This window comes from Bombus flavifrons, chromosome 3, assembly GCF_040668555.2.
Source record: "Bombus flavifrons isolate JBK064 chromosome 3, iyBomFlav1_principal, whole genome shotgun sequence".
NCBI classification, from domain to species: domain Eukaryota; kingdom Metazoa; phylum Arthropoda; class Insecta; order Hymenoptera; family Apidae; genus Bombus; species Bombus flavifrons.
In genome coordinates, this window is record NC_138444.1 from 14,806,955 (window position 1) to 14,928,045 (window position 121,091).

Sequence of the window (121,091 nt, forward strand, 5' to 3'; positions counted from 1 at the left end):
CTTTGTGCAATTAACTTGTATTTAATGTACCTATGTTTTATATAACAAGAGGATAGCAGATAGTTAAAGCTAATGTGGATAGCGGATAATAGAATCTGCATTATAATAATGTTGTTATTTCTATACTCAGAGGTAAGATCAGAATAGTTGTTATTTTATCGAATAGATAAATCTATCACACCGTTCTGTGCCAAAAAACCTTTATTGCACGCTCTTACAAAAAACTAGGGATAAAAACAAAAAAGCATCTTAAGCCTATCGATTAAATCTATCGATTGCAACTAGGATCATCCTGCACGCATCTGCAGCATATGAATGGCAAGCACGAACTCACGTTGTCATTTTCAACAAATAAACAAAATCGTAAGTCAGTATCACGTATCTTTGCGCTATATAATCATAGTTTGGCGTGATTTATTATAGCTTCTAAATGAATTACTTAATTATCGAAGTTTCAAGTATTCAAATTTTCCAGTTATCCAATTTTTCGCTTTCGTATAAGAGCAGCATTCAAATTCGAACCGTCCTCGAAATTTCTACAATCTTGATTCGACTTGGAAGGATTTTCTAATAATCCTGATAATAATAACAAGTATCATCATTTTGCTTTCTATCTGGTCCATTTGAATTCTCTAAAGCAAAATTTAACAGTACATCTAAATTTAGAGCCAAGAAAGATCATAATTTGAGGTATGTATTTCAAACAGTGGATTCTTTAGAATTTATACGTTGTTAAGATACACAAGCCTCCACTTAGTTCATGCAAATCACAAAGAGTGTCTGTGCAGATATAAGAACGTCGTTCTAAAAGCATATCTTTTTCAAAATATAAGCATTCGATGATATTTGGTAAAAGAACAGAACGGAACAAGAGATTACGTAATCTCGAAAGATGTTAAGTCTACAGCCGATAGATTAAAGGCTATCGAGCCTCTCCAAGTTGGTCTACTAAACGTCCGTCTAGATTGACAAAACTGTGAAGAAATCGCCAGTCAGCAGGGTCACTTTTGAATATGAAATTTTCCATTGCTTATTTATAGCTATTTTTTGCATATCATAATAATTTTTTATGCATATTTATGAGAACACGTGTGCTAATGTTAACACATGAGTTTTGCGGATTACGACAACTTCCGTTCAATACTTTTATCGCATTAATTGATGGTATATTTTAATTGTAATTTGCTAAAGTTTTCCTTGAAACTGAAATAAGATTAGCATAACACGTAGTTAATGCTTCTATTTATATGAATTATTCTTTAACTATGATCACGTGGTAACAGCAATGAATGTTTCACTCTTTCGAAAGAAACGTATGGGAAAAATCAATTACAACGATCTCAGTTTCTTTCCTAAGTTAGAGAAAAGATATAAAACTAGATTAAATCCTAAAAAAAAAAGAAAAAGATTCCAGATGCGCGTAGCGGTATTAATTCTCTCAACACATATTCTGGAAGATAACATTTTGAACTTCTCTTCAAAATAATGTTCTACATTATCAACAAGGATGCAGGTATTGAAGAGACTACGATAATTAGTAGCAGAAGCAACGTTTAACCACGAAATAAGCGTATCTTGGTGGTATCAGTGGCTGGCCCCTTCCTATTATAGGATAAAATCCAACATATCTTAATGGCCGAATTATCTGAGTTCATGTAGATAGAAATTATCTGAAATCTCCCACGACCAGGTAAGGTTACTTTTTTTTACAATAACGTGTTATCTTATCAACGCTCTTGAAGGCAGAGCAAAATCAGAAACTACTTTTTCTTTTCTCGTAAATAAATGGCGACACGTAATTAACCGTACTACATAGACGGTAGGTTGGTAAATAGTGTCTATAAATGCTAATAGAGAATATTATGCAATAGAAATGTAACGAACGATGTAACCTACCAGATAATAATTTGTAAACAGTGTCTATTTCGAGCGAGTAGAAATTGACTTTAAATAAAAGGAGACAAATATTTAAATATTTTAGTGGACGATAACTAATTCAAATGGTCTGCAATTTAATTAAATAATTTTATTTTCTTCCATTTTTGCATGCACTTTATTAATATACACTTAAAATAATATGCACACATATATCCAGACGAATGTAGTTAGATAATACATTATTACACGTACAGTAAATTTTGGCAGTGATGCTTAATCGCTAAGTTTGTCTTTCACGTGATACAAAGTATGCACTGAACGAATATCATAGGCATAATTGCGATCTTTTTATATATTATCGTATCAATGGTAAATATTGATGTGATGTTTATGTGACGAATCTTTATTTCTTATCTATTCTCTAGAAACAGAAATAGTGAAGGATTCCGAACTATTGAATTTAGAAATCTTTGGGATATATATAAATATAATAACTTAATCAGCAGTTATCAATCGTCGATAGGTGGATCTAGCCAGCCGATGAGCCTTCCAGTCAGCTGTATAAACTATAATATGTACATCTTACACTCTTTATCTCGAAAGTATAACCTGTGATATAACAAGTGCCCAAACGCTATCTCTTGTGGATTGAAATAACGAATGATTTTTGAGATGTGTTTAATTGGATCGTTCGAAATATGGATTAGAATTAGCTATGATACATATGACGCCACATATGTAATACGTTGCTGGCGTCTGATCGACTTAATGATAACAGAATATCACTGGTAAGTATAGATTGCATGTAACACGTGTTTTTTCGACATTTTATCAGCGAATAAAATTATACGAAGTACGAGAGCGCGTGTTGGAGATTAAACTGCTAATGAAATCATTTACAATGTCGTTGAAGTTCAATTATTGCTACATAACGGTTAGTACATTATATAAGTTACTATACAGTATGGTAAATTTAAAATGTAAAGTGGCAAAGGATTCACTGAAAATTTTTGTTTATACAAAGACATGATTAATGATGCTTTACAATGTGGCGACAACGGACAGATCTATGCTTCGGTTCATCTATATCGTATGCGTAATCAGCTAAATATATATGAAAGAGCCGAGTGTGATTCTATATAGGGATAGTCGTCAATTGCGTATTTGATTGCGTCTAAAATTGTAAAAGTTATACTATTTCCATCGTAATATGCTTTGTAATATTATACAACAATTTACTATACATATGGAAATTGTCTTTTTTGAAGAGTAACATCATATCAGAAAATAATAACTCCAAAATACACGTACAATAATATAAGACAATTATATAATTAGTTGACTATTGTTGTATCAAATCATCTAAGGGACCAGAATAGTAGTATTAATATTATAACACAACTCTGAAAATAGTATTATAGATATAAATATAATATAAATACATTATTAATAAGTGTAATGGTTATAAGTAGAATAATATTAACCAAATATTGAAATGGTAGTACTATATTTAAAATATAAGATAACGCTCTGATATAACTTTTAATGAAAAATGAATGAGACCTTAATCGTAACGTAGTTTCCAAGGATACAATGATATTACGAAATATTTTCTTATTAATAACAACGAATTATATCTGTGCAGTAAATACAGTAATCATAACTGACACGAAATGAGTAAGAAAGCGTGACGTGTCGTAAGTGTCCGTTCAAAATCTACCGCCTTTGGCTTTCATGGCTGGGTGAGCGGAACAAGAAGCACACGCAGACCGTGGGTGCGCATGCGCAGTTTCAAGTAACTATAAGTGATCGTAGAGAGCTCGACATGTCGCGTGTGCCAGTTCTAACAATTTTGGGATCTACAGGATGCGGAAAATCACGTTTGGGTATCGAATTGGCTCGCAAATTTTCCGGAGAAATTATTTCGGCCGACAGCATGCAAGTAAGTGAGAAAATAATCGCTTATTACCTTGTTCTTTCCATCGTGGTCCTTGTAGGTTAGGTGCGTATTTAAAAGTTGTTTATTACCAGTAAACTTTCGAAATAGAATATTTTAATTTCAATTCGTACAAAAATCCTAAACATACTACTTTATTAGTTAATCGAGAGACGATATATTAATCGTGGGAAATAGTTTGTTTATTGAAGCGATCGAATAGGTTGAAACCTATAGTGTATATGCATCGTGCTATTTGACTTCCTCTTTCGCGTCCGAGTCTGTTTACGTTTTAATATGGAAACATAGAAACGGTTATTCTAATACGTCACATTTTATAAGGACAGAACATACTGAATGGTGTTTTGAAAAGCATTAATGTATAGGAATGTTGTTGTATACGTGTTATTACGCTCTCTTACAATTGCCTGCCAACTTTTAGCTCACTTGCATTTTATTTATATATTATGAACAGTAAATTTCTTTTTGTCTCATTTACGTGCTTGATATAGTACATGCTTTTTCCACAAGCGTATGTGCATACGAGTGTTACATCGTAGATCGTCATTAGTAATTAAATTATTATACCAATTTATTGTGTAGGAACAAGAGAAAATGATTAACGTATTGTTGACCCAGAACTTAAAATTAATTATTTATAGAAATTAAAATACGAATCTGTATTATTTAATTTTTATTATTGCTATCACTTTTGTTCAATATAAATATTATATTCAACGTAAATAACATATAATAACCAATTTTTAATGAAAAAAAATATTTTCAATTGACGTATCTATGATAATAAATACTGCATATGTTATAATGTAGTACAATATTCTACATAACAGTATTGCGTTATTCCGAAACACATTTGTATTCGAAGACTATCACTATAATCACGTTTCCAGCGTTGAATGAAAATTATCGAATCACATGAGAGAACAGATTATGTACAGCGTTAAATGAGAGCGTACTTGCGGAACTAATCCATCTTGCTCTTTCTCTGCGACCCGTTTCCTATTATCTTTCGCATAGTTTAGATTCAGCTGCGTTACAAGAGCTAGTTTTCTCGACAGCTGCGGTCATAGATTTCAGCTTGGTAACTTTCGGAGAGGGTCCGAAGTTAATCGTTCTAATTATCCTACTCTTTCACATATGTAAGGTAACCACGACGAGCGTTTAATTACACCCTCTGTGACATAGGGATGGCCCTTTCGTCGAAAATGTCGCGTTCGTAATTATCTTTTGGCCGTTTTGTCGTTGGTCTTCAGACACGACTTTTCGAATTTAATCCTGCTGTTCTCCTCGGGACAACTACTAAATAGCACAATGAGATAAATAGATATTACCATAGTATAGGTAGTGGTTAAATATTTGATTTTAGTATTTAATATATTTATATTTACATTTTTTATACTTTCTGCATATTTCACATTTCTTGTTAATAAAGTTTCGTAAATATGCAGAGAAGATATCTAAAGGGATATAGAAATGAAGAAAAAACGAGAAGAAAAACAGGGTTAATGTATTATTTTAATTAATTGTTTTATATTATTACAGTCAAGGTTTTCTTTTTGAGATAGTTGAATATGTATTATTGCAATTCAATGAATCATAGTTGTATGTCTTAATTGTTTCGTAAATTGTGTTTATGAAAAAAATATGAACTCTTTGGGTTGTTGATTATAAATGTTCAGTTTAATGTTTTGGAATATCAAATATTTTTTGTATGCCAAAAGATTCATGAATGACTGCTGTTCCTTAACCCTGAATACTAGATTACTGAATGAATCTATGCGTGATTTATCGGGTAGTAAAACTCTTATCAATTTCAAAGAAATCGAGAAAAAGAGTCCTCGTCTAAAGAGCATATCATTCGATACCGAAGATGTTTTTAAAAACACTACTTCCGCGTTAGTTTCGTCAGCATTCAGAAGTTTTGCGATTTGATTTTATTGCATTAAGAGTATTGCAACACCGGAAGTTTGAATATTTTAGTTCTCTATTTGCCATATCATGATTTCAAAAGTGTTACTGTATCATTTCTATTTTTACATAATTTTGGAGATATTTAATATTGCTAATACCATTACATTCGTTTTAATAAACAAGATCTACGAAACAATTGAAAATATGTCTATGATTCATAAAACTATTACAGTAATATAAACATTCAAATTGGATCTCAAATATCTATTTAACAATGATTGACCGTCCCTTAAAGAATATTAGAATAAAAGGAATTCGTTTGTTCGTCTCATCCTTCTTAAATCAGAGTATCGTTTTCAAAGAATTGCTTAAACGATTCTCAGAATCCCTTTGTACAAAGAACTTATCAAACAGATAAATGTAGTTACGTAAAGTGTTTCTCCAATTGACGCGTTATTTTTTCACTTTGCATATATGTATCTTCCGCATTAATGGACGGTCTTTATATCGCGCTTTATTAATATATCCGAGTGTGTTTTATTATCTCGTGGCCCGCAAAGCAAACTGTATAAATGCAAAGTAGTAAAGCTCGCATGATAGTCGTTATAAAGTAAGTGGATCGAATTAAACTTTGTCCTCTTGATGTGTGCATTACTCTGGAGGATCGTGGGACTTCCGTCCCTTTTTTGGCCGTTGAATTAGTATATCCACTGTTTCCTTCACCCCGCTATTCGAAGAAAGTGAAAACTACACGAACATCCTTCGTTAAAAAGTTTTCTGAGAATTCTTTTCCTCTCGGACCTTTTCTTCCTTGAATAACTGTTCTTTGACCAAACATATTATTATATTCATCCCGTGAATATATTCTTATTTCTTTCCTAACGTTTTCAGTTCACCTTCTTTTTTGTTTAGAAATTCAAATGTTATCTTCATATTTTCATGTTTGTTCTTTATTAGACTGTATAGAAAAAATGGATTACGAAGTTGCTGTTTTTGTGATAATTAGATCAGACATGTTATGTACATGTGAGAAAAAATCGGATTATTAGATTTTTTTGTAGAAAAAATAGGAAGTTGTTAAATTTTTTGTAGGAAGAAATAACAAGTTAGTAAATTAGATATCTATATAGAATTTTTGTTCAAGGTGATATTAAATATTGTGTGCGCTAGAGATTTAATACTAACTTCTTAATATTAAATATTTCATTCAAGAAGAACTCATTTGAATGAATTATTCTGTATTTATTTTAATTGTTGTATATCGAATTACGTTAATTAATGTTAATGAAATTGTTGTAAAATATATGTCCTTAAAATCATGTTTAGTTAAAGAAAGCAAATGTATATCAACGGAATAAATAAAAAGAAAGTAAGAAAAATAAAGGTAAAATCATCGAGTAGCGTAGCTTTTCCTTTCGTACAATTTTTCCATACGATATTTCCGAGGAACGTAAATTTTTCAGTGTACGAAGAATGTCGAACATAAATCACTACTTTACAACTTCACAGTTTTTCTATATCGTCGTCTACTTTCGCGTTGACTCGTTTTAACTCGTCACTCGTCAATTTCGTTTTTAAGCGGCCGCTTTCGCACGTGACAACTCTTCACTCACTTATAAATCACGTGTTCTTCGTCATTGAGATATTTTCGAATCTGTCCTCAGACGATTTCCATTACTCTCATTTGTTACGCGTAACCACGATTAATCACCTAGAGCACTGATCTCTTTTTCCTAGTCGCTGCCTACACGTTTTCAAAATCATGTTGTTCGTCTTTCCACACGGAGTTCCCTCGACATTTTATCTTCTCCCACGTTCCTTTGTCTCTGTATCATCGCCCGTAATTGACGGAGGATTTCCCTTCTAATTTGCGCAATCAGAATAAGCTTGAGATTCTGATCGTTAGAGCTGCATCATATTTCTTAATCGCCTCGCATGTTCGTTGCTAATGTCTGCGATTATTCAACGGAATTTTGTTCTATTACGTTTTTTGTTTAGTCAGAATCTGAATAATCGTTGAAATCTTTCGCGGATTTTTAATTTGATAACAATGTCGGTTATTAATTTAGATACATCATTATATATTATCCTTTATTGATTTATTGATCCACTGTGAAGAACATTTAAGGCTAAAAGTCATTATTTAAAACAATCGTAAAATATTAAATTTTTCTATGACTTTTGCTCTTTGCCAAAGCGATTACGTTATCTCTTTAAAAAAATAGTGTAGTTTCGAAGAAATTATCCTTAGTACTGGTATTTTCTCTCTCATCCTTTGATATGATGCAAAGAATAGGAAGATGCGTGTGAGAGTTATAAAGCTACATGTACGCATCAACACTCGAAAATTACATACGTTGCCTATCTCTATTACCACATGCTTACCGAGAAATCTACTTACATATATCTGTCGCTAGTTTCTATTTTTCCTCATGAGAATAAAAAACTAATCAATACTAATTTCCTTTCTCATTTCAAAGGTTAGTAATAGAACTATAACCTGCTAATGTGCAGCGAAGTATATTGTATGCACGTAGATGAATATATTTGAATGGTGTGATGTAGTGAATTAGCAATGAAGTACAAATTCGCAGTATAGAAATAAAAATGTCTGCTAACGTTTTCAAATTAACATATCTCCTAAGCTTTTTACACATAAGTAGGTTAATATTATTCTTATAAAAAATGATTCAATAGAAATAGATGTTCATACGGTCATGCTATTGAAAGGGGTTAAAAGATTAGCATATCATTGCATACAACGCCTTTAGGTTATATAGTTTACTATACAACAGCGACTTGAATTTCGAACGTGAACTATTTAATTAGGCGATTAAAGGTTCATTTAGAATTAGACAAATTTCCCATACGATTGAAAACACCAACCAGTTGGTAACTAAGCGATTGGAGGTTCAACTGTGGGATTCAAAAATCTGTCAAATAAGCGAAAGTAACACGTAGTCGATTGTTTAACCGATTAAATGTTCATTTTACAACTGTAAGAATATCGCAAACGATTGAGGATACCATCCAATCGACGATGAAATGGTTAAAGGTTCATTTATGGAATTCAGAAATTTCTCAAACAACTGAAATTACTATGTAGTTGATATCTAACTGATTAAAGGTTCATTTTAGAATTCAAAAATCTTCCAAACGATTGAAAGTATTATTTAGTCGAGTCACACACGTGTAACAATACGAATGGTCATAAAACGTGGTGACCGAAACGTCAAAACGACATTTGGTTGTGTGCATAAATTACGGTGGCTTGACCGTATGTGCCGGGGAAACCCGGACAGAGTCAGACACGTGTCTGCCCACACGCACGACGAAAAAAGATATCTGCAAATTTTGTGGCGACGGGAACCGCCTCTGAGATTCTTCCTACACTCTGCACGATCGAGGATCGAGGATCAAGTGGTGGTCCTCTCCGTGAAATTATAGATCGCGTTCGTCGAGGGAATTGTTTTTCCGCTGGTTTTGGTGACGAATACTCCAGGGATAGTGACACGACAGTCGTTCTTCGTCGATGCTCTAAAGCGGAGTAATTTTCGAGCTGCCGATGAACAGAGTAACCTTCTGGTTGGCTGGTTCTCAGGGACGAATCGATGGGACGTTACGCGATGCGGAGAAGTCGATGAACCGAGTGCTGTACGAGTTCTGCTCCAAAGTCCCACCGGCGTGTCTTTGGCCGAGCATTTGGCCCACTGAATCTTAATATCGCGTCGTGTCAGGTCACGTAGGAATTCGAATGAGCGCACGAGTTCTTTGAAATTATTCGTTTTAGGCGACACGATCGGATTATAGGTGTGGAATTTTGGAAAGTTTAGATTTACGTGGAAGTTTGCGAACTGTTTAGGAATTGCTAATATTTATTTAGACTTGCAGATTTTTATGCATTTTTTTAGAAATTTTATGCAGAAGTGCATAGAATGCACAGAGTGTTAAAAACGTGGCTGTAAGTGCATTATATGGCGATCGTTATAATGATTGAAATATACGAATGCACGAAGAGCAGTTGATTTTATTGTTTAAAGGATCAGCTGGTTAATTACGTCTCAGGAGCAAAATGTTAAAAGGAATGATAAATTAACATACGTATCTACACGTCGCGTTTGTCAGAGTAGTTATTGTTACACTGGAAACCTTGTATTCCATTTCCTACTGTGTCCGCCAGTGTATACTGCTTCTCACCGTGACTTCGTTAAAACTTTCACACGCGAGCTGCTTCATTGAGATTTTCTCGTTGATAGAGAGTCTGACGTTCCATTGATTTAAAGCGCTCATAGGAAGGAAATGAAGGAAATAATGGTGGCACAAAGTAGGACATTATTCGTACAATACTGTTCACGTAATATTCTAACGTCTATATGTAACATCGTTTCACTAATTTTTGATTACATGAATATTTTTATTCATTTTTCATTAACTCATATACGTTTTAATTATTTGTTGCTATGTATATCATTGTTATTAAATTAACATAGCTTCGTGAAAAAGTGTAAATTGGATTTTTATAGAAAAATCGTTTCGCATTTCTACAGTGCTACCCATCGTAACTAAGGAATGACGTAATGCAAGTGTAATGAAATACGCTTCTCTTACGAAATTCCGCGTAACGACTCCAACCTCACGGATTTAATACATTATTTTACATATTCTAGGGCAGGCGTACTTGAGCTAAATCTGTGATTCAAACTTTGCTTCCTACATTAACGCGAGTGCACATGTACCGAGCGAGCATTCAACTCTATCATTTTGGGAATAAAAGTTGCTTAAAGGAGCATGCTTTTACAAAAAAATTCATTTAACTAATTAGATCGATAGCTCAGTCTCCCTTATATCGATCGTTACTAAAAATCGGTGCCCTATTGGACCCATGGAAATAAGAGTGTTTCCATTCTTTCCTCAAGACTTCAGAACTTTAGTTCGTTATTCAACAAAGGCCACGATGTAATTTGCGATCTATTAGACTCGTGGGATAGATTAAGCCAGCGAATCATGAACAATGCGGGCTCGAATCACTCTGTTCGAAGTTCAATGGATTCATGTAAGATGTCGATGTGAAACAAACAATTTTTCTGTTTCTTGTATGTATGTACAAAAAGAGGAAAAAAGAAGGAATGGCAGAGGAAAAAGCGTTTTATCTTAACGAAATCGAAATGTTATTACGTATTAGCCATCGCCATTTTCCGTACATTCAAACTGTGTAAAGCTCTATATGTTGTTAACAACTTATTTTATATTTTTAGCAAACTTCAAAAATTCTGTCACGCTAAAAAGAAAATTAGATTTTACCTTTGATCATTCAGAAGATAGAAGATAGCAATAATAAAATTAATAGAAACGATACTCGAAAATATTCAACTCTCACATTTTCCATTGCAAATAATGAACTGCCATGAATGTCGAAATTAGTGACCTATCTTAACCTAGTCCCATTTAGGCCTTTTCACTGTGAAGAAAGTGAACGTTTCCACGGAACTCTCTTTTCTTACCGGCGCACGCTGCAACAATCTTTTTCGTTGTTCAAGCAAAGCGATATGCACGCAACGAGTGGTTTGCAATTTTTGTAATAGCGTAAATGTAATAGCGGTTATTTAATTGTCAACGGTTATAGCATTCGTTTAGGAATGTAATAGTACCTCAGTTACAAATTGCGAAACGTTGCATTGCCACGGTTTCCTTTTCTTTTCTTTTTTCTCTTACAAATCATGGGGACATTTAACGATTGCCGCGCGTTCGCCCGGATTTCTTGTCTCTCGGTTGAGAAATTGGTTTGTGCAATCTGTCGTCCGATCGATATCGATAGAGGTCGCGTCTGCGATTGCAGTTAGCGTTCAATGCTAACCACTTGCACTTTTAACATCTCTCGTATATTTTGCGTTTGTTTCATCATTTGGAAAAAAAGTATTTACTAATTATAATTTTCAGGTATTTACGCTCGTTGTACTTTGTGTTCTTTCTCTCGTCTTTGTGAGATGTGTTTATTAATGGACAAGGGGTCGCCGTTGATCGTTTTGAAGGGTTTAATTGGGATTAATGTGCATTTGGTTGTAATGGAGTGTTTCTGTTATTGTGCTAATGAAGTGTTTGACGACACGGTGGTAAATGAAGTCAATGGCTTGTTTGAATTGCGTGAGGTAGTCGTCTTAAATTATATTAAAACAGACAAATTTTCATAGTCAAATTTTATTATGATTTATACTAATGTATTAATACTATATCTCTATGTACATACGTAATATTATAAATTGTTTAACTATATCTACAGGTTTTTTTTACAAAATTACTGACGTAATTAACGTACAATCGCACTTCATTTGCCATTGCCTAATTAAAAATTCAAGATATCTGGCTTATCTGTGTGACAGTTTATCCGTTAAAAGAATTGCATAGTTTCAAATTTTCGTGGAATACGCGATCAAAAGAATCATTCTTAAGCATATGATCAAAAAATGATTCAAACAGCTGAGTCTGTATAATTATTTTCTTCTAAATAATAATTAACAATCACAGGCTGCCACTGTTGCGTCTCGTCCGGAGAAATTTCATTAATTAGAACCGGATAGAACCTCTACTCCAAAAAGATCGTGTCGATGGTCAAGGAATTTCAAACTGGTTCTCTGTTCTCTCTTTTCCTACTTCCTCTTTTTTTTTTAGACCACCGATGCTCTACGACGTTTGTTGATAGTTTATCACGACAGTGACCCGTGGAAGGCACCGGACCGCGGTCCTTGAATTCAAAATAGTTTTCGTCGTTTCGGCTGGAGAAACGGCTGCGTGCTGAGCATGAAAAACTTCCGTTCTTGTCCGTGAGAATGGCGCCTCAAATTACGGAAAGCAGAATTTGTCGAACATGAAAGCGTTAATCGAATTTTCTATCTTTAGTTCAAGGGCTCGGGAACTTTTCGTTACAATCGATTCTACATGCTTTTCAACTCGATTTTTGTTTCACTCGATATTCGTTGAATTTTCATGCACTGAAACGTGATGAAAAGTCGAAACATACCCACCAACGTCGTTGTATCAGATTATTTCAAGATTTCCTGGTGAAATTTTAGGAAAATTTATCCTTAGACGTATAACATCGTCATTAACTTGGCAATGGCAATACAGAAAAAATAGAATGGATTATTTGACTATCTTTTTGTAGTTTCGTGACACGTAAGTTAGTACCTAGGTCTTTATGACAATATTATTATAGATCTATGTTTGTTTGGCTACCAGACTTGTTACTGTAATACAATACAAATCAATTTCTTAAGACTGCTACATAATTGGTAATTTATGACTTGTAAAATTGCGTTAACAGCGTTAGTTTAATCGTGTATGAAGATCCTGAAGATATAATTATTTCGCTAGAATAGTAGTAACGATAAGTATAGATTCGAGGTGAACGATCGTTACGAGTCAGACTGTCGACTCTTTAGAAGAACAGAATGACGCATTTTCACTCGACCTTCTCTAAAATTATGAAAATGTTCCTAACTACTACTAACTCGTACTAATTCTTCCTATTTACATCGAAATCTCATTAATCGTACCATATTAGTGCTATGCAGCGTGCTACTTTTCCTACATAAAATATACGAAATCGATAAAAGTGATTTAGCACATAATGTTTCAATAGTAAGCGCGATAATAGATTCTCTAAGTTGAAACCGTACAAATACGATGATATTTGATGTCTTCTTTCATGTATAATGTTTTATATCGATGCTCGAGTTGCATTCGATACGGTATTTAATAAATAATTTACGCTTAAGGGGGGGATTCATCGTGTTCACGGCTTATAGCGATAATCGCGTCTGGTTTATTATGAACGATACGAAAATTGCGGTAAAAATCGTGAGTTACAGCTGGTCACGTACGTACAAGGCACTTGAACAACCGGTTTTAAATCCACGAGGTGATGACGCGAAATTTACGGGGCTCCTTTTGTCGACGTAGCCCTTGAGCAGGCTCACGACCGATGTTTCATTAGATTGCCGCGCTATATTTGCTGTTATCCTCGAGAAAATTATATTTTTTCGTTTCTGTATCTCTATCGTTATTGACAGAAATCGATTGGATATAAATTTTCCAATCGTTCTTTTATATTCAGGTCTTCTCGCAACCAGAATTACAATTTTACGACATAAAACGTTATTCTGTATTAAAATTGCGAAACGAGATCTTCTTTATATCAATTTATTTATTTCTGGAAGGATCTGATTTAATAAAGTAATAAAAAGTATATAAAATATATGAAATAAGATTTAGTTTCCACTATTTTATTGCGAATTAATATTATTGCGATGTATCGTCTTTATGAAACGAATCGAAATCGTCGAATAAATTTTTTGTTGATTCTGAGAAAGGAAACTTTGCGAACAATCAAATTTCTACCATATTTGCATATAATATATAGAAATTGTGATTTCTAATCACTATTTTTGTGGCGAAAATATCGATGTGTTTGAGTGTCTGAAAGGAAAAGCTACTACGATATGTAATTTTTTGATTAAAGTTGAATTAAGAGTTTCAAAGTTTTATTATCGAGGGGGACAGAGGCGAAGAATTACTAAATAAATTATTCATCTTGCTCTTTGAATATTAATTATATTACTTCTGCCTTGTGTTCAAATTTATCTCATAATTTACAAATAAACCAACAAATTCTGTTTCACTCTTCGACATATTTCTCGTCGAAAACAACGATTCTGCAGGGAACAATAGAAGGTGCATTTTGGGGCTTGTGTTAAATTTAATCCAAGAATAGTCTAGCCGATTCAAAATGACCCGCAGCTCGTCAATTGAAGGGCTGAGTCAGAAAAGGGGGCTTACAGACCGCATAACTTTGCGGCCCATGGCTCCCTTCTAATTTCCAACCCTGCAGTTTTCTTCTTGCTAGTGGTTAGTAATTTTCCTCCCCATTGCGATCCATTCTTTTTCATTTGCTATTTTTCTTTCGTCGTCGAACAATTTTTACTAGTCATTCTTCATCTCTGTTCAATTTAATGCGTTCTTGTAACGAATATTTTTATAAAATTAATAATTCGAAAATTAAAAGTTAACGTAGATTAAAATAACGCGGGTTGTAAATAAATCTTGTAAATTATTCAACAGTTCAATTAATACCAGTGCTTTGTTCTATATTTTTGAAGGACAAATTTTTTGACGAAATAATTCAGAAAATAATTATAATTTAATTTTCGAATTAATTTTTAAGGGGGAATGTAAATTGATTAGGAATATCCACGAAATAATTATAAAAGAATTATAGGATTATCAAGTGTTCGTAAGGCGAATGGAAATTTTGCGATCGTCCAAAAATATCGAGAGACACGGAACGGAATATTTAACTTAATTTTCTTTGGGTTTGTTGAATCAAGATATTGCGTAAGCTCGGTCTGACATTATTATTGCCTGTTTGCAGTATACGTTGATTTAACGAAGTATTGTTTATTCTTTGTTGTGTCTGCATGTCTTAATTTCAGCGTAAAAGCGTCGTACCGTTTGTACAGCTGATTCAATGAATTTTGTAATACTTTCTTTCGTACACGTTGACCTCGATATTTCGTTGATCTTTCTGGTTTCTGAGATACCAATAGATCATCGTCGTTCGCGTCTCTATGTAAAAAAGTTTATTTTTCTGGATCTTTAACCAGACAACTGGCCATTATACTGTACCGACGATAAACGTAAGTCGTTCTGTTTAAGTAATATCTCAGGAAACGTAGATTTACCGCTAGTTTCTGCGATTTATCATTTTTTCTGACGATATATAAAATTGCCCTCAGAAATCTAGTTAACAGTTTTCCATAGCCTCCTGTAATTAATTTAATACATCGAGTATAATTACATAGGCTAATTATCAATAACTTTGAAGAAAGGAGAATTCTTCAAATTTATTTGTATCAGTTACGATAGATAATATATGAAGCATGATTACCGTTGCTTTAATTATAGAAATTTATCCTGGAAGATGATTTTAGAATTTTCATAAAATTACTACCTTTTTTTTCCGCGAGGAGGGGAAAATAATCTGCCATAAAATAAACACACACACACACACGCATATATATATAATATATATAAATAAATTAAAAAGAGTAATTTAAAAAAAATAAGTAATAAATTATTACCAAATTATACATGCGGTTCTAGATAGAGGCATCAAATTACCATGTATTTCAAGCTTTTATAATCTAAATGAAAAGGTAGACGCAAAGGCATTCATTTAGGATTCGTCATGGAAATGGTAACAATGTCGTTAGAAATTAGTTGTTAGACAAAAGTTTTACTGACAAAAACGAATGACTTTCTCAGAAATTTTTTCTATCAATCGTTAATCAGATTCGCCGATAACACAGCCCATTCAATGACGGTTTAGATCAGAAGAAACGGATGTGTCATACATTTCTTGATTATGGTCCTCAGAACGAGTTTATTATATCCTTATGATTAATGCACTCGACTCTGTACTTATTACTAAGAATCGTATAAGTAGTACTTCATCGTGGTCGTGTGGTGCTGTTGTATAATCAGCGGCTGATTATGTCGTTACATAATGTTATAATTATTCATAAGCAATCAGAAAAACAATACTCTTTTATTCCATTCCATTCCCGTTAGAAAATAATAAAGCGATTTATGAACAGTTCGCCGCCATTCTTCGTCATTTTCTTCACGATTGCCGTGTCATCGTTAAATCGTGGTCATGGTCGTGAAATAACTAGCGAAGGTATCAATTCGTTATGGACTTTTCTAATTATTTGGATTGACAAATCGTAGGTAAAAGAGTATTTGAATCTTTTTGTTCCTTCCTTTTAAGTATTTGAATCTTTTTACGTTTAGTAATTATTTCTTGAAGCGATCGTTTTATTTGTACAATTGCTTTTTAAATGAAATTCGTATCGCGTAAGAAGAGGAACATGTATTTTAACGATATGAAATCTGATATTGTTACCAAAAAATTTACTACAGTTCGACTAATGTGTGGCTACAAATCAAACGATGTAAATGTCACGAAAGTCGATAAAACAAGCAGGAAAGAAAAAGAAATTAAGGGAGGATAGTTTGTAGAACGAGACGAGCGGTATTTAATGAAAGTTTTTCTGGTCCAACTACGTGGGCGAGCGTGGTTTGACAGAGTAATAACAGAAATACGCACCGGTTTCGCAGGTCGTCGACCTTAAAGCACCACAGGTTTTTCGCCTTAATATACTTAAATTCGTGACTAACGCATCTGGAGAGACACTCGATGGAATTTGCAATAATACCAGCGAATTAATGTACATTACTTTGACCTTTTACATTTTCTCGTCTTATTTTAGCGCGAAGGTATGCTTACAGGAAAATTGCAACATCTTTGATTCGATAATTGATATTTCAATGTCTTATTTCGCGATTAAAACGTGAGTTCAATTGTTGATACGCCTTCTCCTATTTAAAGTGCATTCTTTCGTATTATTTTTCCTCGTAACCTTTATGAACGTTAGAAAATGATCTAAGAAGAGTATTTTCATGATTTACGAATATATCGGTGAGAAACGTTATAAAATTTGGATATCGTAAGTGATAAAAAAATAATCTTGCGATCTTGTAGAAAAAATCCTCAATTCAGAGCCTCGGTTTCACAATGATTTAGACGTTTAAAGTTCGCTGATTTAAAGTTATCAAATCACTTGTTTTACTTTATCTACTAAGCGCCAAGTGTGAAAAAAATGCGTAAAAGGATGTGCTTGGAGATATTAGATAAAAAATGAAACTGAAACTGCAACGTTAATCTGAAATGCTAGACGTGACATTTAAACGAACAAAAAATAAGAAATAAGATTAAGATAATGTTCGATACAAATCATCATTAATCTATTTCATGCTCTTTCACAATAATGTATCGCTTATAAACATAATCCATCGACATCGTTCAACAATGTCTATCTTATCTGTAACAACCGCTGATATCATAATACCAGAACCGTGAGTTCCGTAACGAGATTAGAACGTTTAATTGAATCGACCATCGAGGATTCTTGAAACAATGTTCAAGTGTCTTCATTTCTACGAACTTTTTGCTTTTTACCTTGTAATAAATTTCAACAAATTCAGCGCTTGTAATATATCCATGATTTTATGATTTATTGATTTTTCATAAATATCGTTCTTCCACAGGAGAAATTTAAATACCAGAATATGCAATCAGAAAAGGAAAATCGTTGAAGTTTGTGTAAAACCAAATATTTGGATTTCTCTTAAGACTTCAGGCTAGAAATGGATTCATATGATTTTTAGAAAAATTGTATATACTCTTTATAGGAATTTCGATAGAAGCTAGACATAGTATTCAAATGTTATACAGTTGTCCATACAAATTTAATCATGCATACCTTTCGAAAGTTTTTGCAGTTTCATTCCTAGTAACCTATAAGGAACATTCTACATATTTTTCGCATAAATAATTTTATAAGGATGTGGAATAAGCAGTAAAATTTAAATCTATCTAATTATGTAGCTACGTGTGTTTTGAACGTGTAATTTGAAATGATTTACATAATTCTTGACTAATCAAAAACTTGTGAACTCTGTTCCCCCATTAACTGAAAACATCCGTACGAAGACACCATAACGTGATTAAAAGTGGACCTTGCGAACCACGAGATCCTAAAAAAATCACGTTATCGTTAATTAGAGCTTTCTCGATAGGACAAAAATAGCTGACCAAGATAAACAGAGTAACACGATGAACTCGCGTCGTACGATGCAATGGGATGTCGGTTTGCGCGCACGCCCGATAATGTCCAGGTTAATTAAATGCGGTAACCAGGTGCTAAACCAGAAACCAGATCTCACGGCGAGGTAGGCCAGGACGTCGCCTCGAGAATTCCACGATCACGAACGGCCGCGAAAGATCTAGCGACGCGACGGACTCTCGTCGATCGCACGTGAATGGGATTTAGAATGCCTCGTGATCGACGATCGTACGTAGCCGATGACCTCTTCGAGGAATGGTTGCGCAATTGCTACATCAAGGTCGTGCTTCCAGTTCTCCAAGGTTGGTACGGTGAACCATTCGAATCGTTTCTCCTCGATCTTTGCTATTCCTGTCTAAGCGTACGTACCTCTTCCATGACCGATCATCTTATTTCGATCTGTCGATGTGAATTATTTTTGTCACTTTGTTACTAGTTACTTGTAGCAATTTGCTGTGAAAAAGTTCGAATCTCATCGAATACGTAGAGTATCGGTCATTTTGTAAACTGCGGATGTTTATGCAAATTCATATTCTTATGAACACAAATAAGAAGATAGAACGTTAGTAGAAATTTGTTTCATCCGAATAAATTGTATAATGTGTACTATTACTTTGGTTACTTTATACATTTTTGCATATTCCAGTTCGAGCACGATCGGATACTAAAATCTTTTAAAAATCTCGATAAAACTTGAATCTCGAGTCTTGATAGGTCTTGGTCCTTAATGTTTTGATATGTCTTACGATAAGCTCTGAGAAATTCATTTTATACGATATATATATCGCTGTGCATCGTAATAACAAGCGGGTTTTCCGTTTCGTAAGTTGCTTAGCCGCTTGCTTTCATGTCAATTCTTATTCCGCGAAATATCGATGAATGTTAATTCGCTGACGACGATATGTAACGCGTCATTTTTCCTGCGCGATCCGCAAATATTACGGCATTCCCCGTTTTATCTCGCCCAGTGAGTCAATGAGTCAATTACCGTAAAACATTGAGATCCACAGAGGTGATATTACCCAGAGGTCATTAGCGTTCTGAATTCTTCCTCGTCTTCGCCATTCAACGACGTCCTACTTCGTTAATATGCGTTCTGCCGACTAAAATTTCAGGCGTGTTTCTTTAAATTGCATCTCGGTTTAATCACAGTATATAGAAATTCCTTCAGACTAAAATTTTTCGAACGCACAAGTTCATCTGCGAAGTTCATGAAAGTTTACGAAAGATTTCTGGATATAAGTATAATTATTCATAAAAATTGCAGAGAAAAATGTAACATTTGGAGGAAATTTTATAGATGTTAGAAGAGCTCGATTTTGTTTCGTCGAATTTATAAAATTTGTAGATTTGTATCAGAAAATAGATCAAGAATTATTAACGTTGTTTTAAAAGTTTAAAAATAAAAAAACAAAGGAAGCCAGTTCTTTAAAGTGTCAAGAAAATTATGATAGAAAGCAAGAAAAATTATTTGGATATATGAATTTTTCAAGAAATTACTCGTCAAGGTAAGAGATTATTCGAAAAGAAATGTAGCTGTTGAGTAATCAAAAGAGGGTCACCGAATGTTAATTATGTTAGGGTTCTAAACTAATTGGTAAGATATAACGGTAATGAGAATAATACAATGTATCCTAAGATTCATTCATAAGAACAAAACATTTCCGTTCGGTAGATCGTATAAGACCTTTTCACAGTATTGTGTTTCAAAAGATAATCTCCTATTTTCATGATTAGATCGCATTTAAGGTTTCTTAGCTGCGATGATACTTGGCATTTTTAAATTATGCGTGGTTTTTTAATAGGCCATAAGGCGGAAAATTGATTATATGCGTCATGTCGCATGGATATTAAAGTAAAAAAGTTGCTAATGATCGATCGTTTTCTCGGTGTTCCAATGTGATACGCAACGACTTGTTTAATTAAACGAGAAATTAATTACACTTAGTAGTTTCCGCTGTTATAGAAGCTGCAATTTCTTTCGCGATACATTACTTACGAATTTTAGTTATCTCAAATGTTTGTTACATATAACGCTAAAAATAATAAATCCATTCCTGTACAATTGAATTACCCTAATGTATTACAAAAGTCGAGCATAAAAGGTAAAATACAAATAAAACCATCGGGCAAGAACCCAACTCCAGTTGTGCAAAGGCAAAATCGTTGAACGTGTAATCTCGTTAGTATTGGAAGTAGCGATGGATTCAAGTATGTCGCAAGCGTATTGGCCAACTAGATACGAATCCTGTATAAATATTTCGAGAAAAAAAAGGAAGGTACTCTGGTACTCTTAAATATAATCAACCATTGGTCGAATAGATTGAAAACTTCACGAGCATCATCTCGACAGAAATTCTCTATTCCGCTATAGTAATTTCCTGTATAATCTAGTTATACTATACTTGGTTAATAATTGATCATATTCGCCTTGCAGAGGCATACGTAGGATATATAATACTTCTTTGACTCTCGTGATTCGACTAGGGCTTGTAAGAATATCGATTCATTCCAATATCGAAATAAATAAATAGACGTAGATAGATTTTCGAAACATTCAGGTACAACGAACGAACTATTATATGTTATGAGTAAGTATACAAACCCTATGAAGTGAACCTTGGGTGTCGGATTTGATTCGGATTTATCACACGTTGAATTTGATGCCATCGCTAGTTGGAAGGCGCGGAGATGCTAATAAGCGGCCGAGAAGAGCACGCGCTGGCTAGCGAACGCAAAATTTCGCGGGGATAGTGTTAATCGCAGACAGAGTTACGAGACGAGAGCGTTTCTCGTCGCGGGATAGACGTATCACGAAAGAAATCGTGAAACTGGTCCCATTAGAGTTCCAAATGTGTATCGTAGATTTCCACGCGGTCCGCATTCGGCCGTATCAAACGCCTAAGATCCACTTAACATTTACGATAATTAGTAGGATTCCACGATGCTAATGGCCGGTCGTTCTCGTAAGACGGTCGTCTACGTATGTGTATGCGTGTTGGTGGAACGGCTAACGTAAGGGGGAACTGGACAAGTTCACTTTGTATCTCTTTCGTTTTACGTTCCGTTCACACTGGCTGCCTGGAAACAACTTGGTGTTACTCGTCCAGCGTGCCATCGTTCGCCAGGAATTATCTTAATCTTCCGTGAGCTGGCGTGGTATGCAAGGGTTTCGTTTTTCGCCGGTCGCATCGGTTTGTCCCTCTTTCACCCTCGTGCTATTTTGCTTCATCTTCCTTCAGCTTCCTCCTCCGCGTTACCTCTGAATGAGATTATTAATTGACTTTCTTTCGGACACCCTGTTCGATGCTATCTCCGAAGGTTGTCGGATGTAGAGGAACGAGGGCTTCGAGGGATTGGCCTCGTTGATCGCCTGAATGAAAAGGAGAGCTACGATTCTGATTCCTACAGCTTTTTTGTTTGTGGCTGTCGTTGGATTTACCGTCACATATGGGAGAGTCTTTGTACGTCTATTTTAAGAATTATTTTTATTTAAGTAAATGATATATGAGACACCTGGAACCAAAGGGATGCTGTGACATTTTTCTGATATCGAGGAAATTGATCTTGAAATTCAGACGTTAAAACAATCCCAAAAGGTAGAGTCTGTGCGAAAATTAAGTTATATACTCGATGTTTGACTATAGCAAGGACTTGGCAGTCAATTTTTTTAGCCTTTAAACGGTACTTTTACGCAACGTTGGATTGCTTGAATTATTTACAACGTGACACTTAACGATTAAATTAACCATTTCTGTTGTTGATTCGAAAATTTCACAAATGCCACTTGCATTCCTTTGGTTCTATGTGCTTCGTGTAATATCGTGTAATAATATATTTGTTTATCAGTTTGTTTATATATTTGTTTATTATTCTATTTGTTTAATATAAAACTATCGTAAAAGAGCTTTTATCGTTAATGTTTTAAAATTTTCTAACATTTGATTTTCATGAAAATAACCTTTTTCTACAGAGTATCTGTATTTATTGCAATTACAAAGAATGTCAATAAAGTATTCTTATAAAAGATTTTTGACGAGGGATATAATGTAGTATAAAGAAAGAAAATCAAGTTCATTTATTAAGATAGACACACATTTTGATTGATAATACGATATCGTTTGTAACGAATTGAATGATGTGCTAACGAGCCATTTATCTTATTATTTCCGATTATTGTCGTTACATTACAATGTACAGTTCTTTTTCATACAAATTACCTACTATTCTAGCCGATAATTGCAAGATATAATCATTGAGCCTTTCAGTTAAAGCACTTTACAAGACATTGAATGGACCCGGTAATGTATATATGCATTTACCTTTCCAGGAATGCGAAGAAATATTCAAGAGTATTCAATAACACGGGATAGAGTTACCTCATTATGCAAATGCTTATGCGAACTGTTAAAAAATTCATTCCAATTTAATACAAATTGAAAGTAATCGCGTGTTTGGCACTTTTCAGTTATCAGGGAGATCTGTTTTAATAAACATTACGAAGTAAATATTCGTAATATTTGAATAAAAGACAGATCGAAGCGTTCAAGTGAAAGTTACAAATATAGAAATCTTACGTTCATTCGAAATCTATTTAATTCTATCAGACTCTTTCAATTTTAACTTTCTTTTTTGGCCTTTGAGAAAATTATTTTCTATTAATTGTTAAGAGTAAAGGGTTAATCTATAACAAACATATTCTGTTTTCGAAATAACTACGAGAAAATCCACTAACGATACGAACATAGTCATAAAAAATACCGAAAATTCGCAAGAATTAAAACTCCACTGAAAACCAAGTTCATTGAAAAATATCTCCTCTACGCGACGTCTGCGTACTTGTTCGTAGTAAGAGACAAAGCAACAAAGATTTGAAACGTCATCCTGTCGCGTAGTCGAACGTTACAGTTAGATAAATAACGTTTAGAAAAAGCAGAAACACCAACAGTACGTGGCTTTCGGCTTGTTGTTATCAGGATTTCATTGAAACGTCCCCTACCCCTGTGAATTCTTGCGCAGATACCTTTAACCTTTGCAAATTGGATGCTCTTTGGTTAGTCGGCTCTTGACAGCGAATCACTTAGTACCATTAATCGCGTTATTTTCTTCTTCTTTTTTTTCTCTTTTTTTTTTTGTTCACGTATGCACATGTATCGTGTGATCTTTCGACTTTCGTTGTGCCAGTGTCGTAATGTTTGCCCACATTGAGTAAAAGTAAATTTCAGTGTACGTGAGAATGGATTTCAAATTGCTTCGCGACGATCTCTCAAGGTAAATTTATTTATTACGTTGCTTTTATTATTATTCCTCAAACAAGAGGTAATACGTGTATTAAAATCTCAATTCAGCGTAGATTCGTTGCATAAACAATTAATTATTTATGACTTAGATGCCTTGCCAGATAAAAATTCTTCGATAGTTTCGCAATATTTGATTCTCATCTTCGCTATCATTTTCGTGGAACGAAATTCGTGTCGCGGCTTTCCTCTGTATTCGAATCTCTTATCTTTCGGAAAGTATGGGATTCCAGCAACGGGAGAAGTTGTTGGCTGGCTTCGTATAAAGGAGCATCGTAAGATACAAGGTTTAGGAGGCACGAAATTAGCAAGCCCCGAAGTTTTGACACTTCGAGGTTCCAATAATTTAAGGCCTTTAAACTTGGCTGTCTCAGGATCTCCGGCCTTTGACGCTTCGAAACTTCGAACCACTCACCAGCCTACCCTTCTTATTAACATTCTGCCAGCTTTACAGTTTATAAAACGTTCTCTTTTTTTTCCTTTAATGGACGCTTCCATTCTTTCGATATTACGCTGTATTTCAATTTTTTTTTTGCAGTAATTTACGTACAACTGCATTAATTACTACTCTTTATACTTGAATTGTTTCTATGCAAACTGAAATTTTGTTAAGAGGAGATTCTCGTGAGAGTTACGTTTTGCGTTAAAATGTATTAAATTCACGAAGATGTAAACGTAAATATATCGCTGATATTTAATTCTTTGTTCGTTTCGTGCAATTGAATAAATAAGTAATTGTAATTTAATGTACTTTTATAGTTGATACAGAGTACGAATGTGTCAACTTAGAAATTTAATCATACCATAATTATCGGTTACAAATTATCAGAAGTCTTCGCACAAATATACAATACGATCAATGAAGTAGGAGAAACAGAAATCTGTACTCTAATTTATTCATTTTACACCAAAATGTTAATTTATAATTTCTAGAACCATAAAAATTGTTTCGGTAAGAAAATCCTCCGAACTACAACACGCACCTTATAAATCCTCAAGTATTATCACTTTAGTAACCTATTATACGTATCGAAGAGTTGTGGTAACGAATTGTACATCAAAAAGGATGCTCATCCAGGAAAATACACGAACAACATTATCGCTTTGTGACAGTATCCATTTCTCTATTTAGATGCTTCCGTGTCACCGACATCAAAAACTATTAGCACCGACATGATGTTCCCAAATATTTACGACTTGGACTCGGCGATACCGAGTGAACATTCACCTTTACAACCATGACGTTCTATTATATCCAGAATTTAATCATCGAAACGAAGGAAAAACACGCGTTTTTCTATTGAAGCTCGGTCGTTAAGCTCGTGGAACGACATGACAGTTCGTCTAAGAATCACTGAACGTTCAACGATGATTAGTAGGAATCCGTGATGCCTAATGATCGGTCGGCGTGTACCTACTACTACATGACTCGTTGTACAGTGCACAAAATGAAGCATAGAAGCTGCCTGCTCTCCTGTTGCCCGATTATTAAGCGGATACTAACAGTGGGTGCGTGATCTTCCTTATCTTTGCGATCCGTTCCTAATCGAACTGCTTTTTTCAATTAAAATGTCCCATTTAACGCTGTTTTTAGTTTACAAGATATACCAAAATATTCGAAGTTTTCTACGTTTCTTATCGTTTAAGTAGAATTATGAAGCTGTACGCGCCTTTTAGATAAGTTTCGGATAAGTTCTTAGTCAACTTTAAATCGGTTTTAAAGGTGCAGATCGTTTCTGAAAATTTGAATTGGCGTCAGAGCCGACGCATCTGTTGCGTTAAGTCTTTCTTGCGCACTTGCAGGAAGTGATTAGTATTCGTTAACGTTCGTTGTTAGATACGCTTGCATCGGTCTAGACCGGTTTTGGCTATGATGGAAGAGGTTCTTACTTGGAATTGCTCTCGAATGGGTTTGAAGGCTGTTCAATTTTGTCTACAACCTGTGTTGCTGGTTACCCATCTGGTATCCAGCTGATTTAGGTATTTAGTACATTTTAAATGGAATTACATATTACCAGAGAGAAGAGAAAATGACCGGAAGTTTGTTTTTAAGAAATATTTACTTTGCACCTCGTTTTCCAGTGACAGTCTAATTTAGAAATGGTCGGATGTACAGTAAGGAATTGTATAATACGTTAATAGTTGAAAATTGGTAGGATTGTATGTTAATGAATTTGATGGACAAAACTTTCCTCCGATCGTATAATATTTTTCACAAAATTTGATTTACTGCCACTATAATCAGGAACAGGTTTCTTCGTTAGAATAAATTTCAAACGTCGAAAGAATTCTGTTTACTTCGGCCCTGTACTAAATGAGTATCGCTTAATTCCTCTTGTCATAAACGGAATTAGTGGAAATCAATACAAATATATCCTCTGGGAAGACTGACGTTACGGAATGTTAATGATTCCTTCGAGGATTAATTACGTATCTTCTGATATCATCCGCAAGTATCAAAGCCATAGAATCTTCAAAATATATTTGTTTGTCACTAACATATTTTATAAAGCAACACACGTTACGTACATATTTAAAAAGAATCTGAAGGATATACGATGAATTTTTCCAATAAATTGTCTTAGATGAGGTGTATATATTCGAAGAATTACTATTCGAAGAGATGATTCTTCTCCATTAGAGAACTTTCAAAGAAACGTTTCATAAATTACCATCCACCATCAAACAGCGTAAAACCACCTTGAACTCGCGGAGCAACTCGAGAAGCAAACCTCGGATCAGACCGCAGTTTCATGTCGCGTTACATGTTACAATCATTCGTTTCCTAGCCAGCTGCGTGAATATAATGGTTTTCACGTTATCCTCGAAATTCCGTTTATTCCGCCAAGATTTATCGTTACTTTCTCCAACTAATGACCTCTTTCTGTCTCGGATTAACATATTAGCGATCAACAAATTGGCGTTTGTCTATAAGATCGTCATTCTGCAGTTTTGGTAAATTATGTGTAATAGGTAATATAAAGTGTTATATGAAATTTATTTCATTGCCTTAGTGAAATTTCGCGATTTCTTTGACCCTGATGCGCATTTCTCTCCGCACGGGATATGTATTCACGGATGATCAGCGAGCTGTACATGGATTCAGGGAGGACCGGTTTTTTCAAACTTGATAAGAGGATGACGTGAGAAACTCTAATGCCCGATATGCGGCCGTACGATTTCGTTCGGGCCAGGCAAAGGAAGACAGGTGATTGGCGAAAGGAAGAGGTAGGATAATGGTCGGGGCCAGGATGGAACAAGAGAGAAGGCCAGCCGATTGTGCGGACCGCCTCGAGGATAGAGCGGAGACGAGATCGTTTGTATGCGCCATTCCTCTTCCCTGGACCAGTTTTCGTGCAGGTACCCTAAAGCTATACGACCCTGGCGGAATACTTCAAGGGTTTGGATCTGCTTCCTACAAGATCGGACTTGTTCTTCGTTGTCATACCGTAGCCGCAGATTAATCTGCCGCGTTCTTTCTCGCGAGATAGAGGTGCTTCGATGAATTTTTAGCTTCGTTAAAGTTTCGTTGCTTCGAATACTCTTTGTTTCAAAAACAAAATTCCTTATCCTGGTTAATTTGTAACATATGTAGGAACGATCGAAGGAAATATTGATTATAATATGTATTATCGATTATATAATTGGGGTTATAACTGACCATGATATAATATCAGGTCTATTCGAAAAATTCGTAGCGGAATTTAACTGGAGTTCAACTTTACGTAATCTACATCTTCACAAGTCTTTTCTTGAAAAATTGAAAGTCTTGCCTGTTACTTATCATACATCATACAGTGACTACAGAAATATTTATTTTTTAACAAAGCGCTATTTATCAGCTTCTATTTCGTTTACATAATACTTACCGAACTTTCTTCTAGTCACATGATCGCAGTACTAACTGATTCGAAGTTTAACATATTAGGTTGTCCGGAAAGTATCTTTCTTTCGTAAACGTGTGTTTTACAACGGTGCACCTTCGTACAAACGTGAAACCAAGTCTGTGAAACGTCGCGGTGTTTATCTCAACAGAACAAAATGGATCGTACGTAATTCGACAAAATAATATAAAACAAAAAATGTTGTGCGTCTATTATTTCTTCATAAAACGAAAGAAACTTTTCGGACAATCTAATACATACTTGGAGTCAATTAATTAGTATGTAGGTGCTATAATAAATACAATGGTGTACAAATACTTTTGCAACCATTATGCGTGTCTTATAATGTAAAACGCTAAATGAAGTAAAAGTTTTTAGAATTTTCCAATAAATATAACGAATAGGTGTCCTAATGCTTTGGCTGGTAGTATACGCGTACACATTGGGTGAAGTAACGAACATTGGCTCTATACTGGCGCGCCCTCGTAACAGATATTTCTTGAAATTTATTGTCAATTATTCCTCTGATACGTAGCCGTGTGTGTGGTAGCTTAACTCGCAAAGATAAACGTTGGTACATTCACTTTAGTGATTCAGTATTGTCGTTATTCGCCCCTTTCTAACAGGAGAATGACTCGTGGTCGAGATCAGTTCGTTGGCAGGTGAAACGTTTTAAATACAGAGAAAAAAATGTAAGCCGACAAAGAGACACCGCATCTTCGAAAGTTTTTACGGCATTTCGAAAGGACCTGGACGAATACTCGAGTGCACTCTGCTTGTTTGATCGCTATGAACGTCGCTTAAAAGTCTGTGTGTGCACGCGGGCAACATTTACCCTCGGTTTCATGCGAAATAAATGTTTCGTACCCTCGTTATATCGTGAGAGGTACGCGTGAAACATCTATTTATCTTGGTAAAATTATTACTCATATTCGTTCATGGAAATATTAATTTTTTGTAAACAAACATCCTTCACACAGGCAAACTACGTATCATTCACGTTCAAATCCAATTTGTTTACGGTTATAGGCCGTCGGAAAATCTAGAAAATATTTCGGACTATCTATTATCGCATTGATTACATCGTACGATCGTTCAAAATGTATTCTAGAGATTCAGTGAAATAGGAATCGATTACTGAACAAAGTAATAAATTGTAACGTACCAACGTATTTTTAACAATTGGGCTTCTGCAAATAACGTCTTGTTGAATCAAATTGCTGCAATAATGAGAAAAGAAGAAAAGAAAATGTATCTACGGTAAGAGACAAAATTGGGTAAGGCTTGACCGTTCGCTTCCGATAGAAACAGGATCGAGTTGCTAAATAAGGGAATCCGTTAGAGGCAAGAGACAAAGAGGGTCTCATAAAAGTTCCATCCAATTGGAAACGAACTTTCAGAATTCGTTGGTGCCTAGAAATAGTATCTAACCGATCGGTACGGCGTCTTTGAAGTCAGGCTAGTTGTGTTGGATGAATATTAAAATTTCCAAAGGGGTATATCTTAACGGTATGGCGTTTGACCTAGTCATTCTAGGAAGTTGCGAATTATATCGCAACATCCTTTTACTCTACGAGGCACATCCTTTCGGATGTCCTGAATATTTCGTGATCTACATGATGAAGCGTATTCCACCGACTCTCTGAGTACGCCTAAATAATTCTAACGTCGCCGCAATTGAAGTCAATCGACGTGCCGCTATGCGGCCTGCGTTTTCTACTGATTAAGTATTCCACGTGGACCCTTTCCTTTGCTGATTTATTGACCCTTCACGATCGAACTTTGGCAAGTGGCACGCCACCTTTATAAAGGATACCCCGCCTCTTTCACAACGATCCGCACCGGGAACTTGCTTTGTTTTATGCATATTTCGCCAATGATTATATACTCGAGCATCGAATACTCGGAAGGGTTTGAACAGGTCGCAAAAGACTCTAATTGGTCGTCAATTTCGATGTTAATGAAGGCATAAAAAATGTGAAGGTTTGAATTTGAAACTGAGAATCTGCGATTTCAAATTTAGAGTTTTTAATCTGAAATTGAAATTAAAAGATTCAAAGATTAAAAAATAAAAAAATTTGAAATCTGTGTATTTGGAAAGTTTGGAATTCAAAATTTGCAACTCGCGAAGTTTAATGTTGATAGAAGCCGGAGTATGCGCAAATTCCATTAAAATATTTCCAATGAAATGAAATTAAAATTATAGATCTACATTGGTACGTGGATATAATAATTCATTTTGCAATATCGCAGAATGTCCAAGATAGATTCAATGAACGTAAGAATTTTTGAAAAATATATTCGTTAATTTCTCGTAAATTCTCGTTTATTCGAGTATTATTAAAAACTCTTCTTTATTTAATTTCCATAAGGGACGAAACTTTTGAAAGGTTCTACTTGTAAGCTGAAAGTGCTATTAAAACGAGGTCGCTATTTATGTTGCGAGGTATTGAAATTTTAAGCAAACGAGTTTTTCCCTTCGAATCGACGATTTACATTAAGAGCTTCTATTGACACGAGTGTCTTCGAGAGATAATGCAAATTAGTGAATACAATGTGCACGATCCGGATGTAGTACTCATGAATAATAATCTACCCTGTATTACAAACTTCCAGAACCGTGTATTTCGATTCGTTTCATCAACGAAATGTAACACTTGCGTATATGATATTCTCGTCCATGGTTTCTAAATCTATCTTTCATTTGGTCATTAATTGGGCCAATTAAAATTAATTAAAGGCACGGTTAAATGATACTTAAGAGTCAGAGATTAGATCTATTTTATCGTTAACCTTCGTTTGATGTCGTGAAGGCTCGTGATTACTTTTAATCGCGAATAGAAAACTTCTATCGAATTTTAAATCACATCTTGTATTTTTAGCTTCGACGTATGGAAATTTTTTATCGCGAACTCGTCGAAATATTTCTTTGAATTCTTCGGTATTTTATTAAATACTTGTTTCTCTTTTTTCTACAAAAGATTTTTCTCATTTCTCTCAGTTTCATTTTTCTCCACTATAAATTTGGAGATATCGACACAAATTATTTTTATATACAGCGCGTTAACAAACTAAAAACTATATTTTAGAATCTTCGATAAGCGCAATAAAGCGAAAAATGAGAATGCAAATATTTAAAGTAAATAGTAATAAGAAACTTATGACATAAAAAAGGATAGTCGAAATCGAGTACAGAGTATAAGGAAAAGGTATCGAAGCCGTAGTTATTTTTACTATACACGAGATATTGATCCCTTTCTCCGAATATAACTTACCTTAAGAGGAGATAATATTTTTCTTACGAATCGGACCCAATAAAAATCAAAGTGTTCGCTGTCAGATACAATTCATTCCAAAGTGCTAAAGCAGAAAAGGGTGTAGCACCAGTGTGCGCTTATCTCGTTCGTGGTCCCATGAGTGAAAGCGAAATTTGCGTTCACCGAGCTTTCTTTCGTAATTTATTCGGCCCGTGACTGATCAAAATATTAACACCCGCTTACAGAAAGATACTTTCGAAACACTTTACGTGTCTTTGAAATATCGTAAAAGAATATATTCTGAACATTTTTCCTATAAATGTTCGATAAAAGAATTAAGCTAACTAGGCTGTATTTAAAACAAAGTTTCTCGTGTCCTATCGTTAATCGGCCAAGCTTCATCATCATACCGTTAGACAGACTCCAAAGCATTTCACCCTCGGATCCACTCGTAATTCATTCTAATTTCACTCAAAGAGTCGAGAGCCTAGCTGAATTACGATCACCATTACCAGACGGTACTTGAAGGCACCTCGATCTATTCGCACGCGCGCAATAGGATTCCGATCGATTACGCATCGGGTGTAATTGACCCGCGATTCGCTGGCTACTCGGATAATTGCGGCCTCGGTAACTCTCGGAGGTCTGCATAGCGATACCGGTAAATCACGCAACGCGCGAATTTCCTCCATCGAGCGCCGAGTTACATCGTCACGTTGGATTTCACTGCTTCGCTCCTAATTTGTCGATCGTTTCCTTCGCTCCTGCGTTCGTTTTCTTTCCTCCGTTTTTGCGTTTCTATAGTTCCTTTCCCCCGCTTCTGTATTCCTCCTGCTCCTTTCCTCCGCTTCTTTTCTCTCCTTCTGCATCTGTTCCACTTCTTTCCTCCACGTTCCTCTATGTTCGAAGCTGTCTCTTTCCGGCGTTAGACTCGCGACCTTGAGTCTGGGAAACAATCAAAGCGTTCCCGGCCAATGTCTATTTGCGGTGGCTCGAGTCGAGCTCGTCTGCAGCCGACCGTCTGGATGCGTCGTGAACTCTTCCCCAGAAGGGAATTTCCTCTTCACCTTCTAGGATTCCTCGGTGGGACCAATCGGGAATGATGAATGACCGAGAGCTGAATGACGTTTCGAGTCGAGACGGATTTCGACACTGGGCGTACGGTTAATTAATCATGCAGCTTCGATGGTTTTTCGCGTTATGTAACACGACCAGACCGGCAAGACACGCGAGTCTAGCAAATACGTACGCAGATCGGCTTGACTGGCTGGAATTAGGTTGCCGGTAACCTCTCCTCGTCGACGAAGACCAGTTAAGCAGCCGCTTGAAGTTTCTCATCTTTTGCATTGCTTATTTATTGGTCGGGAAAGTGTTTGATTTTATTAAATACGGTTAACATGGTTGGTAATTTAGTTAGGGGTAGGATGAATTGACGCGTATATGTAATATATATTAATATGTTATTACATTGTAGACAGATCGATTGTAATTCGCGTATTTACGTATATGTATATGTTGTTGTTAACTGTTAGTGATTGTTTCCTGATTGATTTCCCGTCGAAACTGAGGAGTGAATAATTTGGTTTTAAGGTAATGAGAATCAAACGAGGTGGTTATATATAGAAGATTATTAATTTAGTTTGTTCGAGAAGATAGGGATTACGTAAGAGGCCAATGTTCTTTCGTGTACGTTAAATATTTATATTTATTAATTTTGCAATGCAACTACTTTGCAGGGTTTTTATTCGTGTTTGCGTTTATATTAGTATACTGTGGATAATTTGTTTGAAGAAATATTCTTTCTCGTTAAGAAGTGAATTGCTAATTTAGAAATACTGTTACCGATGTTGCTGTTTGTCCAAATCTAGCATTATATATCGATGCTCTAAACGAAAAGGCAATAACGAGTTTATGGATTATTGAATGTTGTTGAGTAATTCGTGACATAAATTCGCTTATTACATTATTATATATTTCTATGTGCAAAAGAAATCTTTTATTTCATTATCAGTTTTTATAAAATTTCTGTAAATCTCGATACAAATATTTTATTTTATATTCCAAAGTTATCGATTATCTTTAATAATTTATTAAACGATAATGAGAATTATCGACGAGTACACCACATTACCATTACCAACGACATATATTTTGTTAAGTATAGCTGAGTAACCAATAAGATTCGAAGAAACAAAGAGTAAAGAATCATTTAAAACGTCGAGATACTACAATATTGATTAGTATGAAACAGATACTAATTCCGTTAATAAAAGGGAGCGGTCGTTGCTCGATTTCTCTCCTTGAACCGTGCCGGTATCTCGTCCACGTGTTACTCGGCATCCTCTACTTTCTTTTTCCGTTTGTTTTATCATTACGCCTTCCGACGAAGCAGCACATAAGTATAAACAAACTTCCGACAGGAACATTTGCTTGTCTACGCATCAATCGGTTCTTTTTTTGAATATCAAACCGTTCCTATTATCGCTAAGAATCTCGTTCCGTATGCTTCATTTTTCTTTGCCTTCGACAAAGCTTCTTTCGTCTTTCATAATATTTTCTAGTTTACCGCTCTAAAGAATTGTTTTTCTTTTATTCCCATCAGTATAGAAAAATTCAATGTAATATTTGGTGTAAAAATGCGTATTAAAAATTGTAGAATCAGAGAAATGTCGATCAATAAATGTACCTATCACGTTCGCTATAAAATTTCGAGAAACCGTGTAGAATTTTTACAGTAATATAACATTTCGTTTTCAGAAAGTAGCAGTTTCCTCGAACTTCATTTTTCATTCTTATCCTGTCCCTCGAAATATGTTTTTTCCTTCAATCACGAAGTTTTATTACTCGTAATGATCCACGCAACACGCTTATCTCGTGATCGCTGATCCTCGATGACGATGGAAAATAGCTCTCTCCAAGACATTTACATGTTGGATAAATATTTGAAATGATTACATGTCATCGTTACTTGCGTTTACGCCTGCAATAAATTTGATTTATGCGTGTAGTTGTCGTCGCATATAGTTACGGAAATTGTCGTTTTTCTTCTTGGCAACGCGGCGTGATCTTCAAATGGAACTTCCGTTTGCGTTACTTGCTTTGAAGAATTCTGCAGCAAGATTCGGTCCAATAAGACGTTGATGAAAAAGGTTAATGAAGGTTGAAGACATGGTTACTCAAGTTACCCAGGCACAAACCGTAACGTCGAAAACCTGTTTGTTCGGTCAGTGATAGCGTAACTTAACGGAACATCGTGGACATAAAGTATAAAATTTTTGCGTTGCAAAAATATTCAGACCGTCCAACAGTATCGAAGATGTCCTTTGTGAAATCGCGTAGAAAAATTTCTTGAAGTTTTTTTTACTATCAGGTTGTGGTGCATACGACATATTTTTTCCAAGAAAACTTTAGTCACACGTATGTTTTATCGAAACATAAATTCATATATGCGTTTTTATATATTTTCGTATATTTATTGAGACTTTTAAAAAGAAGCGCTTCCGGAATTCCAAAATACTTGGAATGAAGTTGTCGCAGTTTCGTCATCTCCACTTCTTTTTAAAATAGCTTGCCTTTTAACTTCTCTTTTGAAATATTATCTAGGTAGGATACAAGATGTCTTTCAAATTCTCTAAATGCTAAATTCATGTTTCCACCAACTTTCATGCAGCATTTTACAAAGTTATGTACCTTTATCGTAAATCTTCTTATCACTAAACACAATATAAATGATTTATAGCAAATTTCTTCATTCACGGTGGAATTCAAAGAATTTTTATTTGAATAGCAGACTGTTCTGCTGTGGTCGAGGAATGCAAGAAAATTTCGGAACCATTAAAGAAGAGGATAATCTCGCTATTATGCGCGTTTATTCTATCATGCTGTAATCATTGTAGCCTCAAGTCTCCGTGAACTTTGTACACGTTAGAGCTGGCTCTTAATAGTTAACTTTGAATGAAATAGAATTATCTACGTAGTAGTGCCAAGGCTACAAATACCGTTTGTGTGCTTCCTTCGAACGACGAACCTGCTTTTCATTCTCATTGCTTTCGCGTACTTCGTGGTGGGGAAAGGTAAAAAGGAAGGAACAGGGCGAATCGTTTCGTGTGCCGAATGAGTTGGTCAATCATCATCGAAACGCAACGAAAATGCTTCGAGTTCTCTCCAATTTCAGGTATGGCAGAGGTGTTTTTAGCGGCACGAAAGGTTGCGCGCTTTAATGGCGCGGATGGAATTTATTTCAACAGTTTCGTTAATTAACGAACGCGTCGAAACGAGCAGCGAACGCGAGTATTGTATCGTATTTTACACGGCCGTGATCGCGCGCAGAATTAAAATATCACAAACGTCCGGTATGATAAAAATCGATAATGAACCAGCACGATTGTTTCAGTACGAAAAAAAATCGCGATGGAGTACGATGAAAGCGGTGAGATTTTTTTTTGTGCGTTCACCGATGCAGGCTCGACGTAATTAACGAGGAAAAAGATTTCGCCGAAGCCTATGTTTTTAGTTGCTTTCCGTTTAATTGATACTTCATTGCTTTTTGGTTGGACAACGAGGCGAAACTCGCGTATAATCGGTCTTCCAGTTGACAAACGAATGCGATTGTAAAGGGTCGATTTCGCTTGCCGGCAATTTAAATAAATAAGAAAAACTATGAAAATGTTGGAATTTTAACCGATTAACCGGGTCATTCCTTAACCAGAATTTTTTATAATCATGAAATTGAAAGTTAATAAAGACAAATTAATCTTTTTTAAATCGGCAGTATCGGTTCTAAAGGATTTTATCGAAATCATAAATTTCTATCCTATCTATCAAAAGCCGAAAGCCTTGTATTTCAATCTTCTAATCGTACAAATGTAATTCTTTCCTTAATCTTTGTTTCTTCTAGCTTCCTTAATCTTTGTTTCGATTCAAGATAAATTACGTAAACATGCAGCCATCCAAAACGTGCAAATCCATGCAGCAGAAAATGTCACCGCCGTCATTATCTCATCCGAACGCTTAAAACGTTTAAACGAAAACAGATGTTGTTTTAATTGTTATAAATTCTGTGCTCATTTCGGCTTCGATTTTCTTTTTCTTACACGGTGACGACGAACCGTTTTCTTTTTTTTTTTTTTTTTTTTCGAAAACGTGAAGTCTGTAGTCGCTGAAAGATAAGAAATAATCCGCGTGTTGTCCGTTTCTCACAATTTCCTTTTTATTTTAACTTCCTTGTCCAACAGTGACACTTACGTATCGTAAGAAAGAACGAAATAACCTGACAGCAGCTGGGTTTGGTAACGTTGATAACTAGCATGACACGGGCTTTGACATTTCCTGATTCGGCTTTCTACATTTCACTTATCTTCAACTTCGTTCCACGGCTGATGAAACCGAGCGTCAAGATACGATCTCCACGATTTCGACGTTTCGATTCGCGTGACACGTTCAATACGATCGAACCACGAGTTCCAGGAATGTTAAGGATCTTTATTCAACATCGATGCGAACAATTTTGGGAGAATTTGATGAATAGATAGGTTCGATTCTGTACAGGAAATTTACTGTGGCATGTTCAAGTTAAATATTTCTAAAATTCTAAAATTAAATCCAACGAAGATAGTACTATGATGGGTTGTATTCTATCGTTTCGTTCTTTAGCTGTCGAAATTACGTATGCACGTTGCTTCCTTAACTGTCTACTATTTTAATCGGTATTTAATTTTTGATAGTATTTATTATTCGAGAGAATTTTTACTAAATTCGCTATTACTAAATATTCAAGAAAGATAATTTGTAAGTATAAATGAATTCTTTTAGAGAAATATCCAAAGTATAGGATCTCTATTATTTCCATGAAATTTCTACTGATACAAGGTCTCTGTATTAATTTACAGGTGTACAAAGGTCTCAACATTATCACCGCGAAAGTAACGGAAGAGGAAAAGCAAATGGTGCCGCATCACATGCTGGATATTCTTGATCCTCTGAAACATAACTACACGGTGGTACAATTCAGGGACATGGCTATACCCATTGTAATTTTTCCTTTTCTCCATCACGTTCGTTTTTTCTCTATCAATCGCGATACCTATTAAAAATTTCCCAAAACTACATGCAGTGTCAGTGATCCATATATCAAATAGCATATCCACGAAAACTCGTTGCACGGAAATTTAACGTTTCCAACATTCGCTAAAACACAAACGATTTGCCGAACTGCGACAGCTTAGCAACTTTCGAAATACCGCGTCGTTCCTCAAAAACCAGAAACTAAGAATAAAAAAAAAAAAAGCGAAAGGAGGAAAAAAACTGTCTGTGGAATGCAATATCGCTCGAATACCATCGTCGTCTGGCGATCGTGCGTAATAATTAATAAGCAGCGTGTAAAAATGTCGACGTCGCGTTACGAATCTCTCGAACTATGTTTCTGTATTTACATTTACATTTTCCGCGGGATTAATATTCGCGCCAGCATTTTCACACACCTCTTGGTTCGCGAAAGTCGCGGTAGTTTCGTGAAATCGGTTCGCTCCCCTTTTGTCTCCAACCCTCTTCAACGCCTAGTTCATCCAACGTGCATCACGTTTTTTTTTCAAAACGAGAACGCTTCGAAAAATGGAAATATTTGGACGAAGCCGAACGATATCACGAGGAGGGCCATGATATAGCTGTAATATGCCACGGTCCCTCTGGTACCGATATTCGATCCATGTTGCACACCAACTTTTAACCTTCTTCGAACGTTCCTCTTCTTCTTTGGCCGATCTAGATCAACGATCTGCACGCGAGAAAGAAGCTACCGATCATCGTCGGTGGGACCAACTATTACATAGAGTCTATACTTTGGGAAGTTCTAATAGATAAGATAGAGATCGAGAAAAATGATCAATTGGGCGAAGAGAATGTGTCATGTTCGAAAAAGAGGAAGATAGAATTAGATCGGTCGACCACGAAAAGTAACGAGGAACTCTACGAGGAGCTGGTCCAAGTTGATCCGGAAATGGCCAAGCGATTTCACTCGAACAATAGGAGAAAGATCATTCGGTGAGTAGTTTAATACATTTACTGCACTGTGTAAAATTATTAGATCTAGTTAATAGTAAAGTATTAATTTATTGTATCGATCAAATAGATAAAAGCGTAATGTAAGCTGTTCGGAAGCTACGTTGATCAATTTCATAAATTGAAAAGTAGGGGAAAGTGATGATGTTATAAAAACTGTTTTCTAAATGAACTGTTTGATCGTAAGAATCAACAGATTATCGTGTTAGGAATTTCAATTTTTCAGTATTTAACCACGTTTCATTCACTTTTATTTATGTAATTAACTTTTCGCCGTTATCATACATTTAAAAAACATTTCTGTCGAAAACTAGCGTCGTGTATTCGAATCGTCTTCATTGTCCCACTTTATGAACCTGTTAAAATTACACGTTTATCGAGTAATCGGCTAAACGTTTATCAAAATAATCTCCCTTTTCGATATCTGCTGGAGAAACTAATTCACAAAATTTGTTTCATCTTGCAAATATATTACGTTCGACCAAAACAGCTTACTTTTTGTTAACTATTTTACGTGTAATTTTGTGTCCGAATTTTGATCTAATGGAACAAATTTCAGTTCAGTGTAAATGTCTTTAAATTCTACTTCACACCTGAATTAACTTCAAATTTCAATCATCTTCGCTTCAGTACTCTTCACAGAATTATAAAGAACGAAAAAGAAAGAAGAAACACGTCGGTTCGGTTCTTTAGTACGTTACAGCCTTACGAAACGTGTCCTCGTCTGCATAATCTCTCGCTAAAGAGATATTCATTTTTTCTCGTGTTGAAATGGCCTTTGTCGGTCTTGATACATGTCACATTCCATATCTAATAGAGTACTTTAATTTCATCGATTGAATTCCTGGCTGATAATCATTCGAAATCCACAAGACTTTAAATATCTCGCAAATAGTTTAACCAAATATTTGGCCTATTGACATCAATTAGCTTATCGAATCATATTGATTTTCGTATAATTAATTAATCATCGTATTAAACTGTGTCAAGATTTTCATGAAATTAAAGGAAATTATTTTCATTTAAACAGTGTACAAATCGTTCAATGTGGAATGTAACCAACCTTGTTATTTTCCAAAAATTATATCTTTTTACCGATCTCCCACTCGTAATTTAACTTTTATTAAATGCTCGCGTTTTATCATACAGGAATCTTGATTGCAAACACGTTATCTAGCCAGATTAGAATTGAATTTTCTCTACAATGTTCTTTCGAAACACGGTCGATAGAATTCTCATTTATGTAGTCCCGATTTTTAACTCACTCGTCGATTGTACCAGAATGAACCGGTTGCGCTAGCCTTGATAAAGATAAGCAAGGTCCGTGAACGGATTAATTTCGAGCACTATTATCCCTCCAATTGAATAACCGATCGTTCTGACCATGTAACATTGTATGCTCTTAGTTAACCCTCATACTACGGAATCAATAGTTTATTAAATGTACTTTTCCATGTAATTCATAGAGTTGGCACTTTGATATATTTTTGTTGGCGATAAGTGGTATTTGTCATCGTTTAGATAACAGATGTTTAAGTAAAAAGGAATAGAGATCTCTATATAGAATTCGTTGATAGATAACCGTAATAGAAAAATATACCCACCGTATCAACTAATAAATAAACTACGGGTGTTTGTATATTTCCAGGAAATTTAAAAGTGCAGAAATGAAAATAAAATATCTGAAACGAAGTACTGATTATAATACTTTTATAATATTATCACGTGAACTTCTATTAATAACAGAAGAAATATACAATTAATTAATAATAACAGAAGAAAAGATAGACCAACAAGGTAACAAAGCAATCGACTTGTGTCACTGTTAGATAACCTAGTTGCACGATAAACGGTATCACGAAATCGTCTTACGGTGCTACGATTTCGATCGAACAGATTTTATACCTTATCGAGTCCACGTGTGGTATCCAAACGGTCGGTCGATAAATCGATGTCCCGCTAAATGTTGGAATCGTAAATAAAAGTCGCTACTTAACCAGGCCGAGAGAATCAGTGGGTAACGAGCGTGGATCTAAAGCTGCATCCTCACTGAAACAACAGCGGGAAACTTTCTATCGTTAGTTATCGCGATACAATATGCTCTGTACTATAATATACTATAACTCTGATTACGTCGCTTCGCTACGAACAAAATATTCATTTTAAAAATTGATATTTGTCGAGTACTGCTTAAAATATGCAGCATCGAACAAGAAGCATAAAGTTGCTGGCAGTTGTTTCAGTGAGAACGCAGCTTAAAGGCTTCACGCGATCGGATAACGATTCGTGACATCTGATAACGATCGCCGGCTACAAGGATGTTCGGTCGTATATAAATCGTGGCGGGGAATTTCGAGGGAAAAGACGGAATTTCAGGCCGGTTCGTTTGGCTGTTCCTCTCTCGCGGAACGATATCGTAATTCAGGCCACGACGCTCGTTCTGTTTATCACGCGACGAATCCCGTGATAAATTACGGTAATTATGTTTTCTTAGTCTCGGAGAGATGCAAATTACCTGTGCGCGACTGCCGGCCCGGCCGGGTAATTGCGTGAAACCTTTAGTCGCGAATTGCTTGCCAAGGTTGCGGCGTCTCTCGAACCGGCTCTATTGAAAACAACGCTTTCAGCGATTGATTTTCGATGCTTGTCTCGTTTGTACGTTCCGTCGCCGATAAATCCAGCGCGCATAACTCGCCAGAACGAACCGTTCAAAGCAATTCGATTTGCGAATTTCTGAATAGTCTGCTACTTGCGTTTAGTAGCTACGACCTACAGCATCTTCCATTGTGTTCGTTTTGTTTGATATATCACGTGTTGTGTGTAACTAATGTTAAGTTTTGCCATATAACAATTATTTTATTCTAACGCATTGTAATCCTCTGATTCTCGTAACTTAGGTTATATTATCGATGTAATTATGGGAAATTTTGTTCATTTCTGTGTGTCTATATCCTACGTAATAGATCCTAGCCTGTGTAGGTGTAAGACATTTCTCTTTCTTATTTTTAGAAATTGTTTTATATGTTGTTTTTTAAAGAACGATAAAATAGTTTTCACTCTATAGTAGTGTGTGTGTTTTTATTGCATTATAAGTAAAATTTGATTTCTAGATTATATCTGTTCGAGTAAGCAAGAAAGAAGCATATGTATTTCATATTCTGGCCTTTCGATCAGACGTTATATAATTTTCTGTCCTACTTTTCGTGTTACTTAATTCGATGTATTTGTACATTCGCCGGTACATCTTCCTTATCGAGAAATGCTTATCGTTGAATATTGGAGGAAATTTTCGATACATCGTGTAACTAATCAGACTGCGACGGTTTATGCAAATTTCTAATTTTATGAATACGAACTAAGAAGAAGAATCTTAACTGAAAGTTTGTTTCATTTATTAAATATTTCTTTACTGCTACTTTACTAAATATTACTGATAACTACTTTACTTTCGATATTTTATATATTTTCTATGCTTTCTGTAGATTTTTTTACCTTTAAATTTCCCCATAAATACACTGCAAACATTCAAAAGTAAATTTATACCTAAAGAAATATCCTACTCTTTTTTGAATGTAAAAAGGAGATTAAGGTGCAAATTCTTATCCTTATCGTTTAGTCTGAGATGTTTTCTGAGTCGTGCAGAATTAAAAGCGGTTCTTGTTGCTAATTTGTCATTCGACACACTAGTCACCCTTTCGCAAATTGCGTGGTTAATTATGGTAATTGCGTTTCCTTCGGTCGATGTCGATGGAAATTATTCTCGTGGTTGGACGGTTTCCTTGGCGATACGCGATACAGATGCTATCTTACAAACGAGCTGCGACCCGTTTAAAATTGTAATAATAACGATAATAATAATCTGTCTCTCCTCCATTATCTTTTGGTCAGACTATGTTTTAATTAAGCGTGCTCATAAGCGAACAGAATGAGCATCGGTTTCGCGGTCACAGGCGTAGCCGCAGACAGATCGTATGCACGCATTATGCAAAAAGGGCTCTGTCTCCCGTAAAATTGACTTTCGAATTCGTCCTGGCTCGAGAGTTGCGGTTTTTGATACCGTTCGCACGCGTTACACAATAATCGCGAATATCGGAAAGAAATGGACACAAATCGAGAAAACCGGACCAAGTATCAGGCGTATTATTTTTAGCGGGAAAGTTTTTTGAAAGTGGTTGATCTTGTTTTAAAACGGGATTTATATGGTCGTCGTATCTAAAAAGTAATTTAATCGGTCAAATTATTCGAAAAACATGTTATTTTCAAAGATTGATTTGGCAAACAATATACACAGACTCGCGCAAGTATACGAACATTTGTAAACACCTTTGATGAATATATTGCGTGTGTTATACGAAACTTCCACAAATTTTATTAGCATTGCTATGAGGCTCTACTAACATTATTATTAGTTATTGTTGAGTGTTTGTTAAATCAGGTTTATGCCATGACCAAGAACAGTCGCTACTTTTCAGGATTAGAATTTTAGCGCTACGATCGTTTGTCTGCTAGCGCTCAGATGGCATGTGAGCAATTTTACGGATTTGCAAAATCCATGTATTTTTAACTTTTTCGCGGCACTTTTCCATAGTAGCTCGATAGCCGAGACCTTGCCACAAACCATGGAGTTATCAAACGATCGTTCGACGACCGACTTAACGGTTCTCGCGACATAATTCGTAGCCTCTCGAAAATTCCACAGGGCTATGCACATTTCACCATCTCCACGCACACTCCCACATAGCACAGAGTCCAGGTACCGCTTTCAAAGACACAACGTGGAATGGAAGGGAGGATACGAATTATTAAAAATGTTTAAACAGCGTATTTGGAATAATTGCGATCATATTTCAAAAAAGTCAAGCTAAATCGCTATATCTTTGTACATCGCTTCGTGTAAGTATCGTGACGACAACGTCGTTATCTCTGCACACATTACATACACATACGTCCAACAGTTTTGTGCGTAAATACATTCAAAAATCACAATCAATCACCCGTAATCAATTTACCTTCTCCGCTCACACATCGCGAGAGCGAACACGATTGGTTACGCCCCTTGATCGAAATGAGGCCTTTCGCTTCATTTTACAGTTATATTGAAAAAGTGTGAAACAAAATATATATATAGAAAGAGAGAGAGAGAGAGGAATTACAAAAATATTGAAATTTTTAATTCATCGATATTTTCAAAATTCATCACTCGTAAGAAATTCAGAGTCGTGTAGACTTCGTAACAGTCGAGTAGAATATTAGACTACAAGTAAGTATCAATTTCAATTTTTACACACTTTTCTTCATTATTTTACTTCTGCACGATATAATTTCTCTGACGTCTTTTTGAATACCGATTGACATAAAATTCCTCTTCGATACGTGTGCACACGTAGCATCATTGGTCTCCAGGGTTTTAAATTTCGAAACTAACTTTCGTTCCATCGTCCTGGCATGTTGTGAAAAAAAGCTCTCCTACAGAAAGTTAAGGGCTCCCTTTATATCGAGTAACTACTAAAAAATTGCAAGGTTTTATTTCGCACAATTTCAGAGATACAAGTTTATAGAAACATGGCCGATACACCCTGAAAGTAAGAAGGAAAGGAAAGGAAAGTCGAGTTGATTCCACCTGCTCTTCTTTCCTCTGCTATCATCTGTGATATTAAGAGCGGTAGAAGCGTATTCGCGCGATGGCCAGCTGTCAGCCTGCGTAATAACTTTCCCAGGATATAAATTTGTAGGCTCAAAGAAGATCGCATCTTAACTGAAGATACCCTCGCGTATTTGCGTGAAACTCTTGCGGAAGAGGAAGAAGTCCCTTTGAATTGTTTAAACTGTTTAATTCGACACTGGCCAAGAATGACGCGAAATTGCTGGCGTTATTAGAGGTTGCCACGCGATGGTCTGTATAAGCAGATCTTGATTATTGTAATTAAATAACATTTAATTAATATCGTTAAATATCGAGCATTCATTTCGATTGCAAAATTCTAATTTAATTCGTAGATTGAAATCAATGGTCTTCCTTGGTTATTCTTATTTAGTTTCCAGTAATTTTGATTCAGATTATAAACATTATCCAAACATTATGGAACTCACTCGATGATTTCAACTGAGCTGCTAATAATTCATTAAAGTAGCTTATACGACTATAAGTTAATTAAAAAAATTCTTCGAAACGAATGTTTGCATCAAAATAAATCAAAACTCGGCAAATAGATGTAGATCAGATCTATTTCCCTCTAAAAGCAATAAGATTGAAATATGGTTGGTCCATTTACGAGTCTTATCTCGCGTGATAAATCATTCTCTTCAAATAACATGTCATTTGCAAAAATTGTTCTTCTGCATAGATAGCTCAGTCAGATTATTCAAATTGGAGAAAGGAAAATAAAAATCACGGCAACGTAGTGGCACGGCCGAGGCTATTCGATTTTTATCGCGACGCAAGAGAACCTCGACTGTACGAAATGATCGGCAATGGCCAGTTAGGGCAGGGCAAGTACATTTCTAGGCAACTGCTATACTTTCACAATATGGTCACTGGCAGCTGCCAGCTAAATCTTCTCTGCCGGAAGGTCCATGGAAATGTTTCGTTTTCCTTGGTGAAAAGATGTGACTCGTTTCATAGAACGCTTCGAGCTCAGGTCAGGCCAAGGACCAGGTGTCAAATTTTCCTTTGTACTCGGCTTCTGTTCGACGAAGAAATATATTATGCTGTCGTAGATTGTCCGCAGCTGCTCGGGATTGTTTCTTTAATCGTCGTTTTTGAAAAATTTTCGGTGAAGCATGGCCTATCTAACGAAAAAAGGCGGGACTTTTTGTTGAAACATGCAGAAGTCTTGTCCAAGAACTCTCTTTGAGGGAAAGTCACTCTTTATCTTCCTTTTGACGAACTTAACGTACCAAAATTTACTTCCTCTGCCTTTGTACATTTTTTGTTACATTATTGGTCTATTTCTGTACTTTTAATATTCACAATAGAAGATTCATATGAATAAAAGGACGATAATTCTATAAATTGTGATATCCAGTAAGATCTGAAAGGTCTTTCTGTTCGTTAAAATGCAAACAAGATGATTCTATCTACGTGAAAGACGCGCATTTTTCTAACGAGCTCAACGAAAGTTGAAACATAGTGTTGATGCTTCACGAAATTATTCTTTGTATCAAATTTTTCGAACGTAGCAGGACGTTATTTCAGAAGGTTAGCATTATTGTTCCACGAAACAACGTATCCTCGCCGATCTTTTTTCCATGTCCGATCATTATCATGCGGCGAGCGTTTGGGTAGCTTGCAAGACGATTTAAAGTCGTTAGCTTCTTGTTTAATCATACGGCATCTTTCGGCGCATTTTGTTTTATGAACTGAACGAAGGGAGCAAAAAACGAGGAAGGTAGACCGTTATGGAGCTATTTTTTCCACGGCGAAAGCTGATACATTTTTTAATCCGCCAGCCGACTCGGGTGGTTGCTTCTTAGCAAGTGGTAACATTAGCAATATTGTAGAATTCTTAAGAAGCGTGCTCAAGACCGAATCGCTAAAGTACAGAGAAAATGCATGAGCGTAAATTTTAATTTCTGCTCGATATATACATGTACATATTTGATTATGTTATGAATTCTGTATTTTGTTATTTTAATGTCTGGCGGCAAATATGATCTAGAAATGTGTCTATTTATAGTATTTGAATGGAGGTAATTAATTTTGAATGTTTGAACTTTATTATAGATTTCTTACTCTTGGTACAATAGAACTCTATTTATATAAACTTCATTAATTTATTACTGAATTCATTAATTTGAATCTCAGCTACAATATATACGAACGTAAAATAATAGATAGTAGGAATAATTGATAACCTTCTATTATATCAACTCCGATTCTGAATTGAATTTCAATTTTAATTTTGGAACTTGAATCTTTATTTTAGTTTTCAAACGAATCATTTTACCCACATATTCGCTGTCTGAATTACTTTATCATATACAGGGTGGTTGGTAACTGGTGGTACAAGCGGAAGGGGGGTGATTCTACGCGAAAAAAGAAGTCGAAAATATAGAATAAAATTTTTTTTTTAATTTTTTTTTAATTTTTTTAAAAATCTACAGTGAGATCCATTATAACGAGATGTGATAAAGTGCACGCGTACCGAGCGAAAATTCAAAGTCGATTTTCTCGAAAACAAAGCCTCAAACGAAAAATTTTTATTCTATATTTTCGACTTCTTTTTTCGCGTAGAATCACCCCTTTTCCGCTTGTACCACCAGTTACCAACCACCCTGTATATCAGTACTTGATGGTTATTTAAATCGGTATTGTTAAGAGACAACGTATCTTCTCCTCTGCACGATTATCAATTTACACGCATACTCGTGCTATCGATAAAAATATGTCATCGGGTGTTTCGACTTGCGTAGTTTGAGTCCTGACATCTGAGCATTGATCGAACAACGATGTACTTAATCGTGTCTTTCTCGTCGTACCAAACACATATTGTGTCCGGTCAGGGACGAACTGGGACTGAAATTTTTACCGAAAGATTATCGACATGACTGACCCTCCATTTTTAGTTCATTAATTAAATTCTACATCGAGCGATCCCAATATGAAATTGTCCGGCAAACATGTGTTCTCATTATTTTTGCGACAATTAGAAAGAATTTACAACTGTAATTTTATGCATATCGTTTTTCCTATAAAAATTAAATTCTACGCTCCCAAATCCCTTCCGACCTACCGGAAATTTTCTTAAAGTCACGATGGTCAGTTTCGTCCCTGTGTGGGGTACGCATCGGAAACAATGGGAAAAGGTACCTCCAGCTCTTCCTTTCCGGCCTTGGTTGGCAAAAGGGACACTTATTTCGAACGGAAACTTTCTACAACTTCGGTCAGTCTTTTTTGTCGTTAATTTTATTTACAAGTGTTCAAAATAATCGAAATCATATAGAAATTTACTCGGGCATACTAACGCAATACTTAACGATCTTCTAGACGGTTTTACTGCCGAAACAATAATTCTGGCGATTGTCTGAAAATGTATTTGGTCTCGTTGTATATTGTTCACGTACTTACACGTGTATGTATGATTGTACATAAGCCACGTGGAGCGATAGGGCCGTGTCACGACTTCCTGGCGCCCGATGGGTACTTTCTTCCGGAAACGACACGTTCGATTAATTTTATGTGAAACGCGGGCTCTGTTTTCGCGAGGCTAAAGCATACGGTGATTGTTCCTTCAAGGTTGTTTATTGTTTTTACCAATCGTATTTGTGCTCGAAATGCGTTACGCTTTTTTATGATTGCTCCAAGTTGATTACATGAAAGCAGCATGAAGTTTACGAGAAGCGTAAAGATTGTTGTAAGTGATAGAAACTTATTTCGTACACTTTTAATGGCAGAAAAGTGATATAGGGATACGGTAAAGAAGACGTTGGTCTTAAAAGTAGGAGTTACGATGTACTAAAAGAAACATTGAAGGCTCTTGGTATGTATAAAATTTATCAAAATGAGTGAAACGTTAAGAAAATATAGACGAAGAAATTAGCGTCGACACAGATATTAAACGACTCTTGGAAATTCCCGCTCATAGTCATAATATTAATAAATTAGGATTCACGATAATGTGAATTGACTGAAAAAAGAATTGCAATTGGAAATTCCAATTCCAGTTCCATTAACTATTTAAGAAACATAACATATATACACTTTGATTCTGTTTAATTTATCCAATTATCGTAGTCACGGATTTTTTACGATAATCTTATTGAGAAACAAAAGGACCACAATATTGTTACAATTCTCTTCCAGACCGAGGAAACCTTAAATCTCTGATTTATTGTATATCATAAAAGGTATGTTATACATCCATTTATAATCGTTAATTGTTTTTTATTATTTTATAAAAATATTAACGGTTATATATGTATAACATAAATATAACAAATGGGTTAATTCAAAGTTTTCCCAAATGACGCTGTGCCAGTTTCCGGCACAACATGGTAGAAGCGTTTCATTGTTTTCACCCTCTTCGCTTCCGAATCCTTGCGGTCGTTCGCGTTTTCTCCGTAGACTACGATGGCGTTTCACGACCGAGAAGTTGACAACCTTGAAACGATGGAAAGATCGGCCGAAAGGGAGCACGATGAATTTTCTTGAAACGGAGGCTATAAATCAGACTTTTGTTAGCAGGTGGTCCGTATGGTTTGTTCGTCCGTGATGCCATCCGAAACGACCTCCGGAGTTACGGAATTTCTGACACAATTCACGGTTTCGGCATTGCTAATTCGGCAGAGCTAATTGTTACTGTACCCCATTTAACTTTATTTGGAACACTTTAAGGACCAGCCACAGCCAGTTTCGCGTTAATATCGATTCGAAGAAGATCAAGTGACTTACTTACGCCATTACATAAAAGGGATATCACTTTTCCCCACATTTTCTTCTTTCCTCCTATATCGTTTTAATTTTGTCGGCGTTAATTATCGCACAAACGCCGGAATTTAGATACAACGGCGTTTATACGACGTGATGAATTCTAATTAACATAATAGGATTGGTCGAAGCACGAAAACCGGATATACATATTATCGGAATCTTTGATCTTTTACACCGATGCTTGTTTCGTGAAATGTCTCTTTAGCTACATGCTTCTGCATCTTTTAACCATTCCTGTTCTACGGAGAAATTATTCTCCATTCATATTTACATATATATGAATAATGTTTTATGTAAATCGTTTTAAATTTGAAATTTGTAAATTGAAATTGCTAAGTATTCTCATCATTTTGGTCGTATCGACACACAATATATTTTGACCTATATCAACAACGGGAGAATGAAAGATTCATAGTGGCTGGTTTTCTCGATGCTTTCTCCAACATCGATGATACCGTCGAAGATCGGTTGCGAACGGAAGTGACGCGAGTTTGAATCGAATTGTTACGAAACTCAAGGACTCGAGAATCTTTTTTAGGATCTCTCTTGTATCGTCGCAAGATCGCTGGGGCATCGACCTGATTCAGATACGAGAAGGAACGAGCAACCGAGGCCAAGCAATACTAATTTCACTGAATCAGCACTCGAGATAAGCTGCCAGCTGGTTCAATGATTTATAGCCACTCCTAAACAAATTATGTAGATCGCGGTATTTGATTAGCGCCAAGCAGATAGCACACAGAGGCCGCGAAACCTCGCAGTCAAACCAAATGTTAGTAGATAAAGTCTTTACCTCGCGACACTACCAAATCACTCGAGTCTTTATTCTCATCTCGTTTGACTTCGACTCGATCTTCACGATTTTCTACATACAGATAAGTTAAAAATATTTAGAGATAGATTTTAATCGAGTAAAATAGAATGGAATAATAATTATTTGCCCTGTTCCTTAAACAAACAGGAGAATAACATATATATATATATATATATATATATATATATATGTCTATGTATATATATATATATATATATATATATATATATATATATATGTCTATATATATATATATATATATATATATATATATATATAGGTGATATAGGTCAATATAGAAGGTAAAGAGCGAATTGTAATGGTGTGCATGAAAGAAACGTGTGACGGGTCGACGCGTGAAAGTTCCGCTCGCGTAATACGGGCTTAAGTTCGAGTAGTAAAGGGAATGCCCTGTCTTTATCGCAGCCGGTGTTTCAGCATTGACCCCGCTGCCTTAATAAAGCAGCGGGTTTTCGATTCGATCTGTCTGGACACGCCCAGTGATCCTTTCACGCTTCTTTCCCAACTTTGCTGATCGTTCTCTCTCTGTCCCTTTCTCTTTTTCTCCTCGTCTTTCGCGTTGTCGCTTAACCAGCATGTCTCTGTTTCGTGATTCTTAACCTCTTCTTATACGCGGCGAAGACGAATAAGTTTCGCGCACGTTTTCGTCGACGGCCAAAAAACAACCCAGTCTCTCTGTGTAACACTTCCTTTGTCATGACTTCTGACCGATTTATTCGCGACGTTTGTATTCGTTACGAGAATTATAACGTAGATGTTTCACTCTAACCCTTTTCTGTTTCCCTTTTTCCACGCGAGTTTCCTAATTATTAATGAGATTTACGATTAAAGGGGGAAAATAAAGGAGAATGTTGCGGGCTAACTTTATTACGAGTAGCAAGATCAATATTCGATACTTTAGTCTGCCAATAGAGCAACAAAATGTAGTTTAATTTCAGTTTATAATGTGTTTATTAATTATAGGTTGAAGTTTATCAATTTAATTTCGTTTATAATGAACGTGATACGTGAACGAAAAGATAATTTCTTTGTTGTTTTTTAAATCAAGATGCCGAAGCTACTAGGAATTAGATTAGTTTCTTAATGATGGTCTTATGAAACCGCTTATGATTTATTAAAAACTCACGGAGCGTATAAAAACTACTTGCTCGAAGCTTGTACGTTACAGTTAGAAGTCATTTTATATCCTGTTTAAAATAATAATGCGGTGCTGATTATCCTGACGCGGATTACGTGGACACCGATTATCCAGAGTGTCGATTACACGGAAATTGATTCCTTGATCCGCCGATTATCCGAACATGTAAATTGAGATCGTGCATATAAGTTAGCGATTAAATAAAAGAAAACAAAGTTATATTCATGAAGCTTTTCCTTGAAAACGAATCGTGTTATGTTTTACAAAAGAATCAGGTATTTATCGGAGATAATGTATTAATCAGCGTCGAGTAATGGTTAAACAAGATAATTGATATTTTAATACACAGACAATATTTCTACTTGTGATAGTTAATTGATATGCAACCCCAGGTACATCGCTCGTTGAGATTTCTCTCCTTTTCCTTATTGACAGTATTTCATTATGCTATTTTTGACACAGGGGAGAGGAAGAAAAAAAGGGGGGAAAAACATTGCATGTATTTTAGATCTCAAATATTTGAATTCCTCAAACGACGTTTACATTTACGCGATTAAACCTAGTTAACCGTTCAGGTTTCATTCTACATTTCGTATCTTAGCTCTTTAGCATTAAAATTTCATTTATTTACGGAAAGAAAATGTAATTCATTAAAAATCTGTCCTTTAATCTGAAATTTTACAATTACTAATTATATTTATGTAACAGATAAGCAATTGATATGTTAGATTAAAATACATTAATAAGATATCGTACAATAATACGGCGATAATCAAATAAAATGATGTTTATTCTTGTTTGCTTATCAAATAAGAATTCAATAAAGACAATCGATTAGAAAACAGAAGTTTGAATGAGCGCAATACAATAGTTCTTCACGATACTCAAGTATCCTTTATTCTTCTCAGTAATTACACTCGATGTACAAGTATCCGAGGAATTCTTTCATATTAATAAAAATTCCCTCGCTCGTCTCGGACAATTTCAATAAACGTTATTTCACATACCGCGCTTGCAACACAAGCGAAGCTCATTCATTATCCATTCATCCAAACATTTTTCTCGTTCGTTAAATACAGCCTCGCAAATTCATTAACGTGAAAGGAAACTTTATCTTCGCCATGTATTCCCTCTTCGTTTTCATCTTTTCGTTCAATTTGCTGTATGAATAGCAAAATTCATCAACGCTCGTACATAAAGTATCTTCCATCTGTAATTACGTAACGTGTTCATCGATAATACATGCGGACGAACGCTGATACGTCGATAAAAAATACCGAGTTTTTCCACGGTAATTTCCTGCAAAGGTGGAATAAGATTTTTCAATAAGACAGGATAAAACTTTAAGGGGATATTATATTGTGGCAGGCGCTCGCTTTCTTTTTCACATATTTTCGCAAGGAATTTGTACAAATTGTTTTATCATTGTTCAATATATAACAAATTTATATTTATCTACGTTGCGGTAATATTCACAAATTTTGTGAAAGAGAACCAACCAAAATTGGCGATGCTGTAAATATACAAACGCGCCTGTTCGCTCCTTTATCTGCTTCGACAAAATCAGTTATGTTTATGAATATTTACAAATGCTTCTTCCTTAATGAGATAATACATGTTAGAGGATTTGATAATCTCTTAAAATAATTTTTAAGTTTACATAAGTTTTCATATGTGTTCCAATATTTATGAACATGGGTCGTATCTCTGAGGCATTATCTTTTTCAAAAATCCAGAAGTAGGAAAAAGAAACTGACTTTCTAAGGGTCTAAAATAGAATACGCCCTTAAGCTGCGTTTCGACGTTTCGATGGGAATCGTTGGCGAGAATTTCCATGTGAAAAGATGGTAGTAGGTACCGAGTCGCACGCGCCGCGTTGTAAACCCTCTCGACACTCGGTGAGAAGGAAGAAAGCGCTAGAAGAAGCACGGAAAAATAGCGAGGAACGTCGGGTAGCATGAAAGTATTACTATACGAGGAGAATTTAGCAAGTCTCTCGGTTCGCTATCGTTGAACATTGTCGCGCGGTTGTATTTATTTCGAAGTTTCCCATCTGCCCGTAGCCAGAGCCTGACAAATGCAGATATCTTTACTGCGTATTATTTCGCACTCTACAGGACTGATAACAGTGACTTAGCGCTATAAATTCTATTCTTCTTGCAATTGCTGGCCATGCTCTGGCAAAGTGTTGGCGGAGGGGAACCAACCGCCATCGTTGGGATACACGTGCATCTGGCTGGGTGAATTTATCAGCCAGCTTTCTTATTCCACGCTGTTCACCCCTCTCGATACCAGTGCAATTTCACGGGAACAGTTTACGGGTGCGTTTCGCGAAATCATGCGGAGAACTAGTGATATATGTAGTTCCTGAGCAGGGTAAATCCTTTATTCTAAAGCGACTGAATTATGTCGGAGGGCCTCCTAACAGGAAAGCTTCTGTTCTATTCGGTTTTGTACGCGATATTTATGGGATTTCGTGACTGTTGGGAACTTCAAACGGTTTGTTGTGGGATCTCGTGTGGAAGCTTTGAGAATCTTATCCTTAAAACCTTTTGCATAATTAGAGTAATATTATTAACGAAATTTTAATATGTCACAAATATGTTACAAATGATCAATATTTAAAAATTTCATTAGCGTTATAGAAAGCCACGACTGTTATGATTATATTGGACAAGTGTGATACGAATGTGGAAATGTATATAGTAATTACAATATACTTATTGCAATATATATTTAATGAAAAATTAATATACCGCAGTACCGTGCAGTACCGATCGCTCTAAGTTCTTTTTGTTATATCTTGGTTTAGAGTTGGTAAAAATCAAAATTTTGTTTATTCAAATAAAAGTATTAATATCTAGCGAAAAAAGCCAGAATTAATTTTGGTCGGTACAGAACGATTTTCCTTTGATAGGCGTCCCACCGAATATCTTCAGATTTGTTTCAAACTTTACTGTATCGTTATGATCATGATAGTCGAGTACCACAATAATACCAGCGAAATTGCAAAATGTTGTATAGCACGTGTAACGTATTCATAAAAGGTTTTTACTTACAAGTATTCGAATAAGTACTTTCGCGAGTCTGTGCGATAACTTTAGATATCAAGATAGCGAATGCCACATTTTAAGGGTATTCGTAGAGAAAATATTTTAAAATAATTGTGCCTTCCATATGCATATCTCCAGTGACGAACGTAAGATAACCACACGATTAAGTTTTTGATTTCTGTGCATTGTGCAATCACACGCGCGTTGAAGTAACTGCCGTTACGACAAGTGTTGTAATGTTATGTAACGTAACAGTATAATAACGTATGCATAATGTATGCATAAGTAGCATAACGTATGCGGTGACGCTCGTAGACCTACGATAGAACTCAGACTTTTCATCATTTCTTTATTTTACTTTAAAAAGTTCCATAGAAATAAAGACAAACATTTCAACAATATTTTCACAAGTATAAAAATTCTCTCGTTTTTCTTCTATGTCCAATATGATTGTATAGAATTTTCCTTTGCATTACTCGACATCTTTGTAAGTGACACGAGGCTTCGTGGACAGAAACCAAAGTATATACGTACACATACGTATGTGCCCCCCATCCCTTTCCTACGCCTTGTCTGTGAGACAAGGCTCCGCTGGGGTCATTTGATGGAAAGATATTGTATAGAACCAAGTGAAACAAGAGGAAATATTCAACAGCAATGTATTTCAACAAAGCTATAAAAGTAAGCAGAAAAAGTTACAAAGGGAATAAAATACGTATTATTTTAACCCTAGGTTTATGGACATTTCGATTACGTCAAATTGACGCGTATCCGTAAACCTAGTGTTAATAAAATGCACGGCAATTATCTAGAAAGTCGGTACCATCTTGGATCTCGATAATTTCTTTAATATGTCGTAGAAATTAATATTTTGAACGACTATTTTCTTTGCATGTTACCGGATTCCTTTAGATTTGGAGATATTTCCAGGAAAACTGTCGGTACCATTGCAGTGAATTCTGCTTATATCGCGCGTCCGTGACAGCGTATACGTTAGTATTGGTTGTTCTACGGCGGCCGAATAAATGACACCTAACCCAAACCTATATAAACTATAAACAAAAGATAAGAATTAGGTTTGGGTTAGGCGTTATCTTATCCGGTCGCCGCCGTGAGGCGGCTGGCAACCAATACTAAGGCATACCTTGTCACGGAAACACATTTATAGGAAGAATTCAGTGTAGTGATACCGATAGTTTTTCGCACATACTTGGAAACTAAGGCCGAGTGGCGGTTACATGTATAGATAAAAGTTGTTCAGAATCATACTCCCGACAACATACTAAAAAATCATCGAAATCCAAAGTGACGGCAATTATTACAAATAATTGCACTCTTCGTTTATATATCAAACTGGTATCAAAAAATCAATTTTATTGAATTCATGTTCAAGTTAATGTTTGCAGAATGACGTCTTACTACTACTTACCGTATTTATCATTCAACAATATCGTCACACTTTTAAATGTGCTCACTCGCATTCGCAACAAGTACTGGAAACTCATCAATAACAAGGCTTTCCCTAATATCTTCCGAACACTACTAAAAGATTCGAACACTTCTTATATCGTCACATTTACCGTTTTCCCTTAACGAGGTCGAGGAAATATCATCAATTTGGAATCACCGTACATATTACTCCGGCTTCAAGAGGTTTATATCTCCCCCGAACATCATAGTTCCTCAACCACTAGCCACAGATTCGCTTAAAATCGTCCGGTGCTTTCTTCCTCTCTTATTACGAGGCTAAGATCCCAAAATCCTAATATACGAGGATATCGCCACGTTCGCGCTTTTTTCGCGATATAAGTCGTCACCGAATATTTCACCGCATTTCTGTCAATACGGTCGAGTCCTTCTCCACCTGAATCATGAAAAAGGAGCACGAACTGGACGTGGGCACGCGATGGGAAAAAAGGGCGCCTCCACGAGAAATAAGAAGGGGATAAATAAGATAGGGAAGAAGGGAGAAAGAGAGAAAGTTGGCGAGATGAACAAAGGTCCAGACACAGAGAAAAGGGGAAATATTCCGGACGCGCTTCGCTGAGACAGGCAGGCCCTTGCAATCACTGTTTGAATCTTTGCCAAGCTTTCTCCGAACCTTTCGTGTCTCCTCCTATTTATCTACTCCTGTTCCACTGTCTCTTTTTCTATTTCCTATCGGTTCTTCGCCTCTTCTTCTCGCGTTCGAGACGTTGTCCTGCAGCCAGTTTTCTCCTAAACGCATACCGATTTCGAGGGACGTAATAGGCGATTTCACTTGATGAATATACTCGCGACCCATCCGGTCTAGACGGCATTAAACCATCGCTGCGAAGTGGAAACGATCATAAGGCCGAAAATAGGGGTTACCGAGGCGGTAACTCTATCTTACGTTTCCCTTAAGATCGATAAGGGCGAGTCGAGTGTTCCTCGAAAACGTGTCGGTTGTTCGATGTCCGGTTGATTTGCCGGCGAAGTGCACAGAATAGATTTTGATAGTTTGGATTTTGAAACGAAACGAATTTTTTAAAAATAATTCCACGTGTTCTGTTAGTCTTTATTTTGATCTAACATAGCTTGATTATCTAGGTTATTGCGAGATAATGACCAAATATTTTAAATTGAATCAAGAAAAACAAAGGTGGCGCAATGAAGGCTTCGAAATGGTAGACAAGATATTTTAGCTAGAGAGGAAAAATTACTCTCAATAAATTCTATTATACCTTTATTCAAAGGTAAAATTATAATTAGAAGGTAAATTATACTTATACTTGAAGCAAGTACTTACTAATAGATGAAACTCGAAGAAATTTAAAGTCAGTCTTATAATTGTGCGACAAATTACTTACTGTGCCCCCAGAAGTTTTAATCGTCCGCGTAATGTTGATTTATATAACCCGGTTTATCTTTGATTTATCATTGTTTCCTTTATGTTTCTATTTGTTTTTTTCGCTTGCAGCATGTTATGCAAAAATGATTCAACTTGGCGATCGATTCATCTGGCTTCTCCTCGTCAACGTCGTAATAAGCTACATCGCGCAAATACTTTGAAATATTTTTAATTGGCGACGCGATAATGGTTGTGCAATTTTAACCACTTTGTAGTAACATCGCTACATCATCGTAGTACTTTGTTTGTGTTACTATATCATTATCAGATAATACGTGCCTAGGTCATCGGTCTTTTAAAATTCTTTATTTTTTATCATAGCTGGACATCTCGTCGCATTTAAATTGAAAAATAAATATATCGCCTGGTAAATTATCTATAATCGAATGAATTTCGTAGAAACGAATTACTTATGTTCACTTTCCCATATTAAATTATTATTGCATTATATAACTTGTTATACTTTACTTTTTTATGATTTTGTAAAGATAATATAATGTACTTATAGTGTACTTGTTTTGTAGACGTCTTAATTCTTTTTCACTGCTATACTAGACGATGACCAAACGTTAACGATAGTCGACGATGAATCATTCTTCTGCGCTTAATTTTGCAAGATAATGCAGTATAAATGAATAACATACTAACCCATATAAACGCATATATTAGAATAGAAACGTGTGCTAATATATTTCTGTAACTAGTAATTAATTCAAAGAATTCTTTTGGTTGTATCCAGGAAAATGTATATATATTTGCATACAAATCCGCAGTCTATTCATAACTTGTAACTCGTGTAATATGTAATTGATAATACTTTACGATTTGGTCGCTATTTTCGATTTAAAAAAGTACCTTTATTCTTACGTTGGAACTACATCTGAACCTAACCTAAAACTAACTATATAAACGCAAATTAAGTGACAGAAAGTAAACGTAAACGGTTGAAGAAGTTCGATCGAATAGAAGTTTATTAATAAAATTGTTAAATAACAAAAAAATTACGAAACATATAACAAGTAACATTAAAAAACTTTTACGTATGGCTTGAGTTAAGGTTAGATTTGACTCTAGTGGACGAATCGTGAAATAAAAGTGAGGAAATTTAATGCGGTTTATAGTAGATCGAGGTTTACGTAGTTTTAAATTGGATAAAAAGTATTTATATTTTTTAGCGCCATCTTTTTTGTTTTCTTAAAAAAAGAAGAGAGAAAAATACATAGTATATTCAATTGTCATAATATAATTCGTAGTAGGATTTTGTTGCAAACAGTCTCGTGTTAGATGATGTTTTGAGGCTTGGGCGGGATTCAAGGCGATTCTCGCGACGACATTGAAGCGTTCACACTGTTCACAGTCCATGGACGGGAGACGAGGCGTTACGACTGCAACTGCGTCTGTTCTGAGAGTCGATAGTCAGAAATAGCTGTATGTTTGTCGACAATAAACTGACAATTTGGTTGTTCATTTGGCATTCACGTGGAAAAACGTGTCGCTCGAACAATGCGTCGTTTGTTGCAAATTGGTTGTGCATCGTTATTTTTTATTTCTTCTGTTTCATTACAAAATGACTTATTCACTCGATTAATTAGAAGATTAGTTTCATGAATTGGCAAATAGAGCCTTCCAATGTTTTGTGCGATGCAGACGTGGATGGCACTCGAGTGTTTGCAGTTTGATAAATGACGTGTTTGTGCATGGATATGTCTGTATGAAAACATTTGACATAGTCCTTTGCAATGGAAATATTATACGAATTGAAGATGAAATTTTATTGGATATCCTTTATTTTGAGTTTTAGAAACATTGCCCGGAATAATGAAAGAATTAATTATTAGAAGAAATCGAAATAAATAAAACATAGAAAAGCGTAGTAAAAATTAAGATAAACTGCGTTAGCTCTGGAAGTTTGTCGAAATATTTTTCATCAGGGTAGACGCGATTCTTTCGATCACGAAATTGATACTTATGACTTACTTGGCGAGTAAATGCTGGTCCTCCTTCGTCGAGTCGAGTTGCATCTCTTCGGAGCCGGTTTTACAGTTAAGGTACCGGCCTTGACTCCACGAACATTCAGGAAAAGGAATGTTAACAAACGGTTTACAGCTTCTCTGGTTCGGTCTTAGCTGCGACTCGATGACCACCATTAACCGCGAACGTTTCAATTTCTTTCGTATTTCCTGTCGTCCAAGTGGAACAGGCTCGAATTTCCATTGGATCAATTTTATTGACTCGCGTATCGCACGGTTACAGTACAATGTCCCATAATTTCTTCCTATTTCATCTTTTAATACGGCTATTATTTGGATGTAGTTATATCAAGCATTATTTATTCTGTTATATTTATATTTCGTTATAATAGGTGTAAATTTCAAAAAAATTAACGAATCAGTAAAAGAACTGGAGATTTAATGGTAAAAAATCGCATATCACATATAAAAATCATAGCATCATCGGTATTGTCAATATTAGTAGAAAGTTAATAATCCAACATGTATCTCGGCATGAGACTTCAGAAGAAAAATTTTCATGCGAAAATTTTGTAAAGATAAATGATTGAAATTTATTTTCAAGACTCTGTTAAGCAAAAGAGAAATGACATGTCTACTTGTGAGTCCTTTTTTCTTTTATTAATTATTACATTGAAGAGGAAATGATTAATAAGGATTTAGTGCAGTCGGTTTAGGTTAAGTGACAGAGGGTCGTTGTACTCCGAGGAAATGTCAAACCGCTAAACTGTTCGAAAACGTTAGTCGAGTATTTTAGTCAACCACCAACGCGTGGGGCGTAGAGACACATGTTTCAATTTTTGTTCCATAGATTTAATATTACACTCGTTTAATTTTCAGCTTTTCGTGACAATTTACTCCTAACACAGATTCTTACATAACTGCTTCAAAAATTGATATCATTCTATAATCGATCATCGCTTATCACGGAATTTCATAGAAAAAATATCAGCACATTTGTACATCACAGTACATTTTGCTCTTGTTTAGAATCCAAGCAACAAAAGGTCTAAACCGACGAGGAACGAACAAACCGAAGCGAGCGATAAAAAAGCGATTAAAAAAAGCCTGACAGAAGAAGAATAAAAAAAGGGAGGAAAGGCCCCCCAGCATGGCTACTCTTTCTAATTTTGAATCCCCATTCGATCCAGACATCGGTCTTGATTCACGCCGGTCCCTCGAGATGCTACGTGTGTTTTTTTTCCTGTGACGAAACGCCGGGAAACATTCGCGCGCGACAAGACTGAAAGACAGCTAGGGAAAGAAAATGTTCGAGTGGGTGGCTCGATATAACACGTGCGTACGCGTGTGACGCGTGCTGCGTTCAAGTTCCGTACGTTTACGCTCGTGCGTGTTTCGAGCGAAACGTAGTCGAACCGACAGTTTCTCTGCCGTTTACGTAACTAGGCAGGGCGTGTTCCTCCTGATAAATTCCATAGCGATAGGAACGCGCCATAATTGTAGGTCGGAATCAAGAGATCGATCGAGTAATGGATCGAATAGAAGAACTATATGAAGATTTAAGGATCGATAGGGGTAAATAGAAATTACGTATACCCTCGAGTATTGGGGCTCCTGCTGGTTTTGTTAGAAATGTAATGTCGCAAAATTTTCTTTTCATGCAAAGTATGTAATAAAGTTGGCAGAAGTTGTTTGCAAGTGTCATAAAAAGATAATGAATTAACACATTGGTATGGAAATTTCTTCACATTAAATATTTCTGTGTGTATATATATATATACATGTATAGATAATAAGGCTTCACTGAAAGTTTAATTAAGTTACCTTAAATGGGAGCAATTTTTTGTATTTGTAATAGTCATTGAAAATTGTATTATTTGAAACGAGGTGGTAAAAATTGCTTAAAAACGATTTAGGTTATGATATATTCAGGTTTTATATGTATATATTTAAAAGTTTGCAAATACGAAGATGGAAGTAGATGCCGATGGCAAAATACGTTTTCCATCGGTATTGATAGCCCGTAAAAATGCTGTTCTCATGCTTCTTAACGTTATTTGACGTCTGGTAACTACGATCTGACAAATATCATGTTGCGGTTGCGGTTGAGTTTGCAGAATGAAGTATAATGTGATATTTTCCGTGGAATTTCTGTGTAAATCGTATTGTAAGTTATGAAAGTAATATTGAAATGGAATTTTCTGTGCGAATCCCGATACAATGCTGTATAATTGCTTACTATTTGTTAAATATAATACATATTTTATTTTATTGTTACAAATCATTTGAGATGGGGGAACATCTTTAAATTTATTTCTGATAAAAAAGAACGATGTGAAAACAAAGTGTATACATCGAGGGAAATTCAAGCTTCACATGCAGATACATTTTAGTTGATCCACAAGGAATCAGGTTTCTCAATTGAACGTGTCCTCCAATATAATTCCAGTTTCATCGACCATAAACCAGTTTTAAATCGAGTACGTGGGAGAGAACTTTTCGTGACGCGAAATGCTCGTTTCGCGCACCCAAATGTCCCTTGCTGAAAATACCATTGATTTTGAACGCCTTATGCAAATTCTTTTATTGCAATTAAACGATCTGTCGATACTACAAACATCGGTTTTGTGAAGTTTATTGTATCGCTCGAATTTTTTATCACACAAAATAATCGAAGTACATATTGTACGAATGAAATACGTTATTATGTTAAAAGTAATGAAATTCATGCTTAACTGGAGCTCATTGGAGTAAACATTCATTCATTTCGTTATAACAGATATGTATTCGAAGTTTATGATCAGTTAAAAAAGATTAACCTATAAATTTCATAAAATCATATTGAATATAGAATTCATGTATTATATATTTCCGCTGTAGTCAATGAACATTGATTCTTGATTTTTTTCGATGCAGTCGTAATAATTGAATCAATATAATATTCCATTCGATAATTGTATAATAACTTTTATATTTTATAAATAAGCGTAAGTGTTGCATTGGATTTGGTAGCGAAATATCGATTGGGTATAAATTAATGAAATAAGAGATCCATTACATTATAATTAGATTAAGTTACGATTTTATCTTTATCTATACGTTCAATTAACTGGAATTAACTCAGGAACATAAAATTGAATTTCGATCGAACTAAGCCCTAAATCCAATCAACGTGTCAAACGTTCATACAGATCCAGAATTTCTTAAATTGAAGAAATAGAGTCGTATAACATCTTTTTCTCCCTCTTATCGTTAGTATCGTTAGATTCTTAATTATCTTTCAATCAATAAACGCGACGTAACGCGCATAAAAACATAGAGTTTCAAACGAAGCAAAAAGTTATAAAAAGAAGAGAAAAAACAAAGAAGCGATTATAATTCCTTCATCACTTTCTGAATCATCGAAGCAGAAAATTTGTCCGCGTAGGTTATGAATAACTAATAATCCATCGTCGCACGCGAACGCTTCATGTAAATACCTGTGCACAATGTATGGTTCGATCAATTTTCTCGCAAGCATTAATTACCCATAAAATACCTTTATTAATTTCACAGCCGGTTTGGAATGACACGTGTAACTGCAGGAAAATGATTAAACCCTTGCATGGCTTAGATCCGTCGATTTTATCCGCTTCGTTTTGTTCGCATTTCGTTCGATTTTATATCGACACGTAATTGATTGGTTCTCTTTTGTTATCTTTATCTCTTGCCTATCTATATAATCGTTTTGTATCGTTAAACGGCGCTACATTTGCACAATAAAATTGTTAGCTACGCGCGCGGTTCAACATTCAAGTTATTCTAACAAGGCGAGTTCAATATTTGCAAGCCAGATGTTTAATTGAAATTTTAATCATTAGTAGATCTTGTTATCCTTTAAAAAAAAAAGATGGAATATTATAGAGACTGGTGTTCGGTAGTTTTCGAGATATTAAAACTTGGAGTTTGTACTAGGGATAGCAGCAATTTTGCAAATGCATTGGGATTTATCTTTCTCTGAGTAAATTTCAATATAAAAGCTTTGTTTTATGAGATTAGATTGCAACTCATAAGAGTTGTATGTTCTGTACTCGTAGAATGTCTACGTAGATCGTATTAAAATTGGTTTCAAATTTAATCGATCGTTTCTAACCAATTTTTATAGCGATTGGTGCAACTGTGAATTTTCGATAAAAACGATAAAGGGGAAAATCGAATTTTTTTGTGAACAGGATGACGAAATTCACCAACGATGTTTGAAGTTACAATAAATTCTAGAACTACCAACGACTGAAATATAAAAACTTACGGCAAAAAAGAAAGAAATGAAAGATATATAAGAATTGTCCATATATTTTACAAAAAATTATATTGAATCCCCAAACATCATAAATTCAAATATTAATATAAATCTATAAAATGTAGAATTGATCATTTTGACCATTTTGATCGTTCAATGGGTGTCTCAAAGCTGTGTGTTACTTTCTTTGTTAGAACGTAGGGTGATTACACGCATAGCCAGCTATTGCGCGATCGTAATATTAATTTCGATCGCAAAAGGGGATTGCCGCTTTTCTTATCAGTTCGAACGATGATTTTTTATTTACCGTCCCCTATCAGTAAGCCGTCCTGTTTTCTGAAACTTGTTTCTGTTGCCTTTCAACTTTTTTCTCTTTTTTCTTTCGTACCTTGGCTAGATCGTTCGACTGTACGCTAAACATTTATGCTCACTATGGTAGTTGCATGGTGTCTGTTCCAATTAGCTGTATCGACCGATAGAGAAACAGAGAGATAGTGTGTCAGGTGAAACGCTAAACTGGGTATTTATTAGAAGCGAAGACTAAATGTGAACAGGTGTTGTCCTGTATGCTCAGATTTGCTCCTGTGTCCATGTCGTTGCTGTATACCACAGTGTATAGAATGGTTAGATGGATGTAAGTATTTAGATGGCCTATGTAAGAGACACGAGAAAAGCGAGACTGTTTCACAACACTTTGAGAGGAAGAACATGTTAACATTGTAATGCGTTGCCAAGGTTTCGCGTGGAAAATCCAGGCTGTAATTGTGCGAGTTCTTCTTCGTAATTTCCTGTATCAAAGATTTAGAAAAGGAATCACAATAATTGTACAGTGCATTAATTTTCTTAATTAATCTTTGTTGAATACAAAAGTGTTCTAATTTTATTTGATTCGATAATAGGGAAGATCCTATCGTTTGATATAATTCTATATTTGCAGCATAATAGTAATCGTGGAATTTGAGAATAGGGATTTAAATATAGCCGATGCTGGAATATCGGCTCGAAATCTCGATATAAAAAAAAGAGTCTATGATTTTTTCGGGGCTACAAATAGGAAACAGACGCGAAAGCAGTTAACTTCAGACAGAAGTTACAAAACAATCTATAAAACAGGCATTTTTATGAGACTATATACTGTATACGATAATGCAAACTGGGATAAATTTTTATAGTGTTTGATTTTTGTTCTATATTCGGTGTGTCATAGATCTCTGTCTGTGCCTTTGATCTGAATTTATGTGGATTCCTTAGCTGTATCTTTCGGTGTTTAAACTGTATGAAACTGTGATTACGAGGCTGAATTGTTGCTAGATTCGAAGGTAATGTTTATTAATTGTACGTTATTATCCTTTGCGATTGCTGGCTTCCATTTGATAATTAAGTATGAGGCAATTCAAGTATAGTTACGCGATGTACATAATTATGCTATGGGGTAAAGACATAAATGAAAAATTTCAAAGTAGCAAGCAGGAAGTAATAATAACGTAGTTACGTAGTATATAGTAATAATCTGACCTCCCCGGTGAATTACATTATTTATAAAATTGTTTTCGTTGCTTTCGATGATATAGGAGCTGTTAATTAAAAATTAGACGTTCTAGAAAAAAAAAAAAAAAAGATAATATGCTACAATTCTTTTATTTGATGCGTTTATATGCAAGGAGAATCGTATTTCCACCTTAGGAAAATCATAGGAGCTGTATCCAAAAATCATAAATGTCCAACTCATGGTCTAAGATTGTACATTTTGAGTATTTAGTTCATTGGTATTTAAAATGTAGTATACAATTAAAAAATTCGATACATTAGCAACAAATTCTCTGCCACTATAAAAATTGCGTAACAAATTTCGAAATCGCTTGGGCAACGCTTTTAAAACGCTTTAGCAAAGTACGCTTACAAAAAATTATTTTAGAATTTCAGTTTTTCTATTTTTAAAACGTAAAGCGAAGATAAAATATACCTAAGCAACTTCGAATTATTGACCTTTCAAAACTAGAGCAAGCCGCAAATTAATATCTGGAATTCGAAGCAGCGTCTCTCTCGCCGCTCCGAATCTGCGCCGGTTAGAAACGTCCTCCGCTTTCGCGATTCGTTATTCAGAGGAAAAGGACATTCTCTCCACGTCGCGTCGGTTCACCGGCCCATAAATAGCTCGCGGAGCAGAAGTGTAACACTTCCTATTCCTATCGGTATCGCGATTCTAGACATAGTTTCATCCGAGGCAGAACGTGCTCGTTACCGTGTCTCGAAGCAACTTCAACACGACTGCAGCAGTTCCGAAATGAGATCTTCGTCTTTCTCTCTTTCTCTTTTTCTCTTTCTCTCTCTCTCCAGCGTGTCCCCATAAATCATCGCCGATGAAAATACTTAGAGTGAAAGACAAGAGCGCCAACGGCGGAAGCGTGGTTAAACGTCGCGGCTATTACTGGTGTGCGGGTGGAATTACGTTACCCTTGTCTTTTATTAGCTGGCTGCGGTTCCCTTTCTTCCCGCTCGAACCTCCCGCGGGATGACTAACGTCTATGCCCGTTACCCTGGCACAAAGCCAGAACGTTTCCCCGAGGAACGGATAGATTTTACTCGAGGCTCGTCCTCCTCTGTCTTGGCACAACCTTGGCCAAGCCAGGTACTCCTGTCATTGCCACGTGTAGAGACAACTTCTCTACGAGAACGTTGCTTCCTTCCAGCTCTTCTTCATCCGCGAGTTCTGATAAGAGATACGCTAGGTACCGAGAAATGAATTCTCATTCTGGATGGATGTGGAGATTCAGGATGTATGATAGCGAGATGAATATTCGATTACACTACGCGGGAAAATTTATGTTATTTTAACTATGTACAGTAACTACAAAAAGTATTGGCATATACCCGTATTTTCCAATGAAGCATTTTCTTAATCAAGTTTTACATTTCATTTTTCTGTTTGTAGTCATATGAAAGTGTTACTAAACGATTTAATATACCTAGACGTAATTAATTAATACGCTATAACAAATATACGGAGTTTCTTTAAGTGGTTTTTTGTTCGTTAAGTATCTCTTGCTCTGTAAGACAAAATCTCGATAATTCAAAGACTTGTTCCCTTGAAATTCGAGTTAGCAAGGATCGGCTGTAACATCCATTTCACATTTAGAATCTGCACGGTGAGCGACTCGAAAATTTCACTCGATGACGAACGATAAATATCTGTAGCAAGCCAGACAGATTACAGTCATGGTTCCAATTCCACAATGTAACCAGATTCGATCGCTAATTGCCGCGATAATTTATAGAACTTACTCCCGCGATATTATTAATCGCCTGTCACGTAGTGTCTCCGCGGTGTGTCGAGAATGTCGCGAGAAGGATTTATAGCGAGCACGACGAAAACGCGAGTGGAAAGCGGCCTTTAGTCGTGCCACGAGAGCTGTTCGTAAAATTCTAATCTCGCATTATCTGCTACGTACGTTCTCTTTGCATATTTCGCCGTGGCCGCATTTATGCTTCCCCGAGAACGTTGGGGAAAGTCCGACGTAACGAATCACCATGGCGAATTCAGCGTAGCGCTCGCGCCTGTCTGTCGATGAATTTACGCTGACGTTATCTTCACCTATGCCCGTTTCCTTTTTTTCGTCGTTTTCGTTCCTTTCTTTTCTACGTTGTTGTTTGTACGAAATTGTAAAAGCTTCGTTCTATCGTACATGGCTGAAACACTTGGGTAAATGGAGATAGAACGTGGAAAATTTACACCACAGCGACGTTGAGAACGTATCTCGTTTCTGAGCCTCGCTGGGGATGGTCTCCAAGTGTTTTGAAAGATCGGTGAAATTGTACAGTGGTTCGCAATAATTTGTACAATTAGAGAAATATTTAATGAATATATTATGTGTGTTGTACAAAACATTTTGAAATTTTATCAACAGTTTAACGAGACACGACTATCGTGATTTTACATATAGGTAAAATTTGCAACGAATCTGGAATCACGATGATGTGAATTGAATTTATACAACATGTTATTATGAACAATGTAATGGGTTTGTCTGTCAGTAAACATAATCGATATCTAATAGAATAAAATATTTCTTCAGATCGTATTTTAATATAGCATTAAGCGAGTTGGATAAATGTGATAATTTTATTTTAATTTTAATTATATATAATCGTGTTTGTACAGATTCGTTATGTAATTGTTTAAATGGAAGCTGAAATCACATTTCCATATGGTTCGATAGATTTTTTTTATTTATCGTCGATATTATCCTCGTGCGCAAAGTGTTCACGTGTTTCAATCTTATCGTATTTTGCAGTTATTTATATTAATAAAATCGCGGCATGTTCTTTCTCAACATGATATCAGTTTTATTATTCTACTCCTCACTTATCTTTCATTGCCAATTGTTATAACATATTGTATAATATATACAGGAAATAAGTGTCTCTTCCTTTTTCCTTATCTGTTATCGTTTACAAAAGAAGGATAAAATTGTTGTTCGTAACAATTCGTAATGAGCCAACTTTGTACGTAATCTGCGAGTATTGTAACAAAGTAGGAAATGTGAAGTAACGCGATAAGCTTTAAACATTTAAATTTATTTTCTTTTTTCATATATGTTTTTATTGCATACCTATACATGTTTGAAATAAATTATTATACACACGTGACTCAAGTATTTAATTACTGTAATAATTTACTTACTTGTGATTTTAAATAATTGTATATCAGAAGCTAAGATATCGAAGTCAATCTATTTAAAATTTTCTTCATCAAACAAATACATTTCTTTTAAATTGTTCATATCATAATTATAATATACAGATATTTTCTAAATTAGAATGTTATGTAGATATTACGGACATTCGAATTATAGATAATAGAATAGCGGCTTGTTATTATTTCGCCTATTTTAGATATCTGTTTTATAATTAGAACTAGTCTTTGCTCGTAGAAGATAAAGTAATTTCATTAAAATACTAGGGATGTCTGTAAGTTTTTAAAAGAATTATCTGTTGTGTCATCGTTTGCGTTGCAAAGGGACCTTTAAACTTAATCTTCTCTTCTTTCTGTATCATTAGATTCTGTAAGAAGGGTTTATGTCGTAAGAAGTTTTTCACTGAAAGAAATAATGACAGTCGTCACCTTTGATACCCTGAATACACTCGTAGTTCTAATATGTATTTCGATCTCGTATAGTTCTAGTTATCATAATAAAAGCGATGACTTTGGTCATTCCTACAAAATGTTGTGTTTAACAATTTTATGTATGTACATATCATTTTCGAGACACGAGATATTTAGGTTAATATAAAATAGAAATAGACAAAAAGATTACTGATTTGTATAGCCATTTTTAATTTCAATTTGTAACGTAGAATTTGTAATGATTGCTACACATAGGATGATCGATATCAAGAAAATAATATTCTACGGACCATCAGATACAATGGAACGTTTTGTAGCATTCCATTACCAATTATTCTTTTTTAACAAACTATATTTAATATTCATAACTAAGCTGATAATCGATTGAATTTCAACAGACCCATAAGCGTTGCTATCATGTCATATTATTTCCATTCGTAATAAATGATCTCAGGCTAATCGAACTTATCATCTAACCATTGAATCCTTTCATTCGCACGAAACCAGTCTAATCGCCAAGAAACAACAGTAACCGGCTGTTACAATCCGCTCTGTTCGATCCATTTGTCCGCCAGCAAATCCACCAGTCGTGGGAGTGACATAATGCTCGGGGTGCTGTTGGATTAACTTGTCTCTCCGAAGAGAAAGTACGCTTTTCCGCTCTGTTCTCCTGACTCTTACCTTTTCCAATTCTTCTCGATTGCACCGTCTTGGAATTTTGCAATAATTCGTTGCACGACTCGCGCCTGTTTCTTATAAAACATAACGAAAGAAAAGAGAAAATAGATTATTGAGGTATATTACAGATGCTGAACAAAGACTAGAGGAGAGAGACACGATAAATCACAATTCAAGTATTTTGGAGAAATAATTTGAAAGTTGAAGATATTTTCAGCCAATTCCATATGGAAATTATCTATTCGTCTGATTTTGAGATTACATTTTTATCTTTGTCACTCTCCTAAACGCTGAATTAAGTTAAATTAACATGAAAATTCAAACTAATATTAGTTTCTTAGAAAAAATTCTGGTTATTTTCAAACAGTTTGTATATTCCAAACTATCAGATTAGTCCTTTCAGCTTCGTTTTAATCACCAAGTGGTATAAAGATTAGAAAATTAACAAAAACGAACTTGTCATATTTCTTTCGTATCTTTAAGTAGCAAATGTGATCGAAACTTAACCAAATATTTTCTAATGGAATTTCGTATATCCATGAAATATTTTATACACGTATAACGTATACAATATAGACCTGAAACTTCTCTATGGCAAGTGTTCAAATACTTTCGTGAGCCAACGTATACGTATAGACGGAGACTTTCCTTTTTCTTTCTTCCCTTGGTTTTCCCCATGTAACAATACGACGGCATAGCTGCGAATCGTCTGCTTCTCATCGAACTCTTCTCATCGAACGCGTGTTCCGGATGTGCTGGAACAAAGTGCCACGATCCCATCCCACTGGTTCATCGGCCGAATTATTAAGCCTATTCGTGAGCTAATCGACCGGACCAGAGTTCATCCAGCAGCCCGCCCATATGTCAAAATACAGAGATACATAAGTTGTTACTAAATCGTGCCACCAACTGACTAATTAAACGAAGCTCTTATGAAACTGATAATACATATCGGTGTGTATCTCGCGACACCACCAACATTATCGTTCCGTTTTGACCCCGATTTGACGATATTTGGATCCCTGACTCTTCTTATCGATTCGTTCTTTCTTTGTTCACTTTGCTGTGCATCGTATCTACAATAACTATAGTTTCTGGAAAAAATGGGCAACGATCCTGAGCTTCCTCGACGACAGATTGGAAAATAAAGATCGATTTATGAAACAGCTACAAATTTTCAAAGTTACCATTTTTAAATATACTTGTGAACCCAGATCCTATCCGGAGCGTTTATGGTAAAAGATTATATCGGTTTCTGATATGTTTATAAATCTCCGAAATTAGTATTTTTAAGTACTCTGTAAACGTAAGTTTCATTGGAAATCTTTTATGGTAACAAATGGCAGTGGATTATAGAATAATTGAAAATCCCCCAAATCAATATTCTGAAATGTGCTCACAATGGGAGGTAGGTGATATGTATTTGAGAAATCAATTATCGTTTATTGGAATTTGTTTGTAATTTGTAGTTTTATTGCCTTATGCATGATACCGGATGATAATTTTCTTACATGCAATCAGAACATAAATGGTACAACGAGTAATGCAAACGAAAATCGATCCCAGTATCTACCACCCAGGCAATCATCTATCTGAGTGTAACCTTTGCTTCGATAACCCTATGTTATACACGCATTTTCTTATACACAGATCGAGGTATGTAAGCAACTTTAATTGTTTATATGTTTAAGATTATCGAGTGTTTACATTTAATATTTATGTATTTATAGAAAAATACAGTGCAATACATTTAATTTCAACATTTTCATCCATCACAAACATCCACTTACGAGCATCCATCTTTGTGTCAATATGTCAAGAGAAAAATTTCCGCTCGATAAGATGCCTGGCTATTATTATTTTTGTTTCAACTGTCAAAGCTTGACAACTTGATTCGTGGAAGTTGAACTTTGTATTGGGAAATATTTGCTCTCTATTTGACGAAGATCTGTCGGTACATATTACCTTGGATTAAAAGAGCAAGTGCGTTTTGCAAACGTATGCATATCGATTCACGTGATATAGTAAGCCTTCGGTGTTGAACGCTATTTGACTTCGACCCACTTATCGTTTCGTAGTTTGACGATGACATTAAATTAATTATCGGCATGCTATATCGACTGTTTAGACGTTAAAAACTTCGATTACGGACGTGCACAACCGCCCTCTAACATCCGAAAATAAGTGGTGCTCGTATCTTCGAACTCCTCGAATTTGTTTCTTGGCGCCACGCTCAAAATGCTTCGCCATGAAATGGATGAATAATGTTGAAAATGGAAATTGTGTCCGTTTCTTTCATCGCCGGTGGATACCTGCACCCGATCAGATTTCGTTTGTTTGTGGAAACGAAACCGACGCGCAACGATCGGGAGAGAATCACGCACGGCGTGTTGCATAATAAATGTGCGCATAATCGAGCTGTGAACTAAATTCGTATTATTGGTTTACGGAAATGAGCGATATTATTAAGAAAAGTATATTGGGGAAATTAATTTGAAATAGAAACTTTGCCATAGAAAATTATCGATTCTTCAACCATTTAGTTATGGAAACAAGTTATTTTTTTTACTAGGATTTACTTAGATTTATTTTTTAATAGAACGTCGTCCATGGTTATGGCTTACTATTAAAAAAAGGGTTGAAACGGCCCCACGAATCGTGATAATGCTTTCGTCAAATTCTGGAATTTTGTTGGATAAAATTGTAACAGCATCGTCATAAGATTGTGTTTTTTATTTTTGGAAAAGATAAAGGGGGGCAGGATTTATTTATAACTTTTCATTTTCCACGATGATTGTCCACTTTTCTACTATTTCGATCCTCTTTTTTTTTAAATCTCTTCTACCTTTTGTCGAGGTTTTAAAATACGTTATTTATGAGAAAATCTGGAATTGTAACATTAAAATGTGTGCACGTATTATATAATGTTATATAAACATGCTTATATATTTTATAACGTTATAATAAATCATAGATACTATAAACCACTTTTATCGTGTATAGGAAATTTGATCGAAGTTTTACGACGTGTTCAGAGTTTAAAACAAAAATAAACACTATAAAATATCATGTCAGTCTCAAGGTAGTGGCATAAAGCTTTATGTCATGAGACATTTTTGAAATTCAGGGCCAGACTCTCTCATTCCAACAATGAACTTCAAATCGAATTTTATAAATTTTAATTTCATTTCAAGTTTAATATTATTAAATAAATAACATATGTGACCGTAGGACGATTAATTCTTACATTCATTTAATATATTATTTTATTCAACCAATTGCTGTTCGAGGGGCGTTTGCAAAAATAGAAACTGGCAACGAAAATTCAAATATCACGATTATTCCAATATATATGCACATCATCGTGTATGATAAATGTAGTTGTATTATATGTGTTGGTCGCAAACTAGGTTGGGGTTCCCCTTAGAAAATCTTACAGTTTCATGGATTTTATAAAGGAGGAAATATAATACTTTGAAGACACGTAAATAACGTATAAAGTTCATAACTTATTCTCTGTATAAAGATCGTTTCTACTGAATTGCAAAAAATTCCATAATCTTATAACAAGTAAAAAAAAATATTTTGAAATGAAAATAGATAAAAAGATAAACATCTGTTATAATATATTATAATCATAGAATAGTATAGAATAGAATCAAGAAATAATTTATTTACAAATGAATAAGATCGTATCACATGCAAAAATACAGTGAACAAATAAATCTTTAAAATACATAAAATTTCACGATACTAGTCTCGTTTGATTAAAAGATAGAAGAAGAAGGGAAAAGAAGGGAAAAACTGAATTGATCTCCGGAACTACGGGGGCTTGATGTCCCTTGCTTCCACCATTATCTCTACAGCGCTGTTCCACGATGGTGATTGCTATTAGGCCTAGTATTCTGCATCATGTTGCGTTACGCTGTGATAGATACACGTCCACTTTAAGTGCGACTTGTTGTAACATTATGCTATGATACGTTTTGCCTGTATTACCAATGTAAAAATAATCATGGTATTGCTAAATAAATAATTACAGGATGTTGGGATGTTCGTAGCGAAGCTATTTCCTTCTAATAGGACTATTTCTTGCTCATTGCCATGGATAATGTGCCGGTATTTTACAAATTGAATGAATTTTATGTATCCCTAGCGTGATTTTAAGCGACCGTTATTCCACTTAAACAGCTGTTGTAATTTTCACGCGAGCAATTAGCTTTCTACTCTGTTACGGTAGTCTCTTAACTCGAATTTGCCAACGAGCAGAAATTGAATCGGCTTCTGGGTTAAGAAACTGTGCGAATTGTATTTTTAAAGATTAAGGTTGAAATTTCGAATTACCTTAAATCTGACAGTCTGAAATTTGAAGTTGAGGTAACTTTCATTTGTTGTAGACAATATGTTTGATCAAACTCGAACACTGAATTATTTGCAGTAATATCGCCGAGGAAATTATTCCATAAAATGTTCGAATAATGAAACAAAAAACGGACAAAGATATCTAACATGTTTTCGTCACCTCTTATCCAAATCGCACATATCACTAAAATTACTTTCTAAAATAACTGTTCTGCAATAAAAACGCGGATTAGACCTCGCGAACCAAACTTTAACAATTAGTGATAAGCTTGTTTGCTTGAAATTAAAGACACTTAGCAACAGTTCTATAATGGAGACAAACGCCGAGGGTTCGAAGAAAAGAGAAAAGGAAAGATCTTGTTCCAAATAACGTTTACTTTTTTTTATTCTTTTTGCAGATCTTTGGAAGTGTTCGAGCAATATGGCGTAAAACATTCGGAGCTATTGAAAGCTCAAAGAACAGCCGGTGGTTCTGGATTAGGTGGTCCTTTGAGACATCAGAACTCCATACTCTTATGGCTTCGGTGTGATATGGTAAGTGCTTCATTATGTAATAATTAATAACTCGGAGGAATTATGTTTCACCCTTAAATGCATCTGGACAATTTAATTGAAAATTTAATTTAAATTATATTTTCTACATATTTTATAACTTTTTTTACAAGAATACAAAAGCTATACATTTTTTATTCTCTGTAATAGGTAGCAGTTTAATTGATAAATAGACAAATAAATTATTTTTGTATAATTTTTTGATATGTAAGTAATTTTAAAGTGTTTTCTTATATCTAGAAAAATCATGCATTTAAGGTTTAAGATAGAATTTCTAAAACGATTATTCGATTATTATATGCACATACATAAAAGATTTACGATTGAATTATTTTTTAAAGAAAAAATTCAGTTGCAGGTGAGTGTATTTGTAATTATCTAAATCAAATTTTAATATCATTTATGTTTCATTACGTTAAATTACCTTAACGTTTATTTTTTGTGTCAATTTAAATCCTACGATTTAGATCTAATCTCATCAAAAATCAACATTAGTCGAAATCACATTTTATATCGTTAAACTCTGATTTAATAATAAAATTTCATGCTTCCTTCGATTCGTTACCCTTTTGAAAATCATGGGAAGAGAGGGAAGATGTGAACCGGCCGTTTTCAAGGCTGCATGGAGCGATCGTACCAAGTTTCATAACATTGTGCTATTTGATAAACGATAAATTTTATCGGTTGACCATTAAGCTTCGACGTGCCGTTAACGCGCGCGGTCCAACTATAGATAATTTGTCCATTGAGTTTTCGTTCGTTATGAGATTAAATTATCGTGACGCTTAGAACTACAATCGCGCGCTTGCTCTCTTTTCTTCGATTATTCATAAATTTTATCTTGAAAGACAATAATGCGTGATTTAAGTAGCCGTGGGATTTTACGCCAGAAAACCGTCAGGAGGAAAATCAAAAAATAAGATTGATCGAAGTTTAGAAAAATCATATCTGGAGACAAAAGATGATTTTATATCTTTTTTTAACGCCAAAATTCTTTACGGTTTGTCTACGTGGAAATTAGGTAAATTCGTATATTTCCTACTGGGTTGAATATCACGTGGTTAGTTTTAAATATTAGTATGTTACGTATGTATTTTATTATTTATTATTATTATGGTAGCATAAATTACTATATTATAATATAGAAAACATAGAATGATATTTGTGTAAGTATTAAAAATAGTACAATAATCGGTTCTTTATCTTGTAAATATAAATGTACTTTTTTATATATTTTACTTTGTTTGAATTTCGTTGTTAGATTTTGTTTTACATATTTTGTTGCAAGATTGTCGCACTGTGAATTTATATCATTATAATATAAATAAAGCAGTATCCGGTTGTACTGAAAATTTAATCATCATTGAATGGGAACTGCGGTAGCTGATAACTTAAGCCTCAAGTGACGTATTGGAGGTCATGTCTGAATTAAAAATAATTGTAGTACGTTCCTATAACATCGTTTATGTTTCTTGATAAACGATAAATTTTATCAGGTTTCCCGGTACTTTAGTATTTAGTTAACAGTTTTGTTAGGCACATCAAACGCACCATCGGCTGCGTTATCGTTAATACCTCATTCCGTCTTTCAAATACAAATATCGTAATTAAAGAATTTTGAACCTGTGTAACTGATGCGATAGCTAGATGTGTTAATTTTTAACTGTTCAAAAATCTTTCTCGCCGAAGATTTAATCCTAATTTTTCAACGCGTAATTCTTCATTGTAATTTAAATTGTAATTCATTTCAGTAATGCTCGAATTTTTGAATTTGATATTGGAAAGAATTTTTAAATCTCAGGCAGAACGTGGAACGTCACTCGTGAGAATTTAATAATTTTTATTAAATCGTCAGTGCGAAATTTTTTGTTTCTGTATCTCTCTCTTTTTCTTTTTCTTTTTTATTTGAGTATATTTTCGTTTGAGATAGCGAAAGACCATGAACGTAATAGATTTATTGCGTGCGCTGACATTTCAGACAGTATCGCGTGTGTCTTCGGCTTAACTTTAGTGATTTGTAAAGTTTTCAATGTGGCTGGCGTTTGCAACCAAGCTTTTTTTTTTACATAAAATAGCAGGGTTTAGAAATGATATCCTGAGCGTCGGGTTTATTACATCGTTTCCTTGGAACTATTTGTATTATACCTAGGAGAAAAATTGCCAGATTGGTGAATACTTTTCCTAGAATCAATTTTTGCGTACGCGGTTATAGCCTTCCTAGCGTAGGACTTATCTTGAGCATGTAATTTATTCCGAAAAATTACAAAACACGAGGGAAACGACATTTTCTCTATAAAATCAATCTTCGTGACTTGAAACATGCTCAAAATTTTTTGATAGAACTTTCCCCGTAGCAATGTGCCTTATAGCGTATATATGTACAGTGCCGGATTTTTATTCATTCTTTTATTAATTTCTTTTTACTCTTGACTTCACAAAGTATGCAATGTCACAAATATTCCGATCACCATTTTTCTATCATTTTATCAGTCTTCTTAAAATTCACATCTGTTGAAGATCAAGTTATTAATTAAAAAAATAGACAACTGAAAAACGGTGTAGTGTTCTGGTTAAAAGACAGGTAGAGAATAATATGCTTGCTTATTAGAAATCGTTAATTAAAAAGCGGCAGAATTTATGAAACGATCCAATACTATCATAAAATTCATAAAACGAGACGATGATTTATCACGTACATGTAGAAAAGTTTCTATGTACATATATAATAATAGATGCTAACCTTTAATTCCATCTGATAGATCAAATTTCTTTTCTACAAATATTTCACTTTTCAATAAATCGGTCGGGGAGTAGCTTTTCGAGGTCTCAATCCAGCCTCGTTACACGGAAACTGTCTGCGGTTACATAACTATCTGCTCGCGGTGGCGACTGTCACGGGGTTAAAATTTGCAGAATTCATTGACACGAATAGCTGAGCGTTAGAAACTGGCGTATTCCAGATACCAGTGCGGTGTTCGTACTGTGATTTCTAAATCGGAAGTCTATCCATCGGCCTTGCGTACTGCAGTCGTAACACAGCAGTTCGTTTAATAATTTCTTTTGACCGGGGAGCAAGAGATAGGAGAAGGAGAGGAGAGAGAAAGAGAGAGGGAGAGGGAGAGAGATTGGAGCAAATCAGAACTTTCCCTGAAGGGGTCGTTGAGTAACACATCTAGATAGACGTGTGCGAATAGGTGAAAAATTGAGTAATAATCGTTGCACTCCTGTTTCACTTGCGCTATCGTTACTAGCCTCGAATGGGTTAGTACTTGTGGAATGTCGTTTTTAAAGATAAAACTCTAGCGCGTAGTTCCGTCAGTGCATCATATATTTAATTAAAATAACTTCTTTGTGATTCTGTGCACTTCGTGAATGATTAGTTGGTTTCGTTATTTCAGATTTGTAAGAATTATTGGTTCTAGATTTCAATAATTCTTGCAATGGAGTTGTTACAATTTTTTTATTTATAGTATTTTTTTAAATACTTTCTTGGCCCCATCTAAATTTATGTTCCCAGTAACTTCGGCAGTATCTTCCCCAAATTAAATTTCATCCAAAAGAATTATACAAACATTCTGATCTTTTATACAGATCTACAATGGGATTCTCATGTTTTTATTTTAAATCTACTGCGCACGTTATTAAATATACATCAAATCTGATCATTTCCATTCGGCCATTCTGATTCTTTGGAAACGCCGAGGGAACGTGTTTCGGTATGAGAAAGACCTTGGTTTTGTTTTAACGTTGCTCTATTTTTTCTTCTTCTTCTTTCTTTCCTTTTCATTTTTATGGATTGCTTGTAGTCGTAGATTTTATGTTACGAAGTTTTATAAAGTCCTACCCGCGTCCATGTACTTCGAGATTTTATGCTCGCCAAACTTTATTCGTTCCGCGATAGATTTCGGTTTTATTATTTGCAGATTTCAAATGTGCGTTAGAAATGAGACGAAAATGAATTTGATTACATATCAAGCATCAAGTAGAAAATTTCAAATGATTATCAAGTATCAAGTAGCAGGAACACAAGCAACTGTGAATATTCAAAAATCAGATCCGATCAAATATCAGTGTTTAGCTAAACATTTTTCAAACAATAACTTCCTCTTCTAAAATAACGTATTACAATAATAATCTTTTTGATAACATATACAATCTATAAAATAATATTTTTAAAAGCAAAAGAGAGAAAACGTCCCTCTAAGATCTCTGTTTTCACACCAGCAGCTGGCCGTTTTCTCTACATTGACGCGCATGAAATCAGAATAGGAATTCCGAGCGCTGCCTAGCCGGTACGAAGAAATCGTGAAGTTTTAAAGCAGAGAGATGTATCATTAGAGAAGTACGTCATACCGATTCCTTTCACCCCTTTCTACGCGGTTCATCTTCTTGGAGAAGCGTTCTACGAGAGGCTCTTCTCATTCGTTCTGGGGCAAAACGTCCGACTAAACTTTCCCTGAAAGAGACACGATCGTTAAGTAACGGCGCTCGACTAACGCCGCTCGTCCACGGATCGCTGAGCTGCGTTTAGCGAGCCAGCCGCGCTGGAATGCTGAATTTTTCTGTCCCGATCGAAAGACCTCTCTCCCTTCCATCAGCTATCCGCCATTCACATACACCTTCGTTGCCGGGTGAGTGAGAGGCGATATCGATTTGCTTTTCCCGTTATTGACCTCGGTCGAGTCCGATAGGATTGCTGATCCAACCGTAAACCGTGTCATCCCGAAATTTCGCGTTTTCTGTGGATTAGATTAGATTTAGCCGAGATTCTTGCGAACCATGATTTTTCTTTTCCTGGTGAAAGGATGGATAGTTAAAGAAAATGATTATTTGCGATTGGGTTATTTGGGTCTTTCGAGTACTGCGATAGTTAGGCACAGTTTTATTATTGGTAGACCGCGGTTGTATTTATGAGAAGCGTAATACTTATTCGTTATAACATTTTAAGGATAAAAGAAATTTCTGTCTAGGTCTCATTTTTTACAATTTTATACGTGAAAATATGAAATTGCATTAGCATTGAATTTTATAATATTTTAGTTTTTCTATAAAAGAGAGGGAAAGTGATATAAGTCGAGTCTTTCCCCTGTGAAAAATGGGATTGCGGAATATCAAGCAACTATAAAAGCCACACAGCTACCTAACCTAGAACTTAAAAGAGAAGTTAAACTGACAACTCGAAACTACAGCAAAGTATATTCGAATATTAAAAAATGAATTGTTTTTATTAAAGGACAAAGACATTAGAGCTTTGTGCCAAGTACAAATATAAATAACGGCAGATATGTTACACGTCGGTGTAAATATAGCTGTACAGAAACGTCGATAGAAATAGTACTCGTACAGACGAAGTTCCGTGTATTTTGTGTTGGTTTCGTGATAGTTGCTTGCTCACTTCGTACCAACGACGATCAATTACGTTCGTTCTCGAATGTGCGTCACTGGATCGGTTTCATAGGGTATCTTACAGCATTTCGCGTTTGTCCGTTGTAGAAGGGTCGTTTGAAAATAAGGAGGGAAGTTTTATGTACGAGGGACATATTTATGACATCTCTGTCTGCTGTTGAAATTAAAGATTTCTCAACGAAACTTGTCGGCTCCCTATAGCGTGGATAATATGAACATGCGTGAAGAACGCGTAAAACACGTAACTGAATTTATCGTGGAAAAAAGAAAAAAGAAAAAAGAAAAAAAGAAAAAGACCGCGAATCGAAGAAACGGTTAATTCAGCATAGTTCCTTCGAAGAATTTTTTTCTTTTACGTGTCGAGATTGATAGCCTGTTCCGATTTGAAAGGGTTAAGGGAAACGTATATCAGCTCGTGGGACGTTAATGGATGGTATAATTGATTATCGAGACTCGCCGGTAAATTACTTTTTCGGATTTAAGAGGGGATTTAAGGAAGATATGTTTGCCCTTTGCGATTTGTGAATGGTTCGTGATTTAATTTATATAGCAGGGAACAAGAGGCTTGGGCTAATTGTGATTGATCGCGATACGGATATCGAAAAATAGAGCGAGCTTCTCTCGCTAATTCTTATGAGATTCTGCATAATTTAATTTTAAGCGAAACTACGTTTTATGTAATTATAGCAGTTAATATTATCATAACGAAAAAGGAGAATTTATTAATATCCTAGAAGCTAACATGAAATTTAGTTGAACAGATTTTTACGAAAACTCAAAATAACGTATCACTGTTATTTATGCAGAGATAAAATACATATTACTTTTCAAAAATGTTAAACTCTGAAATAATATATTGTATTTTATATCGAATATACTGTTTTCGATAGTATGATCAGCTGTCTCGTAGAGTCAGTCACGGAAGCAATTTGTCGATGTGGATGAGTCTGCGTTGAGGAACAAGAGGGAAATGGGTCGGATTAAAATAAAAGCCTGACTAAGTCCACCCACGCTGATGGTCTAGCTATCGTATGGGATTCTCGAGAATTAGAGCGGACAGTTACATGTTGCTCGAAATTCGCAGATGGAAAGCACGATTATTCGCAAATTGCGAGTGAATTCGTGAGGAACGCGAGAACATAAAAATTTATTCAATTACAAAGAGAGAATGTAAAATATACTACTATTTGAATTATAGGAAAATTTCGATATTAGTTTTACAATAAAAGATATTCATTTACGCTATCTTTACTTTAATCTATTAACCAGACAATGTAATTGTATTAAAAAGAAGCTTTATCTTTATTTATGTTTATTCTATCAATTGTGTCTTTAATTAAGAAATCGTCTAATTTCCTACCGTATCTGATCGCTCTACAACTTCGATTAGTTCCTTGCAGCACTGCAATATGATGAAATTACATTTTCTTTAATATATTATTGTTTAAATTTCTTATAAATATTAAATAATTAAAAAAAGATAGTAAATAACATTTTTGTTATATGGAAGACTGTTTTCCATTTATGTTTTACGAGAATCGCGTTGAACGTTTCAAATAATTTTAATGCATCTAGAAACGTTCATTTTCCAGCATAGCTTTGTCCAAGATTTGATATGTATTCGCTTCGGTGTACCGCTACGAACCACGAGTTTCCTTCCGCCGACGAAGGGGAAAGAGAGTGACGAGAGAGCGCGCTCTCTCACGCGTCTCTCCGCGAGAACGTTTTTGCACCTTCGCGAATCCCTCGACAACGGAGGATGAGAAAAGTGAACCAGTCTCGGTAGCTAATTCATGGAATAGATACTAATTATTACGGGAAGCATAAGTGCGTTTAAGTGTGTGTAAACGCGAGCTTCTGCGATTCTCAATGTATTTATTCCGTTCATTTTGTGGAACTTCCTTTGACAAAAATGATTTTTATTGACAGATTAAGGTTAGCTTCACAATTTATAGCAAACGAAATAGGAAATATGCAATCGTCCATTAAGCCAGACGAATTTTCGATTTTAATATAACGCTGCATTTTTATATTAAAACGTTTGGCACGCCTTGTATCACTTTTACATGGTTTTCATTTCCTTCAGGCGAACTGTTTAAAATTGAACGAGTATTACGTTCGTGTGTTCAATACGCATTGTGTATTACGTTTAACAGGGATTTAATAAAAGAAAGAGACCATGTTTGAATCTGGTTGGATCGATTCGTGGAATTTACGCACTCGCGTGTAAATTATGCACTCGATAAAATGTAGCATGTTCTATTTATGAAGAGATAAAAAGAACTCGTGTATTTTCTGAAGATTCCGCTGTAAAAGTTTTATCTTATCCTTTTAGTGGGATCGTCGATTGAATTTGTCAGAAGTATTTGCCGTTCGTCAATAACTTCCATGCTGTTATTGATAATTGTTTATTTACGGGATTATCGGCGATTTACATTCTATTTTTATTTTATTTTCCTACACACGTACGTACGTTGCAACGTTATGAGCTCGTGGTTTTTCACCGCAATTCTGCATGTAGCTGTGGAAGTTCATGGTCGTGTTGCAACGTAGTAAACATTTTAATATTTCTTTATTACGATACGAACGCACTTACAACGTTGTTCGTTTAAACGTACAAAGAAGAATTCGTTGCATGTCGAGAAATTTAGTAGCAAAGTAGCCTTATAAACATTTTTCTATAGTTTTGTGTTGATCGAACGTTTTATTCATTATTAGATAAAAAATACGGCATCACCTGAATATTTCGAACGATACGTAATTTTATTATATTATTAATATAGATGTTATCAAAAAACATATTAAAATCGTACGTGAAATGATGGGTTTTTGAAAAGAAACGATCAATTCCATAACCGTTTCAGATTAAAAATTCTGTTTTAATTAATCTATCCTTTAATATATTCATACTATAGACGCTAGTGAATTATATAAACTTTTATGCAATTTGATAATGTGTTTTCGAATTATTTTGCATAATGTGTATATAAGCGCTCTCTATTAGATGGAAGTTTCATGTTAATCATTTTTTATCGGATCCGTATCGTGATTAACGTATAGTTAGAATTATCATGAAAATTATTACTTTCTGAGAATGATTCTTGAATATTATTTGAAGAAAATAAGAAGAAAATTAATGGTGGTTAAATCCGAATAAATATTCTAAGAAGTTCCTGGCACTTAATTTCACAATCAAAAAACATTACATCTTATTGAAGTACTTGTTATATATTTTCTTTATCATAAGTGATCAAGGAAAATAGGAGAAAGATACTCGAACATACTCTAAACAAAAAGAATTCCATTTATAATTTTTTCTTTTCTCACATAATTCATCACATTTATCTCCACGAGCGCCTGTCGAATAGAAGAAAGACTACAAACAATTTGTTTGTTCCAACAATAAATTGTTATATCATATTCGTGCGCGTAACATGAATTTTTTCTTTGGTCGATACTTCTATTCGTACTTGGTATCGCCGCAATACCGCGGATTGTTATCGCAATACCCGGTACGCCATGGCGAGCTCGGTCTGATTTGAATCGTTCCAACTTCACTTTCTCGCCTTCCCTCCTTCTTTCGCCAGGTTACGCTTACCTAGCCGTACAATGAGCACGTGAATGTATCCGCGTTTTTACGTGGCGGTCGCGGAGGCGCGCACGCGTCCGTGTGTACGAGGCTTTACGAGCGACGTGGTTGCATCGTAGTACGCGACCGGCTGAATGCACCTCGTAGTAGTAGTAGCCTGCGTGCGTCGGCCGCGTTATTTTTATGAATGACTTGCCGGCAACGTAATCCAACGTGCAACTACGACGACGTGCAGGGACGGATCTAGCCACGTTGCATTTTGTAGATACTGCGGTTTCTTTCATTTCTTTTACCGAAATGAAAATGAACTTATCGTCCTTCCCGTTTGCTAACACTTTTATATGTATTGCTCTTTGGAGCATTGTCTATTATTTTTACAGCTTAGGTTTGTAGTTATAGTTTTTATCGGATACATTCTTCAGCTCTCATGACGCACTTCAAATACCATATTGAATCAATAATTTAATTTACGCTATAAAAAGAAATAACTTTACATTGCGAGGCTTACAATAACCACAACAATGTTAATGCGATAGAGTTCAAATTGAAAATTGGAAATTTTGTCACAAACTTTTCTGTTACGTTAAATTAGAAAAAGAAACGGAAGAAATGATCCAACACTGTCTAATAAAACATACCAACAGAGTTTCGTTTCCATGTTACAACCTACACTATCCATTAAAACATATTTATAGAAGCGTATCTGGTGTATAAGAAGGCGTGCAAAAATTCAAGGCTTCATATTTCGAGTCTGATCGACGGTTTTTTTCTCTGTCGACTGGCATATAACTCCAGAAACGCGAATATCGAGTATCCTCGATGATTCAACAGAACTGAACGATCTAAAAAGCAATTAACAATGGAATTTTCGTACATTATCAAGCCGGGGTAGCTTTCTGCGTATTTCATGTTTACTCATACAGACTGTAAGGAATCACGATAGAACATAGTGTTTACACGGGCACCGCCATTTATCGTCGTTCGAGTCCTTGTAAAATCGACGATCGCAAAAATATCCGATAATTCCGTTTCTTAAGATCTTCGTTCCGCTAGATCACCTGTTGACGACACAGCCTAGATTAAGTGCTCTTTCTTTGATATATAACTTGGAACAAGTCCTCGAATTAATTGATTCCACTTTTTCTTTGAGTTAATAGTGATTTCTCGTGAGTATGAAATTTGTTTTTTCGCTTTATAAGATGTTTATTATTCTGTAGATATGTAGGTTAACAAGATCGTAAAGCGTTGGTATAAACTTCACGGAGGCAGAAATGACGATAACAAAATCGATTTCTAGCAATGAAGCATTTTTCGTGTCAATATCGATAGTACGTGCAACGTCGTTGATTGATTTTTATCTGTGTAAATATTGACAATTTTTTTTTTTTATTATTGAAATATGATTGCGTACTGTGAATCTTTAGAAATTTTAATAAGTTTTGCTCAAAATGGTATTTTCGTAAGTTAGTTATAAAATAAAATTATGTTAGAAATTAAAACATTTTACATCAAATTATTATGCGAACAATCGTTTTAATTTAATTAAGGTTCGTGCGTCCTATCATTTGACTTACTTAACATCTATGCATCTTACAGAATAGTTCGTGACAAAGAGCAGTTAAAATATTATATTGTATCTCGTTGGAAGTTCATTGTGCTTAAGGTTACAAACTCATTCAGAGTTTAAATGCCATGACAATATTAATCGCTCTGTTTCCGTCTGGTACTAATTAAAATGATACTTTTTCCTGTTCAATTAATGAAGTCTTAAAATTACTTGGTTCACAAGTTTATGGCTGCATATGAGTAAGTTCATAAAGAAGTTTCTTTTATATTTAACCAAAACAATTGCACTTTACATCGATTCCCTGTAGAAAATGTTCCGTTTGAAAAATCATAATGTTCTTCCTAATTTTGAGATTTTATCGTTACTAATGAATATCTTCTGCATAACGTGTGAAGTCTCGTAATAAGTATTCTCATAATAGCTATTCATTACGTTTAATACCATGAAGTCATTCATAACTTGGCGTTGCCACGAAATTAACCATTTCATTTCTGTCTGGATAGAATTATATTTCGCTGGAGAAAATTACTGCAGCATGTAATATCGACTAAATTGAACAATTGACGGTTTTAATATTCGTTCAAATTATTTATTGAAATTTTGTAATATAATATTCATAACTTTCTTATCCCAAATTTTCTATCATATTCATATTAAGTTCTATCATGAGTTTTAAGTTTAACCCTAAACGTTCAAATCGGTATTGTATCTATTTTCAATTATCACGCAACGAAACTATATTTTAATATCCTGATAGCATGCTTATCCGAATAACATGTCGCATATAGCTAAAATGCATGTTCACTGTCAACGCTGAAAACTTGCTAGCGTATTAAATAAAAGAAAAGTTTATCCACAACTCTACCGTATCACAAAGCGAACCATTCATACACCAACATTCCTTGTATCTTCCAATGCTGCTAATCATTCCGCCGAAGCGTTCTCCAAAGAAACAAAAAACGCATATAACCAAAAAAAAGTTGGTGGTTTCGTCAAAAGCAGGGACGCCGTTTTGATATTCTCGGTTGGCATCGAGGAAGAGGCGCGTTAATAGTTATCACGAAGGCATTATCGCGAGAAGCCAGCCCAGCGAATCTTATTCCTCGAGGCGAAAAGGGGGAAGGCCGCTTCCTGTTATCCGTTCCCCAGGACTCGAGCGAGAGAGATAGTTGGGAAAAGGGTCATCGGATGGCCCTGAGCTCGGGGTCACCCGTCTCGGAGGATGTCTGGGCGTTAATTAAAATGTGCCGCGCATCTGGCGATGCCACGCCGACTTCGACCGCCAACCACCTCTTTCCCCTTCTTCTTCTATATGCTTCTTCTTCTTCGCCATCGTGTTTCCTTTCGTTCCAACGTTCCCGCCATTTCCCTTTCTCTGCCAGTGGTAGAATGTTTGTTCGACCGACCATCGTCTCGTTCCTTCCTGACTCGAGGACTCTTCTTGCTCGCTCATTGCGTGCGATCGCACGCGAAGAGAATCGCAACTTTAAAGCTTTGAACGGGGGAATGCCACTTGGACGACAGCTGCCGCGTTTCGTGCACACGTATACGCGTTCCTGAGACACATGCCGAGGATGTGTCGTCACTTCCTGCGAACGACAGCTTGCACGAATCCGGGGGGTTCCACGTATTTTTGCCCGCGAACTCAGCGTCTCGATCGCTAATCAACGATAACGTTGGACCGTTAGTCGTTCGAAGAAGCTGACTAATTCGGTGATAATTAAGACCTAGCTCGGAGATTGATCGCGCCAGCCATGTCAGTCGTTCGAGATTTTTGCCTTTGATGTACGGCTAGGGAGTGTATAGCAGGTTGTTGGGACTCGTGGTTCGGCTTTGAACAGGTTGTTGCACGGTGTTTAAATGAGGGAGCGCCTGGATGGGGCGTCGTTTACATGGGTGCTCGTATGTAGGTTAAGGGTTAACGGAGCATGAATACGTATTTTGGTGTTGTGGTTCCTTTCTCTTTTGTAATTGGAATAAGATTTTGGGAAAATGGGATTTTAGTGTCATACGTGTTATTTGGAATGGATATATTAACGAAGATATTCGTTAGTGAATGTCATTTATGTTTAATCATTTGTTGTTTGTTATCGAATGGAATAAAATAATTGTTTGTCTAGCTAACGTTAATTATGATGTACTTTAGAGAGGCGTGAAATATTTTTCTACGGATTTGGTGTTCTATTTTATTTTGCTTTCATTTATGATTCGATTAAGTTACTTTCAAGAAACACTATTTATCAATGTACGTATTACATGTACGACATTAGCTAGTGAAATATAGAATACCATCGATAGTTTCACTTAAATATCTCGCTCCCCAATATCGAGGCACCGGAACCGAGTAATCTTTTCATAAAACTACATATCAGTAACGAACATTATCTACGTTTGTAAAAATCCTCCCTGGCTTAACCCCGTGCCTCACGCTATCAAATCACATTCAGGGCGCGGACCATGAACCAAGTGCGATAAAGGCAAGTTATATCCACAGTAAATTTTTATGTTCTTTGCGATTACAGTTCTGATTCATGAAATCAACTATTTGTGAAACACGTACAATCGCAGTGGCGAAATGTAATTTATTTTTACGGCAGGTACAACATACGTGTTACAAAGACACAAATGAAAAATTCAGCAATTAATAACTTCTATTGTAATATAATATTTTACAAAATTGAATATTATGACTCATAGAAACAACAAATTCGCGTGGCAGCCAATCTGTTACCGTGTTAAAGAATTAAAATTACACGCAGCCGATCGATTTCATCGGAAGAGTTTTCCTCTTTAACGTCGGTTACCACAGTTTCGATTGTTCATGCACTAGAAGTGTTGTTTCGATATAAAATGAAATCTCCGGTGACACCACGTGAATACCACCTGTCGCTCCGTTTATATACGCGTTTGCTCGCTCCTGGCGATACGCAGCGAGGATATGTTGTCACTTCCTGCCGGCGACGCGACGTCACGCCCTCGCAAACTACCGGTTTTATTTTAGCGACACTGGGTATTTGTCACACTGTGCCGGCGCACGTAACCGCTCCGTGGTACAAATTGCTTGCTAATATGGACCCTATGACCGCTTGGTTCATTCAGAAAATGCATCGTTTAAATTAGAGGACAACTCTTTCTGCGTTGCGAACGTTATCGAAATACATATATGAATTTCGATAAGTTGTTTAGCCACTTTCAAGTCGTACGTCATGAGTTTCGAAAAATTATGTATCATATATTACAAATTCATTTATCGGACTAATATATTTTCTGTATTTATTTTCTGTATTTCTGTATTTTCACACATTGTTCTCCAAAGAGACGCATCGCAGGTTATTTGAATATTGTGTAATAAAGGAGGATTGCAGCTCGACAAATATTGAGAGACACTGGTCTATGACATCCCCCTACTCCATTACGCACACTTTGATCATAACTTTTCGCTCAATTCCTTGTGCTCTTTCACAGGCAGAGAAAAATACGTTTCGGCCGCTCGTTTCCTCTGTCGCAGGAGCGTTTCATTGGACGTGGACCGCTCTTAACACCCGTAAATACAGGGCCGTAAATATACGTCAGGACGTATATTAAACTCGTGTCATGTGCTTCTTCGGCGATGTCGTTTTACGCGGTCGTCGTCAAAAAGTCTGAGAAACGTCGCTTATTTTTGCAATCAACTTCTCAGTGAAGTTACGACGGCGACAAAGAAATTACGACGATAGAGACACGAAGCGGATACGAAAGATTTCAAAGAAGCTTTAACGACGCGTTTGTGGATGATATGTAGAAGGTTATGTTAATCTCGTTTGCATGATCTCAGTGTCTAATAGTTGATTTTTAAACAGATAGAAGCTGTCGGTGATTTCTGGAATGATAGCTGTTAGAATCTGATACGTGTATTAGATTAGATTGTATCAGCGATATGTAATTTCGATGTCTTTGCTACATCTTCTAATATGATACGAATGATGGTTTCCTACGATGTTTTTTTAACGAGGAAATTTTTCTGAATTTTTTGAAATTATAATTTCGATACCATCATTTTCCTGATTTTCAAGTTTCTTGGAATTACGTTTCTTCTTCTATTTATTAGGAATTAGGTTTCTTCTTGTATGTTGAAAATAATTACTTACATTATCAATATCGATATTTTTTGAAATAGAGAAAATTCCACGAAACAAGCACATAATTTTTGTCATGGCAATTTGCCTGAGCAACGTTCAGCGAGAAACCATCCGAGCTGTTCAAAGTTCTAGTTCGAGCGACTGGACCAACGACCACATGGGTCTTCTGACGAACTACAGAGAACTTTGGACGACCGAGTGATCGTTCGCGCCACTTTATCGCGGTTTCTTGGAGAATCATCCCGGAAATAGTGTTTTCGACAACCATACCTCAAAATCCGGGAAGCGGACGATAGGGAAATCAACGTGTGTCCGCGCTACGAAACGAGAGAGATTTTGCTCGCGTTTCGCTTTGAAAATCGGGCGTGAAAGGCGCCTCTTAAATATAGATCAGCCTCCCACGAGGAACGAATGCGCGAACGAGCTCTTAAAGCGGACTACGTTACTATTAATAAAGCAATTATAAGGGCTACGACCGGCGCCGTTTCTTCGACGCTCATGAACCTGTTACTTTCGATCTGACGTCTCCATTAAAGCTTTTAGTCTGCTAATGGAGATGGCTAGTTTAGCGATCCTCTTTTATTCGCTAGTTCTTTACGAATTGGATGGAAACGTAGTTTTAGATTATGGGACAGCAGGGTAGTTACGGTTTTGGATATTAAAATGAGCGTAAATTAAGTGAAATGAATTGTCGGGGTTACTGTGATGATATGGCCATAAAGGAAGACATATTTGGTTAATCTCTTAAAGTGTCGTCTCTCCGAAGTTTAAAATTAGCAGGAAGATGTCAGATACGAAGATATCATTAATACGAAGATTCTTCTGTTCGATATCTGATTCCAATTAATTTTATAGCGTGAATTGTAATTTGAATTAAGTCTATGACTTGGTTATAATTAGATGATGACAATATAATTTGGCTTTTGTTACAGCTTTATATGATTTATTTATTTATAATTATTGAAATAGTTTCATGATTACGTAGTGTAACACAATATAGATTCTGCTTTTATTCCAATGTTGACTTTCAGCTTATGTTAAAGAAGTTTATATAATTTGAAAATTGTTCAACTACAGAGTATGTACGGACCTCCTTATATAAATATAACATTTCTCTCTGCTGTTACTTATTTCTTTCATCAGTATTTACTGCACTTATTGAACTTTCCAACCGTAAATAATTGCCACTCAATTAGACGTCGTAACTCAGAGAAAGTAGCCGTAAATTGCGTAACCGATAGTCCAGGATAAATAGCATAGAAATTATTTGATACACGATCGTTCTTGCATTACGTATCTGATTTCTCGAAATATTTGAATTTTGCGAAATAACTTGATCAGTGTTCTATTTAGTTGTTTGAAATAACGAAGTATCAGCTTCCACTCGTCTAGACTTCTGCACGCGTCGTTTAACTCATGCGAAATCTATTTGTCCATTACCCTCTTAGTTGTGCCAAATGATGAGTAATCCTTAGGCTAGGCTTAGTCGTATTTGAAATATTACATTTCAGTTTGCTGTCTATTATTTTCGATAATCCCTTTATAAACAATATTATAAATATTATATTGCATTCTGTGGCTTTCTCCTTGATTTATTGTATTTCGTAATGGAATATTGCTAGTATCTATTTCTACAAATTAACATTCAACCATTCTACCTACAAGTTTCTTCAAAATATTAATTTTATGTCTTTAGCAATTCTCACGGTTCATTCCTCAAAAAATATTTTTAGTTTTTAATGAAGTCTACAAATCAACGTTCAACTATGCTAAGATTCGACATAAACTTCTTCAAAGTATTTAATATTTCGTACCTTCAGCAACTTTTACGATGAATTTTTGTTTCGAAACTCATAAGTAATCACTGACGACATAAAATAAATAATATAAATTTATAATATAATAGTAAATATAATTTAAATTTAATTTTTGAAATTTTAATATATATATAAGTAATAAACAATTATAATACCCTTTTCATTTACGTTAGTTCATTTCGTTCGCGTATATTTTCTTTTTACGTTTCACCCCGTCTCGCAATTTATTCTTTGCCAACATATCAACTCCGTACCAGTACCAATATCAGTTACATTGATCATCCAGCCAATCCCAGTAATACTACACTAACAAAACGCGGCCATATTACCTCGATATAACAAAACTGCCAACTATGTACGAGTATCGATTCCCCATCCATCTTAAAGTAAAGCAGAAAAGAGGAGAAAAAGGGGGAGCGGACACAACAGAAGGAAAAGCAACGAAGAAAAGGGACCGATGAAACTCTCATCCGTTCCCATGGTGCGTTTCGCTTTCACTTTCATGAGTTCTCGCGATGCGAATTCGACTGTTGAATAAAAAGCTCCTTGCCTTCGAGTCGTGTGCTCCCTTCTCCCCTGCGTTTCTCTGGCCTTCGAACGCGACTTGACGGAAATACCATACAAGCCGTGCCGTCTAAAACCACCGGTGGCCGTTAGATACTGACTGACGAGGTACACGAGCAATAAAATCCAGCAGAAGATGGAACAAGTGACACCTAGCCGCGGAAAGGAGCATCGATTTCGCCGGTCGCGACGCGTTCGTCCAGATTGGATTTCGATTTTCTCTTGGCTACGATACCAGACACTCTACTCGATGACCTATATTTCTGTCACTCGACGGGATACCCTGTCAATTGACAGGAAATCGAACGATCTGACGCGGAGCTGCCGCCATTTTCCGAGCTCTGTCTGTAATTGATTCGACGTCGCGACGCTGAATGGAAACACGTGTCACGTGGACGGGGTGATTTCTGGCTTTGGTACGCGATAAATATGCTGAGATTGATGATCGTCTAGGTTTCTGGCTTTTGGAGAAATTCCATGAAATATTAGTAGCTTTCTCTTCAAATCGGACAAGGAAAATTATGTAAGTAGCATATATATCACAAAGGTCAACGTATATTCTATAAAGAGGTTATTTTTATTGAGATATGGTACATATAAAGTGGTGTAATTACGCAAAATGATTGTACAGCAGAATAATTCCACCATTAAAACACTTAAATACGAAGTACTAAATTATTTATTAGTGCAACGGTATCATATTAATTGCACAATATTATCTTAAATAACATGCGATTAAATTCCAAATGATCTCATAAATTTGGTCCAGAGTGCGTAAGAAACTTTATTTTCTATACGGTCAAGTAACTTTCACTTTTACCGCGGCAGAAGTTCATGAATTCTACCGTATCGTGTAAAATTCTTCAAAAAGCGAATACTATCGACGAGTTCTTTGGCGTTAAAAATTGTACGCTTGATCTACGACTGTTTCATAGCACGACGATAATTCGTCACGTTGAAACAGAAGCAGCGAGTTTAATTCACGTCGCACGATTATCATATCGGCAAGGTGAAGGATTACGCGCGGTAGCAAAACGTCTTTCTCGCGATCGAACGTCCATTATAGAATCGCTGACGGTGATTAGAATTGGATTTCGAGACGCGCTTGTCGATTGCAAGTTTTCGAACTAACAGGAATTTTGAGTTACAATCCCTCCCCCCCAATGTTCGTATGTTTGTAGTTAAAAGTTATTCTAATTCGAATAATGTTAGTTTCGTAAACACGAAAAATATTTTCAATTAATTGTTGTATATTAGATTTATTATAGAACGTGAAATATATTAAAAATTTAGTTTTTTTTTTAAATAATTTCTTTTCTTGATTAATTGGTTAAGATTTTATGTTCTTAGTTTCATTGCACGATGTTTAAATTCTTCGTTTGATTCATCTTTATCAGTAACTTTTCGGAACGAGCTGTTTTAAGACAATCCTTGAAAACTATACAAATGTATGCACAAGGTGTTCCTGTAATCAAGCTACAATTGAAGAGAGGATGATTCTACTTAAGATAATACATATAATTTTCCTATCGACGCGTTTCCCACTCCAGAAAATCGAGTTTAAATAAAACCTTCTAAAACTTCCTCGTTCGTTCAAACCATTTTATCCCTATTCCCTTTCTAACCATTCACTAACCGACGTCGTTTTTTCGCTCTTATAAATTACAGCTGAAACAGCCGAGACTGTACTTGACCTACAGCAAGGACCACGATGCGAGATAACCGCAATAATTCATCGTCGCGATTTTGATAACTCAATTTACATCGAGATTGGAATAAAGGTGCAGCTGGAATGGAATCGTTGAAAACGAACCACTGGTTAATTTCACTACGTTCCAACAGGTTGGGTGGAGCATAACTAACATAGTCGTTCTTGCGGCGATCGTGGTAATTGCGCCATTTTATCGGCTGTCGCCCTCGATGCTGTAAACGGGGTTGGGCATTTAACTACCTTCTATACGTAGAGAAAATAACCGTGTCTGGAATGCAGACCTTTATTTCGCCTATTCCCAATGTAGACGTTCTACTTCCGTTCATATTTAAGCGATCTACAGAACGACGAGGTTTCGGTACGCTGGGTTCGTCTTAGGAAAAGGTCAATCCGTACGTAGTTTCAACCCATGTGCAATTTGTTGCGACCCGTGTAGCAGACTATTACCGAATAGTTCCACTTTATTTCAGACCAAGTGTGTTAGACCGCTGTGAAATCTATTTTATTGCCTCTGTTCTCGTTGAATCCGAATCGTTGTTGATCGTAGTGAGCATGTGGAATTTGTAATAGGATTTTGTGCGAGTAGAATCGAGGAGTAAAGTGTTTCGTGTCTGTCGAGAATTATTGGCAGTATGTTTTATATTTGATACTGTCGCAATACAGATGGCGAAATAATTGTTTCTCTGCGTATCGTATATAAATCTTCATCATTTGCAGACTGAATTTTACATCCTTTTTGTATTCATTATATTTCGTGTTACAACTTTAATCGGTATTACGTAAATGGACGATAGATTTAATGAAAGCGAAGAAACAGGTTTGTTGGAGATGTCAAATGAAGATCATGTTGAATAGTATATTTCATTTTTTATAATATATAACAGTATATTTTACTCGAAAATAGATCATAGACTCTTCGATATGAGTCTAAACTTTCATAGCGTTTGACACTGAACTGTAGAAGCGTATAGAATTAAAAATTCGGTCAATTTCCATTTTCTTATCTTCGTATTATCATTCAAGCTAAGTCAAAGTATAACGTACAAGTGTACGGGCTTATTACATACTTCGTGAGCGAAAATGTCACGTATACAGTTACGGTTTTTCTTCCTTACAATCCAGCGTAGAAAGGGTTATGAGAAGCCTAAGAAATTCTTCACGACACCAACGCTTCATTTCACTGATCCTGTACTTTTGATTTGAAGAACCCTCGGTGCGGCTTCTTTCTTAACCCTTTCGGGTTGGATGGTGTTTGTGAAAAGAAAGACACCAACCGATAATCAAACGTATCACGGCAATCTTTTCACTTCCTTTCTGCTTTATATTTCTATTCGTTGCCGCGATAAAAATTTGCTTAGTATTTTTCTTCTTGTTTTAATACGATATATCATGATGTTATTAGATGAAAGCGAATCTTGCGTTGATCTCGCTGACTAAGATTTATCGTATTGAGTTAGTGGATAGCTTTCTGCAGACGACCACAATCAGTACTTGGAATTATATGAATTTTTATTTTGACAATTAATAATTAGTTAATTAATATGCCGGTAAAGAAGAAAATATAATTTCTATAAATTTCTTTTACATTAAGGTCTGTTCACGTTAATTTTGCACTAGCGAAATTATGATAAATTGTTATCTCTTAAATATTAAAGGTGGAAATGAGAAATTTTTTAAATGTTAATGGAGTTAAACGAAATCTGAGAGAATGAATTTTTTGTTGGCGGTAACGTAAGAACACATGTGGCAATAGTTGTGGACTTGTAAAAAAATCGCAACAAGTGGGTTCCGAAGTTCTTCTTTGTCTGCCTTATTCACGAGAGTACTCTCCCGCAGATTACCATGCACATATTTAGAAATCTTTCCAGGAAAGCGTAGGAAACGTAAGAATACTAAAATAGAAATGTTAAATATAATCCTTTGAATTGAGAAATCCTTCGACTCAAGTCAGTGTTTCTCTCAACTTAACCTCTTCATTGTAAAAATATAATTTTTCATTTTTTACTAGTTGCAAATATTCTATCTATTATTTTCACATTTGAAAGCGATTGTTCAAATTTTTATTTCAATTCCTTTTACAGTAAAAAAAAAGAAAAAAAGAAAAAAAGAAAAGATACACGAACTGTTCAATATTTATATGCTAACTGATCCTTCAATGTTAAAATTTCTATATGCAGAGAGTTGAAGTTAATTTCCATTCCCCAATAATTTCAATAGCATGCTTCAGTTACTTCAAAGATCGCTTCTTTAATCTCATCCCGTGCATAGCACAAAATATTTACCCCTTTCAATGGTGTATTATCGTTCACGAATATTATCGTTTTGGAATTCGAGGCAGCCTAATCGAGTTTAGTAACGATGAGACGACCCCAACGGTATTCAGCATACTCAAACAGTGGTTCTCAATCCTCTCCTAATAACTATCCACTTTTAACCCCTGTATTCTCCTATAGTACATGCAAAATTTACAATTTTTAATTCTTCAAACATTACCATCCAATCCCTATAATAAGTGCGGAGAATGAAGCATATAATTCTTCCACTTCTATACGTTTTTACTACTAGAGTTACTAGAGTAGCAAAAATTAAGATTTTCTAAAAATCCATCTGTTTAGGATTATGTGGAATTACGTGAAATCCTATATTTTTACAATTATTTTGTATTCGATCAATTGAATTATTATGTAATTTGTTTTTATTTTGTAAAGAGCACGGTTCTTTAAGAGTCCTTGTAATTAAAAATTCGAACGTAGCTAGTATTAAAAGACTGAAACTAAAGCTTTTGATGCGATCTCTCCAATTCATCGTTTTATGTTGTGACCCTTTTCCCAGAAAGCTCCATAGTTCGTAATTTTTCATCGAAGTGTCACTAATTCACAATTGGGGATTCGAGTGATTCTTTGCAAAATGTTGAGAGAAAATGTTGCTTTCTTCGTAATAATTTCGTCTCTACTTTGGTGCAAGTCTTTTACGCTTTAGTCGTCGACAGTGCTAGCGTTAAAACAAAATCGGCTCGAGCAGAGGAGCATAATTCCAAGGCTGGTACCGAGGTGAGTTCTGCCACGAATACACGCGCACGAATTTATGCTGGCCTTTCTGTAACGCCTCTTTGATCGAGGAATCAGCGTGGCTAGGCAGCTTCGTAGCGAGCTGCCGTCGAAAATAGAGAACCTGGCCAACGTGCATCGCCGGGAACGCGGCCAGGCATTCCCATGGTAGGTCCCCGGGTGCGTGCTTCTCATTCTGTCTCGCCTGGACGCCATTAAGATCACCCATCTCTCCCTAGTCTGCTTTATTTCACAGAGATTCCTATCGACTCGAATAGAAAACCACCTGTTTTCGTTTTTGCGTGAGCTTTCTCGTTTCCCGATGATGATTCGCTAAGCAGCTCGTCTGTGAAAGTTGGAGTCCCCTGTCGTGGCTTTTGCTCAAACGAATGAAATCATTCTTCAACTTGTTAACAGGATCATATACAGATCATATACGAGTAAAAGTAATATTTAATAAAAGAAAATTGATAGGTTGAGCTTAGTTCTTCTAATTTATTTGTGACCGTCATGAAATGTTAGTAAAAATTATAACAGAAGATTTGTAAGTGAAGAAGCAGTTACTTTCGAGTGGCGAGTTAACTTGTCCTCCCTAATTAACAGATTAAAGTTTGCAATGTTGGCAATCTTTGTAAAATCTTATTCCAAACACGCATTAATACGAAAAACAAAAATGTTGGAAGGCTAAATTTAGTTTTAAACAAGCGACTTTCTTAGACATATGTGTAGGTATAAGAAATTAATATATAATATATATATATATAATAGTTATTAATAAAGTTCAATGCAAAAGTATCATGATTGTGTCCTATAATTAAGCTGTCGATAATTATTTGCGGTTCAGCTCTGCTTTTTCGTCGGCGTTACGCTTTGGTCGCTGCTTAAATTGATTCAATAGGGGCGAGAAGAAAAGGGGATCGTTGAGCTAATGTAGTTTCCATTCTCTTTGCCTAAAGCGTCTCGTTGATTGGATCGAGCTCGCTGGGAAAAAGTGTGTGAGCTTATTTAATCTTTGGGTAATCGAGCGGGTCTCGGTTAAATACGAGTGTTTGCACGTGAAGGATGGGAAATTCTGGCAGAAGTAATGGAATTAAAGCCTTGATCGGAGAGGTGCGATGCTTTTTTCTTGGAATGAATGTTTTTTAATCAGCGTTTTGTGTAATTTGTGCCCATAAATTTGTACGATTTCTAACATTTTTTCCTCCTTTTTTTTTGGATTCTTTAGAATATATTTTAAATAGAACATAATTTGTTTAGAATAAATTTAGTTCATTATCGTCAACATTTTCATTGAAATCTTGTTTAGTATGAAATTTGAAACGAGAACCGGGCAGTCCAAACGAATATACTCCTGATTATTTGAAGAATTTATTTGTAACGTTACAACAGAATAAAATTGTGGACACATGTGAGTCATGCTAGGTACTCCTGTTTCAATTACCATACAAAATTCGTAGTGATTAAGTTTTTATTGGAGAATATTCTTGTTTGTCAAACTTGCCTATAATTCATCCTATAAACGCGACTCTTATTTGTCATGCACGATTCATATACCATATTACGAGTCACGTAAATACATTATTACAAGGCAAAGTTTAAATAACACTTCATTATCCACTTATTGCCCATTAAATTTGGGTACACCTGAAATCGATTCGACGTTCATACACATAAAAGTATCCTCAATGTTCATTCGTAAATTATTTCGACGATTTCGTTGCGGCAAAGAATACAGAAAGTAAACATCGTAGCAGACAATAATTCCGTTCGATTTGGAATCTCACGCGATGTACCGACAAATAAGTGCTCGAAGACACGTCGATCGGTTACTACGTTTAGCATTTATCGGACGGATATTTTGATAATAAGTGAAGACGATCGAATTTACTGCACGAAACGCAAGCCGAAAGCGTGTCATTAGCGTACAAATTTAGTCGGTACGCGACCTCTCATGAGTGTTTACCAACGGGGCCGGAGGCGCTCTCGATGGCTTGGCAATTTTTCTGAATACGTTTGTATCTCTTTCATTCTACCACGCTTTTTTTGGCCGTCGGTTTTTTGACGAGCTGAGAATCGACCGGTGTTCTCACGAATAGCGCACGCCAACGCCCTGGGCATGCCCTGGTTTTCCACGAAAATCATTTCTGCAAATTACACGTCGCCGCAACGCAACACGTCTCTTCTCTATAGAAAAGTTCGGATATTCGGTTTGTGGTATGAAACGTTTCGTCCGCGCTGCTTTTGTTTAGAATCCCAGCGTTTTCTTGGCTTTCATGTGTAACGCTGCGTGTGATTATTGTTCTTCGGCGTAGAGTGTTGAGAATTAAAAAAATTACATTTAAATGTTTAAGGACGCTTAACAATCAACGAGTCGTTTAATGCTCTCTATTTCAAAATATCGGTTTACAAAGATATCTAGTAAGCTCTTCAGGCTCTAAATACCCAATCTCCTAATTACACATAGCCACGCATTAATACGCACCATTCATCACATTTATCTTCTCCAAGGTTCTCAAAACGATCTTTAACCGGCCGCCCGAAACATCAAAGAAACGAACAAGGGAGAAAAAAGGATCTGCGGTCTAACTGTTTTGTTCGTATGACGTACAGGCGGTACAGGCTAGACGAAGCGTGTCGCTTGGTTTATTTTGTCTGACGTTTGGATTAGCTGTATTAATAAACCATTAGCAATTGAGATTACCAAACACAGTAAAATAGAAAAGGATTGATAAAACAGATAAGATTTTTACATATCGTACATCATTTAAGAAAAGGAAATATTATAAATTAAAGACTATGGATTTTTATACATTTGTGAAAAATTTGAAGATGTAAAAATACTAGATTGTTTACAATATTTGGAACGTAAGACAATTTTTTATCGAAGTTCTTCCTTTTTAAATTATATAGAGAAATTTTGTATAAATATCCACCGTCTAATTATTAATATACGAGATGAATTTTTTATTATCATACAGCGTAGAGACCATTTCAACTGAAAGTCTTCACTTTTAATGCTTGTATTTACCATTTCAACTGGTCGATTACTCACATCCTATGCGTAATGCGGTCGTCTGGGATCGGTTTTTTCTTCTGTCATTTCAGCCGATTTTTTGTCCAAACTCAGCTGTTCGATAGTATGGGCCCGACGTTTAACTGTGCAAAAATCCTAATGTCAAGGTTGAATCGTTATCGTGGTCGGACATCGAGCGCGTGATTTCTGCGAAATGCGGACCTGTCTCGCCGTCAAAAGACGAATCGTACGTTCACGCCCACGCGTACACGTGAAGCACGTGCATGTTTACCAAATAGAGCCTGCTGGAGCCATTGACTTTTTCACCTTCAGACGGGATCATCGAAAGCAAGAGAAGGTCGGTACGATTGCAGAAGAATCAGTGCCGAAGCAATAAATCTTCTTGTATCTCGAACCTGCATCTAATAAAATGCAACTTTGAGGAAAAAATGACCGTGACCAATGATTTAGTGGGCCTTTTCACGGAGAAAGGAAAAACTGTTTCGTTAACGCGATTTTGATACCAGAATATCACTTTGAAGTTAAGCTGATCAACTAAATTCCCTCTTAATTTTAATGCCAAAATAATTATTTATTATGTAATTTTTGAAGAATCAAATATTATAGTGATGGAGTTAAAGTAGTAAACGATGTAAATGCAAAAGGAAATGAAAAAAGAATAAAAGAACGATTCTAGCAAGAAGATCCTAAGTGCTAGAATAATTTATTTTAGCTCTCTGGTGCAAGATAAAACTACGATCATAAACTAGACGATGGTTAAAGAAAGAAAAGGATTGAAAAAAAATGAGAGTAGTAAAGATCGCTAAATTTAACTGGTCTATATATTTTCTACTACCTGTTCTTCCTCTAAATCTGTAAAGGTGATAAACGTTGAAAGTCCATAGCGTTAGCCTAGCCACGACTAATGTGAGTGGCTCATGTAAATGGATTCTAGAGCATTATGGCATCCAAATTATTTTTTTTTTCTTCTTCAAATTATTCTTTTCGCTCCCGCAATTTGTGTCATTGATTTCTATATTAATATATGTATATATAATATTTCATTGTCACAAATTTTATAGCTTAATCGCTAGTTTTAATTTTAGTAGATCAATATCCTCAACTGAAATACACTTCTTAGAGCTTGAATTTTCTGTTTCGCCAAAAAGTCTTGCAAAAGTTCTACCTTTCTACTGGCACGCTATAGTTCTACATTCTAAGACGAGGCTAACGTTAGAACGAGGCATAGGCGAGCAGAATCGAAGAACAGGGTCGTGAAAATTCGCACGCGCTCACATTCCTCCTCGTCTTCTTCTTCTGTTTCTTCTGGAAGAACCTTGGCCCGATTTGGCTGACAACTAGACGAGCACACGAGGCTTTCTAGTTTCAGCTCTCCGTTCCTTCGCTTTCAGTCAGCCGCGGTGGTGAAACCGGAGGAATCAGTCGTCTCTTTGCATTACGTAAACCGCGTTCCTTCGTGCTCTCGAACCGAAGACGATCGAGAATTAAACACGCCGTTGTTATCGCTGCAATCCTAAAATTCAGCGATTCCTTCTCGTTCCATTCATCACGCGCTACTTTACTTGCTAGTTAGTAGCTGGTTTCCGTTGCCTAACAGAGACCGTTCAGAAACTATTCCTGGACGAGATACGGCTACCTTCGCGTAGACAGCAGCTATAATTGAATAGTGAGCAACGTGGTCCGGTGGCAGGTTTTATTTGAACGTTTGGCGCCGGAACACGGTAGACAATTTTATGAATTTAAAATAATAACAATAATAAACAATGAATAGAATGTTGGAAATATCTAAGTTTGGAGGTCTTATTCAAATAAACGATACTATTATATATTCACTCATACGCTTGACATACGCTTGATATACGCTGGCTCATGAAAGTATTTGAATATTTATTATTTTATAGAAAAAATTTTATTATTATAGAAAATGTTATGCTCGATCCACTTGTATGTCAATATTGTATATGTTATATAAAATATCGTGAAACTTTATTAATGCTATAATGAGATACGACTGTCGTAATTAGGTTGCTATAAAAAATATTATTTGAATATCTAATTGTTAAACACTGATGAAATATTAAGATATTTGTGTGTTCCCATTGTATCAGTTACTAAAATTGTAAATATATAGAAAAATGAAAACGATATGTATATGAAAATTCACGAAAATATAGCGCGATAAATTTGTCTATTCGGTTTGTTTAATTTTGTTCACTGTACGACATAGTATTTCGACTGTGGCGTTTCCTATTCGAATTATTTTAAGGACGAGGTACTAAGAACCGTGTTATAGGGTCACGGTGTAGTAAACCGTGTGGATGGTTCGCGGTTTCGTTTCCTCAATTGCGGTATTGGAAGGTGTCGACAGAATGGCCGAGATGCTGTGAGAATTTTTTTTGTCGAATGTCTGTTATTGAGATCATTTAGTTTTGACGATTGTATCTTTTTTATATTTTGTGTAAGTTTACTTATTTAAAGCGGTGTGATAGGTTATATTCAAATTTATACCATTTGTATTAATTTATGTAATCTTACGTTAGAAAGTGTATCCTGAAGGTTAGAAAAGGATATTAATTCGATTAGTATATAGCGTACGAAATTTTTCATGCATTTACACGTTTACGTAACAGTCAAGGTTGCTGGAATTTGAATATTCATTTAGAGGTAGAAAATAAAATACCCTATATACTTGATTCATTGGAAAAGAGTGAACGGACAATTTCGAAATATCATGTACATACTTATTTAATTGGAGGATTAAATAAACATTTTTTGGAATTAAAATATGTTTCCATATATATGTGTGAGAATACATATTGGAAGTAGATACTTAGAAATGATTTTTTTAAATAATGTATCTTAGCGTACCAACTTTTAGACTATTTGTATTTTACTTTTAATCCAAATCCATCCAAAATACGTATGTTCAAAAATTAGCTAATTAACTTGAACAATTCTTTCAGCTTTAATTTGTCGATTCCCATTAGTAGAAAAGTCTGCACGTTATTCACAGTTAGACAGAATTCGAAGCAAGATCGTACAATCGGCTTTCACTTCCTTCGATAAAGCGAGATTAAGCCATCATCCACTAAGGGGCAATTTACCAATCCCTGCAGTCAGCAGGATCGGAAGGAGAATCAAATCCATCAAGCTGACCGTTATTAACACACATCAGTGTCACATTTTTTGGGCAGCTACAAATTTTCATGAAAGCGTAACCTTCTACCCCTCGCACACACTCTTTTTCCTTTTTTTTTAATCCTCGCGTGTAGGTTGGTCAGTAAGCTTATACAGTTGTAACAATTGTTATGTTATTGCTACCGTTAATACATTCATATTTACACTTACGACTTCTAAAATTATCCAAACTATTTATTTAAAATTCCTAACATACAACCGTTACTTATCAAGATAGTAAATTACTACGCAGTAAATTAATTATTAAATTAACGTACAAGTAGCCATTACCATTTTATATATCACGAACGAATATTTCTCGCGATCGTTGCTCGTAGCACAGCATCTTATCACCCTCCTCCTGGTATTTCTTTCACTCTATCCTTTCTCCCTTACACGTAACATGTTCGTTGGTCCTCTTCCTTCGTCTCCGTCCCCTGTATTTCTCCTTTTTCCCTTTCTCATCTTTCTCATGGAGCGTGGTGTCACGAAAACAGGCTGGTTCGGTTCCATGCGATAAGTGAAACGTGTTCGAGCCACGTCTGGCCCCACGTATACGTGTACCGTGTGGTCATCAAATAGCGACTCGTCCGAGTTGGCGAGAATCTTGCGTCATTGACGCGGCAGCCGCCCATGAATGAAACCGTGGAGGCGCACGTGTGTAGCTCGCGAGCTCCGTCGGCATTTAAATACGATTTAAAGCGAACGCGGCCCGAAACGGGTTGCGGAGGTCGCGTTTTAACCGTGAACGAGCGTGAGAACGATTCGCCGCTGTCCAAAGAGCCGTTTCCCGTGCACGCCTTGTCGACTGCCGCCATTTTAGGACAGAAACCTGCTTTCCCCTTCTTTACCTTTCTACTATTTCTCCTCGTTTAGTTTCGAATTTTGCAATTTGGGATATTTTTGAGTTCGTTGCAGATTAAAGAGGCGTATTTTCTTATGCTTTCGTTTCTTTCTACCTTCTTCTGGTATTATTAAATTTATATTATTTTATATAGAATTTAGAAAGAAATATTTTTGTATATTATCCGTTTCAAACAATTTTTTTTCAATTTTATTACCATATTGTCTTAATGTTTTATATTATTAGTAGAATAAATTAAACCGTTAATTTATTCAGCCAATTAAGCAAAATCATATCGGTCGTGTAGAATTGCAAATTAGTACGAAATTTGTAAATTACCTGAGAATATATTTAATTAATAATTCATTTAAATATAATTAATTATTCGTTTAATATTTAACATAAATCAGAAGAAAATGCTGAAAATAAATGTTATCCTCGATTCTGTTTTATTTATTTACCGTATTTAGACTGTGTTTAACGTTCCGCCTTGAGTCTGTAAAATGTCGCGTGTGGAAACGCGTTTGTTGTAATTACAATACTATTGCGTATTATGCTATCTTCGACGGCTAAAAACCGTTATTACACGCTATTCGATGTTGGAATGGCGAGCGGTATGGCCGAAAGAAATGAAATCGATCTTAGACCTATCATTGCTCTTAGTAAAATATTAATAGCCACCTCGATTTGACATTCACTGTATTTATCTGATTATCGAAGCTTGTCGTTTCAACGAAACGTTAATGACCATCGCGCAATGTAGATGGTCTTCCATTAAAAACGAAATACAAAAAAGAAGGAAAGGAAAAAAGGAAAAAGATGAAGGGCTGGATTTTTACGATGAAGAGGGAAGATTTGCTGAATCGACCCCGATTTCACCGTTATTTCGTACGAAATGCTTTTTTCAGAAGGTTTCTCAATTAGATACATTTCAATCGAATATTAAAGAAATATTCGAATAGACGTACAGTGTACAGAAAGCACAATATCTTTTTCTATGCCTAATGAAAGGCGCGCAGAGAAAAAATGACTTCCAAAGATGTGTTTACTTTCGACAAGACTGTGCTAATTTTCGGAGCATACACTTTCCACGGTCTCGTGTAACTGTTTTGTGAAAACGTGTCCGTCTTGTTATATACCTTCTAACGTTTGTACGAATTCGCTTTGCTTGTTTTATCGGAATTTCTAATCGACGCCTTAGCGGTGTGCCTTTCGAAACTATATATATATTTAGTAAAGGGGAAATCGGCGACCGGTCGGGTTGATCAAATATTCGACGTGTTTTAAGGTAGACTGAGATAACGTCATAAAATTATTTATAACTGTCCGAGGACGATTCCGTCATATCGATTTACGACTTGCAAATACGATACTTTTTTTAGCCCCCCTTTTTTTTTATTAACTTTATCTTCGTTCCGATAAAACATTTTTAATTGCCGTCCGAACGATCGTGAAACGTGATGAAACGATCGACTACGCGGAGTGGCATTCGATATTAAAGGCTCGCGAAACACCTGTTAATTAGCGAAATTAAGCATATTTTGAGAAAAAGATCGTTACCAAAAGTAGACGTCAGCTTCTCGCTCAGGTTACGACTGTAAGAAGTTTATACTCGAGATTAAGGTACGAGTAAAGTTAAAAGAGTATACTCTCTGACAGACATTTAAATTTTTAAAACCCTGTGTCGTGTAAATATACCTATTTATGTATACATAGATAAAAGTTGACACACGTATATATATCTTTTTACAGTTCTTTTTAATAGTCGTTTTTGTTACTAAAAAGCAATTAGTATTTAATATGATAATGAGAAAAGGTATACTAGAGCTATAAATTTTTCATTATTCCTGCTTACTTTCGGATACCAATCTTATATCCTCCTTAATGCAAAAAAAATGCATAATTTCAGCGGTTGAGTACAATTTAGGAAATTATTGATTTATAATCTAGGATGTCTCGTGCAGAAGCTTAATCAAGCAATTATTTTTATAAACTCAGAATATTATACGCAAAAGTAGCTAAAATTTTTCTCTTCCCGAATTCTGAAGGTAATCGTGGAAAATTTTTACGGCAAATATTCCCTTTTATCATTTTAAAAGAATTTGGCAAATTTCACCATATAAAATATTCATAAATATTACCGAAAGAATTTTTATTAAACAAATTGAGGTCAAATGTTGATAAAAGTGTTACACGAAGGAAAAAATTTGTTAGTGGTCCCCGAACTATCTAACGATTAATTTCACCGATGCCTCTGCAGTGTGTGACGTATTTTAGCTCCGTTGAATATTTTTATGAATGACGCCTTTCCTTTTTTTCGTAGCGCTTTTAACGCGATACACGTCGAGAAACGAGTCACGTCGAAACGGTTTATCGCCATCGATATGGCATACCTTACTAGTCGCAGATTTTGCACGAACAGGATTTCGAGGACACACACCTTATCTAACGCGTTTTAGCAGTTAGCGAGTACATATCAAATAGGAAAGAACGTGAAGGAGGAAGAGAGAAAGAGATAGGATCAATTTGAAAACCTGTCGAAGGCCACGATGTCTATCCTTTCCTTTTCCTAATGACACGAGTTAGCCTTCGAACTAACCCAAGCGCTTCATTGATATCAAATTGCTCCTTAACAAGTCACGGTGACGGTTTCCTCAATGGAAATGACGCGAATCTAAATTGAATTTCAAAGATATTTTAATTTGGCGTGGAGGTATGTGTGGGTTATAATTTTGAATTTTTTTTCCACTTTGGATGTCTTATATCCTGAATTTTTATGATTCTGAACTTTTCAAATTTTCAATTATGATTCAGAATTATATTTGCATATTTATCAGAAAAGTACATCTTTTAAAAGAAGAGAATAGTCCTTTAGAAGATCGATAAAAAGAGGAAAACTGAGTTTTACAAAGAGATCACGTGATAAGGCTGTTTGGAAAGTGTGAAACTAAGTAGAAAACGTTTCCAAAGAAACTGAACACCTACGATGCTTCTTCTGACAGATTCGATTGCCACCGATGCATTCGTGGGTGTAAAATGTGACATTTATACGAAAGCGTTGGATACGTTGGTGTTTTAAAATGTGATCGTGCTTGCTTGTTAAACTGTCAAGTCGGAAGAGAAAGGTGTTTCATTTTTGTGAAATCAAGGTTTTTATCTTTGTACAGATCTTTTTAGTATCAAACCGATAAATGTAGAAATATATAATACAATGAATGTATTCGGTTTTTAAAAATTATTTTAGAAATATAAATAAACGTATAATGTATATCTTATAGGACTTCATTTATTTTTAAATATGCTAAACGACAAAGAGTTTATGCAAGATATATCTCAAAGAGGAATCATTCCACGTAAAAAGTTTAAATCGAAAATATAAAATGAAACGTTTTTGCACCATGCTTCATTTTTGCGAAAATCGGATTGGAAAATTTGTCGCCATCTATATCGACCTAATTCGTAAACTAAGTACGTTTAAACTTATTTCCCCTAAAACGAGCCTATAAAGGGAGAAGTTTTATTCTACATTCTTTTACTACTTCTATTCAGTCGAGAATTATCGAAGTTTACGTACACTTGACGAGTCCTATCCAATGAGCTATCATTTCATTTTTAGAGCGGTATCGTAAAATACAAAATCATTTAGTACTCTTTAATATCCTTTCATAAAAAAAAGTATCCAACTTTTTTCTTTGAACAGGTTACTCATCTATAGTCGTACAATCGATCGTTAAAATATTACAAAATAACGATGTTCTTGAGGATGTCGTCTTCCTAGAAGCAAATAACGATCATCAACGTCGATCAAATAGGAAATCTTATCGAGGATAAATTAATGAAATACGTTAAGTAGAAAACGTCGGAACGAATAAAAGAAATATACAAGTTGGAAATAATTGGAAAGTAGCCGATAAATGTGGCCATTTCTTAATATAGATGACACGCTGTTGAATTGCGGTCAATTAATTCGAGAACCGTTTCTCCGAAATTGTTGCAGAAAGTCCTCGAGGAACGATTGGACAGCAGGGTCGACGCCATGGTTGAGACCGGTCTGGTGCAGGAACTGCTTGACTTTCATCAGAGATACAACGAGCAACGGATTAAATCCAACACGTAAGTGCACGAGTTATATCAGTAAGTGCTTTATATCACGCGATCCCGGTCTGCCGGTTCAAGGATTTATTCTTCGTTTTTCTCCTGTTTTCGTTGAGTCCCCGATCCATGCTCGCCAGACCGTTCGACGAGTCCGTTCGCTTGAAAATTTTCTCCCCAACCGAAGCCTGCTTCCCTCGTTAGAGCAGCAGATTAATTAAAAGTTTCGAATTTTCAAATGATATTACTTCTGTTTAAAAATTTAGGTTGTTTGTTTAATGGGCCGTTGAAGGGGTTGCGTGTGGTTTAGCGACTTTCAAACGTTCTCAAATTGTTAAACAACTTAGAAAAGTAAAATTACTAAATGTTCCATGCACAAACGAGTTGTGTATTTCGTTTTAAAATGTACTATCGTGTCAAGTTGTTTAATAGATAGTTTAATGTTATAGTCTGCTAAACACATAAGAAGGTAGCAAATCCTCTTTGAAGCGCTAACTTCTTACTAGTTTGCACATTTTTGTACGCTTCATTCTCCGTTACGAAATTTCCAAAGGTTTTATTCATCAAATACAGACGCCAGAAAGTTCCCAAAGCAATTTAAAAATTCACATAGGATCCATTAATTATTGTTAGTTCCCCACACTTTTCATCCAGAGCCCAATCTGCCCGTGCATACACTCCTTAACAACTCATTAACTCTCGTACTCGTCAATTACGCTTCATCAAAGAAAAAACCAAGCAAGAAAAGCTATTTTAGACCACCATTTTTCTAAGCGATATCATCTTTGAAACATCTCCACAGTGGCTTCCATCGTCCCATCATGATGGAGTCTTCCATCTTCTCGTCTCAACTCCATCGTAACGGAAAGAATAATATCGTCTGTGAATCGAGAGTAGTCTCGAGATACACGCGTATTTCACGCTGCTCGAAATTCACGAATCACGTGTGCATAGCGAGCACGTGATTCGTACGAAACACGCTAGAGCCTCTGTGAATGAAGTCTGGCGGTGCACGGCTCTCGCCTTACTCGCTTCCGGAAATCGCGAGCGCGTCGACCGGATGCCCGAGAGAAAATAAAGGAAGTAGCCAGTCGTGAGGAAAAGTAAGTACATACCGGCCTTCGTGGCAGTGTACGAGCACCGCGCGCGATAGAACAACGAAAAAAGAAAAAGAAAGAAAGAATTATACTGGCTCGACTGAATGATAATCGCCTTATCTCTTGATATCTGGGAAGTTCCGAGCTGATTCGACGCAGCGATTCTCAAACGCCTTTCGCGGTTCGACGGCTTTTTTCAAAGAGATTCCCTGGGTTTTAATTGAGTTTCAAACGTAAGAACAGATCTTTTTACAACAGCGCATTTTTATTCGAATTAAATTAATATTCGAATATTATAATATAGAAGATGTTATTTTCTTGTTCTCGTACGAATATATACATATCTCATTGTCTACAATGAAGTGTAAAAGTTTTGGATAAGAAAGATTCTTCGCTTTACAATCCAAAAATGATCACTTTCGGAATATAAAGCGAGAGATCTATCTGATCGGAAACTTTTGCGCATCATTGTATGTTTGAAAGACGATGCAATATTGCTATGCGAATGGTTTTTGTGACTTGCCGAATATCACGGTGAAATTAATCGAGAATAAAAGCGAATGTGTTTCAAAATTCGAAATATATGCTAATATATACTCATAAAAATAAGAAATGACATTTTTTTCTGCATACGGTAACAGAAGGTGAAGAGATGCTACTTAAAAGCTGTTACATGTCGAATAAATAAAGCTGGTATAACGTATTAGCAAAAATTATGAGGTTTAAATGTATTCCTCTTAATTACTTACGACCTTGCGAAAACTGTATTAATTATTCAACAATACGAATTGATATTCGAAAAGCATCCGCAGTATTTGACAAGTGGAATATCGAGTTTAAAGTTTGTATTATCTTTTCAGAATACGCTAAGATCTTTATTCGTTTATCGTTAATTTGATAGTTCTGTTAGCGTGTCCCTCTTTTGCAGATTTCGTTCATTAGAACTAGCATTGAACGACGTTAATTGATACGTTAATTATTCAGAAACTTCTTTGAATGCTTCTAATATTAAAAAATTAGAGAAACTAAATAGCAGGCGATGAACAAAAAATGCATTTCTGTTAGTCTTGTTTTTATATCATTTATCACTTGAACTCTATGCACATTTTTAGCATTCTACATCATTTACAAAATATAGTAGACTTTCTAGTTGATATTTAGAATTATATGATGCAAATTCAAGACATGTAATTTATATTTTTATATTTACTCTTCTTTTGTGGAAAGATAGTAGCGATAAAATTAATGTAGCGGCACGAGTCATCTAGCTTTTTTAGAAAATTTGCTAAAATGAATTGGAAATCAAGAATTATGTCTGTAGCATTGTAAATTAAAAGAGGAATCTGGCATTTATAACGCTAAAATTAAAATCAACAATTTTCAATCGCATCTAACAATTCCAGAAAATCTAGTAGAAATCCTCGACGAATTATAGAGTTAAAAAGTGAATGCTGAAACGAATTTTAATATCGATAGAGTTAAGACAACTATTTTATTGCATTAAGGGATTTCAAATATTCGACAAAAATTCTTTATTAATGTGTTCTCAAATTTAAAAGTTGGGAACATTGAACGCTAAGGAAAGAAAATTCTAATATTTATAGCGTTGAGACGAGTTTTCAATTACATCTAAGAATTCTCAAAATCCAATAGAAATTCACCACGGATGTAGTTCAAAGAGATAATGAGCATTGCAGCAACTAGCCTCTAGGAGGCATAATCGTATTCCTCGACTTCGTATCGGTATTCGTAACGACGAAGGGCGCAAAATGGATAAGCGGTATAGGCGAGGTGAATAAAAACAATAAACCTGGTTTCTCGAACCGTTTATCGGCGATGTACTTTTTCCATAGTGTACTGCTGCTGGCGTAATGCTTAAATCGAATCGATACACTAGCTTATCACGATTCGCGTTTTCTCTCTTGCTAACGGTTCTCTAGCCGCGGTCGTTTTGCCTGTGATCCGGCGGAAAGGACAGCCAGAGATTGGAAATGCTTCATACCCGCTGTCGATGCCATTTTTCCACCGTTACTTATCCAGGTGAAATGAATTTCTCGTCGACCGATTGTGTTCGCCGCGGATAGAACATTGCACGGGTTCAGCAACGTAACAGGATCACCTTGAGTCGCTTCTAAATTACGGCCTCGCTGAAAAATTGCCTCGTTGGAATGAAACGTTGCGCACGCTTGCATGATTCCAGGGTAACGTTGTGTACACGTATATTCGAAATTGAATTGAGTATTTGTAATACTAGCTTGTAACATAAGAGACACAAGCTTCTATTTGCGTACGCTAACGCTTATGATCAGATTGCGAAAGTTTATGCATTTTTGGGAAATTTAAAGATACAAAACTGCACACAATACGCTAAAGCATACGAAATATTCAAAGTGTACTACTCATCATAATATTCAGCGAGAGAAAAAAGTCGAGAAGAGATACTGGTTAAGAAGGTACAACATAATTTAATACGTTTCACCTGAAAAGTATTTGCGTATGCAGAATTATCCACCTTCTGGTTATCGAGTGACACTGACACAGGGAATGCAAAGAATTCGATAAAATGTCACAAATATCAGCTGTATTTTAACACTATATGGAGGAAAACAACGTTTCGTTCCTCTGATGTTTATTTAAAGCGTAGTACTATTATACGATTAGAATTAAAATTGTAAGCATTACATAAGCTGAGCACGAGTTCAAGGATTGGGAAGTAGTTATAGTTTTCGTGCTAAATTCAAATCTGCTAGTATTTTAGAATGGTATTATTTGTCTACGAGTTTATTGGATTCAAGAATACAATTCTAAATAGAAAGAAAGCTACGTTATTCTGAAATTTAATATGTGTGCTTGTACTGAGTCAAAGTATAATTCCATTGTTTCTATATGTTATTAGTAAAACATACTAGTTCAACACCTTGACTTTTGCTACCGATATTCATGAATGTATTCGGTAAATTTTCGTTCTTCGACTTCTATTTTTAAGTCATATATCTTTTTAAACATTATCTTTACAAAAATACTATTTTTTATAACTCTTTAATCATGGAAAAATAAAATCTTTCCGGTAAATATTAAATTTATTAAAAAAAAAGAAAAAAAAAACAGAAAAAGATCGTATGCCATTTTACATAAAAAATTATAGATATTCCCTTGTTCTCTTAACGGGTAGATTCATTGTACATGAAACGACGCGTGCCAAACATCGCAAATGATTAAAAAATAAATCTTGACAGCGTCACCACTGGACCTTGCATTCGTGTAAAAGAGGCAAACAGAGGCGACGATAAGCGAAGCGTTTTATGTCTGCTACCTGATTCTCGTGGAATTTGATGACTTGTTGAGAATGTTGTAAATTGAATCCTTGTTGAGACTGTGTACAACGACAAAACGCGTAACTGTCGTTTATAAACAACGCGAAATTCCGTATTCGCAACGATGTGACGTTCAAGCGCAGTGCAAATGAGATTCAATTATCTCGCGAGTTCTCGTCAAAAAATTAATATTTTTCGTTCGTATCATTTTGGCGGCACAGTTTTTATAGAACCGAGGAAATTCACCAGTTAATTTGCCGGTGCTAATGGATTTTCCACTTCCTGCTCCAAAGAGGACAATTTCTTCCCACCCTTATACACACGCAACTCTTCTTTTTTCTCTATCCTTTCTTCTCGTTCGCATTCACCCTCATTTAATCTCTCTCTCTCTCTCTCTCTTTTTCCCTCTATGACACATTAACACACCTTCTTCCTTTGCACTCACCTCTTTCATTCTCACCCTTTTGCCAGCCTTTCATTACCCACTTTTCCACGCACACACCCTTCTTGTTGAATTATCTCCTCCTCTTTCTGTTTCAGCGCCCTCTTTATTACGTACACCATTTCCCCAGCGAACGCTTACCCCTTTCGCGTCCCCTTTTCCCCCATTCTGATCCGTGTTTGCCCGTCGCGTCCCATCAACCGACAAAATCCCTGACTTTCCGGTCGTTCGACGCGACGCTTTAATTCCTTTCGCTGACAATTATCGTTAATTATCGCCGCTCGCTATCGTATACATGCGTGCGGATCGCCTGAGTGAACGGCGCATCGCGCCGCTGCACCAGCAGCTATGCAAATTACGCCGTCAGGCCAATTTGCAGTCGGCTTCGCTACGGCACGTGCAATGCGCGGTACGCAACCTGCAGCCAGTCAGGGGGTTCCGACTGAATTACATTGACGTCTGGAAGGAGTTCATGGGAACGGGACTACCAGAGCAGTCTACGAGAAGGTTAGCGTCTTCTAGGTAGCATGAGCTTTAGTTTACGTAGATATATGATACAAGGGATGAAAATGATTGTTTTTCGATAGTTGATAAGGGAAAGCTACGTACGTTTGTAGGTGAAACAAGCTTTCAAAGATGAACACCATAATCTTATAAGATGGAACGATATTTTTTAATTTGTTAACTGGACTATCAGAACAGTCTACGAGAAATTTAGCGTCCTCCAAGCCGCAAATTGGTTTAACGTACGATACAAGGGATGGAAACTTTTTTCTTTTTTCTTTTCTAGTCCGCAGGGTAGGACTAGATAAAAGAAGATTTAGTAGAAATTACAGTTTTTATATTTGATATTCGATTTAAATTTTCAGCGGTGCACGATTATTCTTCTAGTAACCCAGGTCAAGCATCGCGAATTTTGAACGAGATTAAGAGTTCTGGGGTTAAAGGCTCTGCACGAGACCAACAGATGTTTATGACGAAGACCGACAATTATGAATGGAGATGTATCAAATAAAAATATCGGATTATCCTGGTATAATACACAATTGATCAGTCTTCTGTTACGACATTGTTAACATTAAAAATTCTAGTCATCTACAAAAAGAGTTCAAGTTGTAGAGTATTCTGACGAGTAATGAAAATATTTTAACATTTAAATAGCGAAGAAGAGAGAACACTGTAATATTATCATGTAAAATTCATATGATTTATAAAAGAGAGAAAAGAGAAGACAATCGTGCGCAGAATATTTCGAAGGTTGATAAAAATGTTTTATTATCCTACATATATATTTAAATATATATTGAAAATAATATTTAAATAAGAATGAAGAAAAGAGAGGGGAAACAGTAATGATATCGTGTAAAAGTCACGTGCTATAAATTTCTTCATGGCCCACGCGCTTGACAATAATTTTACGCGCGTAACAAGGAACAAGTTCATTATATTTCGCTACGTGTAACGAAGAAATAAGCCCACGTCAAAATATTTTCACGATGATTATATCTCGTACAATTATCGGCTCTTCTTTTTCTCCATGTCTTATAACCTTCTTTCACGGTTTCTGCAAGTAGCATGTCTCGTATTATGCAAATGCTCCTGTTCACCGGCTTTGCCTGCTCGGCTTCTGCCGGATGTGACGTCACTGCCTGAAACATCAAAGTTTCAGAAGGCAGGTGTGATTAATACAGTGTACCGATACGGGAGCGACGAGATCGGTTAATTACACGAAACTTTCATGACGCTAAATAAACCATGTATGTTATTAAATTTTCGATCCCCTGATCTGTTCATTGTTTTATTCATATGCTAATCTTTGTCGAATTTTGTTGGTTCTATCCTCAATATCAGATGCTCGAATAAATGCTTCATTTGGATGTTGTGGTAATTGCACCGGTGTTTATACAGTTTGTTCTTTCATTGAAATGTGTATAAGCACAGATGGTTTTTTGACACGGTTAAAAATAGCATAAAAAGGTCGTTTAATTTAGAGATAGCTTCATGAATATTTTCTTTCTTTTTTCTTTTTGATAGATACTTTTTTTGTAGAATTAGATTGACAGATCTCATCGCATCGCATGGAATTCAAGAGTTTGAAAAAAAAAATCGGCTTAGAATTTTGGATTTCCTTAGGAAACTTTTTCATAGAACGTTTATTTAACTAAGAAAAATTATTGTTGATATCTGTATCGGTAATATTAAATTACGATACGAAATACATATCTATTTATACCGTGTGTTTGAGTATTTAAAATTATATACTATATCTTTTCCTCGATGCATTCTTAAAACTCCTATTTCGTTGTATTCGCTGTTTTCCATATACGAGGAAATAAGTCTAGAATACCTATAGCGTTACAATATTTCTCGCGAATCCGATCGTTCAATTATTCCTCAATGCCACGTAACTCGTATTTATATGCAAATTAAAAATCTCTCGCTCATTATGAATGGATTCGTTAATTATGATTCTGTTAATCGCGATAAGATATTGATAATGCATGACACGCGAAGAATGGAGGATCCCGCGATGAGTTCGGAATTTTCATGATCAATCAAGTCAGTTTCTTGCAAATTCCATTCATTGCAAATCATGGAAAAACCGGAAAATAACCAGCTCCCGAGCAACATTTGACCTTCTTTCTTTTCACGTGTTTCTCGAAACGTGTTGTTATCATGTTCCATGAATCGATCACTGTCTTATAATTTCTTGATGTTATCATGGTTTTTATAAACTCGTGTTTTATCGGTTTTTAATATTTCTAGGAAGCGTTGGAGAACGTTTAACGAACATTGAGATTTATTTAATAAGTTACTCTTACAAGTTAAATAACTTGGGTGTAAGTTTTCTAAATTTTTAATATTTCAAAGTTCCAAATCTTTAAATATTTGAACTTCAAACTTTAAGATTTTAAAGCTTTCAGATATTCTAACTTCCGAACTTCCGAGTTCTAAAATATTCAAAATTACAAATTTTCAATTACTCGAATATAAAAATTTAAAAATACTTTGCATATTGTAACTGTGGGATATTAGAGGATATAACATCGATGTTATACGGTTACACAAAATGTAACAGAGTTGCAAAACGATATGCATTACGAAATAGTGTGAAATGACACGTATAAAGTTCATTAGCATCGATGTAAAAAATTTCCCGACCAAATCTGTAGCCATTAATCGACTGACAATTTCTATCCAGTCGGTAGAGTTTGACAAGAGAAAGAAATATACCTTGTCGTATACGCAACATGTTGAATATTCTCAGCTTATCAACTTTCGCTAATCACATTGTGAGATAATATCCAATATTAATAGCGTACTAAAGCGAATATTTAGAAACATTTAGAAGAGCTCATGAAAGCATAATTTCTATTTAAAGATCGTTTCCATCCAGTGACTCCTATTAATATTCTTATTAATATAAATTTATATACATGTTATACACGTATCTCGTATATAAAATTAATGTAAATTGCTCATTGTCCGAATTCACTTGCGATTGTAAATTTGACCATTATTGAATTCATCGCTTATTATGCTATGTAAATTAAACGAATAACATCTATTTTCCTGCCAACTACAAGAAGTGTTCAAATATATTAAGAAGCAGTTAATTCAATAGCATTATCGTCAACAAATATATAGAGGCATCTTTATGGTATCGGAATATTAATAGTCATTGTATGAGGAATATAAAATTGGTGAAATTACACCAGGTGTCTAAATACTTATCAACTGGTAGCGTATATTATGTATCTCTTCCGAACCTGATAACCTCGGGTGCGTGTAAAAGTAAATGATACGTCTGCCTGGCAACGAGTAGCAAAAATAGTTCAAAGCATTTATGTATTCGTGATAATGATTACTGTCACTCGTCGTTATCTTAATTACTTTTGCCACTACTATCACCGTACGTGGCTGTTGTCATTATCGCTACACACCTGCTATTGGCACCGGAATTATCGCGAACCGATGCAAGAATGTTGGCGCATCTCTGATTAATTTTGGACCATGTATCTAACGCGAATATCAATGTTATCGATATTATCGGTTCGTTAATAACGATTCTCTCGAAAACGATAAATGTGAAATTTTTAGATAAAACGGTGTCGCGCTGGTTAAGAACGGCAATCGGCGAGACACGTGCATTTCGGTATCGTGGAAAATTAGCGTGATCTTTGATACGGTGGGGCAAGAAACGAAAAAAAGACGTTAACGAGCTCTCTGCAAATACATTTAACAGGGATCTAAAACGGTCTGTTAAGTTGATGTATTAAGTATCGAAATATCGTAGGGTTAGTCAATTTGCATTAATTTGAACAGATTTACGATGCCTGGCGAAAGATACCGACCACCGTGTAGTTTTACGATACAGTATGTTTCGAAAAGATAGATGGGCAAAAATTTTTTATACGAGGAATGTTTGTACAGGGGGCGTTTCGAAAGGATTTCGCAAAAAGCTTATGTATGAAACATTTCTATACGGGATACTTCAAAAAGGTTGGACGGAAGTTTGTACGAGAAAAAAGTTCATTGTATGTCTGTGCGTGTAAATACACGTCGCTGACTAAAAGTTTGGTATCGCTTCGCGTTTCATAGATGCCTGGAATTTCAAAGATAGTAAGATTCTATTATTTTCAAAGTTGCTGTTTTAGCAAGATTTATCAAAGAAACGACAATTGTTATCGATACGTACGGCATTAATTTTGGATCGACAAAAAAATTTTAAGAACATCGAGGAAACGTGACCTCAAAGTTTTAATTATCAATGACTACTCATAAGTATCTGAATACTTTATTCATTTTCAATAATGATATGTGAATTTTATCAAGACGTACAAATTAATGGTATCTTAATGGCAAGACATAGCACTTATCGTCATTTTATGGAATCAGCACGCTATAAATTCGAATTGTATATTAAAAAGCCAGTTCCTAATCAACAAATATATGCATGTTCTTTTTTATTCGTGAATTATAATCTTTGTTTTATATTCTTTCGTCTGTTTCGTTTTAATTAGCTCAAATATAATTATATCGTTAGATCATTTTAACCACTGTGAACAAAATTTGATCAGCATTATATTATTTTAATTTGATTAATTATCAGATCGGTATTTTCTATATACGATACTTCTAATTGCTATGTCCAAGTATTATCTCTTTATTCAGTTGGAAATAGTTCATTTCATTCATTTATTTTGGAAATGGAGATATATATATCTGACTAATATTTTCTTGCAAATAAATTATAAAATAAGTTATAGAAGTGCGAAGCGAAAAGTATAAAGTGCGTGTATAATGGAAGGTTATTATAGAATTTTAGAAAGAGTAGTTAGGTGTTTCTGTATAGCGGGCAAAAATATAACTGACATCGAGAGTTTCGAAGAAAAATGACTTTTGAGAAAATATTAACTTTTCATCTTAGTTATCTAATGGAATCATTAATTTTCGTTTGTAATGTACAATAGTTCCGTATTTCTAGTGTCAAAGAAGGCGACGATGTGTCGTATTTTCGACGCATTTCGACACATTGTGTGCTATCGTAATAAAAAATGATGTTAATGTGCTTCCCGATGGTCGTCTAAAAATACAAATTTCGTGGACTGTCTGTTAAATATTGATGACGAAACAGCGATATACCCGGCAAGTGACTTTAGCAGTCGATGCTGAAACGTATGTAATAAAAATGGAAAAGAACAATATATCCTTACATCGTTAACTCCCTAAATGTTATATTCAAACGAAACGACACGAACAATCCTAATTTCCAAGATGAATTAAAACAGATAACGTTTATAAAAATCGTTGCTTTTCTCTCTATATATTTGTCAATATATACAGTTAATTATTATGATTTCTGAGCGACTCGTGTAGCAAATAAAACGCTACTCCATATAAATCGGTAACTCTACGTTCTTAACGTTCGATATACTTCAACTAAAATTGAATAATGTCGTCAATCAATTGGAAAACGATTGTTAATTTCTCAACAAACTACGACTACAAAGCGGTCGATCGAAAGCGATCCAAGTGATGTAGATCATCCTAGTCAGCCACATAAGCGACACAATCCACTTGAGATTGAAAATTTGCTGTTACGTAAAGCCTAAATCGTAGCTAAATCTATTCTCGATCGTTCTTAATCAGAAATAAGATGTTTGAAATGAAGTTTCTGTCGTAATCTGTCGGGTGTCTGCTGATACCCATAACACCATTCACGTAATACGTGCGCGTGCACATGCACACCCACATCACCGTTAGATTCTGATTTCTACTTGCACTACTCGCAGCCACATATTTGGCATTGACACGTGTGCCAGCAAGTGAACCGTGGCCACGGCTTCGACTTTTCCCGCCACGTAAGCTAGGCCTCGCCTCGCCCGCTATCGCTATCCACAGTATCCACCCATGATAAGACCGCTAGCCCGCAAAATGCAGTCTCTCGCTAACCGAGACACGATCGCCACTCGAGAACCTGACCCGAGAACGTGCTTGTCAGACGACATTTAAAGACGATGGAACCAAGGCCTCCGCAAATGTCTTTCGAAAATAACAATTCGATATTAACAATTTGAAACGATGATGTTACTAATTAACGCGTGGCTGACTGCCACGGTGGTCATCGGTGACCTATGTTTCCTTAGACCTTTTATTAATTTTTTTTATTAATTTCATGGCTTAGAAAATCTTCAACGATGTGAATAATTTAGATAATATTGTCAGAGAAACGAGTGTGCAAATATAATATAATATTTTAGAAAAATTAAGTGTTACGGCGTTTGCATCTGTTGCGATTCCCAGGGCAAAGTGTATAAAGAACTCACGTGACGCTCGATATATCAACGATTGAGACAATGGTAATGATAATCATTTTATTTTATAGAAATTACGTAGATAAAATTGCGTAGATACTGCTAATGAGAGTTCTTGATGCTTTCGCAACCTGGTTTATTAGATCGGACACTATTAAACGGCTAAAAGTATTTTTCCAGACGCGCAACGGTATCAGCGCGTCCTTCGAACCTTACTATGAAACTCTAACTGCAAAGTTGGCGAAACGTCTGGGAATTTCTTCCCTGTTTGATACGGTTCATACCCGGAATCCACTGACAACGTTAGACGCTAAACGCTGCCGAGATTTATTAGGATACGCGATTTCATTCGAAGTTGAAATTGTATATCTATATCTTGTAAGGTATGCTTAATTCGTTGAAATTATGGAAACTGCAAAAACCTTCGGTAAAAAGCGTATCTTAACTCGCGCACGCGCGACCGACGAAGATCGTAATTTAACCAGAACGATGCTTATCGAACGATCTGCGAGCTCACTGGTCACCAAGTGTTAATTAACAATAAAAGAGAAAAGTAAGGGGAAAATGAGGCATAAACGCACAGGTGAGACACGGAGAAGCTCCCGGAGAATGGAATCGAAGCGAAAGAAGCGGAGAGAGAGGTTGTGCGAGAGCAGACACGATTCGGCGAATGTTTACATTCCAGGTCAGCCGATTACACGAAGGGCATCTTTCAGAGCATCGGCTTCAAGGAGTTTCACGCTTACCTCTTGTTGCCTGAGGATGAGAAGCAAGAGAAAAAGGTAAGCAGGAGCGGCGAACTGCAACGTCGTCACGTTCTTCGTCGTGGCTGCGCGTCGTTGTTACACGAACCAGACGTTTTATATCTTTTAGAGAAAGGAAGAAAGAGAGAAATGGAATCGAAGGGAGAGGCCTTTAAGGGGATGCTCGATGTTCTTGTTGGATGGATGTTGCGGTTCCAAGAGTGGAGCATCCATTCTCTCTTTCTTTTTTTACATTTCATCGTCTTCCTTTGAGTGTTTTTGCGCGTGAGTCTTTCGACAGACTTTTGATGTACATATACACGTAGTAAGGTAGGATCGTTGCATATGTTGAAAAATGACAAAGTACTAGATAGAACAGTCCCATTGAGGACGACAGTAGGAGTATGACGAATTGGCGAATTGCAAGACAAATTACTTAGCTCGAGTCGAATAATCCTACCTTACCATATGCGTTTGAAGTTGCGAGATTAGTGGCGTGAGTTGTGGAAGAACAGTTGCGAATGATCGAAGAGCAGTAGAGCGATGTTCGAAGAGCTTTTTTAAACTGTTTTCTCTTGTTATTATTACCGATATCGTTTGGAAGACGAAGAAATTGGGAAGATGTACGACGATGATGACAGTTTCTTTTTGGATCTGACGCATCGGTTGTTTGAATGGGAAAGATTAATAGAGAGCTGATATAAAATTTATATTATATTTCCACGAGTCATGTTATATCGATGTTTAGAGAGGAATGTTTTATTTAAAGGGACAGGAATTACTACAAAAGGGTATCGATGACCTAAAAATGGTTACGAAAAGGTACGCGAGGAGGCAAGAAAAATGGATCCGAAATCGTTTACTTCGTCGCAGTGATAGACAGGTATGATTCAACTGTATAAATATCTTACTTAAAGACAATATAACGTTCTTTATGTATTTATGTATTGTAACATATTTATTAAGTTTGACGGAATTTTTGAATTCTGTTTAATTAAACGATTGCAGGTACCGCCAATTTATACATTAGATTGCACTAATCTGGATCAGTGGAACAGTTGTGTGTACGAACCAGCTGTGGCAATAATCGAAGCTGTGTTTAGAGGGGAGAAACCTATACAGAAGCCTCTGAACGAGACGGTGGAGAACGAAAAATTTACCGACAGCAGCAACGAGGAAAGACATTATTGCAGAGTAAAAATTTTTCTTATATTTTTAATCATCGATCGTCGATATATGGTTATTCTTGGATTGCAAACAATTTTTTCTTGACAGATCTGCGACAGGATATTTATTGGACTTCACCAGTGGAACACTCATATGGGAAGTACAAAACACGAAAGAACTTTGAAAAGGAAAAGGAAATTGGAGGAACTAAAAAAGTTCGAAAAATTGGAAGAAAAAGAAGAATTAATAGAACAAATGATCGAAGAAAGTGGATGATAAAGTTTAATATAGCATTTCGTGTGCTATGATTTTACTTTGTGACATATATGCAAAAAAATAGCTATATTTCATGCGCGTATTTTGTATTGTATATAAAAGTGCTTAAAATATGATTTAATTCGTGTTGGTCTTTCATCGTGTAAGCAAATATTTTATAAGGTAACGTAGGGAACTGGTTATCTTCTTCCGATAAGTAAGATTTCCTCGTCTTCTGTTATTGACTGATGTTGACTACTGTGTTGTGAATCGGTAATATCATCTGGTGGTAAATGTTATAATAAATTCTTATTAATATTAGTGTTTAAATGCTTCAATTCTATATATTAGGATTTGTTTATGACTTACAACGACTAGTTTTTAAAATTACGTATTTTATTTATTTTCTCGAGAAGTTTCTTACCGGGACTTTCAATCGGTAAGAAAGAACCCTAATTTTTTTAGAATCGATATATGTACGTTATATAGTTTCAAGTAAATCTGTATAGACGGCAACACATGCTTTTAGTAATCGTATGAATAATTTCGGCAATATTTAATATTCTTGAAACGCCTATTTTGTACACTGCATTGTCCTATTCTTTTGTCGCATTTAACTAAATTGCAGAACATTACTGTTTGCGTAATATTCGACCGAATCAGAACATCTTATACAAGACCGCAAAATGTATTCATAGCGAATTTATTTTACAATTTTTATCATGATTGCGTGGCATCTATATTTTTTAGTGCAAATTTAAAGCCGACACAAAACAATCTGATTACGCTTAAATCACTTTTCCATCTTCGTCTTCCCATCGCATATTTATTTTCCATTAACAGCACCCTCTTTCAAACAGTACGCAACTTTATTTTCCTCAATCGTATTTCATATACCGCAATAATTTTCTGTTCTTTGAAAAAGTCGTAGTTACTCGCCGATTCAGAAACGTTGCACTCCAGCCGTACTTCTCCATCCGTTTCATTCAAGAATCACACTCAATCAGTGTCGATAC

The 121,091-nt window shown here is 35.5% G+C and overlaps 1 protein-coding gene across 2 annotated transcripts; it reads left to right on the forward strand.

Moving 5' to 3' along the window:
* The first annotated feature begins 3,656 nt into the window (after nt 1-3,656).
* Nucleotides 3,657-120,225, forward strand: LOC138177818 (tRNA dimethylallyltransferase). 2 transcript variants are annotated; one of them, XM_069109023.1, is made up of 9 exons: nt 3,657-3,820; nt 36,813-36,953; nt 37,688-37,962; nt 73,120-73,255; nt 106,145-106,260; nt 118,596-118,692; nt 119,423-119,536; nt 119,662-119,847; nt 119,929-120,225. In XM_069109023.1, the coding sequence occupies exons 1-9, from the start codon at nt 3,704-3,706 to the stop codon at nt 120,094-120,096; spliced, it is 1,350 nt and encodes a 449-aa protein (XP_068965124.1). In that variant the 5' UTR covers nt 3,657-3,703; the 3' UTR covers nt 120,097-120,225. The 2 variants fall into 2 exon arrangements, with proteins under 2 accessions (XP_068965124.1, XP_068965123.1); XM_069109022.1 differs by lacking the exon at nt 3,657-3,820 and adding an exon at nt 23,542-23,757.
* Nucleotides 120,226-121,091: the final 866 nt, after the last annotated feature.

Coding starts and splice junctions, on each gene's coding strand:
- LOC138177818 (XM_069109023.1), top strand. CDS start 3,704: ATGTCGCGTGTGCCAGTTCTAACAATTTTGGGATCTACAGGATGCGGA. Junction 106,261..118,595: donor CAACGGATTAAATCCAACAC/GTAAGTGCACGA, acceptor TTTACATTCCAG/GTCAGCCGATTACACGAAGG. Junction 119,537..119,661: donor TTCGTCGCAGTGATAGACAG/GTATGATTCAAC, acceptor AAACGATTGCAG/GTACCGCCAATTTATACATT.